Source organism: Vulpes lagopus, chromosome 20 (assembly GCF_018345385.1).
Source record: "Vulpes lagopus strain Blue_001 chromosome 20, ASM1834538v1, whole genome shotgun sequence".
In the NCBI taxonomy this organism is placed as follows: Eukaryota; Metazoa; Chordata; class Mammalia; order Carnivora; family Canidae; genus Vulpes; species Vulpes lagopus.
Genome location: NC_054843.1, coordinates 24,946,003 through 25,090,181, shown reverse-complemented (window position 1 = coordinate 25,090,181; position 144,179 = coordinate 24,946,003). Strand labels below are relative to the sequence as shown.

The 144,179-nt window shown below is 36.9% G+C and overlaps 1 pseudogene; it reads left to right on the top strand.

Annotated features, from left to right (window-relative positions):
* Positions 1-64,234: 64,234 nt before the first annotated feature.
* On the top strand, positions 64,235-65,501 carry LOC121479481 (annotated as a pseudogene).
* The last annotated feature ends 78,678 nt before the right edge of the window (positions 65,502-144,179 follow it).

Here is a 144,179-nt window from a genome sequence, read left to right as displayed (position 1 = left end):
AGTTTGCTGTGGGGTTGTGGGAGAGCAGAGATGAACTCAGGCCAACCCAGAGGTTTGGGCTTCCTGGAAGAGATGTTTCTAGAATCTAATCCTGAAGGAAAGGTAAGAGCTGAGTGCCATTCCAAGCATGGGGAGCACCATAAAGAAAGCTAAACATGGGGGAAACATCATTGTTTAATAGAATTGAAAGCAGTTGGAAATTATTAGAAGGTAAAATAGAAGGGTAGAAGTAAAAAAGGAAATTAAGACTCAAGTTTTAGAGGGTCTGGTGTGTTAACTGAGTATAACAAGGCTCTGGAAAACCTTGGAAGGGGTTTAAGAATAAAACTCCATAGTCAAATTGAATTTTAGATATGCCATTCTCAATGCTATGCGGAGGAAGCTTCAAAGGAGGGCAAAATTGAGATAAAAAGAGTTATTAGCAGGCTATTTTAGTAGTAAGGTAAGAAAGAATGGAAACCTGGTTAGGCAGTAGTAATAGGGGTGGGAGAAGGAATATAGAACTATGTGGGAGGAATAAATTAGTTATTAAATGAAAAGATGTGGGTAGGTGGATAAAAGACTTTAGAATGACTACAAGATTTCTGCTTCAGGAGACTACGTAGTAGATGGCACCATTAATTGAAATGGTATATATAAGAGCAGGAAGAGCAGGTGGGGGTGGGAGTGGAGGAGTGGGAAAAAGATGAGTTCAGTTGGAACAAGTTGAGTTTTAAATGTCTGTGTAACATCCAGTTAGAAATACTTAGTAGGCAAATATCTGAAGCTTGTGATCAGGGTAGAAGGAGTGTATTTTTAAGTCCTTTTAAAACTAGATAGTAGTTAAATCGATGTGAATAGATGGGATTGCCTTTGGATAGAGAGTGGGCAGAGAGGGCCAACAAGTTAAGGCAGGAACTCTGCTGACATCAACATCTGAGAAAAAAACACTTGCTAAGGACAATGAAGACATATTAGACTGAGGGGTTACTGAGTTAAACGAAATAAAACAAAACTACATTACATAGGACTTCCTGTGACCCAGGCATTGTGGTGTGGCTAATAATCCTGCCATGAGCACATGACAGACAGTCTCTTTCTTTATGGAGCTTTGAGTGTAGAAGACTTATACATTAAATAGAATGTGTCTATCAGAATGTACCTAATAGAATCATGAATGATACCAATGAAAAGAATAGGCTATTGGAGCCTGAAAGATGGTGATTACAGCTAATTTAGGAAAGGCTTTCCTGAGGAAGTAATATGTAAAGTAAGTAAGACCTGATAAAGAGAGAGTTAAATGAGGAGAGTTGGTTAGAAATTAAGACCAAAGTATTACAGAGGGTAAATGGAACAAAACAGAGAGCCCAAAAATAGCCTCATATGGTCCCATGACTTAGAACAAAAGTGTCCTATTGTAATACAGTGGGAAAAAAAGTTTCTTAAATAAATGGTGCTGGGTAAATTAGAGAGCCATATAAAAAAATGAATCTTGACTACTACTGTACATGATATAAAATACCAATCCCAAGTGAATTGTAACTAAGCATGAAAAATGAGATAATAAAGCTAACCATAATGGAAAATATTGATAATTTCAACTGTATTAAAATTAAGAATTTAATTTTTTGAAGTTTTTATTTTAATCACCTAGTACTCATCATGACAAGTACACTCCTTAATCCTCATCACCTATTTCCCCCATTCTCCACCCATATTCTCTCTGGTAACCAACAGTTTGTTCTGTATTGTTAAGAGTCTGTTTCTCAGTTGTCTTTCTCTCTCTCTCTTTTATTCCCTTTGGCTCATTTGTTTTATTTCTTAAATTCCATATATGAGTGAAACCATGTTATTTGTCTTTCTCTGATTTGTTTGGCTTAGCCTTATACTCTCTAGCTCATCCATATCATTGCAAATGGCAAGATTTCATTTTTTTTATGGCATATACGTATATGTGTACACACACACACACACACACACACACACTCCACATCTTCTTTGTCCATCCAGCAGTAGATGGACATTTGGGCTTCTTCCATAATTTGACTATTGTTGATAGTGCTGCTATAAACATTGGGGTGCATGTATTTTTATATTCTTTGGATAAATACCTAATAATGCCATCACTGGATGTAGGATAGTTCTATTTTTAACGTTTTGAGGAACCTCTATGCTGTTTTCCAGAGTGGCTATACCAGTTTGCATTCCCACCAGTAGTGCAAGAGGGTTCCCCTTTCTCCACATCCTTGTCAACACCTGTTGTTTCAAGTATTTTTGATTTTAGCCATTCTGACAGGTGTGATGTGATATCTTATTGTATTTTGGATTTGCATTTTCCTGATGATAAGTGATGATGAGCATCTTTTCATGTGTCTGTTGTCTATCAGGCTGTCTTCTTTGGAGAAATGTCTGTTCATGCCTTCTGCCTATTTTTAAATAGAATTATTTGTTTTTTGGGTGCTGATTTGTATAAGTTCTTTATATATTTTGGATACTAACCCCATATCAGATATGTCATTTGCAAATATCTTCTCCCATTCCACAGGTTGCCTTTTAGTTTTGTTGATTGTTTCCTTTGCTGTGTAGAAATTTTTATTTTGATATAGTTCATTTTTGCTTTTGTTTCCCTTACCTCAGGGTACCTATCTAGAAAAAAGTTGCTACAGTGGATATCAGAGAAATTATTGCCTGTGCTTTTTTTCTAGTATTTTTATGATTTCAGGTCTCACACTTAGGCCTCTAATCCATTTTGAATTTGTTTTTGTGTATAGTGTTATATACAGGTATCTTATTATTTTGGTATGGTGTTATAAAATGGTCCAATTTCATTCTTTTGCATGTTGCTTACCAGTTCTTCTAACACAATTTGTTGGAAGAGTCTGTCTTTTCTAATGGGGCAGTCTTTCCTGCTTTGTTAAAGATTAATTGACCATATAATTATGGGTTTATTTCTGGATTATCTACTCTGTTCTATTGATCTGTGTGTGTATTTTTGTGACTGTAGCATACTGTTTTGATTACTACAGCTTTCGATTATAACTCGAAGTTTGAAATTATGATACTTCTACTTTGCCTTTCTCTTTAAAGGTTGCTTTGGCTATTTGTGGTCTTTTGTGGATCCATAAAAATTTTAGGATTATTTGTTCCAGCTCTGTGAAATGCTGTTGGTATCTTTTTTTTTTTTTTTTTTAATTCTTAAAGACGGCTCCATGCCCAGCCTGGAGCCCAACATGGAGCTTGACCTCATAGCCCCAAGATCAAGACCTGAGGGATACCTGGTTGGCTTAGTGGTTGGGCGTCTGCCTTCGGCTCGGGGCATGATCCTTGAGTCCCAGGATCAAATCCCACATCATGCTCCCTGCATGAAGGATGCTTCTCCCTCTGTCTGTGACTCTGCCTCTCTCTCCGTGTCTCTCATAAATAAATAAAATCTTAAAAAACCCACAAAACCCCCCAAAAAACCAAGACCTGAGCTGGGACTAAGAGTTGGACACTTAGTTGACCAAGCCACCCAGGTACCCCAAGGTGGTCTTTTGATGGGGATTGTATTAAACATTTAGAGTGCTTTGGGTAGTATAGACATTTTAACAATATTTGTGCTTCCAATCCATGAACATGGAACGCCTATTTATTTATTTATTATTTTTTATCTCTTTATTTCTTATTGTCTTCAGTTTCTTTCATTAGTGTTTTATAGTTTTCAGAGTACAACCTAGACATTCACCTCTTTCACCTCTTTGGTTAGGTTTATTCCTAGGTATCTTATTATTTTTGGTACAATTATAAATAAGATTAGTTTCTCTTCCCACTCCTTCATTATTGGTATATAGAAATGCAATAGATTTCTGTAGATTCTCTTCCTTAGTTTCTTAGTTTCTCTTCCCACTCCTTCATTATTGGTATATAGAAATGCAATAGATTTCTGTAGATTGATTGAACTTCAATTATTAAAAGTCCTCTTTGAGAAGTATAAGAGACAAGTCAAGGAGTAGAAGGAAGGAGATAATTGTCATGTGTATACCTGATAAAGGATTCCTATAAAGCAAAGACAGAAAAATGCCAATGACTTTAATAAGCATTTCACAAACAGTATCTCCAAATGGCAAAGAAGCATATGAAATATTACCTTAGTCATTACGGAGATGCAAATTTTAATACAATAAGCTACCACTAATATATTCATGAGGGATAGCTATAATTAAGAAGACTGCTAATACTAAGTGTTGGTGAAGAAGATGTAGAACAATTGAAATTCTCAGTGTCATTAGTGAGATCAAGTTGGTACAACCATTTTGACAAATTGTTTGGCAATATCTATTATACAGCTAGATGCATAAACCTATGAGTTAATAATACTATTCCCAGTTGTACACCAACAGAAATGCATACATATGTGCATATAAAAATCTATGCTTAAAATCTATGCATATGAATGTTCTTGGCAGCTTTGTTCATAATTGCCTTAAACTGAGAACAACCAAAATGTGCATAAGCAGCAGAATGGATAAATTGTAATACAGTCATATAAAGGACATCTACAAAGGAATGACAATGAATAATAAGCCACTGCCATGTGCAACATTGTGGAATGAATTTCACGTACATAATTTTGAGGGGAAAAAGGCAGACAGAAAAACAGTTCAAAATTACATTTATGAGAAGTTCAAAAACTAGCAAAGTTAATGGATGGTGATGGAAGTCAGGATGGCAGTTTCTTTTGGGAGTGTAGGTGGGATACTTGTCATGTTTTACTTCCTGACTTCTGGTTGTGATAAGGATATATTCACATGGTAAAAATTCCTCAACCTATACATTCACAATTTTTGTGCTCTTCTGTATGTCAGTTATACATCAATAAAAAGTTTATGTAAAAAGCTGAACTTACAGAAACAGAGAGTAGAATGGTGGTTACCAGGGCCTGGGGTGCGGTGGGAATTAGGGAGATGTTGCTTAAGTGTATAAACTTGCAAATCATGGGTAAGTCCTGAAGATCTAATGTACAGCATATGGATTATAGAAACAATACTGTATTATAATCTTCAAAGTTGCTAAGAGACTAGACATTAATTGTTCCCACGACAGAAAGGAAATGATAATTGTGTGATGTGATAGAGGTGTTAGCTGTGTGGTAATCATACTGCGATATATATATGTACCAAATCTACATATTGTATACCTTCAACTTATGCAATGTTTTGTGTTAATTATGTAACACAAATTTTATGTATATATATGTGTGTATGTATGTGTATATATATATATATATATATATATATATATATATATACAGAGAGAGAGAGAGAGATAGACTTTGAAGAGGACTTGGTGGGAGGGGAATAGATAGGTACTTAATCATATTTGCATTTGTCTCAGAAAATAAAAATAAAGTTTGGGAGTTTTAAAATCAGGTTTTTCTTTTCTCGCATTTTTTTTTAAATGCTCCATGATCTTTACTGTTTCATGCAGTGACATTCATTATTTAAGACCCTTGGAAAAGAAGTTGATTATTTGAAACCCATAGGATAATGATTGTGAAAGCCTAGTTTTGCTTTATTCCCCAGCTTTATTGAGGTGTAAGGGGAAGCCTGAGTTCTCAAGGAAGAGCCTAAATTTTGGGCCAGAAAGTTTTTATGAATCTCCTCAAAGCAGGATTTGTAGCATCACTGGTCAAAGCCTGAAGAAAGAGTACATAGAATTTATCCATAAACTAGAGCATAGGAGAGAATAGATTCAAAGCAAGTTTCTCTCTGACATACAGAGGAGAGTTTTTGTTTTACATTCTTGGCAATTGAGTGGAGCTTCAGAATAGCGAAAGGGGGGCAAGAGAGTTTAGTGGCCATTGTGGATTTCTAAGAAAGGGTTGAGGCACCCTTCTCTCTCAAGTTTTAGGTCTTGATGGAATAGGACTGAGGATAGGAATGTCTGACCTACTGGTGAAACTGGGACCAGAGAAAGCCCCTATCTTGCTTTCCTAGGAGTACCAAGGGGAGATTTCTATTGTCCTAGAGAAGCCTTGGCACTTTGTCCTCCATGGCACTGGAGTGACAAGAGCGGTGGTTAAGTGAGATGTTGGGCCAAGTGGCTTTCAGGACAGACTGAGAGAATTTGGTATGCACATATTGTGATGTCCAAAAAGCAACAGAGGTCCTGAGTTTCCTGAGGAGGAGAAAAATGTGCAAAGTGCTAAAAGACAACAGACAGATCCAAAGGGTTGTGGAGTAAATGAGTTGATGTATGTAGAAGGCTCAGAAAAAGAGACTGTTACTGCTCTTATCAGCAGTGAGTTGTCTGTTAGAAGTTGTGGAAGGACAGAGTACATCACTGGTGGGGGTCAGTCAGGATGAGGTAAATCTCAAGGTCATCAAGGACAAAGAATGCTTCTGGGAAAGTTACCCCATCCCCACCCTCCCAAGACTGGGAGAGTATGTAATCATTGCAGTATCATAGGTCATCCTCAAGTGGAAGAAACAGAGTTTGGTGAATCCTGAGGAGAATCTTGAATTGGTTGATTGAATTAGAGTATTTAACCCAAATGATGTAGATTACCTTGATTATGCAATATTCAGTTTTTCATTTCTAAGTACATATGGAACTTTAGGACTAAGTTGATTTTTAGAGACCTAAAGGATGTTATATCTCTGCACATTTGAAGTCTCTGTATAAGATTCATACTTGCTATATATTTAAAAAAGTGTACTCTGGCTTTGTGTGCAGAATAGACTGGTAGAAAGCAGGAAGTGCCTCAGGAAGACCATTTAGAAGCCTCTGTACTAGTCCAGGTGCAGGTTCATTTGGAGACTTGGCTTATGTGGTGGCCTTGGGGTGAATAGAAATGGATATGGTTCAAGACGTATTTAGAAGGCAGAATTGGCAGCCTTTAGTGGGTGATTGGATATGGGGAGTTGTAAGAGAAAAATGTCAAAGAAAGCTCCTAGAAAGCTCTGTATTGAGAAATTTACTGAGATAACATGCTGTAGGAAAAGCAGGTCTCAAGTTCAGTTTTGAATATGTTAAGTAATGAGGTACTTGTAAAATATATAAATAAGAATGTTGCATAGACTGGGGCATATGGATCTGTCTTAAAAAGGAAGTTCTCTGCTCAAAATACACAGTTGGAGTTATTGGCAAAGAGGTGCTACTTGAAGTTATGGAAGTGGATGAAATCATACCTCATGGAAAGCCTATATGGATGTGTCCTACATATTTCCAGTAGGTGTGATTCAGATTCAAGTTCTGACCCTGTGTGAGGATGGGGAGTGAGGTTAAGAGTGTCTGGAATAGTCTCCTATGGAAATCCAATGTACAGTTTTCAGACTAAGATGGAGGTACCAAGAGAGGAGAATGAGAAGAACATTATAGAAGTGGCTAGAGAACAGGAAAGCCAATAAACCTAGGAGAATGTAGTCTAACAGACGTCAGGGAACAAGAGGGTTTTAAGAGTAGGAGGACATGGCCAATGTATTGAATATTTTTGAGAACTGAAATAAAAGAACTCAACATTTTTTTTGAGATTTTTTTTTGACATGAAGGTGATCTGGATATTAGTGAGGTGGGTGTTGGGGTGATGGGGTGGTAAGCGGAGGAGTGGATGGAAGATAAGCAAGGATGTTTCTTAGATCTTGATAGAGTAAGAAACAAGGATGTTTCTTTATCTAAATTAACAAATTTAAAGAAATTTGGCTCTAAAGGGAGGAGAGAGAGAGGGAGAAATTTAGAGGGAGATGAGAGGTTGGTAGACATAATGCACAAGAGAACCAGAAGTTCCCTCAGAAAACCTCTATTCAGAAGAGCAAGTATCATCCATCCTGCTCTTATCCTCATTCTTTGACTAATCCCAAAACACACAGGATTATCAGCAGTGATGCTGTATACTACTTTTTAAAAAATTTAACTTCAATTAGCTAACATATAGTACATAATTAGTTTCAAATATAGAGTTCAGTAATTCTTATAACACCCAGAGCTCATCACATCACTGTATACAACCTGAATATCAAGAAGGCATGCTGCGCTGCCAAGGTTATTCAGTTCAGGTTTCAGAGAGAATTCAAGAGAAGATTAATCAAGAGCCTGAAGCAAGCACATTCATTAAGAGTATAACATCCCTCTCAGTGCCTACTTCACCCTCTCCCTGCCTCAGAAGGGAAAGGATTTTGAAATAGACTAAAGGTCAACTTACAAGAAGAGTCAGAACTTTGGGATCCTTAACTAATCCCTTTAGGGCAGAGACCACGTTTTATTTGACTTTATATATCCCCAGTTGTAGTGGCAGGACATTGAAAGCTCTGTTGGAATGAATAAATCAGTGTAGTTTCCATTGGGAAAATTATACAAGCAGCAATGCCACTCCCCCTCCAGTAGTTTCCTCAGGAGAGTTACTCTACGAGGTGTTACATATAAGAAGCCCTTCAGAGCAGGCCATAATTGTGTCCTTGGAAAACCATAATCAGAATCAATGCTCCTATAACAGCTTGCTCAACGCAATAGATTCTGGTATTACTACTCTCTGCTGCCCTCTAGTCCCTAAGGAGTGAAAGGGGTGGTTAACTTCCAAGTTACAACATTAAAATGCCATGGTTCAGCTTATTGTTCGGTAACAAAGCTGGCAGTGTTATTCAGGAGCCACATCTCACTTGTGACCAATCAACTATATGTATGTGACCAATCAACTATATGTATGTGACCAATCAACATGTTTTTGAGCCCTTTAGAACACAAATGCCTTGTCCTACAATTCCTCCTCAAAACAAAATGTGTTTTGAATAGATAATATGTGCTTTTCTTTCCAAATTCATGCCCCATCCCTCAAACACATTCGCCTCATGTGTGTGTGTTTGCCTCCTCTCTTGTCATGCTTCATCCTAAATTTGCCTTATTGATAGGTCAGCCTGTTTTTTGCAGAGGTGAGCTCACTCCCAGACCTTTGCAGATCCGTAAGAGAGTCTCCCTTGGGGACGCCTGGGTAGCTCAGTGGTTGAGTGCCTGTTTTGGCTCAGACTGTGATCCCGGGTCCTAGGATTGAGTTCCGCATTGGGCTCCCCGCAGGGAGTGTGCTTCCCCTCTGCCTCTCTCTGTGTGTTTCTCGTGAATAAATAAATAAAATCTTTGAGAGAGAGAGAGAGAGAGAGAAAGAGAGAGAGAGAGAGTTGTTTGGAATTACCTGTCAGGTTCTCTGGCCTGTCTCTAGTATGTCCTCACTGTCACTCCAGGGTTACTCCTTAGCCTCCCCCAGTATAGAATCCCTTCATCCCAAGCACTGGTGGGAGTCGGCAGCCTTCACTTGTCCTTGGTATCCTAGACATATATTTCAGTAAGAAACACATATCCCTGGATATCTTGATGTGGTATTATCTGGGAACACTTTCACTTAAACATTTTTAAAATACTTAGGCATTAATATTCTAGATCCCATGTAAGGTACTGGTGTTTTTTTTTTTTTAAGATTTTATTTATTTATTCATGAGAGACACAGAGAGAGGCGCAGAGACACAGGCAGAGGGAGAAGCAGGCTCTACACAGGAAGCCCGACATGGGACTCGATCCCTGCTCTCCAGGATCACATCCTGGACTGAAGGCGGCGCTAAACCACCAGGCCACCGGGGCTGCCCGGTACTGGTGTTGTGTTCTGTCTAGATCTTGCAGGAGCCAGTCATTTCTGTCTGTCCTGATTTGTCTTTCCATCTCTTTACCTGTCTGCTCTCATATTCCCAAGCGGCCTTTGGATAAGCCAGCGGTGGTTTATCACAAGCGCAAACAACAAATTAACAGGGAATGAGAAATAGAGGATCATGACTGAGAAGTCCGTATCAATAAGAGTAGAAAGAAGATCCCAAACATCCAGTCCTCCTAGGCATATGTTGTTTTATTTGCTCTGACATTTAGCTTTGGGTTTCCTGGTAATCAAAGCAAATAGAAAAATGTAATATTTCTTGTCAGAAAAGAGGAAATATCTCAGGTCCTTAGGGAAGGCAAAATTGTTTGTTCTTTAGCACTAAGTTCTCAAAAGCATTTTCAATGTGGCCCTTTATATAAGGGGCATTAAATGAGACAATGTTCTTGACTTCCTCCATATAGCAAGTGCAGGAATGGGTCTCCTATGACTATCTCTTCTATTGTCTTTAGATAATAGTGACATCATCTTAAAATGCATCTTAGTAGAGGTGATTCTGTGAAGACCCACTTCCAAGAAAATAAAAACTGTCTAGACCAAATGAATTTTATTCTCCGGAAACGCTAGATCTTCCCTAGGACCCGTCCAAGGAAAAGAGGTGAATACATCCATTTTCTTTTTCTTCTGAGGAGCAGTCCACATTCATTGCTACCAGTGCCTTTCAGTGCTCTTAGCCATCTGAGCACTCATTTTCTGACCTTCCTCACTTGTCCCCCTTTTTGGTTAATTTTCGGTGTCTTGCTTTCAGCTACTGTTATTGTTAATTCTCATGAAGCCTGGATTTTGGAATAGCTGAGTATTAAAAAAAGTTTTTTTTTTTCCTAATTGTTGGTGTTTTCAGAGCTTTTTATACACTAATATATATTGTGACTCTCTAAGAAAAGTAATGTTCGGTATTTCTCAAGCTTATTTGAGCATGGAATTCCTTTATCATGTACCAAAGACTTGCTGGGAAATGCTGCTGAAAGCTGTTCTTTGATAATATCTCAATGTTAGCCCTCACAGGATACTGATGACTTAATACAGGATTAATGATAGTCAAGAAGTCTTTGAAATCCAAAGCCAGGAATCATTAGTAAAGCATCCTTGGTACCCTGGCAAGTAGATGAAATATACTTGGGCAGGAGGTCCTTCCTAGAATCCTTCAGGTTGTACATGTATTTATAAGATCAGCAACTACAGTCTTAGACATGATTTAAAAGTTCTTTCCTATAAAATCAAGGTTGTGTTCTTCAGCTTACTCTTTGAATTCCACCTAAAAAAATTGACCAATAAAAATATTGTTAAGATTATTTGAAGCATAACTGGTTTTTAAACTTCCACTTGGAGAAAATAGTGCATTATAATTTTTGAGCAAGAATTACAAAGAATATGTAACATAATGGCTTTAAAAATATTCAATACTGTCAGTAGGACACAAAATCATTAGGATAAACATTTTTTTATGGTTGTTGAGAAGACGCTTCAAAATAAAATGGTTAATTAGTGACATCGAGCACCTCCTGTATAGAGACTTATAGTTCTTTAAAACTAGAAATTACAAAAGATTGTGAGACTGTAAAGAGTGAAAACAGATCTCATTTTTTACATCTTAGAAATAAACATTTGTAACCATCTGCAGTATATTTTCTGGATTGAGGACAAGAATAATAATCTTACAAATTTATTTTTGAAATGTCACTTCTAACTCTTTTGGTTAAATAATACTGCAGTTTTTTTCTCCATTACACTGAGTACACTATTAAATATTTAAAAAAAACAGGGATCCCTGGGTGGTGCAGCCGTTTGGCGCCTGCCTTTGGCCCAGGGTGGGATCCTGGAGACCGGGATCGAATCCCACGTCAGGCTCCCGGTGCATGGAGCCTGCTTCTCCCTCTGCCTATGTCTCTGCTTCTCTCTCTCTCTCTCTCTCTGTATGACTACATAAATAAATAATTAAAAAAAAAACAAACAGAATTTTAACATCTTGAAACAAAAGTAGTTTTATCCTCTAAGCTATAATATTAGTTACCAGTGAATGGAATTCCGTTTGAAAATTAAGTTTTTTTATTATGCTCCAGTGACACTAATATGAACATTCTTAACTCTTCTATCCTTCTGTAACTTTTTCTGTTTACCTACAGGGAACTCTCTCCAATCGGTGATAATCTCCTATTCATCCTCTGAAGCCCAATATAGCATCCTTTTCCAGGAAACCTTTTCTTATGCTCCTCCGAGCTTTCACATGCATTTTATCAATGTCTGCTAACTTTGTCCTTATACATATTTTTATTTTTCCATTTATTTTATGGGATTTTCCCCATATAGAGTGTGAGTTCAAGGAAGACATGAAATTCATCTTTATTCATTTCTGCATTTGGGGGTTAAAATTTACTCTGAAATACAAAATTGCACAGACATATCATTTGATTTAGCACTTAATTATATGCTGCTTCTTTCATTTGCTATATTTGATCTTATCTAGCTCTGGATACCCCAGTTCTGCAGCTAGTGAGAGCATGAGTGTGTTAGGACTTAAATTGCCTGTTAGAGGTAACTTGACCTCTTCCGGTTTAACAAGCATTTCTTTGTGATTGATTTAGGTTTTGTGATTAGTCTTTAGGGAGTATAGTAGAATAAAATAGCTCCTCTCCTTGTTAGGACTCCTTCTCCCCACCTCTCATGAGGTTTCCTCTTTATTTTTCTCCAAGATGGTATGTTTGTTCTTAGAGAAGACTGAATTGTTTAATGCAGTGTGGAGGTAGTCTTCTGGTTTGGGCAACCTTCTCTATTCTTGGTCTCCATTGAGTGCTTAGCTTGTTCCCTGCCTGGTTTTCTTTAGCTCATATCCACAAGGGTATAGGTAACTTCACCTAGTCAACTTGGTTTCCTGCTGGGATCTCCTCTTGAATGAAGTCTGAAGTCTGTAGTCCCTTCTGCATGTGTGGGTTTTCCTGGATTCTGTGGTTTATTTCTCCCAGTACTGGATTCTTTAGATCTCTCAATTCTACGGCTTCCAGGCAACCCCTTTGGGCCATGGGAGCTCTAGGATCTCCTATATGCCAAGCACTGGTCATAGGAGATAAGGATGCTCATTTCCATTTGCTTGCGTCCAAGCTTCCATGGGTGAGAGAGGCTTCTCTAGAATGATAGGAAAATTTCTAGAGAAAGAACAGCTTCAGTCTGTCAGATCCTAGTAAAGGGAGTGACCATTTAGAAAATTATCGTCATAAGAAAACTTGCAGAATCAAGAAAAATGGAATAAATTTTGCTATTCTTGTTGGCAGAAAGGGAGCATTCAATTACCCTATGTTAGGTTAACCTGGCTAAAAATTGTGGTTATGTCAGATTGGAGAGTTGATCTAGAATTACTGAAGTGTAATAACAGGAAACAGCTATTGTGTTTCAACATAATAAATATAACAGAAAAAAACTGAAGGGAGGTAATTGGTTTTCAGCTGTAGACATTTCAATAATTCTGAAGCTGTTTGGGATTCATATCCTCAAGAAACGGGAGATATTGTCAAACTTTTTTTTATAATAATTTCTATTATTAGTTCCCAGTAAAAACTGCTGTTAAAGTTGGCCAGTGAATTGCTTCCATGTCATTGTTTAATCCTTGGGAAAATAACCAACTGTGAGTAATTCCTCGTACCTCTTCCATTAAAATGCTGCCCAGGAAAGAATAGAATCTGGTGGGTAGTGGGTAGTAACCTAAGGCAGTGAATAATATCAGATACTCTCAGAGATCATTTGACTTGGTATCACTTGCTTTTTTTCTTCTGCTGAAAACCTCTAAAAAGTTTTGAGAAGCTATGAATATAAAAATTATAACCCAAGAATTCCCAGCAGGCTGAATTATTTGCTGAAACACTTAAGACCGGCAGGTGTTTGGGGGAATATGTGACATCAAAAGCCTTTTTCTTTCAGCTAAAGCAATCTTTCACACTGAGGTATAAAATGTTATCAAGGTTCAGACAGGAAAATGCTGAAGCAGTCTGTTATTTTTCTCCCTCCTGTCTCTGCTTGTGTTTTTTTCATTTTTAAGTCATTTTAGGCATTTTGTTTTTTGTTTCTTTTTGTTGGTGAGCAATCAGCCCTTATTTACTCTTTAATTCTTTGGACTTAATCCCTTGTAGACAAATGAAAACATATTTATTATACAGTTAGTTAATCAGAAGTTCTCTGATTATTCCCTTTCTGAAGCTCTATAGGAATTATAGGCATTATCATTTGATTTAGCACTTAATTATATGCCATTTTGTCATTGTTTGCTACTACTGATTCTGTTTGTCTTATTTCTTCCCTAAATAATGGGCTTTTTAAGTATATGAGTGTAGTGGTTAATTCTGTGTGTCAACTTGAATGGATCACTGGGTTGCCATACATTTGGCCCCATATTATTTGGGCTCTGTCTGTGAGGGTGTGTCTGGATGAAATTAACATCTCAATCAGTTCAGATGTGGGTGGGTCTCATCCAAATAATTAAAGACCAAAATAGAACAGGAATGTTAAGAGGGAACTCCTTCTGCCTGACTGCTTTAGGCTGGGACATTGGTCTTTTTCTGCCTTCAGACACGAACTCAAACATTGGCTCTTCCTGAGTCTGGAGGCTGCCAACCTTCAGATTGGAATTTATTCCACTGGCCTCTTGGGGCTTGCTGATGCAGAGTTTGGGGATTCTCAGCCTCCGTAGTCATATGAGCCAATTCCTTAAATAGATCTCTCTCTCTCTATCTCTCTCTCTCTCTGGATAGATCCTACTAGTTTGTTTGTTTGGAGAACTCTGACCAACACAGTGGGTCATGTCTGATATTTATTTTATATTATCCATAGCACTTAGTACATCCTATGGTTAGGAAACTTGAAAACTTTTAGAAGTAAAGTGATTCATGAAATGTAGTCAGTTACAGTGAGACAAAATCCTTACTACACATTTGTTAAATTCTTCCATACAGGTACTATTGCACTTGTTGGTTTTGACAAAGGTGGAAATAAAAGTAGTAAAAAAAATGCAGTATTGATCTTGATTAGGTGGTGTCAAATGAGCTAAATTTCTGTATTGAATGATGAATTGTAACTACAGCACATCACACAGCATGATTATCATCATGAAAGGTACTATTTAAAAGACAGTTTGAATTCATTTAGTCAAAAGCCTTTGTATATTTTCTGAAAACTCATGATACTGTAAGTGGTGTTAAGAAAGTCTCTATCACTGCTGCCTATAAGATTTGTAAACCAATTAAGTCACATCATCTTTCCTGTAGCAATTAGTGCTTTTGACCGAAGACATGACATGAATTTGGAGTTGTTTTTCAATTAGTTATGATAAATATCTTGTCTGATTTCACCTATGACCCTTGACATGGATTTGTAGGAGGACTTGTGGAGATGAAGTTTTAGTGTTATAAAACAGAGTGAAGCTATAACTGATTTGTGTCAATTGAACCCTGTGGTTTTGACCCGGTTGGGATTGTATAGTAACTGAATTAATGGATTAAAGTTAGAAAATGTGCCAAACCATAAACCAGAGATAAGTGAGCAGAGAAGTGCATTTGTCACGAGCGTACCATGATTCTGTTCACTTCAGAGTGCGATGGCACGAGTGTCTTCACATGAAAGAGTATTGTAAACTCTTCTATTTATTGAGATCAAACACTTAGAGTCTTTATTATATGAATATTATAATTTATGAAAATACGAAATATTTCTTTTCTCCTGAGAAAAAAGCTGAGACGCCTCAGCTTTAAAATCTGAGAAAGCAGAAACATCAAATCGACAAGCATGGAAAAAAAATTTCCTCTGAAATATCTGGTATTCTGCATTTGCCACTGATGTAATTTTTATATGCATTTCAGAAAGAATTTTTTTCCCTGATACTTTGCTAGATTGCCCATAGAGATACTGAGATACATAACACGTGCTAATGTTGCCCACTTGCTATGAGCATGAGAGTTAAATACCCCTCAGCCACACCTTCTAGGTTGAAAGTTGATGCTATTTCAGGAGCAGTAAGCATGGCATCCCTATTACTTTCCAGAAGGGGTCTTCAACTGTGTTCTCACTAGGTTGCTTTTCTTCCTCTTCAAATGTGATGAAAATAAAGCCTGCTCTATCACCTCAACATAGTGTAGATCTATCGTGTGGATGCTCCCCAAGGGACACAGAGGACTCAGAACAGAGACAAGTAGCATATGGCATTTTGTAGATAGGGTGGAGAGCAGTGAAACAGCCACACTCGCAGTATAACTATTAAGAGCAGATATTAAATGGAACATTGAGCAAACCCACCAGCAGATAGTAAGAATAACGATTTTGCTAGAAGGAAGTGAACTCTGGAGCATGTCTATAAAACCAGAAGGGAAACAGAAATTGGATAAAGAGGAGACAAAAGAAATAGGGCCTAGATTGAACCCCAATGGTGATGATTCTCTAAATCATCCTTGTCTGAAGATACTTACCAAAGGCATTGAGGAAAATATTGGATGTTAATATTGGGATTTCTCTGTATACTGATCATTGTTTATATTCAGTATATAATAATTATATTATTAGTGAACTGTAGAGTAAAATAAGTGAAATAAGTATCTTTTTAAAACAAATAATCGTACAAGTATTTATTACATTTGGGATGAAGTATCTAAAGAAGAAATGCAAGGTTTTAAGATAATACACCTCAGGAAAAACTGATCTAGGTGGAGTACTTAGTATTTATTAATTTAGTGTTTATTAATGGTGGATGAGTCATGGAAAACTTGCCTTTAGAAGTCCATATCTAAAGACTGCACAGAAGTTTTTATAGACAGTGTAATAGTAGAGATAGAGAACTAGGAGAAAACCAAAGAGAATTAGACTGGATAGTTTCTGAGGTCTATTCTAATTCAAACATCCAAAGACGTATGCTAATAGCTTCTAAGTCTTGACTTGCATATAATAGGTCTTATTAACTCAGTAGACAAAAGCATGGGCAGGTATGATAGAAGGTATGTGACTAATATTCTTTGGCTCCAACAGACTAAGATGTTTTGGGGCCACCAGGGGGGCCAACCTGAGTAGGGCACTTTCTTCCTGATACCAGCCACAGGGCTCACTCAGAAACCTGAGTATTTCATGATCCTTAGGATTTATTCATTTTGCTCTGCCACGTGTCCATATAATGGGACGCCTTGCTCAACGAAGTAAATATCATTTTCGGGCAGCCAGGGTGGCTCAGTGGTTTAGCGCCACCTCCAGCCCAGGGCCTGATCCTGGAGACCCGGATCAAGACCCATGTCAGGCTCTCTGCATGGAGCCTGCTTCTCCCTCTGCCTGTGTCTCTGCCTCTGTCTCTCTCTCTCTCTCTCTGTGTGTGTGTGTCTGTCATGAATAAATAAATAAAATCTTTTAAAAAAAAAGTATTATTTTCATTGTACAATGCTGATCCATCATTCCATCTAAATTAAACCTTTTATTGTCACAAAGTTCTTGAGTTAAAATGTGCTCCTCCTGTTGTTGTAGGTGATTGGATTGGGAAGACGCTATCTGAAAACAGCTATTTCCCTCTGGGGCCCAGAAGAGCAAAAACCTGGAAATCAGTCCTTGAATGCTGCCTTTGCCATATTCATTTCAGTCTGGGGCATTAGACCATATTCACCTTTTTTGGACATCAGGAAGTCTATATAAGAGTGTTTAAGGGAAAAAAGTGAATATGATTAAAAAGAATGTCTTCAGCACTTTATTCAAGTGACTCTACTCAGTCCCTTGGTAAGCCTGATGATCCTTGTTTGAGAGAGTATATGCTGGAGGAGAACTCATGCAATTCCTGTTCCCAACTAATATCTGTGTGTTCTCAGGAGACATCCCTCCAGAAATGGAAACCAATCAAGTAACAAATATTCATCCCCTTTTATGGGTCCAACACTGAACTAAACATAAGGTATACCAAAATGGAGACCAGCTTCATTTGAATAATTGTTTCAATTACATAAAAACACAAAGGAAAGGATTGTCACAGCCCCAAATATTTCATATTAGCTAGAGAGGCAATAAGGTCCAAAATGAAAGAAACTAGTGTAACCTGAAGCAAAGAGGTTTCATGAAAGAGACATAATTGGAGACACTTGTGGAAGGAGGAAGGGTAAAAGCGAAGGAAATGGATAGATAAATGGGAGGAGCAAGTCCACCATGCTAACAAACCTATCCCAGGTTTGCACATCATACCCAGACTTTAGCCTAGCTTTTGCAGGCATCATTGGTCCTGCATTTCTATTATTAATGCCATGGTGCCCACATATAGGATAATTTCTTAAAACTCAGTTTCTAATATTAAATTTCCTCATATTTCAACTCTACGCCACCATCTTGACCATTTGTCTTCCATGGAGAAAGAGTTTAAGAGAGAGATGTGGTTTTGATCTCAAGATTTATGTGTATAGTTTTCTGTGTTCACTTTTATTTAGGAGGGATTATTCCTTCCCTCTGTTTTCAATTGTGTCCCCAAATCTCTGTAAAATAAAGCACCTTTTGTGGTAAAGATGCTAGTCATCCCTAACCACCTGTGTTGTTGTCTTATTCCTGAGCCCCCAGATAGACCACATTTTCTGGGCTCCCTTGGAGGTAGGTGTAGCAGTGTGAATGTCTGGGCCATGGTGAGGGAGCAGGAATGATAGGACCATTTCCAGACTGGTATAGAGAGCTTCCCAGTAGCAATTCTCTTTTATTCCCTGGCTAATTGGAGAGGGCTCTAGGAAACCACACAAGGTTGGCAGGAAGAACCTTGGTCCCTGAATTGTGAGCATAGGACAGAACCTCCCTTCCCCTTTGCCACTACTCATATTGGATTGTGATGTATCATGATATGAACTAGAAAGAACCCTGGTGAGGTGATTTCCCAAAGCAATATCATGATGAATTTAGCATATGGATACATTTCTCTCAATGGAGCTTAGTAATTTTTTTTTTTGGAGCTTAGTAATTTTTGATGAACTTTTCAAAAAAGTTTTTCTTTGAAAATAATCTCAAGAGAGAGGAAGGTTTTAAGGCAATGTGATGGTTAATTTTATGGGTCAATTTAGCTAAGCTATAGTACTTGGTAACTAAATTAAACTCTAGCGGTTGCTGTGAAGGCATTTGTAGATGTGGTTAACATCTACCATGAGTTGACTTTAAGTAAAGGACATTAACCTTGATAGTGTGGGTGGGCCTCACATCAGTCATTTGAAGGCCTTCAAAGCAAAAGCTGAGGTTTCCTAAAGAAGCAGAAATTCTGCTTCAAGCACATGGCATCAACTCCTTCCTCAATTTCCAGACTATTAACCTCCCCTACTGCTTTCAGACTTGCCAACCTTTATGATCGCATGAGCCAGTTCCTTACAATAAATCTCTTCACACACACACACACACACACACACACACACACACACACTCGTACATAGATGGTTCTGTTTTCCTGGAGAACCCTGGCTGATACAGGTGGACAGTCATTTTTGTATTATTTATGCCTCAGGAGCGACAATTGCTAGCATAATGTTTTGAAAATGAGGAGTTTTAGGATTTTATTTATTCACGAGAGACAAGCAGAGAGAGGCAGAAACATAGACAGAGGGAGAAGCAGGTTCCCTGTGTGAGCCCAGTATGGACCTCGATCCCAGGACCCTGGATCATGACCTGAGCCAAAGGCAGACAGACGCTCAACCACTGAGCCACCTGGGTGCCTCGAGGAGTTTTCTAATAACATATGTTAAATAGATCAATGTGAAACCAACTGGAGATTCAACTACTATGAAGGCTAATATTGAAGCTTTGATATAAAAAATGAAATTTCAGCAGTATAATCATAAAATATTGAAATTCTCTAAAAATAAATAGGAACATTCATCCATTCATGCTTTTTTGTTTTAAGAAATAAAATCACCATTTTTTTTTCCCCACATAAACTTGAAGTGAAGTTGCTATCTAGGACTCTAATAGTTTCCACTATCTCAGCAAGTGAGGATATCGGTTTGTTCTTAATTTGAGTAAATGTATTTCACATATAAAAATTTTTGGTGCCCTCTGGTGGACAGAGTTCAAAAAATAAAAAGCATATAAATATACTGTAGTCCCCCCTTACCCATGGTTTTGCTTTCCACAGTTTTAGTTACCAATGGTTTACAGATGTTAAGAAGCAGATGATTTATTCTCCTCCCGACAAAGCATTAGAAAGTCATAGTAGCCCAACACTACGTCACAATGCCTGAGTCACTCACCTCACTTCATCTCATCGCGTAGGCATTTTATCATCTCGCATCATCAATAAGAAGCGTGAATACAGTACAATAAGATATTTTGAGAGAGGCCATAGTCACATAACTCTTACTACAGTATATTGTTATAATTGTTTTATTGTATTGTTATTGTTCTTAACATTTTACTGTGCCTAATTTATGAATTAAACTTTATCGTAGGTATGTGTATATAGGAAAAAATATAGTATATATAGGATTCAGTACTCTTCATGGTTTTGAGTATCCACTGGGGGTTTTGGAATGTTTCCCCCACACATAAAGAGGGGGCCCTACTTTATATAGAGCAGTCTATTTGTGTATGTTCCCAAATTTCCTTTCTAAATTTGAAAATCTTTGGGATGCCTGGTTGGCTCAGTGGTTGAGCATCTGCCTTCAGCTCAGGGCGTGATCCTGGGGTCCCACATTGGGCTCATCGCAAGGAGCCTGCTTCTTCCTCTGCCTGTGTCTCTGCCTCTCTCTGTGTGTCTCTCATGAACAAATAAATGAAAATCTTAAAAAAAAACTTTTTTTTCATTGATTTATTTGAGAGCGAGTAAGAGAGAGCACAAGCAGGAGGAGTGGTAGAGGGAGAGGGAGAAGCAGATTCTCCTCTGAGCAGGGAGCCCAATGTGGGGCTCAATCCCAGGACCCTGGGATCATGACCTGAGCTGAAGGCAAATGCCCAATCGAAGGAGACATCCATGTGCTCTTAAATCTGGAAATCTTAATGCATTTTTTTCACAGAAGAAGAGAGATTAACATCTCAGATTTGTTTATAAACCCCTATTATAGTACATGAAGTGCTTAAAATATGACACCCAAAGTAATAGGGCCTGACAAAAAGTGAGACAATGATTCTGTGAGAGGTTGAGAGCTATCACTTGGGAATCCATTGCCATCTCCTCTGCTGTGGCCTTGATTAGTGAGGAAGACTGGAATTGCCTGGATCCCTCCCTGAGGTGCTTCCATGGCCACCGAGGTGCCCCTAAACTTACAATTAAATAAATTATTTTAAAAACTAATATACACTCAAAACTCATTGCTTCCTAATATTTTGCCACACTTTTCTATTATTTAGTAAATTCACCTATTGAGATGTTTTGTGTTTTATATGGTGGAAATACTATATAGTGATGTGCTGCTGTGCATCTCTTACCAACTCTTCATTCAGTGATACCAGTAGCTTGTAGTTGGTCAGTGGGAATATTTTTTGTCAAGGAAATTGGAAAATGCTACAAATCAAAACCCCCTAGTAGTTGTAAATATTTGTCTCCACACCACTGAGTCAGGAAGTGTCCTTGGGAACAAAAGAAGGAGGTTTCCTGTTTCATTATTTAATTTAATTCAATTTATCCCACCATCTATACTGGATTGGTCCTCAGGTTTATTTATTCATCCAATCAACATTTTTAGTTGATGTATAATGGACATAGAACATTATATTAGTGTTGGGTGTACAACATAATGATTTGACATTTGTATACATTGCAAAGTGATCACCCACAATAAGTCTAGTGGCCATCTATTACCATAAAGAGTTACAATTATTTTTTTCTTGTGATGAGAACTTTTAAGACTTGCTTATTTAGCAACTTTCAAATTTTCAATACAATGCTATAGGCCATAGTTATCATACTATATTACAATCCTCATGACTTATTTGTTTTACAACTGGAAGGACACCCTTCACTCATTTTACACACCTCCCAACCTCCTCTCCTCTTATAGTTTCCAATCTATTCTCTGTATCTATGAATTTTGTTTTGTTTGTTTTCTACATTCCATACATAAGTGAAATCATACAGCATTTGTCTTTCTCTGACTTATTTCACTTAGCATTAAGAGTCAGAGTCCATGGTCCATTCATGTTGCAAATGGCAAGATTTCATTCTTTTTTATTTTTATTTTTATTTTTATTTTTTTTTTATGATAGTCATACAGAGAGAAAGAGAGAGGCAGAGACACAGGCAGAGGGAGAAGCAGGCTCCATGCACCGGGAGCCTGATGTGGGATTCGATCCCGGGTCTCCAGGATCGCGCCCTGGGCCAAAGGCAGGCGCCAAACCGCTGCGCCACCCAGGGATCCCGATTTCATTCTTTTTAATGAAAGTGTGTGTGTGTGTGTATTTATATTTCATTGTGTATGTATATATATATATATTTATATTTGTCTCTTTCTATATATCTATATATGTCTCACATCTTTATCCCATCATCTTTATTTACTTATTTCATTGCGTATGTATATATATATTTACATCTATGTCTCTATATAACTAAATATGTCTCACATCTTCTTTATCCACTCATCCATTGATGGACACTTAGGTTGTTTACATATCTTGGCTGTTGTAAATAGTTCTGTAATGAACATAGGGATGCATGTATCTTTTCAAATTAGTGTTTTTGGTTTTTTTTTGGATAAATACTTCAAACTAGAATTGTATTATATGGTATCATATGGATAAATGCTATATCATATGGTATCTAGTTTTAATTGTTTGAGCAACCTCCATACATTTGTTTATAAACAAAAAAAAACACTAACACAAAATAAAATCACTAAACAATTGTATTGAGATAGGGATTGAGAAAGAATTGAACAGTGATGTGATAGAGTAGTGAGACAGTCAGGAGGAAATCTACTTCACACACATTGTTGGGGAAGTTCTCTCTAGTGAGTGGTTGAATGAGAAGAGGGTTAGGACTGATAGGTGAAAAGGGGGATTATGTAAAATAGTGCAAGACATAGTGACCTAATAAGGTAGTGTTTGTTGATTGATGAATGAAGAGGATTTTTAAATTGTGAGGTTACTTTTTTCATTACTAAACTCATGAGGCCATAGTAGTATTGGCAGGGGCCTTCTGCCTTTCTCCTACATTGGAATTATGTGAAATTCCAAATTAAAGATTTAGGATTTGAGGAAATCCCTGAAAATAATACTTGAAAACTGCTTGGGAGGAGCATTAGTGCAGTGGGTGGATGGGAGCGAGGAAGGCAGTGGAGGTGGCTGTAGTGAGGGAATGCAATGAGTGCATTGTACCTGTGGGTGAAAGTTTATGAGTCAGGGATGAATGGCCTGGAGTTGAAAAATTTCCTCCTCACCATTCTTTTGGGACACCAGGTAGTAAAACCCAGGGAGTATAGGTACACTAAGAGAATTAGTGTGAAGATAGCCTGTGTCAAGGACTGAGGAGAAGGTTTTTGAGACCCAGTTCCTGACACTTAGTTGGTTGCTCTGTGACTACTCTACAGTCCTTATTGTAAGATGTGGAGCTTTTAGCTAGAGTTTACTCTCACTGTCTCATAGAAGACGTGAGATGTGAGAACAAAGATAGAACAGTAGAATATAAAATTTCCCTTATGACTTCCACACATGTGGGTTTGAGTATTTCCATGGATTTTAGAAATATGAGTTAGAAGTTCCACTTAAAGCAATTTAAAATAATATTTTATACTCAGTTATTTTTATTGACATAAATGGATATTGCATAATGTCTGTTCTAGATGGGATCTGTAAATTGGTTATTATTGGCTGTTTCTTTTAGTGCCACCCATTAAACAACCCAAATGTATGTACAAAGCATCTCTCCCTGGATAATAAATTCATTGTTGGCTTCCGGAGAGTTTCCAAGTAAAATGCCAACAATTTAATCTTGAAAACATCCAAATTGCCTGACTGTAAAATTTTGTTTAAATGAATATATTGCTGTAATAATGCATCCTTACATTTACCAAGCATTCAACGTATATTATCATAGTCCCATAAGAATCCCTGAAAGTACTTATTGTTATTTTCTTTCTCTCTTTCTCTCTTTTCCACAGAGGAAGGAACAGACTCAGAGGTGGGGTGAGTTGCTTCAGGTCACATAGTTACTAAGTAGCTGAGTCATGAATCCGATTTTGAACATCAAGCCCTTTTGAACATCAAGGAGTGCTCGCTGATCTAAGGCTTTAAGAAGTTTTTGCACATTTCCCTTTTGTTGCTTCCCTTTTAGTTTATAGGAATATCCTTGTCTCATGCCCTAATTCTTGGGGTCACTGCCTGTTCTTGCTGGGCCAACCTTCCTCCATTCATAGGACTGAATTAAGATCCGAGCCCAATCCTTGTTCTGTGGAAAAGCAGGATTGTTGCCTCTCCTGAGTAAATGTGGTGCTTTCTCCTACCCTAAAGTTTTGGAATATTCATCCCCAAGAGATTGTGCCATCATGAGCCATCATGAACACTGATCCCAGCACAATTTAACTTAACATCCTTTTGGTGAGGATAAAACATACCCATTCCTTACTTAGAAAAGATCAGAGCTAAATATGCATATTTGTTAGGAAAAACACTCAAAGATACTGTCTCTAAAGCAACTATCCTCAGGAATATTATCCCAACTAGCTGGGGAACCTAGAAAAAGGTTATGTTTAGGATTGAAACTATGAGCTATGAAAAGAAAAATTCTTGGTATAGTCAACTGGCAAAATCACTTGGGGGGGGGGATTGAAAATAACAAAATAACCTAATAAAAAGTACATGAAGCTATGGATGTATATAGTTACCAAAGGAACTCAATGTAGCTGCCATTTAGATCAAGAACTAGAGCATTGCCAGCTTTCTAGAAGCCTCTTCCTAAACGCAGAGTTCTCCTTTGCGCTTATAAAGATTTTTAGGAAAAGTTCTTTTTTTTTTAAGTTTTGATACCTAAGCTTATATAAGCTCATATATATATGTATACATATGTATATATATATGTATGTATATATATAGTGTGTGTGTGTATATATGTCGTTTATATGTGGTGTGTATATAGTTTGTATAACTATGGCTTATGAGAAACAATATATATGGGATGTGTATGTGTGTGTGTGTATGTATATATAAATATCTTAACCAATATTCTTTTTTTTTTAAAGATTTATTTATTTATTTATTCATGAGAGATACAGAAAGAGAGAGGCAGAGACATAGGCAGAGGGAGAAGCAGGCTCCCTGCAGGAGCCTGATGTGGGACTTGGTCCCGGAACTCCAGGATCACCACCTGAGCTGAAGGCAAAAGTTCAACCGCTGAGCCACCCAGGTGTCCCTCTTAACCAATATTCTGATTAGAGAATATATCAGCAAGATTTATGAACTTTTCAAGAATAGGCAACCTTACTCATTTTTACCTATCTGCTACCTAGCACAGACCCTGAAACTTAATGAGGATGTAATAGCTCGCAATAAATTTGTGTTGAGCAAATAAATGATAAATTGTTAAATAAGAGATCATTATTTTTACCAATCTTTTAGAGATTATTTATATTATGTGCTGGAAAAATATGTACATTGAGATATAAATTGATGTTTTTTTTTTTTCCTTTAGTATCTCCTAAACCATTTCCTCCATTTGAACAGTTATGCATTCTGTCTTCATTGCCTTAGGAAAAGGAAACACAGATAAATCAGATTACAGAAGAGGTAAATCCTTGGCTAATCCATTTCTATTTCTAGGAATCAATAATAAACACTGGATTTGGAAGATTAGATAAAGTGTTGTTTTTTCTGCTCCTGATTTCAGACCCAGAGAAGGAAGAAGATAAGAAGGCAAATAAGAGACTAGGTATAAGGCTGTCACTGAAACCGAGAGGCTGAACTTGACTGTTTGCCTTCCTTGACTGCAACCCTACAAAGATCACTGACACCTCAGAAAACTCAGGGGCTCTGAAATGGAGGGGGCCTGTGCTGTAGTGTGCTGGACCTGCCTTGTTCCAGCTTGTGAGAGCCAATTGTTAAACTTTTAGTTTTGTGAGCTTGTTGGTGGCACATTGGTAACTTGAAATCAACCAGGGTAAGAGGTTTACTCTCTGGAAATTGGCAAATGCTACAAACCAGTCCCCCACTCTACCCTGGAGAGCTGGTAGTTAAAACATTTATCAGTACCCCACTGGATCTGTGCCTCCTTTTCCGGGTGGCACCTGGGAAAGTAGATGGGTTGCCGAGGACCAGCCTCACATCAAGTGTAAAATTTGTGGTATGATACGTCCAGGAAGATTGCTGTCAGTCAATCGCCCAGGGCTCCTGCCTATCTCTTTGTGCCATAGGGAAGAGTAGAACAACTTTTCATGCATCCAAGGGCAAGACAGAGTAGTAAAGTATCTTAGACAGTGCTAATAATTGACCCGAGGCCCCAGAGTGGTATGGGAAAGCAGATGACTGTTTTCTGAGCTCCTTGAAAAGAGCATGCCAATGATTGAGTAAGGGCCAAGTTTGAAGGGTCTTGAGGTTGAGGCCAAAGGATGATGTGCGAGTAATCTAAGTGATGAATGACCCAGAACTGGGTAAGCAAGGTGCATCTCAAAGAATGCTGATGATGACAACCCCACATCTTCAGCCACTCTCTCCATTCTGATATCTTGGCACAACTCCATAAGCCTCTGAAACTTAAACTTGATCCTAGGGAAAAGGAAAATAAGGGCTGGAATTAGGGTGAAGTATGTGAGCACCCACCTTAGGTACAGAATTTAATAGGGTGCCAAGAAATTAGAAAGGAGAGGAAAGCATCTTGCTAAAGGGCAAATAAAGGGAAGGTGAATAAAAGGGAAGATGTTAATTGACAATGCTTTTCCAATGAACTTAATGAAGTATGTCCAGATACCTATTTGTAAATATATATTTGTAGTAGAAGTCACCCACATGATTCCCCAGCAAAGCCCAAAGCAAGCAAAACATTTAATCTCTTTGTTTTCTTTCGTTCGTGGATGTGCTTATGTATTTTTATTGTCATGTGGACCAATTGATTCTCTAGATGGTTTCTTTGTGTCGTACAGTGTCTGTTAAAATATCTTATTATATGATAAGTATGGCACTTTGTAGATTTTTGAAAGCCCAGCTCCTCTTTTTCCCACCTTCCTATTTGCCTTCATTCTTTTGCCCTTTCTTCTGTTCAGACAGCTATGCCATTCTGTGACCATTGCTCGGATAAGAATGTGGTGGGTGGAATCAAATTGGTTTCCGTTCTGTTTGTTTTCTTTTCTTTTTTTCTCCTTCAAAGTGCTAAGCCTCTAAGCTGGAGATAGGAGGAGAATAGAACTTTTCCAGACAGATAGCAAAATTCCAGATGAATTTGTGGAATCTGTGGCTAACGGTATCTATGCCTTGCTCTTTAGGCTGCTATATGTTTCATTTTCCTGGTTGGATCTTCCTGACTTATACACTATGCTGCCTATCTTTGATCTCTGTAAGCCTAGAACCTAATAACAGTTTAGTGTTAGTTATTAGTGTGTGGAATATAGGGCCACTCAGAACACTGAGTATGACGCTTCTCCTTAAGTTTCATATTTGGAGGCAATGACTCCATGACATATCTGGAGATGTGGCACCTCAGACAGTCATACAGATGACCTGTACCCCAGCATGGTATGGATATAAATAAAACAACTCTTAGTTCTCAGGAGTCCTTCAGGAATAGCAGAAGTTGTATTGGTCCTGAAAGGAACATGCAGATAGAAGGAGATTTATTATGAAGAATTAAATTACAAGATTATGGAGGATTGTGGAAGATGATGGTCAGTCAAAAATCTGGCAGGTCTGGCAGGCTGGAGACCCAGTGGTACAGATGAAGTCTGAAGCTAGTCTGCTGGAGAATTCCCTCTTGCTCAGGAGGGTTGGCCTCTTTGTTGTATGTGTACCTTCACCGGATTGGATGAGGCCCACCCACATTGTGGAAGGCAAATTTTCTCTCAGAGTTCACCCTTTAAATGTTAATGTCATCCAAAAAACACCTTCTAAGTTGATACACAGAATTAATCATCATAGAGAGTATTTAATAGAAATGATGTGAGCTGAGTACAAGCTGGGCCTCCTACCCTCTCATGCATAATCCTCCGTGTTTGCTTTCTTTGGCAGAGGGAGACAGAGGGCAGGCAGAGGATTTAGAATAGGATTCTGAGTCCTACTGTGTGAAGGAGCCACCAGATGAAAGGAAGCTGGGTCCCTGAAAAACTAGATGAGACAGCCTTCATTCCACCTCTGTCTCTCATTGAAGTGTGACAGGTGTGAGATAGAAGCAGACGTTGTGTTAAACTTGGGGATTTTGGAGGTTGATTATTTAACTGAGAGGCAGGAGTTCTTTGGAGAATGTTAATTCAGGGTTAGGACAATCTAGGGATAGGAATCATAAAAATATTGAATACACTGGAGCTCAAGACCCTAGGAAGTCTGGGGTAATGAATGTGTTACTAGGGAAATGGGAGCAACCAGACTAAAGGGAGGGGGCATCGGTTACCTGGAGTGGGTGGAGAGAGGAGAACCCGGATTGAAGGTAACCCTCCAGGTGCTCTGTTCCATCTTCCTACAGAAGGGCAGCTTCAGTGAAGCCCACCTGATGCGACCTCTGGTGGTTCCTCGGAGCCATATCTGGAGCAGTGACTGCAGCAGAAAAACTGAAAGTTGATTCCCAGTTCCTTCACTTTATAATTTTAGAACTTTTGAACTTTGCAGGCTGAGAGTTCTTAATACATATTAATGGGTAAATTGCTCAAGTAAAGAAAGAGTGAGGATGAATGCATCTAGGCTAGTTTCCTGAGAGCTAACTTTTATGCTGTGTATAAATTTGGTCACACACTTGAAGAACCAGAGAGGGGATCATAGGGCAGGCAGAAGAGAATTACATGATTCATCAGTTTCTCAACCGACTTTTGATATAAATTGGAAAGAGCGTATAGAAGGTTCTGAAGAAATCTTGTTGGATAAATAAACCTGAAACTACTGATTATGTGATTTCCTTCTCTGTTGTGAATTGGGAAAAAGATTTAAATTGTAGAAACAGTGGTATTTGCAGCAAAGTACCCACAAATTTTGAATTCAACTGCAAATAGAAGAACATATTTATTTTAATCAGTTTGAATGATTCCTCTCTTTGAGTTATACTGTGGTTTAAATAGTAGGTAATATATTTTCTGAATACTTTTGAGTAAATGACTGTTCCATGTTAGGTGTCTGTAAAGGGCAACTAGTAGACCCAGTAACTTGTGTTGGTTAATTTGGAAGTTTAATATAGTGATTATAAGTTATCTGAGATGTTTAGAAAACAATTTGCATTATAATAATTATTTTCTGACTTGATCTAATCAGTTTTGATAAACATATAGTGAGACCATCAAAGTGTCCAATTAGTGGATGTAATAATTCTTGACTCTCTCAAGGGGGCAGCAAAACCGCACAGCTCAGTTCTCAAAGATTAGGATGAAAATCCTAAAAAGCAGTTCACAGACATTCCTAACCTGATGATTCATATTAGTCCAACTAATTATTTTATTTATTTATTTATTTATTTATTTATTTATTTATTTATTTATTTATTTTTAAAGATTTTATTTATTTATTCATGAGAGACACACACAGAGAGAGAGAGGCAGAGACACAGGCAGAGGGAGAAGCAGGCTTCATGCAGGGAGCCCGACGTGGGACTCGATCCCAGGTCTCCAGGATCACACCCTGGGCTGAAGACGGCGCTAAACCGCTGAGACCACCCCCCCCCCCCCCCCCCCTGCCGCTGCCCCTAGTCCAACTAATTAAACATGACATTGTGCTGAAATTTGTTTTGGCATTTTATGGAAGTTTAACCTTTCCTTTGTGAAATGAAAGAAAATCATTTTTTGTCCTTCTAGTTTAGAGAAAACAACTATACTTGTTTGGAGTCTCAAAAGGCACTGTTTAAACAAGGCTAAATGCTGTTTGTGTAAGATACTGTGGATAAGAGCGCATTCCCCCCCCCCCCCCCCCATCTCCACCAGTTACTTGATTTGTGATCAGATAATGGTTGTGCTTCACTTTATTGGGGCCATTTTGGAAATTCCCTTTCCATCCATGATCCATAGATCTATCCATAGATGGAAAAATATATAATCACCCAGAATGAAGAAACCTGAAAGTTGGCCCTAGGACAATAGGGAAATGGGAGAGAGTTGAACACATCTCTGCCCACCCCTGTAGAAGGGGAGCTGGTCATTTCCTACACTAGATGACAAATAAGGTTTGTTTTTAGGACTTACCACATCTTTCACTGTCTCCTCTGTTTCTGGTTCCCCCAGCGCCATTCTTGCACCTTGGAGGTGGTCAAGTGATCTTGGAAAGGTGTTACCTAATAATGATTCAAAATCTTTCTTCTCTTTGGTGTATTTACATTTAATTAAGATTTGTGAAGATTGGAGTATTTTAATAGTGTAAAAGAATAGATCATAGAATTCTAGCATTCTGGCCCTTAGCAGGTTTATTCTTTGTATACAGTAGGCTTTCAATAAATAGTTGTTAAATGAATGAACAAAGACCTAAAACGATAAATGAAGATGTAGCTGCTCTTCTGTGAGTCCAAAGTACAGAATAGAGATTCTCTTTCTTGGGGTATGTGAGTGGCTCAGTTGGTTAAGTGTCTGCCTTCAGCTAAGGTCCTTCGCAGGGTCCTGGGTGAAGGGCTCTCTGCTCAGCGGGGAGCCTGCTTCTCCCTCTCTTCCCAATTGTACTCTCTCACTATTTCTCTCGCTACCTCTGTCTTTCTTTCTCAGATAAATTAAGTCTTAAAAAAAAGGAAATTTTCTTTCTTTTTTGGGAGGCTAACTTTGATGGGAGGGAAATTTAGTTTATTGTAATGGGAAGAAGCACAGGTAGATTTGGGCAGAATATTTGATGCTTCTTCCTTACATTAATGGGTTGACTAGGCATCAAAGCAGGTTTAATAGCATGGTTGTCACCATGAACAAACTTACGTCTAAATTCAAGGGATTGTTCTCATCTTTCAACTCTTTAAAGGTTTAGTAAGAATTATATTTTTTAAGAATTAAATTCATATTTATCAAGGGCTTATTCTTTGCAAATCCCTGTGCTACTTCTGTATTGAAATTTACCACACAGAATGAATAGACCATACCCCCATCTTCACTGAATTTATAATTTCCCTGGAGTACCAAGACTAGCAAACATGAAAACATTGGTAACCATAAAAGGTATAGATCACTAATGCAAATGAATGAGTGGCATGCCCCTGGATTAAAAGGTTCTGAAGAAGAGGAGGTCAATATAAGTTCGAGACCCTGGGGAAGGCTACAACAGAAAGGGGGTCTTGAGCTGACTCCAGCTACCGTGCAGACAGGCTTCTGATACAGTGAGGAAGGGAGGGCGTGCAGTTTGTTTAAGGAGGTAGAAGTGATGAGCATGGTAAATTCAGAAAACTACAGCTCAACTGCAAATTAGAAAATAGTGAGGGCGAAAGTAGGGAAGTAATCTGGGGCCCATGGTATAAAAGTTTCAGGGGTTGAAGCTGTAGAAAAAGATAAACAAGCTAATATTTTTAAGTAGGTGAATGATGAAGGGATAGTCATATTTCCAGAAAATTCATCTCTCTCCATTTCCATTCCTGCAGAAAGCACCAAGGACCCGTAGAGTAGCAGGAAGAGGAGGAATGTTTAGGGGTGGATAGGAGACAGTAGGACTTATTTACTTCTGAACTGTGCATATTGCAATTATTAAGCTGATTAAGTTTTCAAATATAGATGATGTCATATTTTAAGAAGGTACACTTAGAAATAATAAATCTGTGTTTCAGTATCTACACCAAGATAGTATTAGTGGTAGATGCCAACATGAACCCCATGTATTATCATAGTCACAAGAAGCCTACTCAAAATGAGAGATGAGATCTAATGGTACAATTTTATTTTTTACTAGGAAGCTGTTCCTAGCACCAAATACTGGTAAACTGATGGTTTGTTGGTAGGGAATACACCCTTTAATAGAAAGCCAACACTTTTGGTCAAGAACATTTTTTTGTTATTGTTCTAACTGGAAATTTACTGCAGAAGCTATATTTTTTCCTTGAAATTAACATATACTGCAAAAATAGAGGATACTTTTATGCATCAAACAAATGTCTTTGCCAGATTGCTATTGTGCATTTTCATGATATGAATATTATCACTGATATATTCATCAGTTTTAAACTAGATTTCACTTGAAGCTGCAAATTTACCACTTTCATGACATTTGAAAAGTGATTTTTCTCATAGAAAAATAGAAGTAAGTAAAGTAAAATAGGATACATAGATGAAAACATACCACAAAATGCTGGGAATAGGTAAAAATAACTTCTTAAAGCTCTGGAGTTAGAAATATTTCATCACCCAGTGGAATTTAGTAAATAGGAGTGGGAGCTATTTCATTTCTACCCAGTTCATTTGTTCATTCACTCCTCTCTCTCTCTCCTTTTTCTTCCTTGCTCCACCTTTTACCCTGCCCATGTTCTCTAAATTTTCTAGATTTTTCGTAGATTGTTTACCTAAGTCTTTTAAAGTTGGGCTTATTTTCAACCATGATCTTTTCAGCTTTTCATACTTTATATTTATGCCACTGCAAGAACTTGATTTTTTTTTCTTTTAGTGCCTTAAAATATGTCACTTTTTGCTCTTCTAATTATAAAGCAAGGATATTATATTATTTGGTCACTTTTAACTTTTATTGTTATAACCTTTTCTTCAGAAATATCCTCACATTATCTTTACCTTCTGTAATGTTGAGTGGAAAAATCTTTCCTTTTCTCTTTCTCCTATCACCCCGGATATTCCATTTCCCACTTATATTATCATCTTAAGAAGCATATATGCATATGTTTTCTTTCATGTTGTTTTCTAAAACAAATTTACAATTGTATTTTAAAAATAATTTTGTGATTTAAGTACTTTCAGGTGTTATTCCTATTTTTAAAATTTGGAAGCTGAAAGATGAGAGGTTATGCCAACCAATAAATATCTATTGAACATCTTGTTTTTTAAAAAGATTATTTGTTTATTCATGAGAGACAGAGAGAGAGAGGCAGAGACACAGGCAGAGGGAGAAGCAGGCTCCCCACAGGACGCCTGATGTGGGACTTGATCCCAGGACCACAGGATCACAACCTGAGCCGAAGGCAGATGCTCAACCCCTGAGCCACCCAGGTGTCCCAACTGAACATCTTGACTGGGTCTTGGGCAGCCCTCAGTGATAAGGAAAACAAAAGAAATAGTGTTTGGAATATTTTAGGAATGTTTCCTGAGAATGGATTTGCATATATCACTAGAGAATATGAATTTCCTCATATACGTTATTCTCAATGGCCAGGAGAGTAGAGAATAACAAAGTTCTTTTGAGATTTTAGATCTCCCACTAATAGGAGCAGCAACAGCACCCAGTCTTTATTGAGGGCTGATTACTTTTCACGTATTTACTCATGTAGTCATTAAAACAACCCTATGATATAATTATATTAACTTAATCCTCAAATAAGGTTATGTAGGGGAAAAAATTTAAGTAATTTCCTAATGGTCACCCACTTTGTTAGCAGTGGGGCCATAGATTTGAACCCAGGTAGTCTGTCTCTATAAACAACACTCTTCACCACATTCACCTTTCATTACTTTGTATTTCCTCTTGCTCACCAAACTCTCTAGTTAGGGGCATAACTCTCTCATGGTATGCCTTAGAGAAATTATAAATTTCTTTGCGTAAGAGATACTCAGATTTACTTGGAAATAGGCAAACATCAAGAATTTAAGTGAGAATATTGAATTATTCTTTTTTTTTTAAAGATTTATTTATTTATTCATGAGAGATCCAGAGAGAGAGAGGCAGAGACACAGGCAAAGAGAGACAGCCAGAGAGAGAGAGAAGCAGACTCCATGCAGGGAGCTCGGCCCGGGACTCGATACCAGGTCTCCAGGATCACACCCTGGCCCGAAGGCAGACGCCAAACCGCTGAAGCACCCAGGTGCCCCTGAATTTTTCTTGATTACAAAATATATACAAGTATGGGATGCAAGGCTCATAGCAATTAGGAAGGGGTACAACTGAGAACATAAGCAGAGGAGTAATCTTTGGAGAAATGAAGGGAAACATCTCCCATTACAATTTTGGGAAGGAAAAATAGGAATAGGGATACTTGTGCGCTAAGATGTGCGCAGGGTTTGATACAATACTAGAGTGTGATGGTCCCGGTGCCTCAATTTCCCATTGATGTAGGAGAAGGCTTCTGCTAAAGCCAAAAGGAGGGAGAGGGCAGGTGAAGGTGAAAAAAGAAGAAATTTTGAATTAGCCCCCGGAGCGGAGCAGCCTGCTGTGGTTACAGGATTGCTGAATACAGAAGGCCTAGTTAAAGTTAGGCTGCGTGCATTTGTAATGTGTACAGCCTGAATGGCTCCCTGCCTCTCTCTGTAGTGTTCAGTGACCTGGGGGCGGGCAGAGAAAGCTCACAGTGTGGGATCCAGGTTTGTGATTTTTATGGATTAAGTAATTTGCCCAAGGTCATACTTCTGGTTTTCTCTGATCAGTGCTCACTGTTTTCTCATAAAAATACAATGTCTACCCACGGACACATTTTATATTTCCGTGGTTCTGATAATCTTCGTATTGGCTTGAAATTCATCTGTTTAACCACTGGAGCCTAGATTTCTTTTTCATACTTGACTCTATAAATTATGATTTTAGTTTTTGGGTAACTTTCCTACTTTCTCACCTTTTCCCCTTTTTGATCGAGTTTTTCAGATAACTTTTATTGGTGGAAAAGTTTCCTGTAGTTCTTTATAAAAGTTGATCACCTCACTTAATTCATCAGTCCAGATCATTAGCAATCATTATTAAATGACTAATACATGCCAGGTGCTGTGTGAAAGGCCAAGGATACAAAAGATAAATGGAAAACTCTAGCTGGGAAGTATAAACGGAACTGATCTACAACATCAGAAAAATATAACTTGAAGCCTCTTAAGCTCCTAAAATTTGTATAACTTGTGTTCTAGGGGGTGTTACTCTCATTTGTTATTGAGGAACCTGGCTCTCTGAAAAAAATCTCTCCTCTCTTCCTTTCCTCCTCTCCTCCTTAATCCACATGTGTGTATTACTGTATTGCTTTATATCAGATTTGGTTGATCACTGCTTTGGTTCTTATTGGTGAAACTGATCCTAGTTATTGACACCATCTTATCCCACTAGTCACTATAGTCTCTCTTCACTGGGTTTTGCTGTGTTTGCTCAGAAATGCTGCCATCTGGGGTACCTTCATGGCTCAGTTGGTTAAGTGTCTGACTCGTGATTTCAGCTCAGGTCATAATCTCAGGGTTGTGAGATTGAGCCTTGCATCACCCAGCATGAGCTTGCTTAAGATTCTCTCTTCCTCTGCTCCTCCCTTCCCTAAAAAGGAAAAGAAAAGAAAAGAAAAGAAAAGAAAAGAAAAGAAAAGAAAAGAAAAAAGAAAATAAGTGCTGCTACATCTCTAGGCTGTCCCAGGATCTTACTGATACTGGAAGCTTTGAGTGTTAAAGATGATTGCTGGTCCATTTTGACAAGAAGGCAAAGTTCTGCTTTTCGATTTCAGGTTACATTTATTTAGAGGAGAACCAAGGCAGTGTGTATTATGGCTGTCAACTAATATGGAAATCTGTAACTACTGCTTATATACAGTGCATATCAGTCCTGATTTTACATAAAATCATCTGAACCCCACATTTTATGCTTTATGAAAGTCTGAGCTCTTCCAAAAATACCCAGAGGCATAAGGACATGTGGGGATCTTGGATTCCAATTTATTGTCACTGCTGGAATTTTGTTTCTATGTTGTCTGATTTTGTTTTAAAAAAGGTATTATTTAAATATGACACACTGCTCTTTGTCGTACCTACAAAGAAGCTATCTTCACACAATCCTGAAAATTTATTGGTGGGAAATGGGGAATAAATTCTTATTCATAAAAGTCTCTGTTGGGCATTTTTCACCACACAAACTTATATCATTCTTTCTTCTTTCCTTTCTCTGCCTCTCACTTCTCCTATTCCATTTAGAAGGAAATACATTGCTTACGTTGTCCCATGAATGAAACCCAGTATTCATTTTGGTTGCCTTGGGTTTTCCTTCAGAATCTCTCCCTTTACCCTCTGAGTTTTTTAAAACATTATCTTTTCCCAAACAGTTTTCTCCTGAGATAGAATTCTGGGGTTGGGCGCCAAGGTGGCTCAATTGATTAAGTGTCTGCCTTCAGCTCAGCTCCTGATCACAGGGTCCTGGGATCAAGCTCCACATCAAGCTCTCTGCTCAGTGGGGAGTCAGCTTCTCCCTCTCTCTCTGTGTGCTCATCCTCTCTCTTCCTCTATCTCTCATATCAATAAATAAAATAAAGTAAAATAAAGAATTCTGGGGCCAGGTCTCAGGATCATAAAATATGCGGCCCTATTGTAATCTCACAATTCCATGAATTCAAATGACATGAAAAACACTTGGATATATAAATTGTTACAACTACTTTGGGATACAGTTTGGCAGGACCAGCTTCATGGGTAAGTGACCTAGGTAGCCACAGAAGGCCCTGTGCTTAGAAGGGTCCCTACTTGTTCTAATGCTCTAATGTTTCTCTTGAAATCTTTAGTAATTTTTAAATAAGGGGTTCTGAATTTTCACATTTCACTGGACTCAGAAAATTATGTAAGTAGTCCTGCAGGTTAGCATTATCTACCAAAGTTGAGCAAACCCAGGAATCTAAGGATTTCACTCCTAGGTAAAAATCCAACTGAAACTCATACCCATTTTCACCAAAAGATATTACAGAAATATGTATCTCAGCATTATTCATACTAGCCAAAAAGCTAAAGAGATAATCCCATTTCCATCAGCAACAAATGAACATATAAATTGAGTTCTATTCATACGAAGAAATGCTTTATAGCAGAGAAAATTAATGACCTGCTGCTACAAATTATAGTAGATTAATCTCACAAACATTAGGGAAGAGAAGTAAGGCAATAGTTCAAGATTCCATTTATATAAAGTTTAGCAGCAGACAAAATTATAGTGTTAGAAAAAAGTATAGTCACTGATTTGGGGGAGCAGAGAGTTAGAGTAATTGGGAGGGAACATTATCTAGGCTTCTGGGATTCTGCTGAAGTTGTTTTTTGACCCGTGTGTAGGTTACATGTGTGTCACTTTGTAAAGCTATACATGTACGTTTTACATGCCTTTTTTTCTGTCTTATATATACACAAAAATAAAATAATAATACCTAGCATGATGTTGTTGCCAAGGGAAATTGGATTTTATGTTATGAGCTAAGTAGAAGCTCTCTTAAATAATTTCTGATTTAAATAACTCACTTTATTAAAAGATGCTCTCTCTTCCCATCGTGAAGCACACTGTCAGATGCCCACGCCTCACTAAATGTATCTAGTAAGCTTCTCTCTTGTGTGCCCTTTTAATAGGCCAACAAGCTTCCATTTGTTCATTATACTTATAAAAAAGGGAACTATTAGTAAGACTTTAATAGGTTTTTTTGTGGGACTCCAGGACCAGAACAAAGGTAGGCCTCAGGAGGGCCTGGGATAAGGAAGGAGAAAGCCCACACAAATTGCTTACTGCATTTTTATTTGCCTCGATTTGTTCTTCTGTCTTTGGTCTTATTTTTCTTATATTCAGTCTACTTGGTAAAATATGGCTATTCCATAGCTTTCAAGATTTTGTGTCCCTTCAGTCCAAAAGGCAAGGCAGATTGATGTATCCTCACACCTAATCTGGACCTTTAGAAAGAGGCACTTCAGTTGCTTAGCCTGCATCAGGTTGCTACCTCTGGACCAGTTTGAATGGCTGGAAGAGGGTCACACAGTAGTAACACCTTTACAATAATTCACTGATCCAAAACGCTTGTTTCTAATGCTTAACATATGCATATATACACAAATTAAGATGCAGAACATCAGCTCCTCTAAATACCCAGGATGGCACAAATGCTGTCTTTCTGATAAATGAATTGGTCTTGATCCACAATGTGAAGGAAACATTGGCCCTGTTTCTTATGAAAAGGTAAAAAAACACAGGAATAATGTTCCTACGCAACCTCCACTTATAAGTAGCATGACATTTCAAATTAATGGTTAAAAGGTTAATTTTCCAAGAAATCGTGTTGGGACATTTGGCTATCCATCTTGAGGGAAAAGTTAGTTTTCCTGGCATATACCAATCATTAAAAAAATGCAGCTAGAAAGAGTCCTAATAATAATAATACAAAGACCTTTAAAAAGCAAACAAACCAGGATGCCTGGGTGGCTCAGTGGTTGAGCATCTGCCTTTGGTTCAGATGATCCTGGGGGTCCTAGGGTTGAGTTCCTTATCAGGCTCCCTGGAGGGAGCTTGCTTCTCCCTCCGCCTATGTCTCTGTCTCTCTCCTTGCATCTCTTATAAATAAATAAATAAATAAATAAATAAATAAATAAATAAAATCTTAAAAAAAACACAAACCCACAGAGACTGTAAATAGAATTTGTTTAGAAGCATGGGCAAAGAAGTAGTTTTTAAATGTGATACCAAAAAAACAAAAAGGAGAGAAGATTGGTAAATTTGATCAAATTAGAATTAAAAGTTTAATTTTGATTAAAGACACCATATAAAAAAAAAAAGACACCATATAAATTTCCGTTTGCTTATTTATTTATTTATTTATTTATTTATTTATTTATTTAAATTCTGGTATAGTTAACATACAGTCTTACGTTAATTTCAGGTGTACAATACAGTGATTCAACAATTCTATACATTACTCAGTGCTCATCATGATAAATGTACTACCCACCTCCACCCTGGCAGCCGTCCGTTTGTTCTCTATAGTTAAAAGAGTCTGATTTTTGGTTTGCCTCTTTTTTCTTTGTTTTGTTTCTGAAATTCCATATATGAGTGAAATCATATGGTATTTGTCTTTCTTTGATTTCACTTAGAATTATGCCCTCTAGATCCATCTATGTTGCAAAAGCAAGATTTCATTCTTTTTTATGGCTGAGTAATACTTCAATGTGTGTATATATATATATATATATGTATATATATATATATACACACACACACACACACACACCCCACATCTTCCTTATCCATTCATCTATTGATGGACACTTGGGTTGCAGTAATAATTTAGTTATTATAAATAATGCTGTAATAATAATGGGGACGCACACATTTTTTTGAATTAGTGTTTTAGTATCCTTTGGGTAAATACCCAATGGTGAGATTACTGGATTGTGGGGTAGTTCTATTTTTAACTTTTTGAAGAAGGTCTGTACTGTTTTCCACAGTGGCTGCACCAGTTTACATTCCTACCAGCAAGGCACAAGGGTTTCTTTTAAGACACCATATAAATATAGACAACAGTAGTGATCCATTTTATATGTCCATTTAGGAAGGTAGGCTGCAATCCCCATTATTCAGTCAACCATGAATCTAGGCACAGCTGTGAAGGTGTTTTGAAAATGTTATTAAAGCCCATAATCGGCCAATTGGAGTAAAGGAAATTTTTAAAAAATTTTTATTTATTTATGATAGTCACACAGAGAGAGAGAGAGAGGCAGAGACACAGGCAGAGGGAGAAGCAGGCTCCATGCACCGGGAGCCCGACATGGGATTCGATCCAGGGTCTCCAGGATCGCGCCCTGGGCCAAAGGCAGGCGCCAAACCGCTGCGCCACCCAGGGATCCCAGGAAATTATTTTAGATTATGTGAGTGGGCCTGATTTAGTTCCTTGAAGGCCTTAAGAGCAGAATTGAGATTTCCTTGAAGGAAAGGAAATTCCACTCCATGGAATCCAGTGTCAGTGCATTTGGAGAGTCCTGCCCTATGGATTTTGGGCTTATTTAACCTGCCCCTACAATTGCATATGCCAGTTCCTTGGGACAACCCTGTTAATATATATCTTCTGTTGGTTCTGTGTTTCTCACTTTATACAACAACTGATAGACTAGAAGAAAATATTTTTGAAACCTATCATTCATTAAGAAGGATGCAGAATAAAAGATTAAAACATGCTAAAAAGGAGAAATTACTAGCCTAGTAGAAAAATGGGCAAGGATATGTTTCAGTTATCTGTGCTATATAGCAAACCTGAAACCTCACTGTTTCAAGCAGGGCTCTATTATTTGTCATTTTCTGTAGGTTGGTAAGCTGGAAGAGCCTTATCTGATTTCACCTGGGATTGTTCAAGTTACAATTATCTGACAGCTTCTGTGTGGCTGGAGGATCCAAGTTGTCGTCACTCAGATGTGTGACAGTTGGTGCTGGATGTTGGTGGAAATTCCTGTTTTCCTCCACATGATCACCCATCCTCTGATAAGTTGGACTGGGCTTCTTCACCACATTGAGGTGGTAGGGTTACAAGAAGATGAGAATGGAAGCTGCAAGAATAGGAGGTAATCTTTGTGGAGAGATAAGAAGGGACTAGGGCAAATTGTCAATTAAAGGGAATTTTGCTCTTTGCTCAAAAGTTTCAATCCTTTAATATGCAGTCATGATTTACTTGTGTACTTAAAAATATATGATTATATAAATAGTGCTGGAGACCGAATGTATGTGTTCCCCCTCCCCAAAATTCATATATGGAGATCTAATTCCCAATGTAATGGTATTTGAAGATGGGGCCTTTGGGAGGTGATGAGGTCATGAGGGTGGAGCCCTCATGAATGGAATTAGTGTCTTTATAAAAGAAACCCCCAGAGAGAATATAAAAAATAGTGACAGGGAATAAAGGGGAAAGGAGAAAAAATGAATGGGAAATATCAGAAAGGGAGACAGAACATGAGAGACTCTTAACTCTGGGAAACGAACTAGGGGTAGGGGAAGGGGAGGTGGGCAGGGTGACAGGCACTGAGGGGGACACTTGATGGGATGAGCACTGGGTGTTATTCTATATGATGGCAAATTGAACACCAATAAAAAACAAATTTACAAAAAAAAAAAAAAAAGAAACCCCCAGAGAGCTCCCTCTCCTCTACTATGTAAGGACACAGTGAGAAGACAATTGCCCAAGAATTAGGAGGTGGGCTCTCACTAAAACTGAATCTGTCAGCACCTTGATCTTGGACTTCCCAGCTTCCAAACTGTGAGAAATGAATTTTTGTTGTTTATAAGTCACCCAGTCTTTGGTATTCAGTTTGAACAGTCTGAATGATCTAAGAAAAATATAGACAAGTATATACACACACACACACACACACACACACACACACATGCACATACACATGCACACACATGCACAGAGTGAGACTGCAAGGGGAGAGCTTTCTTCTCTTTCAGTAATCTTAATTCCTTGTCCGCAGTTGATTCTTTGCCATCTCAATTTAATTGCAAAAAGGTTATCTTTTGTTATCTAACACTATGCCAGTAACGCACTTCTCCATTCTCTGTCCAAGTTTCCAACTAGATGAATAATTACATAAGATGTTCTCAGTATGATACATGAGGGAATGTTCAGGGCAATTTGGTGTTAGGATCCCAGTTGTGCTTAAAGAAAGACAATGCTGTGTTTTTTTGGGATCGCTGAGAAGTCCATGTTGCTTCCCCATAAGAGCATTAGCCTATGAACCTCATTTTCTTGGTTACACTCTGAGATCTGGATGTCAGACTTACTGACGACTATGCCACAGTTTGTAAGAAATGATAAGCTGGTTGAGGCCACCAAAAGGTTGATCTATTTCTGTTGCTGTGCATTATGTTTCTGGTACAGTAAGTGTTCTGAAACTCTCTCATTTCAACTAAAAGGGGCAACACTTTTCTTTGGATTTGGCAAATATATAAGCAAAGGGAAGTACTTCTCACTGGAAGAGTTAGTCCAATATTACGATGTGTATCCACTCAATTCCTTCATTTCCAGGTTAGAAATGCACATGTATTGTATTAGGATAGGATTTGCTGAAAACAAAGCCAGGAACAGAAAGGCTGATGGGAAATATGCTAGGATAGATCTGATGGACCCTGAAGAAGAAAGGCTTTTCTTTGCTTCATTGAGAGCAATCTTTTGATGAAGGTATTTCACTGTGAATCTGACTTGATATATGATATGATTCTCTGGGGTAGTTGAAAGTTGTTCCTAGGGAAGTGGAGGATGAAGGACAGATGTTTCAAATGGTACAGAAGTAAGGTTGCAACTGTAGCTTTGGATTGACCACTGCTTAGGGTTCACAGCCCAATTCAAATTGAGTAAAGCAAAGACCCCTAATTAGTAGGGAAGAATTAGAAAGGAAAAAGTGATTTTACAGGTATCTTTTAAAGACCTGAATCCTGAAGGTTGTGATGCCAAGTATCTTTAGCTTGACACAAACACATTCACAACATTGATGATGTATGTTAACGGCCAGAAGCAGGATGCTTCTCTGCTGCAGAAGCTTATGAGTATCTGAGAAATTGGGCAGTCACTAGATGAGTGGAGGACAGATTCTTATTCCTCCCTGGTTATCGTGAGCAGGTGGCAAAATGAGATTAAAGTGAGCTTGTGGAAAATTATTATCTTTTTCTCATAGAGGCTATAGCAACATCGTGTGTGTAAGGATCTGATATTATTTGATATGAGGTAGAGAATTTGAGAAGTCAGTAGTTAAAATCAATTTTCAGGGCTTTTCAAAGGAGCCTTTATTTTCAAAGGAGCCTGCCTTAAGCCAATAATTGAATGGCTCATGTGGGACCACAAATTCTTGGTGTGAGAACTATGGAATTTTCTCTTTAATGTATATGTTTATTTTTCCAGATGTGGAAATTAGTCTTGAATGGATGTAACCGGTTAGTGCAGAATAGTATGCTCTTAAGGGTTATGTTGTCCCTATAGTTTTCTTTTGATGCTTGACCTTTCCAAGGTTAAAAAGAGCAGAAGTTTAGAGATCAATGTTTATATAACCATTATATAGACTTGGTACTTATCCTCCCTGCCCCCAACTGTATTTTTGCTGAGAAACATGTTTTGTTTTCTTTGCTGCCATCCAGCTGGCAGTAACTAGTGGAATGAAAGTGGTGGGCACATAGACTTCTTAGAAATAGAGATTTAATGATTTATTTATTACCACCTTACTGTAAATGAGGTGAACTCACCGAGAGCTGCTTGAGTTAGTTGGCCTCAACTGACCAAAGCTAAATATGAAAAAGGATTCTTAGACTGTTTTAGAGACCTCTGTTTTTGTCTAATAAGAACGACCTTCTATAACCTAAAAATATTAGTTGCAGCTGCTTCATTACAGACTGGAAACTCTTAGAGCTCTCCTTTGCTTTCTCAATTGGGAAGATAACATAGCAATTTACCTAATGCTAGACTGGAAATATGGACTTGGGGCTGTACTACATTCACTGGTGCCCCCTCCCTTCACATAGAAGGTGCTTGGTGTGTATTGAATAAATGCTGTGAAAAACATTTCTCAGATTGGAAATGTATTTGTGGGTATGTATGTGGAAAAATCACTCAGATTAATTACATTATTGTGATTTAAAAAAAGCTTCATGGGGTAGATTTAACTCTATGGAATGCTGAATTTGGATATGGACTTAGAATGTCCAGTTATAAATCAATTAATTACATTAAGCTGCAGTCTTCTAAATGGGGACTGACTACAGGTTTTATGAACCCTGAATGCAGTGTTATGGTAGTTGCAATAGTGACATGCTGAAGGCATGAAGCTGCTTGTGAATAATTTCTGGAATAAAATGGATTCCTGGTTCTCACTTTTAATTTAGCTAATATTGGGACCCGATTTCTAGAAAGCTGCAGAGTAATGCTAGATAATACATTAGCCTCAAAGAGTTTTCTAGATTAAATTGTCTGGGTGAGAAGTGTAAAAGCATATATATATTCTGGAAGTACAATCTGATTGTGTCACATCCTTGGCTTTGAGTTGCAAGTTAAATATTATATGTCTCTTTGAAGAATGAATTTCTAGTTAAAAATTGTAGATAGAAGACATTTCATCTCCGTTTCATTTGCTCAGAAAATATCAAAGAAACAAAACCAATATGTGGGAAGGTTTGGGGAAGGGGTGAGATTCCTCTTCATTTTCAGTGGAAAAGGAAGTTGCTGAAATCCTATATCCCAAATTTTGTCACAAATCTGCCAAATAGTGTGGAATGTGTGCTGAAATGAGAGAGATTGTGCTTAGTGCCAGCCTACCCTCTCTGATTTTCAGCAGGAAACAGCAAAATGAATGTTAGTCTAGAAAGGACTATGCAACCATTGATTGTGTGACACAGAGAGATGGATGAGCAACCAGAGAATAGAACAAAGATCCAAAGGAAAGAGGGAAATGTGATAAGAAATAGTTTCTTACATCTGAGTTCTAGCTCTCACATAAGGGAAAATGCTGGGAGGAAGGGCAAAGTGAGGGTCGGTTAATTTTGAGATAAAAGCCTAGAGAACCTGTGGATTGAGATACATTGACTTCTTAGCACAGAAGACTTTGCACAGCGACATGTCCCCAGACCAAGGAGAAAGCAGACCAGGTAAAAGAATAATTAAGGCAATTCCCTAATTAAAATTCTGAGGTGCTCAGATATCTGATTAAACACTTTGGCTGTGTCTGTAAGATGTTTCTGGAAGGAAATTAGCATTTGAATAGTGGACTAGATAAAGCAGATTACCTTCATCAATATGGTAGGTATCATCCAATCCACTGAGTGCCTGAATAGAATGGTGGAGGAAGGCACAGCTCTTTGTCTCTGCCTAACTTCTTGAGTTGAGATATTGGTCTTCTAAACTTGGACTGGGACTTAATACCATCAGCTATCCTGGTTCTCAGGCCTTTGGACTCAGATTGGAATGACACCAAAGGTTTTCCTGGGTCTCTAGATTGCAGATGCAGATCAGGGAACTTCTCAGCATCCATAATCATATATATATATATGGTTCTGTTTCTCTAGATAATCCCAATACATTCTTACTCTGAATAATTGACAGAATTTATAGACAAAATATCAGTAAATAAAGATTTTTATATCACTAAAAATTATAATTGATGTTTATAGAACATTAGACTCAATAAGTATAGATTATATATTCTTTTCATGTGTACTTTGAGTGTTCACCAATATAGGCCATTTGCAAGACCACAAAACAAAGCTCTGTAAATTTCAGAGAATTAGAATTATATATGTTCTCTATCACAGACAAATTTATTGGAAATCCATAAAATGAGATAACCAGATATCCCCAAATATTTGTAAATTAAGCAACATTTATTCTAAATATAGAATAGTCAAAAAAGAGGTCAACGGGAAATTTGAAAATACTTTAAACTGAATGATAATGAAGATATATGAACATTTGTGGGAAGTAGCAGATTGTTTGCAAAGTTTGACTGCACTAATTCCTTCCGTCACTTTGTGAATATCTTCTTTGCAATATGACATTGTTCTTCCTCCCATCAAAAGATGGAGTTATTTACTGCCTCTTGAATCTGGGTTAATCTGATGACTTGCTTTCCTTAATTAATGCAGTGTGGCAAAAGTGATGTTATGAGACTTCTGATGGCTGGGTTGGTGTCCACGGGGTTGAGATGGAGGCCAAGATGCAGCAGATGGCCATCACCAACCACCAAACATGTGAATCATATGAGTAAGATCATCTTAGATACCCAGCTCCTAATCAGTCCAAGCACATAAATGGTCTCAGGGAAGACCTGCAGAAAAACCACTGAACTGAGCTAAGCCCAAATTGTTGGTTCACAGTATAACACAAAAATAGAAGTTTTGGTTTTCAGGCACTAAATAGTAAAATTGTTTAACATGTAGCATAGATAACTGACAAAGAAATTGATATTAGAAGTGGGGTACTGCTGTAACAATGCCTAAGATATGTGGTATTGGTTTTCCTACTGGTCAGCAATCAGTGGCTGAAAAAGTGGCAAAGATGTGAAAAAAGTGAATTGTTGGAAGTTATAATATTGGCAGAATTCTTTATTGAAATAAATTGGAAAATGGGGGATATGCCTTAATAAGTTTATGATTCTCGCTAAAAGGATTACCAGGCAAGATTTTGAATTTATCAGCTGACTTCTCTTAGCTTTAGCTAGACACAATTAAGTATGGGAAGACAGAGAGGAAATAAAGTGTGGATTATCCAGTTTGCAAGCAGAATTTAGAGGAAATAAGGTTCAGAACTTGCCTGAATGGAAAATAAAATCAATCCCCAGTTTGTCCACATTGAAACGTTTCTCAGACTAAGAAGTGGCCTCAGGGTAAAAACCAAATCTATGACTGTTGGATGTTTGTTAAAAATCTCAAAAAAATTTAAAACCTGATAAGCCCGCTCAGCTAGACAAAAGGGATTTGAGACTTATAGGGGAATCATCTCTTAGTATCCCAACATGTGGCACAAAGACTTCACGGGAGCAGATAGAGTTGTTCTAGATCTTCAATTAGATGATAGTTCTGTCTGAATGGCTGAGTATAATCCATGAAATTCATTTAACTGTACACGAAACATTGGTGCATTTTACCGTATATGAATAATATCCCCAAACATGAAAGTACATTTAGAGATGAAAGCCACATTTAGAAGTGACTAAAAATGAAAATATACATGGCTGAAATTTTCATGGTGAACATACAATCTCAGATGGGATAGAACAGGACATAAAAATGATTATAGGATATATTCTACTAAGGAAATCAAGGGATATAATATATGTTAATTAATGGTAATTGTTTTATTATAATTTACATTATATAATATTAATTTTAATTTATTATGTATATAGTTGGTGGACCCCAAAAAGGAAAGAAAGTAAATGGAATAGAAAAGAAATACTCAAAGACATAAGAAAATCCCAGTCCTCCTTGTCTGCCAAGGGAAAATAGAACATGTTTTTGTTAATTTATTCTGCTGAAGATTTATTTTTTTCTTCATTTAAACTCTTCCCATCTTCTCTATGCCCATTTGACATTGTCTTTCATAGGAAAACATGTCACTGCAGTGTTGTGAACAAAAGAATGGTTCTCTTATAAGAAATTTTCATCCTACTCCCTTGATCAATCGAATCAGAGTTCATCCAGTTTAAAAATAATTATGATTTGTTTTCTTCCCCTTACACAACTTCACCTGCCTGAAGTCATGAAATTAAATAATATTTCTGGAGATTCATTTCATGATCGTAGGTGGCATTCAGTGAATGAGTAAATGTCTTCTCTTGATCTCCTGTTGTCCTGAGAAAGTTTCCCTGAGAACAAACACTGAATGAAATATTTCTTTGCTGGTGTTTGTGCTATATGATTGTTCTACTTCTTTCTCATGAAATCTTACAACCTGACTTTAAGCTCTTCTGTTCTATTACTTTTCTTTCCTCTTAGAAACACTTACCTTTAATCTCCAGGAGAATGTTAGGCAGATTCAATTAAAACTCTGCATGACTCTTTAGACAGTCACCAGGGGGGTGCTAATGCAGAAACCACCAGAGCAGCTTATCCTAGAGTTGCCGAATAAACCTGAAAATCATATAATGAGTGGATTTACTATTCACGTAAGATTTGGAATTGTTGGAGTTTTGATTTGCACTTGAAAATTATGTATTTTAGGGAGGAAAAAAAAATCACTTGAGTTTTGGGAATAGGATTTTGCAAAAATCCAAAGTGCTGTGAAGCAAGTCAGGGCATTTGGATTCTAGGCTTGTGTGTTCACTTACTAACTCTGGTTAGTGTCTCTGGTACTTCATTTGTGAAATAATTTATGGGGCTGTTTTGAGGATTAAACAAGGATATGTCAGAAAAGAGCTGCAGAAACGTGTTAAAGACAATCTAACTATTTGTGCAACTGAATACGTATGATCCAGAAAGAAAAAGAATTTGAGTAGCTCATATAACTTCCAGGAATCTTCTCATATTATACTCTTGGAACTTGTAGGCTTGAGTGACTGAGTGAGAAAAGGAGCACTGCTGTCCTCCCAGTCTTTCTTTAAGTCAGATAACTGACAAGTGTCCTTGGGGCACCTGGGTGGCTCAGTGGTTGAGTGTCTGCCTCCGGCTCAGGTTGTGATCCTGGGGTCCTGGGATTGAGTCCTATTATCAGGCTCCCTGCATGGAGCCTGCTTCTCCCCCTGCCTGTGTCTCTGCCTCTCTCTGTGTGTCTTTCATGAATAAATAAATAAAATCTTAAAAAAAACCCAAAGAAGCAGCCTTGATTTCTCTTTCATTCACCAATTCTTTTGTCTAATCAATCACTATGCCCCTTAAATATTTCTGGCATCTCTTGACACACTCCATTTTGAGTGCCATATATAAGCCATAATTGTACCTCACACCTAGTGTCACCTTACTCTACTACACTCTCCATACTTTAAGAATGATTTCAATAAAATAAACATTGGATTATATAACTTTTCTACTTAAAATCTTTTAATGTTTCCCTTTCCCAATTAAGATAAAGTTCAAGCTGCTGCTGCTACTTCTTTTATACTTCCCGATCTTGTTCTTGCATCCTTCTTGTCTTCATCTCTTTTATTCTCCTCCATATTTTGCTCACTCAGGCCTTAAAAAATACAGAGGGTAGGCTGTTATTAGTGAGGTGGAGAAAATTCATTTGAGAAAGGACCATGAATTATAGAAATAGAAGTTGTTTTTATTGGTTACCTTTTTTATTTAGAAGCTTTGATCAGAAAATCAACTTGGATGTCTCATATTCTTTATATAAACCAGAATGTCCTTATCTTCTTTTCAAGAACCATAGGGCCCTAAAGAATCCTAGGTACTGAGAAGAGACCCTGGTGCGAGAAACAGAGACAAAGATACATTATAAAAATAATTTAAAAAATTGTAGTGCAGACTTCCGGCTGCTTAAATCTAATCAAATAAACTTGGAGGTGTCAGAGGCCTAAATATTGTTTATGAACAAAATGCTTTGGGCTAGGGAATTTTTATCTGACTTTACTTTTTAAGTAACTAAATTCTTATAAATATGCCCTAGAACCGAGACTTCTTGAAGTTATCTGATTTATTTTTTTTTTCTTGCAGCAGAGAAATGCCTTCATCAATTAGTACAGATTGTTATTGATGTTTCCAAGAAATTTCACAACTCTTTTTTGGCAGTGTACTCCAAAGTTTCAATGTCAAGGCCAAGAGTTTCTTCTTTATGCCTAACCAAGCTCTGTTGCCCTCATTCTAATTTTAGCACATTTTCTCTTATTGTTTCTTAGGTCAAGATGAAGAATAATTTGGTTGATTTTTTATTCACTATGACACTTCTCATTAAGTCTCCCCAAAGGCTTTGCTTTTCCAGATTAAACCGTCTTGGTGTCTTTAATCTTTTCTCCAAATAACAGTTCTGCATTTTTATTTTACTCTTCTGTTCTCTTCTATCCCCTGCAAAATGTCTTCACATTTATTTTAAACTGCAAAGACTAGACACAGTATTCTACTAGGGTCAGAGCACTGCCAAGAAGATGGGGGAAGTTGCTTCCTGATTCCTGGCAAGTCGCACTAGTGTTAATACAGCCTAGTATTCTACTACTTTTTTAAACTTTCCTCTTCTAATAACATTATTTTCAAAACCATTTGTTCAGGATTTGTGTACAGAGCCCGTTTGCAGAAGAAATTCAGACGTTCATCTGTTCCTGTCAGACTCTTGGTAGGAATAAGCATTCTGTGTTGGGAAACAGAGGGATTCAAATAGGGAAGATTGTAAAACCAAAATTAAGATTTTTCTCCGTGGAAGTTAGAAAGCAAGGGTGTAATAAGATGCTTTTTGTTTTGCCTAAATTTACCAGAAATGAATGAGATCAGAGAGCAGTATAACACAGGCAGGTATATTTAGTACTGAGCCTTTGAATATAAGTTGGAAAATTCAGTCCACTCTCTGAACATGGATGAACTTCACATTGGTCTTTCAGTGCCAAACATGAAAGCCCCTTCTTGGCCCTGAGTGATTTCTTCTGTTTTGTTGCAAGGTTGGAGCATTTAGCCTGATTTCCTTGTCTTCTCTAGATGACACTACTCTGTTCTGTGGATCTTTTTCCTCTCCTTGAGTGTTTTCAATTTGTCTTTTCTTTCTTGCCCATGAAGCAGAAACACTCAATTCATCTACACTAAGTATATAATCACCTTCACCTAGAAGGTGATAAAAATAAAGAGATAGAAAGATTAAAAAAAAAGAAGAAGGGGGAAGGTACATAGTTTACTAAAATTAACTCTTCAAATAAGAACTATTGCCACAAAATATTTCTGTCCTCAGTTTTTAGTCCTGGATATCAGGCATGCCAAGCCTTCTGCATCTTACTGATTGTACCCTTAGAAGTAACTGAGGCTTTTTAGTATGCAGTAAAAATAGAACAGTGAATCCTTGGCTCAAGTGGAAAATATGTGTGTCTTTGGGACATCCTGGTCAACTTTACTCATTTTGCTAAGTTTTTGGTCTTATTTCCTCAGCATCTCTCAGTATCTATACAGATGTTTGATAATGTGGAGATAATTTAAAGAAATTCCTTTTCTAAATTAGTGAGCATTTGGAATTCAGAAAAGGTTTTCAAAGAATCCTATACTTGTTATTTTTGATTAAAATAATGGATTTTGATTATGAGTATTAACTTGAAGAAATTCTCATTTGTTAAATAAATACGAAGTAAATAAATAAGGAAAATGTAAAAAAGATCAATTACAGCACTCATCAAAAGTAAGAAAAAAATCTGTTATTGTAAAGAATACAAGTTTAACTCACTTATAGGAAATTAGTTCATTTTCCTCTTTTACTTTACAAAGTTAACAGACCGTGGTCTGAGTCAATTGGCATTTGTATTTGTAATTTAGAGAAAGTAGGTCTTATCAGAAAAGAGAGACAGAAAACTATTTTCTTACATTTCTGTACTTGGGGGGGCTTGGATGTTATTTTAAAATGGTAGTTTAAATTAAAAGAAGGTCATTCAGTATTATAACAGATATTTTCAGTAAAATCATGTGTAGAGTTCAGGAAATTAAAATGGAATTACTGCCCTTTAAAAAATAGTAGTGCTTGTGCTATAAAGCATTACCAAAAACTGCCATGGTATCAATGCTTATGTCACGATTGGTGGACAGTAAGGAGATGATGATGGGGAGCAGGTGATTATGGTGATTGATGGAGAAGCTCATTCTGTGTTGGATGAGGTAGCAGGGCCTAGTGTGCACTAATACAAATTTTTCTGTGCTAATGCTGGCCTGTTCTTCAGCCAGTGATAGAGTGTCTTAGAACTGGAAGATTAGACTCCAGGACATGGAGGAGACATTAGAAAGCAGGTAATCCAGGGTCCTTTCATACATAAAGCCAGTCAAGATTTAAAAAAAAAAAAAAAAAAAGGAAAATTGTTTTTCTGGGGTCCCCACCACTAAATATATCACAGAGAAAGGCATGGGATTCTGGTTTGTTGAGTCAAGGGCTTGCTTTACTCTACCAATGGACTGTAAAGTTTCACTCTTATTTACTTTGTGACAAAATGGAAGCATAGAGCACAAGAGTTTTAATGATATTTACAAAGAAAGTATTTCCATTAATTCCCTATATTCAGTACCAGCCTCACCTCTAAAAGCCTTTTTAAATAACATTATGCCATCCTCATCATTCCTTTGAGCTTGGTTCTACCAGCATTTATATAAAATTTACTTTTACTTTTCTCATTGCCATACTATTTCTTAGATGTTAGTAATTATTACTGGTTGTTTTCGATATAGACAATTTATTACCAATTGTGTTTATACACAATTTGTTTCCCTGAATGGAGTCTAGGGTCACAAGGGTGTGCCCTTCCACCTGTTTTAGGTCTCCCATAGTGGAAACAATGTCAGATTCTGAAACAATGCAAAATATATTTAGTACGTATATATTTACACACAAATAAATTGAAAAAATATGCTACCAGTTACCATTCTAAGATTAAAAAGCTAATGACTTCAAGTTGAAGTTACCTGACTGATCAGTCTTGCTTATTAGTTATCTCAGGTCTGATAACCAGTGTGTACATATCGATATGACTATGTTGGTAAAGTATTGGTATATTTCTACACTGTTGGTAAAAAGCTATACCTCCCCTCCAACCCTGGGCTCCAGCCCTTCCCCTGAGAGATATCCTAGACTTCTCCCTGATACAGCAAACAAAGGATTAATGCCTGCCAACAGGGTAATCTCAAAGCTGTGCACAGCAGCACTACCGGTAGATCTAAGCTTATTGGATTCAGACTATTTTGGGCAAGTTGACAAAACTCTGTCTCTTATAGCTGGCATGAGTTTTTTTTTTTTTTTTTTTTTTTTTTTTTTGTGTAAAAGCCGAGACTAATCACCAAATAGATATTCTAGCTCCTCAGTCAATGTGATTTGTTAAATTCTTCAGTTAAGGTTTTGTTGGATGATAGATTAAATGGCTCCTCAAGCACCAATATGGCCAGCCTGCAACGCTGCTTTCAAGGCTTGGTTGACTGATTTGGCTAAGTTCAATAACATTTTCTTAATTTTCAAATCCCGGGAATATTTTTCACTCTCCAGCTTAACTTTTCTGAGACATTTGATACAATTGACTGCTCCCTGTTTTGAAACTTTTTTTTTTTTTTTTTTGGCATCTCAGAAGCCACTGTATTTTTGTCCCCTTCCTCACCAACTGTTAGTTCTTTCTCCTTCACCAGATTCTCTTATTCTGTTATCTCCTAAAACTCGCTGTTTGGTTCAGAGTCTGCTTTTGGTCTTTCCCTTTTCTTATGGGATAATGGGCTACTATCACTTTGCATGACTTCAACCCAACTGACACACTGATGACTCTTCAATCTGTCTCTCCTCCGGGCTTCTCTTCTTCAGTATTCCTCCTGCATACCCTACTCATTCTTCCAAACTTCAATGCTTTTCTCTCCACACCTCCTACATTCAATTAAAGAAATAATAATTATTTATATCTCTGAAGTTTGTACTCTTTTCTGTTTAGTTTACTTCTCACTGGGATCAGTTCAGAGCTTCATCTTTCTTTTACACTTTACTTCCCGTATTGTTTCAATGACCTTCAAGTTAAACTGCAATATGTTTGCTATTATGGCTCTCTCATTTATAAGACCATTAGCTGCTGGGGTGCAAAGATGATGCCTCTGTCATCCTGTATACCTGGTGCCCACTAATGCGTGCTACATATAGGTGCCCCATACATGCTTGTTGAGTGAACAGTGCAGTGCACCTGAATACTCACCTTCTCTGAAGGAAATTCCTTTGCTTCTTTGTTTGCATAAGACTTCACTGTTTTGTAGCCTGCCCTTCTATGACTTCTTTATGCCTGAGAATTGAACTCATTATCTCTGAAGTGCCGATTGCCTGTATCGTATCAGTTCAGCTAGAGCTACCTAAAAGCAAGTTTGGCCCACAGCGAGCATCTTGTTGTAAATGACCAGCTTTGAAAGGTTCCCCTGGGAATCTAATCAATCACTGTGAGTAGGGACATCTTGTACTGTTGCTTTCCAGGAAGCCGCCAGATGGCTCATAGAAAAGCATCCTTATTTAAAATCCTTTCAGAGGTGTTCAGGGAAAATGTTGTGGGCAAGTATTCAAACGAGATCAGTAAATGAAGCAGTGACTAGGGAAAGGCCATCATTTAACTTACCTGTCCCCAGCTGATCCTTATGCTTGCTTCTGAGCAGAGAGAAGCCTGATGTTCTGACTCATCACAGTTCCTAAACTGTGATTTTTTAATCCTTAAGAACCATTTCCAGTGAACGGGCTACAAACGTGTCTCATAACAAAACCTTTATAATATGTCTTAGAGGTGGGATTATATTGCTAATATAGTTTTTGCTAAAGAAAGATTAATGGATGGTAATGCAGCAAATATGAACAAGCTTTGGATGATAAATGCTCAATACATAAGAGCTCGTAAAAAGAATGGACAACAGTGAATGGATTTATTTGGAGAGGAACGAAGGGACCAGTGTTTGCTTCCCCTAAGGTTTTCATTGTTTCTTCTTCTGTCTTTAATGTGACCACATCAAAAGAGCTGGAGATGTTAGAAAGAATTGGAAGCAAGACAAATTCAATTACATGAACAGACGTTTCTAGGAATTTTCTTGGTCCTGGGTAGAAAATAAACACACCAGCAAATTTTCAGGGTTTTTCAAATGTGGGACCAGATTACCAGAATATAATCAGTTCTATTTCATTGTGCTGGATGAGATGCCAGGTTTTAATTTATTTAATTTATTCAAATACTTTGTTTGAAAGCTGTTTTCTCATGAGCTGAAGGTGGATTTGGGCAGTGACTCTGAAACATAGATTCTCTAGAGTTTCTTCTGGAGATCTGATGCAGATGGGCACACTGACCCTCAGGATGTGTCTGTGCTGTCAGGGGTGGGGTGATTCACTGGCCATCTGTGAGTAATCATGCATAATGTCAATACCTGGTCATGGGGAGCTATTTTACAGCCAGATGTGACTTTTAGAAGGAAACTTTCAGGAAAACTGGAGAGAAGCCCAGCTGATAAAGCAGTATTTTTCCCTGAAATACAAAAAGCTGTGAGAAAATAAATTCCATTATCACAAATCTAGTAAATAATTAATAAATCTAGTGAGAATTGTTAGGGTAACATTTTCTTTATGGAGAGGTAGTCAACTAATTCTCCCCAAAAGTGTTGACAAAAGGTTTCCTTAATTCATTCTTTTAATCAAATTGGATATGCCAGGGATTCCACTGCAGGCATCCATGGCTTGTTTCCACAGAGATTATATACCAAAATTGAGTTAGTTAAAAGTCCTTTTAATTTGCTAATCTATTTGTCAAACAGCATTTATAGATATTTACATGGAAAATGTCAGATTGGGAAAATTCCAGAAGATGACATCATCATCATCATCATCATCTTTCTAACTAGAGAAAGACTTTTTTCTTCCTTTTTAAAAATTTTTTATTTGCCTTTGGCTTCAGCATCTTTTTAAAGCTTCTCCCTATTATATAGCTTAAGGCATGGTACCATGCTGCTTTGTCTCTCTTACGTCCCTACTATCATGTCACCCATGTATGACCTTTTGCATTGATGCTTAGAGAAAAGCATGAGAAAAAGAGGATTTGGTTAAAATGAAATCACTATATATTTAATCTGTTAATGGCCTTTATTCTTCCATCAATAGAAACAACTTGACAAAAACTCACAAACATTCATAGTTATGGGGAAATGTATTCAGAATGCATAATCACACCATTATTCATCTTGTCTTTGACTGTGAAAGTATTTAATCAAGAGACTTGTTAAATCAGAGATTACTCAAATTAACATAACATTCATGTTTTGAAATTCCTTCAAGAGAGTAAAGCTACCTTTGAAGCTGAAATAAATAAAAAATTGTCTTTTGTGTAAATCAAATCCATCTCATTTAGAGAATGATAGATACATGTGTTTCATATTTTACATGTGAATGACCTGCAAAAAGCCATAAAACTTACCTAAGCAGAATAAAAGGAAATTAAAGGTGAAGAAAGAATATCTGTAGAATGAATACATATAATATTCAGATACAAGCACATACATACTTAAAATGTATCCATGAAAATGCCTGAGCCAGAAAGAATTCAGTTTAAAAAATAAAGTATTCAATGATTTAGTTTAGCAGGGTTCAGTGGAAGTGACCTAATAACTATACTATAAAAGGGGCTGATTTTTTTTTCAGAGTGAGTAGGTGCACTTATTTGTGGGTAATGGTGTCTTTTATGTAAAAGTTGTTTCCAGTCTATTTCATTATTTGTTTTAAAAAGGTTTAATTTGAACTTTGTTTCCAGCAGGTTGAAGATTATTTTCCAGACAAAGACTTCCTGGTTTAACTATCAGTGAATGTCTATAATCCTTGTCGAAATCTCACTTCACTTTGTGGTCTAACATAGCCAATATTGACTGTCAGTCTGATGTCTTAGGTAACTTTTGGTTTGCTTGCTCTATTTCTGGTTTGTTTGATCTATTTTGATCAAGTTGACCAGATAGCTGCCAATTGCCATTTTTAAAATATGTGCCATGTTGCCAGCGATGTATTAGGTTAGCCACTGCTGGTTTCTCCTTGTCCTGTTTAGCACTCTCCTTTGTTCATGTGGACAAATGAAATAGAAGCCAACAACATCTGGAAACAATCAGGAAACAACAGTTTGAAAATTTCTGCTTCATTTAGACTCATACTTCAGAAAAAGTATATTGATAGAATAATTAAATTTACATTTTAATTTCATCTGGAAAGTTTATCCACTTGACATCTCAAAAACCACTAACTTCCCAGCTTACATGGTCATTGCTCTAATTGATCAATAATAATTCTTATCACCCCTTCATCCTCAAAATGTATACAAGCAATCTACGGTCATAAGAATTTTCTTTCTAGGACAAACATTATATGGTTTCATTCATTCAGGGAATATTAAAATTAGTGAAAGGGATTAAAAGGGCAAGGAGAGAAAATGAGTGGGAAATATCAGAGAGGGTGACAAATCATGAGAGACTCCTAGCTCTGGGAAATGAACAAAGAGTAGTGGAAGGGGAGGTGAACAGGGGGATGCGGTGACTGGGTGACGGGCACTGAGGGGGACACTTGATGGGGTGAGCACTGGGTGTTATACTATATGTTGGCAAATCGAACTCCAATAAAAAAATATACAAAAAAAAAAAAAAAAAAAAGAATTTTTTTCCTAAACTATAGAATGGGGGGTGTGTGTGTGTGGATCCTGTCACTCTCTACTTCATAAACGTCCAGTTTTTCAGTGGTGTGCTGAAAAATTTCAAGCTCACTGGTTTCAGATTTGACCTTCATCATGTGCTGGAATCCATCTGGTCTCCCTTCCATCCCATCTCTTGACACATTATGTAGTCCAGCCATTTCTTTCTATTTTAGCTGAGTGTGCTTTTTTTTTTTGCTTCCTTTCTTCTTCCCCTTTTTCCTCCTCCTCCTCTTCCAATCTGCCCCCCTCTACTTTTTCTTCTCATTATTATTTTTACATATGATTTTAGTTTATTATTGATAGATTATTCAATTTTCAGGTGCCGCCTCTGTCACTGTCTTCTACTCCATTACAAATCACTACTTCTTTTGGGCTTCTGTTACACATTTTTACCTTATAATGGAGTGGTTTTAATTTTTAACTTACAAATGTTTGCACATCACTTTCTTCTGCGAGATTTTGAGTTTCTTGAGTAGAAACATCTTATTCACCATTGCACCTCATGATGCCTGGCACAGTGGGATTGTGAGAGGAATGTAACATAAAAAAGGAACAAGACAAAAATTAGTAAAGGTTAAAAAGTGGAGGAATGCATGAAAGACCTAGGATAGTCTTCTATCAAAAGAAAAAAAATGAGTTACATGACCAAGACATCTCAAATTTAAAATTATTTCATTATTCTGTTAAATGACAGAGCTGTGAATGGCTATCAAGGGAAGCTCCATTTAAAAAAGAAACCATTTAGGAGATTTCTTTTGGCAACAGAAAAACTGGGCTAGATGGATTGTAGTTTTTTTTTTTTTTTTAAAGATTTTATTTATTTATTCATGAGAGACACAGAGAGAGAGAGGCAGAGACACAGGCAGAGGCAGAAGCAGGCTCCCTGCAGGGAGCCCAATGCAGGACTTGATCCCAAGGCCCTGGGATCATGCCCAGAGCTGAAGGCAGACGCTCAACCACTGAGCCATCCAGGAGCCCTGGATTGTGGTTCTGATACAAAATGGACACTTTTAAGTTTCTGTATATGCCATTATTAAAATATAATATCTTAAATATCTTAAGATTTTTTATGGAATCCATATCTGCATATCTGTCAATTATCTACCAGACTCTAGTTTGATAAGAATCAATGGAGAGATGGCATTCAGGGATTCAGGGTCTCAGGCAAATATACTTTTTGTTTTAAGATTTATTTATTTATTTTGAGAGAGAGAGAATAATTAGGGAGAGAGAGCGTATGAGCACAAATGAGAGGGGCAGAGGGGGAGAGACAATCACAACCAGACTCTGCTGTGCACGGACCGAGGCAGGGCTTGATCACATGACCCAGAGATCCTGACCTAAGCTGAAATCAAGAGTTGGATGCTTAACCTATGCTCTACCAGGAATACACTTAAGTCTTGGGCTCATGCCTCTCTAGTCTTGAATTAAATTTAGGGGGGCACTGAAGAAAATGTTGGTTAGTCCTGGCAGTGATTGCAGAAACACAGTTCCAAACTCGGGCCACCAGTAGATATTACCAGGAAGAAGAGGGATTTGAAAAGAGTACATAAGAGCTGGGCTGTCAGGAGCAGGAAGAGAGGAAAACTGTTTACCTCCAATATTCCTTAGAGTTTACCAAGTCTTTTTGGTTGACCGATTCAGTTGGAAAGTGGTGGGTCCTCACTTATTCACCTCTTATTTCTCAGGTCACCTCAACCCCAAGTATGGATTACGATCAAGAGGTACAGGACTGGAGGTAAGCCTCTGAATTGGAAACTGTGCTTATGGGTGGTTTTTTTCTGGTGTCTAAAACTGCACGGTTGTCTCATGGGCTTTCCCATCATCTTATGTAGAGTCAGGGTAATTTACTTTGTTGAGATGAGAAAAAGGCCCCAAGTAGGATGATTCCTTAGGTAGTTGACTCCTTAGTAACTCCCAGGAGTGACTCTTGCCTGGGCTTCTGCTGCTGGTTCATTGCTCCACTTCCATTTTTGATGATACAAAAAGTCCCAAAGAACCCTTTGCCTTCAATAGTGATAAGATTTATTTTTGTCTGAGGTTCTTTATGTGGTTAGCAAATAACTGTGGCTTATTTTGATCATGAAAGTTTTATTTCCACAACTATTGAGGTAATGATGCCAAAGAATTGAACTAGGACACCGCAACTGTGGTATACTTGTTAATGAAATAAGTGATTCTTTTTTTCAGTGACAATAAATGTATAGTCCAAACAGGAATCATGTCTTTTTACTCTTCCATACTTAAAAAAAAAAAAGTTTTTTGTCTTCTTGGCCCGCTCTATGATAGCCTCTCTTTTGTGAGGATTTTCAATTCTAGCTTCCCACCCTCTCCCAATTTCTTACATAGCTTCTTCCAAGAAGCCTGAGTTTTCTTAAGAAAATGGGGACTCTAGGACTTACCTTAAGCTCTAAGATTTGCTGAACTGAATGAGCCTAGTAGATTCCACTGTGTTTTTTAAAATGCCTTCTACCCATTACCAATGTTAGTGCTACTAGTCCAAGTACCTCTCCTTTCAACAGGAAATATATGGGTGGGATTTGGAGAAGGGAGAAGGACAAGGAAGTACAAAGGTAGTATTTATTTTTTCTGAACCTAGGATCTTGCTCCAAGCAATCTCTGACATAATTCTAGTGGTCCAGGGCCAATCAATTGATATTCAGATATTCAAATCATAGTGGGACCTATGCCTGCCTTGTTACTTGACACATGTTAGAGGTCACTTCATTATGTAGTTCAATTTAGATCCCTTCAGAACCCATGAGTGGACTAATGGTCTATGTTAAAACGGTGTTTGTCCTGCCTAGTTGCAGGAATTTTTCTGAATATCCAATGGCAATATCAAGTAGCTTAGTTAATAATTCCTTCATCATGAGGCTATTCTGCCTTTCTTTCAAGTCTCCTGGGAATGTGTGTTTTTTCTCAAGCATTGGCAGTTGTGTGTGTCCAGTCAGGGAGAGCAATGGAGCCTCCTCCATACTCTTGCCAGCTACCAGGGACCTGTCCCTAGTTTTGTGCTGGAAGCCTCCTTTGTTACTAAAAGCTAGGTGACACCTGAGTGGCTCAGTGGTTGAGCATCTGCCTTTGGCTCAGGTTGTGATTCTGGGGGCCTGGGATCAAGTCCCGCATCAGGCCCTGTACAGGGACCCTGCTTCTCCCTCTGCCTATGTCTCTGCCTTTGTGTCTCTCATGAATAAATAAATAAAATCTTAAAAAAAAAAAAAAGCCTGGGGGTTTATCTGTGTTTATGGTTACAGGAACCAGGAATTTCATTTGGTGTTAATAGTGTCTTTTTCCATGATCTACGGTTTCCTTTCTGTACCTAGGATGGTTTGCATAAAAATCAAAGATATAACACATCATACCTTTTGGCACGTAGTTTCTTCCTCTTCTGCTTGAAAGGTGGCTGGAATTGATGTGTTTTTGTTTGCGGTTGGTCTTGGCAACAAGCTGTGAGAAGCAGAAATGTTTTTTCCATTTTTATTAGAGTTCCCCCTTTTTTTTCTTTTAGTCTCAGAACCTTTTTGTTCCAGAACTCCTCTGACATTAAGCATAGTATATTTTAGCCTGCTGAGAACTCCCTTGGGGATCCCTGGGTGGCTCAGCAATTTGGCATCTGCCTTCAGCCCCGGGCATGGTCCTGGAGTCCTGGGATCGAATCCCACCTCAGGCTCCCTGTATGGAGCCTGCTTCTCCCTCTGCCTGTGTCTCTGCCTCTCTCTCTCTCTGTGTGTGTCTCTCATGAATGAATAAATGAAATTAAAAAGAAGAGAGATAATTCCCTTTAACAGATCCAGTGTGAGCTTTAAGTGCCATATATAGGACTCTAACAGGGCAGAATTTCAAGGTCTGGGACCTATCTTCTGTTGCCTGTCTTTTTTTGTTTGTTTGTTTTTTTAAGATTCTATTTACTTATTCTTAGGTTAATTCTTAACAACCAGGCTAACAAAAAGGTACTCAATACATACTTTCCTTATATCAAACAAGCTAATATTTCAGTACAATGTAACTATACAGAATATATACAATACACATATGTTCACAAAGCAAACACTATAGGCTCAGAACCTAAGAACCTAAGAACCTCCCACACATGGGGGATTCTTGGTAGCTGCAGATTATCCGAAGTTCCCCATTCTCCCATAATTTAGAGTCACCTCTTCTGTATTCCTTTTTATTGTTGGGATTTGGATACATTTGCTAGGATACCCTTATGCTTCTTAGACCATTCATGTTGGCTCTTTGTCTCAGTGCTTATATTTGGATCTTACTTGTGTCTGACCTGTTGAAATTTCTGTTGCCAGCCAGCTTATGCTGAATCCTAACCAACTTCCAAATCTCTGTTATTCTAAAGGCTAGCTCATGTTGGGAGTCAGTTCTTTCTCATAGCCTCGTTTTCTTTCAAGTATCTTTCAAGCCTTGTTTAAAAGTTAAAGGTACAATACAGAGCACTTTATTGCTACCTATTACTGAGTCCCATTTATGTGATATTTCTCATATTTATCCCCAACAACATTGAGGTAGACTTAATGAAGGAAGATCTATCCTTGTCAGCCTTTGAATTCTCTATGCCTTCTTTCTAGCTTCCAGCACAGTGACAAACATGGTGGACATTTGATAAGCAACCAGTGGGATCAATGCAGAGTTCATTTGGAAATTGTCACTGTGCAAGGCATTTGTCTTAGAGGGACGAGGAAACCTTTATGTTATCCTCACTGTTGATTCCCATGCAGCCGGCTGCTTATGTCATTTCAGAACTCAGCGATTGTTATTGAATACCTTTCAACTCTAGAAATCAAAGGATTTTTAGGAAAGTGTCTTTATACTCCAGACTGAGTGACTTGCCAGGAACCATCACTGGTGTTTTTGTAATTGTCCAGTAAACGATATATTTCAGGAATGTGGACACCTAGGGTTTCTGCTTAAGTTGTTCCTTTTAATCCTATCAATTTATTCTTTTCCTCAAGATTATTAAATGAAGCTGTTGCTCCCTTCAAGTCTTCTGGTTCTTAGGCTGAGAGCATAAATAAGTCGCTTTAAATGCCAAAGTCTTGGATAATATTTTTTTCATATTTGTTTTAGCCTAAACATTCGTTTGTGATTTAAGATAAAAAAATAAAATAGTTCACCCCATTGTACAGATTATATTAATAGGGCACTTTATGGTAATATAGAAATTAAATGGTAAACACTTATTTGATATCTTGAATTTAGGAATTCATATTTTTCATCGTAAGGAGAAAATAGAGTAATATATATAGAAGGACAAAAAGTAAGAGAAAATTTTGAGGTAAAAAAAGGAGAAAGGAGATACTAAGATTGCATTATGGATACCATTCAGAATACCAGCTATAAAAGTGTTAGATGAAACAAATTTGTAAGCAGCTAACAGAACTAGTGACTGTTTAGTCTAAATGCTGAATTAAATTTTTATTAGGAAATAAATATTGGCGCATATTACATTTTACTTTTTGAGGAAATTCTTTTTTTTCTGTTAATAATACTGTATAAAAATTTTATGATGAGGAGATTAAAGTTAAGTATTACATCATTATTTTGTGAGCAGTTTAGAATAAATGAACAAATGGCCTTTCTAAATTCTGGAGATATAGTACGGTATTTTAAATAATAGTATTTTAAATAATGTTATGGTATTTTGAATAATAGTATGCTATTATTTAAAGAATTAGGGGAGTTCTTTTTCAAAGAACTAAGTTCTCTGAGGCATTAATATGATATTAAATCTAGATTATGAATTTTGATGTCCCAAGGCATATGCAGTCTTCTTAAGAAGCTATAACTTTTCCATTTAGTATCTGGAAAATTATTGAGTTACACCGTTTGGGCCTCAGATGGGAGCAAATTCTTTTCCACTTACCTCATGTTTTCATGTGGGGCACTTCTGCTAGAGTAACCCTCTTGGCCTCTTATCCCACCCATTATTCATTGCAATCAATGAGACAAAGTCAGTGTCCTAATTGATAAGTGATGTCTATGTATATTTTCTCTATTGGACCCCTGGGGATTAACTCTTTTTTCCTTCTCACATTGCCTTGGGAAAGTGTGAGTGACCAGTCTTGGATAAGTACATCTATCCTGCAGATTCAAAATTTTCTTTGGTAGTCTTCCTAAAGTATAAAATGTGTGTGTGTGTGTGTGTGGGGGGTAGTTGTGGTGTGGGAGCAGGGGAGGTAGTAAGCCTTTTGGCCGCAGAACTAAATTCACATTTTTCAATCAGCTTATAATAATAAAGCCAATATTTTTTATTTCTTTTTTTTTTTTTTTTAAATTTTTTTTTTTAATTTTTATTTATTTATGATAGTCACAGAGAGAGAGAGAGAGGCAGAGACATAGGCAGAGGGAGAAGCAGGCTCCATTTTATTTCTATTTATTTTCTCCATCTTATTTCCCATTTGTTCCAAAATCATCAGGGGAAGAAAGTAATTCTTCCAAACCTCAGTGTTTGTTGTAATAAATTAGGTCAGTGGACTATTACCATTTATTTAATAAATGATGCCGTGAATAATGCCTCATTTCAAAAGAAGGTTTTCTAGAATGTTGGTCTACCCAGACTAGGACATGCTTACCCAATGGTGTTATTTATACTTATCTAGAACCTTAAGATCTCATTAGTAGGTATCTTTTAAAATTCTGGCCTAAGAAATACATAGACTTCTTACTAAATTGCTTTGTTGGGTTAATATTTATCAGAAAATATGTCCTGAACAAAGCAATACTTAGGAATTAGCAAACTTCTTTATTTCTGCGCTCTCTCTTTTCTTGTCCACCTTTGGCCATGGAAGATCAAGTTAAGGATGGATGGGGGAAATATACGCAGGGTAGGTTAAGATAAAATCCAGATTTAATTAATATAATGAGAAATTACGATGGCCTAACTGTTCCTATGTTCAACAGTGAGATTCTTCTAGGAATGAATACATTTTGTTTCTTTTCATTTCTCATTCTGATGGTCTTATTCTTTCCTAACAAGCTCATACCATTTTGAATCCTCCTAAATTTCTTGAAAAATAAGTAATGTTTTGTAAAACAAAAACAGCAATAGCAACAAGCAAATATGAAGAACTGAAATTACATTTATAGTAAATACTCTGATCAGTAGGGAATCAAATGGGTTGCATGCTTCTCTGGTCCATAGAATTTTTAGTATACATATAATTTATTGAAATAAAAATATAAAAAAAACCCACATTTTTTTTTTTAAGTAGGCCCTTTCCCCAGCATGGGGCTTGAACTCATGAGCCCCAAATCAAGAGTTGTATATTTTACCTCCTGAGCCAGTCAGGCACCCCTTGAAATAAAAATATCAGTATCGTCTACTTGGGATATCCACTGGAAAAGTAAATAAATAAATTTTTAAAAGTACTTTTTGCTAAAATTGTCTTTATAAAATTGATTTTAAAATCTTGAAATTGGGATTATTTTCTGCCATATGGTAGACTTTGAAGACTATTTTGGTAAAAGATACATCAAAAGAGACAATTCCTTGCAAAGCAAAACATCTTTAATCACTAACAAAAGGCTCATTAATGAGTCAATAAATGTAGAAGAACAATTACATCCAGAGAATAGGGATTGCCAAATATCAAACGATTTTATAGGGGAGATACATTACTTCTGAGGCAGTCAAACTATGCCTTTAATTTATATAGAGGATCTATTCTATTAATTGTTTAAGATAGCTATTTAAAGTTACATTTAGAAAGACCAGTGACATTTTCTTCATGGTAGTTAATGTGTAATTAATATATATTAATAGGTTGTAGATATGTTATTATTCTTAAAAATTTATTCCCAACTCTTTTGTAAAATAGAGCAATAAGGTTATCAAAATAGAAGTACAGGTGTCTGGGCCCACTGGCTCTGTGCTCCGGCCTGCAGCCCCCCCTCCACCTTCTCGCCACCCAGCATGGCCCTGTTGCCCTCCGGCCGTGTCCTGTCCAGGGTCACCGCCGCCTTCCACCGGGCCTCACTGGTGTGGCTTCTGCAAGATCCAGTTCCTGGTGGATCCATGTGGAAATGGGGCCCCTAGGCCCCATCCTGGGAGTCATAGAAGCCCTTAAGAGAGACACCAACAGCAAAAAGATGAATCTGGGAGTTGGCGCCTATCGGGATGATAATGGAAAGCCTTACATGCTCCCTAGGGTCCGGAAGGCAGAGGCCCAGATTGCTGCAAAAAATTTGGACAAAGAATACCTGCCCATTGCTGGACTTGCTGAATTTTGTAAGGCATCTGCAGAACTAGCCCTGGGTGAGAACAATGAAGTGTTGAAAAGTAGCCGGTATATCACCGTGCAGACCATTTCTGGAAAGGCGGCATTGAGGATTGGAGCCAGTTTTCTGCAAAGACTTTTTAAGTTCAGCTGAGATGTCTTTCTGCCCAAACCATCCTGGGGAAATCATACACCGATCATCAGGGACGCTGGCATGCAGCTCCAGGGGTATCGATACTATGACCCCAAGACGTGCGGCTTTGATTTCACAGGCACTGTAGAGGACATTTCAAAAATGCCACAGCAAAGTGCTCTTCTCCTGCATGCCTGTGCCCACAATCCCCCGGGAGTAGACCCCCGTCCTGAGCAGTGGAAGGAAATGGCAACAGTGGTGAAAACAATCTCTTTGCATTCTTTGACATGGCCTACCAAGGCTTTGCCAGTGGTGATGGTAACAAGGATGCCTGGGCTGTACGCCACTTCATCGAACAAGGCATTAATGTTTGTCTCTGCCAATCCTATGCCAAGAACATGGGCTTATACGGTGAGCGTATGGGAGCCCTCACTGTGGTCTGCAAGGATGCTGATGAAGCTAAAAGGGTGGAGTCACAGTTGAAGATCTTGATCCGTCCCATGTATTCCAATCCTCCAATCAATGGGGCCCGAATTGCCTCAACCATCCTGACCAGCCCTGACCTGAGAAATGGTTGCAGGAAGTAAAAGGCATGGCCCACCACATCATTAGCATGTGGACTCAGCTGGTCTCCAACCTCAAGAAGGAGGGCTCCTTCCACAACTGGCAGCACATCACTGACCAGACTGGCATGTTTTGGTTCACAGGACTAAAGCCTGACTAAGGAATTCTCCATCTACATGACAAAGGATGGCCACATCTCCGTGGCAGGGGTCACCTCTGGCAATGTGGGCTACCTTGCCCATGCCATTCACCAGGTTACCAAGTAATTTCCCTTGTGAGAGGAAACAGAGACAACCTTCCTGCCTATGGCCTCTGCTGTTGTGAGATTCACATGGAGGGGGAAGGGGGGTGGATGGTGGTGAGCAGGTCATTTCTTTCAACCACAGTAGTTAACACTCAACCACTGGATGTGTTTTGCAGAAAAGAAGGTGTAGTGAAATAGGGCAGAGGCACCTGTGGTGGGTGTCTGAAACTCTGGGGCTCAAAACCAAACTCCTGCTTGTCCTTTAACTCCAGCTGTTCCAAAAGAGTTTACATGTACAAGAAAGACATAGCCCAAAATATCCTGTCCATCATATTGCAATATTTCAGAAGCTTTAACTGCAGCCCCTTACCAGTGGTTTTGGGGCACCTCTGTAGATCTAGCATGAGAATAGCACCTACAAGAGGTAGGTGGGCAGAGCCCATTCTAACATCAGCAGGCAGCCTCGTGTTTGTCCTTCCGTGACTGAGCAAGCTTGTCAACAGACCTCATTACAAAAATCATGTTTCATGAAAACCAGCAAGTCCGCTGCCACTGCAGCAAGGAAAATAAAAGATGCTATTTCCTGTCATATAATTAAGGTTCTTCTTTTCAGTACTTTTGGCCATTTTAATGTTCCTTTATTTTCCCTTATTGCTGTTCTTTTCCTTAGGCACAGAGATCTGTAACTAGTCTAGATTTTCATCCTGTTCTAGTCCTTGATTGGCCACCTGCCCTGTCCTATAGAATTTACTTACTGGAAGAACTAAGAATATAATTTACTGCTCATCCCATATCCTCACCTTTCTCATCAAAGAATAGTTCAGCATCCTCGTCAATGATTGATTGTCTCCTGTCGGGATGTCGCCTCTGCCTGGTTGGACCTCTTCATTCAGTACTGTTGTGCGGTCTCTCATCTCACATCATGAGTGGACAATGCAGGGCAGAACCAGGAAAGCAGATATCTGGGTTTTGGTTTTAACCTTTGTGTGCTGCCTGCTGGGCTCAGGCTTCACCCTTTGGAAGATAACCACCCTCTGCTCCAATCATGTAGACTTCTTGCAGCTTGGTTTCTCTGTGAAAATAAAGTTACTGTAGACTGCCCTCCCCCCCCGAAAACAACAACAACAACAACAAAACAAACAAAAAAACAAAACAGAAGTATAAACTAAGAGAAAAATTTAGTTATTTTTTTAAGGAAAAATTTAGAGAAATACATATACTTCAAATCTAGGTTCCCCAGTATCCTTAGGAAAAAAATCTGTTTTAAAATCACTTGCAAAGCCTTGCAATGGCTAACTCCTGTCTGATTTCCTATATTTTATCATGTTATTTCTTTCCTTCACACACCACATTTTTGGCACACTGTCCACTTCTCAGGTCTTCAAACCCTCTCCATTTTCCTGACCTCAGGGTCTTTTTTTTTTTTTTATATATACAGTATTTTTTTTAAATTTTTATTTATTTATGATAGTCACAGAGAGAGAGAGAGAGGCAGAGACACAGGCAGAGGGAGAAGCAGGCTCCATGCACCGGGAGCCCGACGTGGGATTCGATCCTGGGTCTCCAGAATCGCGCCCTGGGCCAAAGGCAGGCGCCACACCGCTGCGCCACCCAGAGATCCCCTGACCTCAGGGTCTTAAATCCAATGTTCCTTATGTGACATTCTTCCAGGAATGTTCCTCCTCCTCTCCTTCTTCTTCTTCTTTTTTTTTTTTTAATTGGGAAGCTCCATATCCTTCAAGGGTTAGTGTCATCTTAAGTGTTTTTTTCTCAACAGGCCTTCTCTCTCCATACTCACATGGTCCGCTTGTTCCAACATCCAAGAATCTGTGATTCTTATGATAAATTGTGGTCAGTCATTAATAAATACAAGGGACACAAGGGGCCCTCAAAATTTATAGTTCTTATTTATAGTCCAAATAACGAACTCAACAAATATTTTGACTATTAAAGTTCTGTATACATTTTAAAATAATTTTAAATCATGAATGATTTTCAGACTTAATGCAATGAGTTGTATTTCCATAGAGACCATGTTATATTTAATCATATAAAGTTTCTGTTAGAGATGGACTTCTGTAAACTTGACAAAACTATAAAACTGATAGATTAAGAAATAAAATTTTGCTGATTACTTTTCAAGTTTCCACGCTTTTGGTTAGATGTCTGGAAAAGGGGCAGGTAGATTATTGTTTTTTTTTTTTTATTTCAATCATAATAATATATTCTTCTAGGAATTTCAGAGCTAAATTTAAGGCCAAGGATAATATCAATATTCACCATTCATTCAACAACAAGTATTTATTGAGCATCTTTCATGTGCTAATGAGAAGCTGGACAAATCTCAAAAGCAGTTCTCCCATTAATCAATTCATCAACCCACATTACTAAATTCAGCCAATTTACCAAGTTCAATAATTATTGATAATTGTTTCCTAGCAACTTTTTACTATGGATTGTCAATAAACTATAATTTTCTACATTAGAATTGGGCAAATTATTTACATTTGTTCAACTGTGCTGCTATGCCTTTGTCCTTAATTACTTTTTTTCTCTTTTTACCCTATTTTTAAAATGTATTTTCCCCCTAATTTATTAAGATCATCTCAAATTTTATTTTCATTATTCACATTTTAAAAAAGCCAGTGTAAACTTGAAATAATAAGAACTCCTTCTTCTTTTGTTTGAGTCATTGGTAAGCATATTAATGGTTGTGTGACATCAGGCCTGATTTCTATGGGCTGGTTCTCAGAAATGCTTTCCAGGAAGATTTAAATCATTGTTAGTAACTTTGTCATGTGAACTTTTATTGCTTTGTGCAGCCACCTACAGAAAGGGCGGTGGAAAGAGTGTTCTTAAATTTGGGATTGTAACCTCCAGAAAGCTTTAAAAGAGACTGTAGACGAGGAGACTGAAGTACATGAAGCATTTTCTATGTATTTTACATCTATTAAACCTTTCATTCATCCCTCACCTTTGTCAGGGAGCTAGCATTTTCCTTAATGAATGGATAAGGAAACTAAAGTTTGAGGAAATAAGAATTTACTCACCTTTCCCCCCTCAGGTTTTTACACTTTACTATTTTACATCTGCCAGAAATAGCAAGAAGTGCTTTTCAAAGATAGACGTGAGTACTCTGTTCAATACAGAAATAAGTTGTTTGAGATTTATTTTAAGGCATGGTTGGCCGATTTTAATTTCTTAAGAAGATAAATTTAATTTAAGAAGATAAATTTCTTAAATTTTTTTTTTTTTTTTAATTTTTTTTTTATTTATTTATGATAGTCACAGAGAGAGAGAGGCAGAGACACAGGCGGAGGGAGAAGCAGGCTCCATGCACCGGGAGCCTGATGTGGGATTTGATCCCGGGTTTCCAGGATCGCGCCCTGGGTCAAAGGCAGGCGCCAAACCACTGCGCCACCCAGGGATCCCAAGAAGATAAATTTCTTAAGAAGGTAAAAGGTATTGGTATTCTTCTGGCTGGTCTAAGAATTAAATTGACATGGGACAAATTAACAGGAAAAAAACAAAAGTTTAATAACATATATACTTGTTTTATACTTAGAAGGCGGCCCTGGAAAACTGAGTAACTCACTGAAATGGCAAAAGCCATCACCTTAAATACCATCTCCAGCTAACAACAAAAGAAAATGTTGTGGCAGAGGGAGAGCTCAGTTTCCGGAGAATACTGGAAAAAGCACAGTAAACAAGGGTAAAATTGTTATGCAGATTTGTCATTGCTTTCTCCACTGATCACAGCTCCTAGAGATTGAATCATCCTCCTCTTCTTGGTCTAGCCAGGGAGACACCCTTACAAAAGGCAATTTCCCTTGTACATGTAAATGTTTCTTACAAAAGGGTAACTTCTACTCAGTTTTCAGAGCTTCTCTTGTGTCTGCAGTTTCTTAAAGATAACCAAATTAAAATAATCAATGTGGCAAAAAGGCATTTCTTGGGGGTGGCAAAGTTTACTACCCTATAAAGGTAAGAGGTGAAAGGAAAACAGATTTTTGGGTTGGGGATGTATTTGTTTTCCACTGTTGGTAAAACAGATCACTACCAATTTAGTAGTTTAAAATAACCCCATGTATTATTTCATAGTTCTGAAAATCAGAAGTTCTGGTTGGTTCAGATAGGTTCTCTACTTTGGGTTTCACAAGGCCAAAGCCAGGATGTCAGTCCCTGAAAAATGATAATTATGTGATGCAATAGAGGATTAGCTAAAGCTACACTGGCAATCATATTGCAGTGTAAACGTGTCAAACTGCAATAATATTGCAGTGTAAACGTGTCAAACTGATATGGGAGAGCTTGGTTCTTTTCTCATGGAGTTAAAGAATGAATCTCGCGACAAAGGAGAGTGAGTAAAGCGATAGAAGTTTATTAAGCAAATATACAGAGAAAGCTCTCAAAAGGGAGAAGGGTCCCGACAGGGTTGCCACTGAAAGGCTTGTAGAGTTGGTCTTTTATTGAAAGCCAACTAGGGAACCTAAATCCTTTTAACATTATCTATTGATATCACCATTGAGTAAGGACTAGTGATAACACCTTCGATGGCTTACTTCCTTTTTAGGGTCTGATAATTCTTTGTTGGTCACAAGTGGCTGTTATAACAAGACTCCACCTCTGGCACCTGGGACAGGATGGTCTGGTTTATTTATCTCTAATTTACTTTCATTTCCACATTTTTTGGGATTTTTGTGAGCCTGATTCTGTGGCCCCCTACCTAGCCCTGCCTAGCCTCATTTGTCCCTAACTCAAAGCCAACATATTGTCCACAAACTGGACATTATGTCCATTGTCCATTGCACAATGTTATAATTCAGTTGTAGTTCAATAATGAAAAAAAGAGGGATGCCTGGGTGGCTCAGCGGTTGACTGTCTGCCTTCAGCTTGGGGCATGATCCTGGTCCCAGGACTGAGTCCCACATCAGATTCCCTGCAGGGAGCCTGCTTCTCCCTCTGTCTGTCTGTCTCTCTGTATCTTTCATGAATAATAAATAAAATCTTTAAAAAAATCATGGAAAAATGATGCCAATTTCAGGATTCCTAGATGGAGGCTTTGGGAAGGACCCACTGTGGGCTCATTCGTGTTGTTGGCAGAATTCAATTCTTGTGGTGGTAGGACTGAGATTCCTGTTTTCTTGGTTGCTGTCAGCTGGGTGCTGCCCTTAGGTGCAACAGAACCTTCTCTTTTCTTCTCTGGTTCTTGCACATGGGCTCCTACATCTCAGAGCCAGCAACAGTGTATTGAATCCTTCTCACGCTTTGATTTCTTTTGCCTTTTTCATCTTCTTCCAGTTGGAGAACGTTCTCTGCCTTGAAAGGTTCATGAGATTGAATTGGGTCTGCCCAGATAATCCCCAATAATCTTCCTTATTTATAGTCCGTAACCTTAATTATATCTGCAGTCCTTTTTGCCATGTAATGTAATTTACTCATAGGTCCTGATGTGGTTTTGGAATATAGGTGAGATTTTTTCCCCCTGTAGTAAAGCATTAACATTAAGATAGTTGGCAGTTCCCCTCTGGAAGTTAGGTTATTGATAAAAATGCTTTTGTTCTTGTAAGTCACTAAGACATTTTGTAAACTGAGGGAGGCTCATGTCTATCGGACTATAATCTCTATAAATTAACTATTTGTTTTTCCTTTCCCTTAAGCTTTAGGGCAGCCAGGAGTGCCTGAGGAAAGTCACATATGTCTTACCTAGGGGGAAGGTCGTTTGTGAGTGTGAGCTTGTGCTTTGTCCTCAGCTGGCCTTCTGTTCCGTCAACAGGTCCCAAGGATCAGGCCATGGAAATTTTGGGGGGACCATTCTACCACAGACAAAATAAGGGTAGAAGAGGGAGAAACTTTTTCTCAATTTAGAAGTATATTTGAGGGAATTCTTAGAACTTTTTTGTTAGATAAAATTTACCCTACACGTAGAATTTCCTACTTGATGATTGTTTTCCTGCTTAGTTGGAATTTGTGGGTAAATAAATATACAGAACTATAGTCAAGGGTCTTTTTATCTTCCATTTCTGGTGTATGCTGATTGTACTTTGGTTTCTTGCTTCTAATTTATAGCTTTGCAAGTATAATTAAGTATAAGTTTCGCAAAATATTTTTGCTTGTCCATTTGGAATACATTTTCCCTGATTACTACATATTTTTGGTTTATTGTAGCTTCATTTGGATTACTGCAGTGATTAACATTATGGCTGAGCACAGAGGATTGAAAATTCTAAGTATCACTTCTAAAGATCTGAAAATTGAAGGAGCAGACTGTTGGCAGTAATGAGTTACAAATGGCAACTTGTATTTTGTTTGGAAAATCACTTCTTTCCTTGAGGAATTATGTTTTGTATTGATTTTCAGAGTGGTCTTCAGAGAGGTACTTGTGATTTTGAGGAACAGTGTAATTGTATCTTCAAATTAAATGTATTATAGACCGTTGATAGCATATTTTCTAAGCTCTTTAAATTAAAACTAACTTTACCCCTGTGCCAAAGAATCCAAGTAGTTCAAGGTTAAACAGTGTGTCACTGTGATGTCAGGTATGCCTCAACTTTACTCCATTAAAAAATGTTCTAGTCCATGGTTTCTTTTCCTACTTCAATAGAAAAACGTTGACATAAATTAAAAGTGAGCATTGACTTGCTCTTTTGGGAACTGCCCCCTCCTTTTTTCCTGTACTGACATTAAAATCATTCATTTCATTTTGCCTAGAAACAAAATCTGTTATATCAGTTTTCCATGTACATTTTGCCTGAGAAAAAATGTGGAAGACAGCTGTTTTAATGTTGAAATGGATCCAGTTTCTATTAAGTATGTCCTCAGAGCTTTTGGGGGTTTATTTTTAACTCTGACAGAATTAATTTAGAATAGGACATAAATGACCATTCTGTCCCTGTCTAATTTTCTGGAGAATGTGTGGTCACCTATGCTTTTGATTATGCAGTAGAAATGTGCACTTTCAAGTAAACACAGAAAGTATTATTGCAGGGCACAACAATGTGTCTACTCAACTCCTTCTGCAGTCATTTGAGTTGACTAACATTTTCATTTGATTAAGAATTTAAAATAAGTTAGTCATTCATTTAAATCAGTGCACCTGAGGCACCTGGGTGGTTCAGTGGTTGAGCGGTTGTCTTTGGCCCAGGTCGTGATCCCGGGGTCCTGAGATTGAGTCCCCCTGGGGCTTCCATAGGGAGTCTGCTTCTCTCTCTGCCTGTGTCTCTGTCTCTGTGTCTCTCATGAATAAATTAATTAAAATCTTTAAAAAAAAATCAGCGCACCTATGTTATGTAGAAAGCCTATACTCTAAGACATTGCTATTGTTTATATATTAGGTTGTAGTTGGTGGTGAGAGGGTGAGGTGTGAAGAGAGATGTTGCATAGAGTTCCATGGAGAGATTGCATACCTGTGAGATTAGGTTCCATTTTGGGCTTCAGGGGCGCCTATGCATTTTTTTTATGACTTTATCAGATAAAGAGCTAACAGTCCTTAAACACTTCTGAGGAACCCGATGCCCTCTCACTATATTCTCTGCATGTAGATTACGCCCCCACTGCACTGACCATGTGTGCCCATGCCTGCACTGGCAGCGAAGGTAGGGACAAACCATGTTCTCTGTGTTCCATTCTTCACTTTGAAAAAGACGAGAAAAGAGCCCTGGCCCCAAAGTGGGCTAGATCTGAGTTTGAATCATGGCTTCAATACCTCTGTGTCCTTCAATGGTCTCATTTTCCATGTAAAATGAAGGCAATAGTATTGAGCACTGGAGATCATTTATGTAAAGCACCCTGCACATTTATGGTCTTATAGGCAGTTAACACATAGTAGTAATTATTATTGTTACTACAAAAACCCTCCTGTTGCTGTATTTGATTAATATATTCCATCTATGAGAAACATATATGAATAGAAACAAAGTAGTTCTTTATTATTGTTTAAAAAAAGTCATGTTTAGAGCCCCACACTGCAGGTGGTTTCGTGAACACAATGGGCTCTGAGTATGTAGGTGCTGCTAGAGGAATTTTCAGAGCTCAGCTCTATCTTTATAGTTTATTAATCTGCTACCATGGAAACAGGTATTTAATCCTTAAAAACAAGAAAACAGCTTTCAACAATGCACTATTTCAAATGATGTGATGATGGTGGGAAGTATTTCTTTCTTTAAAAAACAATATGATTTTTTTTAAGTGACTAACCTCATTTTTGGCAATCTGATTTGAGTTTCCATGGAAACAGAAGTGACAGCTGAGACCTCCAAGCTCTTGTAACTAGTGGGGCTCAGGTTAAGTCTTGCAAATGTCAGTTGTCCCAAGGCACCTAGAAGAGCCAATAGAAATAAGAGTCAGCTGAGCTCCAGGGAACAGACAGGAACAATAAATCAAACATTTACAAAATTATATATACACAATGCTATGGGTTTGAGAAAAGCATGTGTGGTGGATATGAGAGAGACTCATGAATGCAATTCAGAGTGAGAGGTTTTGTAGTTCTACCTCATTCTAAACACCCTTTTCTGAATGGCTAAGCAACTTAATTATTTGTAATGTATTTATCTTACACTGATTATAGGAATATTGGGGAAGGAAAAAAAGTGGAGAATAAAGATATCATATAATAGTCCTATTATTTATTAGCATGAGAACTGTGAAAGGAGAATAATTAAATAAAAATTTATAAAAGTCAAATTATGAAGACAAATGTGTTCATCTGACATGGGCCCAAGTACTTCTTTGGGGGCTTTTATTATTAGTCTTTGTAGGGAATTGTCTAATTCTTAATATTGAATAATGACATTATATACTTCTCAGGCTGACTGATATAGAAGTGATTTTCATTGTCTTATTTTAGAAAGACTTCTCAGTAATTCCACATCTCATCAAAGGAAGAAACAGATCAGGATTTCCCATCTTGTGTTCCTAATACATACTCTAAAACAGACCACTTGTTCCCCCCAGCTCTAGTATATAATGAAAGTATGTGAGTGTTACTGGCAAGAGTTGTATCTCTGAATTGCTTTGTCAATGGAGAGGATTATCCAGTTTAGGTCATTCTGACCACCAGATCCTTTACTAAAAATCTTATTTGGGTCCTACAGGAATCTAAAGGAATTTATCTAATTACCTAAATAAATCTCTAAATATACAACTATCTAATATCTAAAGAGATTTCTATCAAAGAAGATTTTATAAAGAAAGCAAAAAATTTGATTGAGAAGGACTGAGTTTGCTTTATGGCATGCACAATATATAATTTCTCAATATTTGAGCATACACAGATACACAAGTAGAATGTGATATACAGATGAAAAGTTATCCCACTAAGGAATTATTTTATTTTAGGAAAATTTTGTTAATTATTTTTCTAATTCTAATTATACTGTCATGTGCTCTTTTTGAATCTTTTAAAACAAAACTAAACAAAGGAATTAAAAAGAAAATAAAAGTCATGCACAAGCTCTACATTCAGTTTGTGTATAAAGCATATATATCTAATATAATCATCTCATGTATCCTTATATAAATTTTAACTTAAATGTAATTGTAGCATCCTTTCACATATTTATTTTCAGGTATATATGTATGGGAATTTGTAGCATAATATACATATTCTATCTAACCTACTTTATTTTTTGATGGGCATTTTCTTTTTATTTAGAAACCTAATATTATTATATTATTCTTTTTAAAAATTGCTTTAAGAACAATTCACATGAGATCTATATTCTTAACAAATTTTTAAGTATATAATATGGTGTTCTACTACAGATACAGTGTTGTATAGCAGATCTTTGGAGCTTATTCATCTTGTGTAAGTGAAACTTTATGCCCATTGATTAGAAGCTCCCATTTTCTCCTTCTCCAGCCCCAGAAAACCACCATTCCACTCTATAATTCTATGAGTTTGACTATATAAGATACTTCATATGAATGGAATCATGCAGTATTTATCTTTCTATGACTCATTTATTTCACTCAACATAATGCCCACAAGCTTTATCCATATTTTTTGGTTGTTGCAAGATTCTAAGAATGAATAATATTCTATTGTGTAGAACATTTTCTTTATTCATTCATCTACTAGTGGACATTTAGATTGTTTCCATATTTTGGCTATTGTGAATAGTGCTGCAATGAACATGGGAGTGCTAATGTCTCTTTGAGATCCTGACTTCAGTTCTTTTATATACTCAGAAGTGGGATTAATAGATTATATGATAGTTCTATTTCAGTTCTTTGAGGAAACTTTATACTGTTTTCCATAGTGTCTGCATTGTTTTGCATTCCCACCAACAGTATTTGAATTTCTTCACATCCTCACAACACTTTCTTGTCTTTGTTTTTTTGATAATAATCTTCTTTACAAGTGTGAAGCAATATCTCTTTGTGTTTTTGATTTACATTTCCCTGATGATCAGTGATGTTGAGTGTCCTTTCACATACTTTTTGGCCCTAATTATATTTTTTTTGGGGGGAAACATCTATTTAGTTCCTTTGCTCTCATTTTAATTGGAATATATGTTTCTTTGTTATTGAGTTGTAGTTCATATATTTTGGATATTAACCTCTTATCAGATAACAGATATTTTCTCCCATTGCGGAAATTGTCTTTTCATTTCACTGATTATTTCCTTTTTCTGCAGAACCTTTTCAGTTTGATGTAATCCCACTTATTTTTGCATTTGGTGCCTATACTTTTCAATGTCATATCCAAGAAGTCATTGTCAAGACCAATGTCATGAAGCTTTCCCTCTGTGTTTTATTTTAGGAATTTTACAGTTTCTTCAGGTCTTACCTTAAAAATCCATTTTAAGTTGATTTTTGTATATGGAATAAAATAAGGATCCAATTTCATTCTTTTGCATGTGGGTGCTTATTTCTCCAATACCATTTGTTGGAGACTATCCTGTCCCTATTGCGTATTCTTGGCACCTTTATTAAAGATCAGTTTACCATATGCATAGGTTTATTTCTGGGCTCTTGATTCTCTTCTATTGAATATATATACATCTGGCTTTATGTCAGTACCACACTATTTTAATTATTGTAGCTTTGTAATAGATTTTGAAATCAGGTGATGCTTATAGCTTTTTTTCTTTTCCCAACAAGACTGATTTGGCATCTTTCCTAATGGTTCTACATGAATTTTATAATCATTTTTTTCTATGTCTGTAAAAAAAAAAAGCCATTTAATCTGCTTTGTTTTTGACCTCAAATATGTCATTAATCTTTCCATGGCTAAAACTATAAACTCAGTATTAACTTTTATAGTGGTTTCATAATATTCCAATGTATGGATATGCTACATGTCATTTAAAAAAAACAATTTTTAGGGCACTCACATTATTTTTCTTTTATGTTCTTTACAGATGTCTTAATAATATCCTCTTACATACCTCTTGTAAATATTTGTGGTTTTTATTTGGGATATATTTCTAAAAATGATATTTTCTAGCTGGGGGGTGTGTAGATACTTAAAGTTTTAGGTAATAATTGCAAATTTTTCCCCAGAATTATCCTAGCAGTTTATATCATTTCTGCAGTTCTTGAGATAACTCACATCCGCATCTTCACCTGAACCTCATCTTGTCATTAGTTTTGTATATCCTTTACTACTGATTGAACTTATTTCATATGTTAAATGCCAACTTGTTTTTCATATTTTATGAATTGCTTGTTTATTTTATTTGCTCACTTTTTTACTGGAATTTCTTTTTTAGATTTTTACTATGGTTTATAGAACTCTCTATATAGGAATAATGTTAGCCTTTTATAAAAAATATATTTTCCAGATTATGTGTCTTTTGCATATGAAGTTGGTTTTTTTTTTTTTTGACTTTGCTGTCTTACTCATTTGTGTGTTTGTTTTCTTTTTTTCTTCTCTAGGTTTACCAAGATATTGACAAATAAAATTGTAATATATTTAACATATATAATGTGATGATTTGATATATGTATACCTTATTAAATGATTCCCACAAACAAGTTAATTAACACATTAATTACTTCACATAGTTTTTTTGTATGTGTATGTGAGATTACTTGAGATTTACTCCCTTAGCAAATTCTAAGTGTGCAATACAGTATTACTATTTTTAATCTGTTTTAAATGAAATATAATTGATATACAATATACTATTTGTTTCAGGTGTATATCATAGTGAGTTAGTGTTTTTATACATTCTAAAATAATTTCCACAATAAGTCCAGTTAACATCTGTCATCATACAAAACTATTACAATATTATTGACTACATTCCCTAAGCTGTACATTATATCCTCATGACTTATTTATTTTATGACTGGAAGTTTGTGCTCTTTGACCAGCCTCTCCCCATTTCCCCCACCCTCCAGCCCTTGGCTACCACCATTGTACTCTGTGTCTTTGACTTCAGCCTTTTAATTTTATTTATTTATTTCACATATAAGTAATACAATAGAGTATTTTATCTTTCTCGGGCTTATTTTACTTAGCATAATGCCTTCCAAGTTAATCCATGTCATCACAAATGGCAAGATTTCCTTCTTTTGTATGACTGAATGATATTCTGTTGTACATATTTACTACATTTTCTTTATCCATTTGTGCATCTACACTTAAGTTGTTTTCATACCTTGGCTGTTGTACATAATGCTGCAGTGAACATGGGAGTATATATATCTCTTTGAGACAGTGATTTTGTTTCCTTGTATATATACCCAGAAGTGAGATTGTTGAATTGTATGGTAATTCTATTTTTAATTTTTTAAGAAGCCTCCATTCTGTTTCCCATAGTGGCTGTACCATTTTATATTACTGCCAACAGTGTATGAAAGTTCCCTTTTCTCCACACCCTCACCAACATTTGTTATTTCTTGTCTTTTTGGTAATAGCAATCCTTACAGGTGTGAGGTAATATCTGATTGTTGTTTTGATTTGCACTTCCCTGGTGATTAGTGATATTGAGCCTCTCTTCATATACCTATTGGCCATTTGTATGTCTTTTTAATTTAAAATTTTTTTTTGCTATTGAGCTGTAGGAGTTCCTTATATATTTTGGATATTAGTCCCTTTTTGGATACAGAGTTTGCAAATATATTTTCTCCCATTCCATAGGTTGTCTTGAATTTCATTGATGGTTTTCTTTGCTGTGCAGAAACTTTTTAATTTGTTGTGGTCTCACTTGTTTATTTTTGCTCTTGTCATATACAGTTTTTCTAATTTAGAAAATTTAATTTTTATGTAGTTGTATCAGCCTTTTTCCTTAAGGGTTTTGCCTTTTTAACTATTAATAGAAAGGCTTTCTCTATCTTTTTTTTTTTTTTTAAGATTTTGTTTATTTATTCATGAGAGACACAGAGAAAAGGCAGGGAGAAGCCACTTCCTGCAGAGAGTTGGATGTGAGACTTGATCCCCAGAACTCTGGGATCACATCCTGAGCCGAAGGCAGATGCTCAACTGCTGAGCCACCCAGGCATCCCGACTTTCCCCATCTTAAATTTATATCAAAAGACCCTTAGATTTTCTTCGGGGTTTATAGTTTTTTCCATTAATTTTAATTAATTTATAGTTTATTTTGATATAAATTTGGAAGTATGAATACAACGATCTCTTTTTAGGAAATCTAAGTTATTTAATTTCACATTAATTTTTTCCTGATTTGAAATAGTTTTGTTATCACTTACTAGATGCTTAGATTAAGCATTAATCTATTAATAAGTAATCTACTGTGGTAGCAATATTGTACTATTTATTAAAATTTTATAGTACATCTTTATATTTTATAGGAAAAGATCCTTCTTATTAGTTTTTGTTTTCACAAATTTTGAAATGAAGCTGAGTTTTACAATTTAGTTCCAAAGCAGAACTCTCATTCAGATTTTGATTGGAATTTTATTGTTTATAGATTAATTTGGAGAAATCTGATATATTTATCATATAGACACTTCCTATCTGGAAACATAGCATTAGTGCATTTTTCAATTCATCTCTTATTTCCATTAATAAAATGTGTATTTTTATGCCCTTAAACCCAGCGTTTTACTTTCTTAGCCCTTTAGCAGTGTTCCTTCATTATATCAAGAGTAGAACTTTATGGACCATTGCTATTAGGTTACCAGCTTCTCAGCTCCACCACTTACATCACTCTGGGGTTTTCTATGTACCTGTTCAGTTTCAACAGTTGGTAGCAAATCTGGCAACGTTTGCATTAACTGGAAGTTTGCCTAGAGTCACACGGTCATGGGAGAATGGCATTTCTACAGTGAAAGAGAGAAAATTCAGTTGTTTTTACTTCTTCATTTCTTCGTCTAGTTTTCAATTAGTTCCTGAGATAAATTGTTCTGGCTCACATGTTGCAATTTTATGGTGATTACAGGGTGTGAACTGAACAAAGAGGAAGGTTCCTATGACCACTTGTTTTCCAGGGGAGGCTGCATTCTACCATTATAGGTCTATTCTTTTGGTTTAAGGCTCTGTCTCCAACACAATGAAAATAATTCTTGGAGTTATAATTCCTTATACTATTATAACCTAGTCACACTTTAGTTAGCAGATTATTTCCATCTGGATTGCTAGATAAGAGAAAGTCCTGGGCATGATGAGACACTGGATATGTAAGTTTTAATAGTGGGGTGGTGTTACGAGTAGGTGTCTGGAAGGGTGGACGATGGCAGAGGGCTGTGGGTAATAAGGGGACATCACAAAATTACAAAGTTGGCGGAAGAGGTATGGTCTTTTTGAAGGGAGAGAGAGGATATTAATGAGAAGTTAGGAGAACTCAGAAAATGAAACTTCTTTTTATGTTTATAGCTTGTCCTGCTTAATTGTATAGAAAAATTGCATGAAGAATAGAGGAAAAAAGGGGGTGGAGGTTATAGCTGCTTTTACAGTAAGATCCATTAAGTTTCCTTCCCACTAGTGCAATCTAGCCAACAGAAGGCAGGGTTATTATTGCTAAAAAGCGAACCAGCAGCAGGGCTCCTACTACGAATAGAATTCTACTGTCATCAATGCCATCATTTTTAGTGACACATTGAAATAAACATCCAGGCCAGAGTAACTTCTTTAAAATATCTATTTCCCTCAGCTAATCATTAGGATGATCATTCAATACTGCATTTTCTAATAAAATATTGCTACTTTATTTTACCTAGTCATCTATGTGGCGTCATTACTGATGAGACCAAAAGAAAAAGTTACTTCCAAGCAGCTACATTTCATGTGCAGCACACACAGCTGCCACTTGAAGCTCAACTCACAATCAATTTGATAAGTCAATCAATTTTCATTTTGTCTTCATCTCCTAGGTAACCAGAGCATCCATCCAGACCCTTGCCAAGGGAGAACATTTAAAAAGTAATATGTATTCATAATCGGTTTTCTTCTAACACTGACTTAATAGAAAAGCAGGGAGCTACCCATACAGTATTTTAAATCATAGTAACACAAATTTTCTTTGATTCTGGAGAGAGCTTGAGGAGAAACATACTATAGGATATAATATGGTTATATTTCAGCCTCTTACGAGATATCAGGAACAAAAACTGCACCACCTGCTATGTCTATTATGTGTTTAATGTGAATAACAAGCATCGCACTGCCGGTTATTAAAACAAATTGTAAGTCATCTGACATTATACTTATAACCCATCCCATGCTTCATGATTCTGAGAAAGACACAACTTGGAGCAGGGGGAGTTGCTTTGGGACAAACCTTTTGATGTGAGTACAAAGCATCTGGGCCCACAGGAAGTCATTTATCTCCCTCCAAATCCCTGAAAAAAAAAAAAGCATTATGTAAAATATAATTATAAAACAGTATTATTGGCACAATGTGGTGGATGAAAATTTTTAGCAGTTGCAAAAAGCATTAAATTTTGCCTTATTTGAAACCTTGTGCTGTGTGAAGTCATGAGAAAAATGGAATATTTGGTGTTTTTAGGAATAGCTCACATCTAGAAAGTCATGGATCTTTCTAACTTTGTTGATACATGCCACATTCAAATTCCACTGACTGCACAGGCTTCAAGTTCAGCTGTCCACTTATGTGGACACAGAAAGTTTTCTTATTAGCAAGTTTTTCTTTTTTTTATGATGTTATTTATTTATTAATGAGAGACACAGAGAGAGGCAGGGACACAAGCAGAGGGAGAAGCAGGCTCCATGCAGGGAGCCTGATGCAGTACTCGATCCCTGGACCCCAGGATCACACCCTGGACCGAAGGCAGGTGGTCAAGCGCTGAGCCACCCAGGCGTCCCAAGCTATTGTTTCCTACAGGATGTTTTAACTCATGTCTTGCAATGGTTCAACACTAAATATACAGTGAAGAATGTACATGTAAATATACATCAAAGAGGAGTAATGTTTGCTACAATCGAGAAAAGGAAGAATATGAACATAAAATAGTATGAATAAGATTATTAGTCCATGATTTTTCATGTTAAATATCCTTTTTGCTTGAATATTTTGAGGGGTTTGGAAAGTATTTAAGGTCCTGGTTTTATATCCAAAACCAAGATGGAGGCAAAAATAGGACACAGCATGCTCTTATGGGGAGACCACACACCTAAAAATCTGTCTTGACTCTTTTAAGGTCCTTCAACGAGAACTTGAAAAAAGTCACTCATTTCTCTTTGGGCCTCATCTGTAAAATGAAGAATATTGATGAAGAGAATATTAAGTTTTCTCCAAGTCTAAAATCCATGTTTTTATCTAATAGATTATGAGCATTTAAGGAGTTCTTTCTACATATACATATACCTACACACACAGAGAATATATTTATTCATCTGTTTTAATTTTTATTTATTAATTTTTTTAAAGAGAGAAAGATGTACACATGAGCAGAGGAAGGGCAGAGGGAGAGAATCTTAAGCAGACTTCATGCCCAGCATGGAGCCCATTGTGGGTCTCCACCTGGGGCTTGATCTCACAATGCAGATGTCACATGACTGGAGCCAAAATCAAGAGTCAGATCTTTTTTTTTTTTTTTTTTTTTTTTTTTTTAATTTTTTTTATTTATTTATGATAGTCACAGAGAGAGAGAGATAGAGAGAGAGGCAGAGACACAGGCAGAGGGAGAAGCAGGCTCCATGCACCCGGAGCCCGACGTGGGATTCGATCCCAGGTCTCCAGGATCGCGCCCTGGGCCAAAGGCAGGCGCCAAACCACTGCGCCACCCAGGGATCCCTCAAGAGTCAGATCTTAAACTGACTGAGCCACTCAGGCACCCCTAGACACCTAGTTTATTTAAAATGCTCTCAGAGTCTGAGCAATGTATAACTAGATATTTAATCATATGCTTAAATAATTTAATCATATTAATTTATTTAATAAATTTATTCGATAAATAATATAAATACAAAAATTTAATTAAATAAATAAATACTTATTTGGTAATAGAAGTTTAACAAGATTTATATTAGAGGTTCAAAATGGTATTTGGGTGTATAGATAGTCTTTTTTATTTCAAAAAACCAGGATATAGTATCAAAACAATGGTATGTATTTGGATTTAAATCTGCTTGAGTTCATTTTATTTCATATCAACCTGAGATGAAAGAGCCAAATGTCAGAGGGTCTGGGACCTTTTCACCTAACAGATGAGCTCCAGTGTGTCAATTAATGCAAGGCTCATGAGGTTATTGAAACCTAAATAAATACATTTAATTTTTCCAAAGTGAATAGGTACTGTGGACTGAACAGAGTATTTTATAAACTCATTACCTGAAGTTTCAATTCCTGAGGAATTAAACAAGAATGTAGTGGTAAACGGTTAAACATTTCTGGAAGCTCCTTTATTTTTCTTGGTAAGCATAACAAGAGAGCCTCTTTGCTAAGCATAACAAGAGACAATACAGATTCAATTTAATAAGACCTTTGTCTCCTACAGAGCTCTTTGAGGCTACCTTGTTGTCCTTGCTGAAAAGAATAACAATATACAGGACTTGGAGAAGTCTTATGTTATCAGGATTCAGACCTTCCAAATCTCACAAAAATGTCTTTGTTATAGATCACACAAATATAAAATATGTTAATTAATATAAAAATATAAAATAAAAAATATTTTCCTTTCCTCTCTGGTATCAGTCTCTGTCTTTCTTTGTCTCTCTGTATTTCCACACTTGGCTGTAATGGTTGGGAAGAGGCACAGTGAGAATCACCATAAGTTGCAGGTCTTGGAAGCGAAGAAAATTTCCTATCAACTGCTATATAGATCTTTTATATCTTTTTTTTTTTTCTGCATGGAAAATGAGAGGGTTGTGTTCAGCTAACATACTGGTATAGAAGAATATTTAGTTACATCTTTATACACTATACACTAACAGTTCCATTACAGTTCAAATAGTTTTGACGATTTTCAGTGCTTAATTTAAGCATGTTAGATTCTAGAAATATGGGTTGGATAAAAAGTTGATAATTAATCCTAAGAAATTTTTAAAAAGTTGATAATAAATCCAAAGAAATTTTTGTATTCTTGAAGGAATCATGTTCTTTTAAAAAATTTTTTAAATTCAGTTTGCCAACATATAGTATAACATCCAGTGCTTATCCCAGGAATCATGTTCTTGAATGATATTAAATAACAGTCCCGGGATCCCTGGGTGGCGCAGCGGTTTAGCACCTGTCTTTGGCCCAGGGCGCGATCCTGGAGACCCGAGATCGAGTCCCACGTCGGGCTCCCGGTGCATGGAGCCTGCTTCTCCCTCTGCCTGTGTCTCTGCCTCTCTCTCTCTCTCTCTCTCTCTCTCTCTCTCTCTGTAACTATCATAAAAAAAAAATAGTCCCAACTCTCATGCAGCTGGGTAAGTTCTTGGCTTGGCAGTTGCCGCCACCTTAATTACTTCTAACTGTTCCTATATCTTTGGGTCACTCCTTCAATGTTCTAGGTCTTGCTGGAGAACAGTTGACCAGCCAAGCCTGGGTTTCATGCCTGTGGCTGAATTGCAGAAAAGTTGGAAGAGTTCTGAAGTGAGATGTGGAGCCCTGGATTTCATTTACTTCTGTAGACCTCCAAGTGAGGTGAAGGTATCCCATACGTTTAATATTCAAGATCTTTTGTACTCCACCTAAGCCTAACTCTTCAACATGATTACCTGATTACCTCACCCATGTCTCTAGGGCTTCTGCTCAACTGAATGACTTATTCCTTGTATATGTTTTATGGCATCTAATCTAGTTACTCTTCCTCATTATCATTTTATTTTCTCCACAGAGGACTTTTTATTTTTACCTATGATCATGTGCTACTTGTCTTTGAATGTCTAACTTAAATGACTTAAGCTGTATTAAGATTTTATTCTTCTCCAGGCCAGAAATAAAATCTTTTTGAAAAGATCAAACAACAATTGTTGGTAAATTGAAGTGTGAAATGTAAATATAGTCTGAAGGATAGGAAAAAAATGGGAATATAGAAAGGATACGATAGCAAGAGAGAAAAACTAAACAATAGTGTTTTTTCCTCAGGACTCTTATTTCCTTTTATCTCATGCTAAGGTTGTCAATGTCTATGCTTTCTTTATACTTGTTTGTGGACTTAATGCAACTTGAGGGCAGGAACCATGCCTGATTATCTTGAAATCCTCTGCAGGACCCTGTACAGTGCATTAGCAAGAAGCAGCCTCTCAGTCTAGAGAAGGAGGTAGTGACATAAACTAAGGAAATATACAGTGCTAAGTGGCCTGGTGTAAGTCAATAAGACGCACAGTAGAGACACAACTGGGGACACAGTGGGGAATCAGGTCAACTCCTGGGGACCAGGAAAAGCATTCAGGGGGGTTTGAACTGGGAATTGAAGGATGAGTGCATTTTTGCCACGTGGACCAAGCAGTGTTTAGATTTTGTCTTTAATATGAAGAGGAACTTTTTAATAGTAAACACTTTCCAACAAAGACTAAAATGCCTCATGAAGTCATGGACCTGGAGGTGTTTAATCAGAGGCCAGTTGACTTCTTTCACAGGACTATATTCACCCCTTAGTTGATATCTCTGAGGACTTGAAAAATATGAATTTATATGATTCCTATCACAAAATCCTAGAGAAATTTAAAGATTAAAAAGTGATTTGAGTAGACAATTTTTAATAGCTAAATATATATAAGCAAAAAATCAACTTAAAACCATTTTTTTGACTTGCTGGAAAACATACTTTTTATTCAGAGAGAAAAACATGAAGAATTATTTTTATAATCAGAACACTGAACAAATGAGTCTACATATCAATTGTAAAGCAACTTCAGTTTTGTTCCTCACTTTTTATTCAAATCCATCCTGTGGGACTGGTTTTTCTGCTTCCTCTGGAGAAAATTTCAGATTGCTTTAGTTTTACAAATAATCTCATTTCAGTCATTGGTATGTCTAGGTATGTGTAGTAGCAAGCAATTTTGTTTTAAAGTCAAAGCATTTCCCATTCCACAGGAGGTCTGTTGAAGTCCAGAATGAGGCATGGCCAGTTTCTCATTCCCTTAACCATAGTTTCTATCTCTCCTCCTTTTTCTTGCTATGTTTTTGGCTCCAGTAAGATCATGCAGAGAAGGAGAGCAAGACTACTTGATTAATCTTGCCATCAGCATTCTTTGCTTGGCAGATGGAAAATGGCAGGCCATACGTTCCTTGTAGAAATCCCCTCAGCCAGAAATCTCTCACCTGCGTTTTTTTGACATGGATGGTCAATCTCCAAGTGACCACATTGGGAGACCTATATCAGCCTCTGCAAATGGACCTTTTGAATTTTTTTTTTTAAATCATGCTCAGATTGAGAAACACTCCCTGCTCTCCTCTGTAGCAGGAGAGGCAAAAACAGCCGCTCTTAAGTTTTTTTTGGAAGTTATTTTCTGCCAAATATCCAGTTTCAACTTCCTAGACACTTGATATTAGTGCTAAAATAAAAGTTGCAAAATTGGGTTTTGATGGTCTTCTTTTCTTTTTTCTTTTTTCAAAATTTTAATTTATTCACGAGAGACACACAGAGAGAGGCAGAGACATAGACAGAGAGAGAAGCAGACTCTCTTCGGGGAGCCTGATGTGGGACCCTGGGATCATGACCTGAGCCGAAGGCAGATGCTCAACCACCGAGCCACCCAGGCACCCTTGATGGTCTCCTTTTCAAATGGTGTTATGCTTCAGTGGTCTACAACTGAGTTTGGAACATGATAATAATGAATATTTTTGACTTTGGGCCTCAGTCATAACTGATACCAAATCCTATTTTAATATCCCTCTTAGGATCTTCCTAAATAAACCACAAATGTGAAATTCACTAGATAATTGCTAAATGTATAGAAGAATATCATAGGCTTCTTTCTTGATCTGCAGGAAATATGAGGCTATGATAAAGCTCTATTAGTGTTATAGTCTTAAGGTATTTTGGGGTGGGGAGTGCTTTTCTGCTTGTCTTTCCTGGTTTCCTGAAGTCCTATATGAACTTTGGTAATGTATGTTACTTAGCGGGGTCAAAATCTAATTAGCTACTTATTGCTGTTCCCATTTGTCTCTCTTGTTCCAGGAATTCACTTTTTTTTAGTCTGTATTTTTGCCATGGTATCATTCAAATAAAAGGAACACATTAGCTCTTCCTCTCTTGTGAACTTTAAAAGATTCCTTGGGGATTGACAAAAAGGTTCACCTGATTTCCTATAAAGTATTTCTCCTTGTTCTATGGAAAATGGGCTTCCTTAGCTTCCCCACACTGGTAATAAATTATTAAAGAGGTCTCACGGGCAAGGAGGGGAAATGTGGTTTTGCTGACAGCACTGTGACAAATACTCATATTAATTATAAAAAATAACAAAGGTGAAAGTTCAAAATCCAAACTTTGCTCTCAAAACAGCTTTTTTTTTGTTCTTTCCCTGAGATAGGTTTCAGCTTTCAAAATTGAACTTCCTGAAAAATAGGCTGCAAAGTGATCCTAAAGATGAGTTTAGCATACTCTAGTTTTTGCTTTGGCTTGTCAAGAGAAAAAAACCCAAATGAGCTAATAATAATACCAGTAATAGTAATCAAAATTAAAAAGTAAAAATCCAGCGTAGGCTAGAATCAGAGCCCAACGTTAGCCCAGGTGGGGAATGAGAAGCTATTTACAAGTGTAAGGCCTCGGCCACTATCTAACTTGAAGGAAGGATATAGAAGGACAGGTCTTGTGGCCAGAGACTACAGAGCCAATGCAGGGTAAAGTAGGGCAGAGTAAAACAAAACAAAACAAAACAAAACAGAAGCCAAATTCAGACAATAGCTGATTTCAAAACCAGAGATCATTTTCAGTTAATAGAGGCAAGAGTATGTGACAATAAGGGCCAACCAATTCAGGGAATTTTGATAACAATTTGATAACATGCCAGGCCTCAGTTTTATTGGCCTTGCTGCTTACATGGGGAACTTTCCTGGGGGTTTGTTTAAAGAGCCCAGGAGGCTCTAGGCAAATGGCCCATGAGGATGTCTTTCTTTTTGTTATAAATACAGTGTAATGACATGCCTCATTTACCAGTTAAAGCCATAATAGCTTATTCAGATCCATCATGCTAAGGATTACTTAGGGACTGTGGAGTAGACACTTGTTTCTGCTGCCAGCAGATACATTTAGTCCTCCTGTTACAGTGTATTACATTGTGATATGTTGGTTCTGCATGGGTTGTTAAAAAGACAGGAAAGAAAGAAAACTCCTACCACGCAGTTGGCCTCATCCTACCATTGATTATTTCCCATATTCCTAATACCATAGTCCATTTCTTTGCAAAAGAAAAGCAAAAGCAAATTTGATCATTATAAAATATGTCACTTTGATAGAAAATATCTGGATATAGCTCCTTTTCCATGAGTATAACCTACCAGTTTATGACTCTACCTGCTTGTTTTCTAGATGTGTCAAATTATGCAAATTAAATGATTAAAACTTAATACTGACCCTTAGCTTTTTACTCCTTTTTAAAGATTGTTTTTCCATGCTACTACTAAACCAGTACAGAAAGGACTCCTCTAACAGATAAAATCCTAGTCTTAAGGTTGTCAAGAAGAGCTTGGTTCTAATTTCCTTCAGTTTTCTTTATCTTAACTGTGTTATAATTTTTTTTCTCAAAGTTTTTACTTAATTTCCAGCTAGTTGGGACACCTGGGTGGCTCAGCGATTGAGCATCTGCCTTTGGCCCAGGGCGTGATCCTGGGATCTGGGATCGAGCCCCACATCAGGCTCCTGACAGGGAGCCTGCTTCTCCCTCTGTCTGTGTCTCTGCCTCTCTCTGTGTGTCTCTCATGAATAAATAAATAAAATCTTAAAAAAAAATTCCAGCTAGTTAATGTGCAGTGCAATATTAGTTTCAGAAGTAGAATTCAGTGGTTCGTCACTTCCATACATCACCTGGTGCTCATTACAAGAGGTGCACTTCTTAATGCCCATTACCTGTTTTACCCATCCCCCTGCCCACCTCCCCTCTGGTTCCCATCAGTTTATTCCCTATAGTTGAGAATTTATTTCTTGGTTTGCCTCTACCCCCCACCCCCATGTTCATTTGCTTTGTTTCTTAAATAACTTGGTTATAGTTTTTATGTTTCACACTAATGTCTTTAATTTTTAAATATTTACTCATTTTTAAAGTCCTTTCCTCACATGCCAACTTTGAATAGATTGCAATAGGATAGGTACTTCAAGACATATGAAGTATATGAGGTTCTGATCCCAAAGCAGAAGATCTACAAGTGGCCTACGACTAGGCTTTCTATGTACTTGTGGGTGCGTTAGTCTTTAAAAGAAGAGACTTCCACATTTGCCCTGGCTCCAACCTTCAGGCCCCAAAGGGCCCCATAGCCTCCTGGAGTGAAAATAATATCCTCTCTTCAAATCTAAGCTGTTTACAGGGACCACAGAAATATGTGTTGATGGACAAAGAGACCTCCTGGGGACCAAAGACACCAATGTCTTTAGGATCGATACTCTCTTAGTTGGGGCTGCTATAACAAAGTGCCATAGACTGGGTGGCTTACAAATGACGGAAATTTTTTTTCTCACAATTCTGGAGGCTGGAGGCCCAAGATCAGAGAGCCACCTTGGTTAGGTTCTCTTCCAAGTTGCAGCTGTCCCCGCATTATATCCTCATATGACAGAGACAGAGTGAGAGAGCTTTCTGGGGTCCCTTTTATAAGGGCACTAATCTTATTCATGAGGGCTTTGCTCTCATGTGCTAATACTATCACCTCCTAATATCACCCTCACCTCCTAAAACCATCATCACATTGGGAGTTAGTGTCTCAACCTGTGACTTTTGGGGGGGACACATTGAGCATATTCCACCACACTGTCTTTGTGGATAAGGAGAATGCTCTTAAACTCAGGAGCCCTGGACATCAGTGGCTTCATCTAGCTTTTGAGGCATTTCTCTCTTTTATCTTAATGTTGGAAGGAGAATTGCTGTTCAATACATGCTAGATTTCCCTCAAATGCCAGATAACTTGTAATAGTGAACCTCTTAGTGAAGATCCTTTTCACTTAAATTAAACACTTTCAATACTGTCCACACTGGCAGATCATGAAGACTTCAGAAAAGTAGTATATTAGCAATCTAAAGCATAATATTAAAGATGAAAACTGATATTGATTGCTTTCTGTGTGATAAGCAGACTGTTAGGCACCTTACATGTGTTGTTTCACTTTACAATGCAAGTCCATTTAATAATTTGCATTCATTTAGTAGTATATTGGAGAGATGGATGTCAGTTATTCTATATTTAGCTCAAAATGCAGATGCAAAATTTCTTTAATTCTGCCTTTGGAAGAGTGCACAATTTACCAGCTAAGGAAAATGTTTTATTTGTTTGCATTTTTCTTAGAAAAAAGAAGAGTTGATAAAGTAAATAAAAAATTTTAAAGCAAAGCATTGGGAGCCCCAGGTGGCTCAGAGGTTTAGCGCCTGCCTTCAGCCCAGGGAGTGATCCTGGAGTCCTGGGATTGAGTCCTGCGTCGGGCTTCCTGCATGGAGCCTGCTTTCCCTCTGCCTGTGTCTCTGCCTCTCTCTCTCTCTCTCTCTCTCTCTGTGTGTGTCTCTCATGAATAAATAAAATCTTAAAAAAAAAAAAAAAGCAAAGCATTATTGGCCTGAGAAAAGGCAAGTTAGCAAAAGTTCTATTTTCATAAAGTTTTGCCAGTTATTTTGAGTAGAAGCATTTGATCATATGTATTTTAATTATTGTGTTTGATAGTATAATAGACAACACTCTTATAATAAAAAATAATATGTTAATTGGTTTTTGAAAGAAACAAGCTTTTAGCTTCCACTCTATGAGTGATGTCAAAGGTCTAAATCAATATGTATTACTATACTGTACTTATACATTAAATCTTCTTCCAGGATTTTGAAACAACAACAAAACCAACATATCAGTTACGGCAGAAATACTCTTGGGAAGATAAAAATAGAATGATGTTAGTATTATGATTGTTGAGGTACCTGTGATGTATACCCATAGCTTTTAGGAAATAAAGTACAATCGTCTGAAGTAAATGAAAAAGGGGTCAAATGAGGACAGTTAAATTTTGACAGCTTATTTATTCATTTGTTTATTTATTTCTGAAACCACTCACTCCCACACATAGAAGCAACCATTTCCCTGACCTCTGCTTCATTTTTTTTTCTTTCTGTCAAAAAATGACACAAGCTCTCATACTACTTTATAGGTATGAGATCTTAGATTTATTACTCAGCTTTGATGTCATATATTTTTATTTATTATTATTTTTAAAAGATTTTACTTGTTTATTTGAGAGAAAGAGTAAGAGAGAGTGAGCAAGCATGAGCTCGGGGAGGGACACAGGAAGAGGTAGAAGCAGACTCCCCACTGGGCAGGGAGCCTGATGCAGGGCTCGATCCTAGGACCCTAAGATCATGATCTGAGCCGAAGAGAGATGCCCAACCAACTGAGCCACTCAAGTGCCCAGGGTCATATATTTTTAATATGTGAAATAGGAATCATATTTTCTTTGCAATGTTGTTACAAGGATTAAATGAGATAATGAATTGTCCAAAATACATGAGAGGTCCTAATCATAGTAGCTATTATTTTTATCTGTGTGATGATATATTGTCATCACTATTTGCAATGATGTGATAAAACTAGCAATAGTCACTTGTGGTATGTTACTAAGGGCCAAACACTCTGCTGAATTTGAGCAGGCCATTTACTACTTCAGTCCATTTGAGGAGGCCATAGTATTCCCATTTTGCAGGTGAAGAAAACAAATAATTTGTTCAAAAGTAGACAAATGGCAGTATAGAGATACAAATCCACTTGTATTCGTTAACAGGTGCCTTCCATGAAAAAAAAAAAGAATCCCCTATGATAGGCATATCACTATATGATGAGCAGTTATGAGCCTGGATGCTGGGGCCAGGTAACCTGGATTTTAACTCTGCCATTTCTTTGTAGCATGACTTAGCGAGTAGCATATTCACTCTCCCTCCCTCAGTTTCTTTATTTGTAAAATAGGAATAATAATATTACCTAACTCCTAGGGTTATGATTATTAAAGAAGGTAATGTGTGTGAGGCACTTTAGAATTGTGTCTGAAAATGTTTGCTTATAAAATAAAGCTCCAAATTACCCTGTACTAGTAGGGAGATAGTAGGCTCCTTTAGGGATTTTTCATAGATCTAAAAAGGTTTGGGTTACCGTTATCTTAGATTCAGGAGAGAGGAATGAGGAAGCATTCAGGAAGCAATCTTAGATTCAGGAGAGAGCAAAGAGCCAAACACTCCTATAGACCATGAGCCTGTTTGTGTACATTATCTCATCTTTTTGAGGCACCTTGAAAAGCTCAGCTATCACCAGCCTCTGGTTGAAGGGCTGGGCTCTTTTAGGAGCTGAAAGGATCCATGTCCGTTCTGGAAACAGGGAGCTCCTCTCTCCAGCCATGCCTCTGCCCCAGATAGGAGCTAGCAAGGATCTTCCCACTTACATATGTTACTGCTACATCTGTTGCTTACTATACCTCTCCTCCCACTCAAAAGCACAGAGGGGCAAAAAAAAACTGAAAGGAGGGAATTCAGGAAGTGTCTGGGTGGCTCAGTCAGTTAGGCATCTGCCTTTGGCCCAGGTCATGATCTCAGGATCCTGGGATTGAACCCCGCATATGGACTCTCCGCTCTGCGGGGAGCCTGCTTCTCCTTCTTCCACTCCCCCTGCTTGTGCTTGTACTCTCTCTCAATTAAATAAGTAAAATCTTTTAAAAAAAAAAAGGTAAAGGGAAATTCAATTATATCTATACTGATATTTAGATTCAGTATAGGCATTTAGTACTAAATAAATGATAATTATTCTTGTGCAAAACATTCTTTCCATTCCGATCTTAGAATCAGAGCTAGTGGTATTTCAGGCTGAGTGATAAAATTACCCCTAGACCATTTCACCGAGGGTTATCTTTCTATTGGGAAATATTTCCTAAAATGGTTTTGTACATCCTTAGTAGCTCTTTACAGAACTCCAAACTTCACTACCAGGAAACTGGTGGCAGAATTATAATGTGGCCCCTGGCCCATTCCCATCCTTTTGCAATCTGGCAGCCTCCTGGAAGCACTTAAGCAGCTTAAGATCTTCAGTCTGACACTTCAGAAGTGGCTATCAGCTAACAATTCTTGGCTTGATATTCCAGATGCAACTGTGAGCTTCTCAAAGAATGACAAAGAGCTTTTTTTTTCTTCTTCTAACTTGGAGTTCATTTGCATCATTAAGCACAAATATTTTGTGTTGAGGATTGGGATAGAAAAAATATTCAAGAGATTTCAGTAAAAAATGTTGTGCACATAGATTTTCAAAGAAATACTTGTTGAGTTGAATTGGAAAAAAATACTAACTCAAGAAAAAAGACCCACAAAAAGTATGATGTAGTTGTCTAAAGGGTCAAGTCAAGCAAACATAATCAGACGTTGTAGAACCCAGAAGTATGCTAATCTCAGCCAGACTGAGGGTTCATTATAGCTTTTTTGGAAAACATTTTCTAAGAGCTGACAATTCAAACATATGCATCTGTTATGCAGAATGTTCATATTTTCCAATGAAATTTTTCTGCATTTATTTAATGTGTATTTACTGTATACTTAATTATCAGCCAGATCGAGAACAAGATACTTGAGATATAAGGCCCCCAACCAAGCTGATGGTCTGCTATTTGCACTGATTTTCATAAATGCTTTGGGTTCAAATCTGCAGTTATTACATCTTCAGGCTTTGGTTAAGTGCATGCATTATGATTGATGTTTCAGAAATACTGAAGTGAAGAAATATAGACATTTATTGATTGTATACACTAAGTTACCCAAGGCATTCTATACTTCTAAGAGAACCTAGGGAAATCCTTAAATTGAACTATTTATTCTGTTCAGATTAAGATGCAGCAGATAAATAATGAAGGTCATACTGGCAGAGAAACTCTCTGGAAGTTTTTATAGAAAAGATATGGTGGCATCAAACATAAAACCTAACTAGAGTTTTGAAATCTGCAGAGTTTCTGTATTTTCCACATATGAATTGTGCCATTAAATGTACTTTGGATCAATATTGGTTTGGGCAAAATCCCAATATGAAACTTGGAGCAGTTGAAACTGATCAGCAAAAGAATAGTGGAATACTTTCCTGAATTTTAAAGATCAAAACCATGACCAGGGGATCCCTGGGTGGCGCAGTGGTTTTGCGCTTGCCTTTGGCCCAGGGCGCGATCCTGGAGACCTGGGATCGAATCCCACATCAGGCTCCCGGTGCATGGAGCCTGCTTCTCCCTCTGCCTATGTCTCTGCCTCTCTCTCTCTCTCTCTGTGACTATCATAAATAAATTAAAAAAAAAAAATTAAAACCATGACCAGATCCTTTATTGCACTGTGTAGTTTTAAGTAAGTGCACTTATTATGAAGAAAATGAAGAAAACAGTCATACAGAGTTATTGTTCCAGTGAAAGATGCTTTTCTTGAAGTATTATAACATGTTAAGTTGGAAAAAATTTACTATTTAAGTCTTATAATTTCCTCTGTGTAAATTGTTCCAATTTCTATAATGATAGGAATGACTGAATCATATTTTATTACTCTGTTGGCATATTAGTTCCAGATAAATGGCTCAAAATTAGCCTGGTCTGGTTGCTCTTTGAAAAGAGTCATTAAAATAGATGAAATATCCCAGAAATATACTCTGGTTACTGATGTTTTTGAAATAAACAGACCCACTTTAAAACAATATTTGGTTTCAGACATATTCACTTTAAGACAATATTGGGTTTCAGATTGCATAGAATTCTGTGATGAGTAAAAGAGAAAAATAACAGCAGACTATTTGGTACATTGATTTTCTTATTTTTGCTATACTGAAGGATAGTCCCCTCATATTTTTTCCATCATAGACAATTGAGTCCAAACTCTGTTCATGATTCTCCTCATGAATACAATTCCATTCAGTAGAATAGCTTAGGTCCAATGGTCATTCATTTGTTTGTGTATTTTTAAGCCAGACAGGTAAAAATTTAGGAGTTGTACTATATGATGATTTTTTCCCTCTAGTCTCCTTTGTTTTGAAATTGTGTTCAATAGATATTTAATTTTTGAGAGAAGCTAAAATTAAAATAAAACAAAGAAATACTTTTTTTTCCTTTAAAGTACAAATCTAGGAATTGAGGAATGATTGCTCTATGCCTAATGAATATAATTAGTTGGACCACAATGTAAATTACATAAATCAACATTTTATTTAAAAAATGCTACATATAGTGGTGCCTGGATAGGTCAATCCATTAGGCATCTGACTTTGGCATAGGTCATAATCTTGAGGTCCTGGGATCAAGCCCTGTGTCAGGCTCTCTGCTCAGTGGAGAGTCTGCTTGTCCCTTTCCCTCTTCCTCTCCCTCTCCCCCCACTTGTGCTCTTTCTCTTTCTCAAATATATAAAATCTTTATAAAAATGCTATGTATAATTCAGTTATGTAATAAAACAAAATGAGAATGTGAAAAATAATCTATAGCTTAAAGACTCCAAATCTACTCTGAACGGCCTTATAACTTAATTGAAATTCACAATACATTGGCATTGTTGGCTGGCTTACTTTTCAAGAGAACACCATTTTAGTCACAATCAGCTAGACTGAAGGAATCAACACAGGGCAAGTCCAGCCAGACACATGGACATGGTCTACACTGTTTTGGAATCACTGCCATGTTCAAATTCTCTTATGGCCAACTTGGACTGTCTACAGTTAGAATAATTAAAAAGAAAAGTGATTCAACTCAGGGAAGTCGCCTGGTGGGTCGGATATTCCCACCAGTAACTGGAGAAGTTTCATCTGGTGAAGATCTATAGCCGGACGGAACTCTTGACAAATTATCACTGCAACTTACTTGCTTCATCTGTGTCCTATATGTAAACTCTTCATGATAATCCCACGATCTCTTCTCAAAATCCCAGCCTTGCATATCCTCTTTTTAAAATCTGTTTTTATTTAATCAGGAGTCCGTTTTTGCACAAATATAATTTGTGATAGCTCTTTCTCCTATAGGTAAGATTTTTCAATAATGTGAATCGTTTGTGAGTTATAACTGGAAAAAAAATAAAGGATTCAAATCCTAGCTATTGAGGGAGATAGAAACAAAACATTTAAAAGTAAACTTGTTTTTAAAGGGAAGCCTGAAATTTGTGAGATTGTCAGATGATTCCACTAAGCTTTTTAGCATTATGAAGGATCCATCAATTTTGACAGCTCAGTTTATTTAAGGAAGGTGAAAGAAAAGACATTAATGATTTAGTCTAGCTTTCAGGAAACAAGATTCTTTTTTTTTGACTGTATAAATATGAACAAGGACCACTTTTAATGTTCTTAGAGGATGCATTGGCTTCTGAATATTCATATGTATCAACCAAAGGGTTTTTTCAAGTTAGTAAAATTTTTGAGTATGGAAAAATTTTTAAAGGATTTCCCAGGTTTGTTATGTATATTGTATGTGATGCTACCAATTTCCATTTTTACTCTGTACTGGAACAAGTGTGTGGTAGTAAGGAGAAATAGATGAAGAGAAACGTGATATTATATATCTTTGTCCAAATATTTAATGACTGTATTAAATATTAATGAGGTGACAAATACCACCAATTTTTGGTAGATAACCAGGTTGAGAAAAAACAACGTAAAATAAGACTTATACTTTTCTCCATTATTTCTTTTAGGAATAAATGCAGGTAAATGGTCGTAATCAGTGCTACAGTCTCTGTAGACAGCAAGGCAATAAAAGAAAGGATAAACGGGTACTTATTTATTTTTTTTAAAGATTTATTTATTTGAGAGAGAGAGAGAAAGAGTGAGCAGGCACAGGGCAGTGGCAGTGTAGGGGCAGAGAGAGAGAGAGAGAGAAAGAAACTTCATGCTAAGTGCAGAGCCTGTCAGGATCTCACGACCCTGGGATCACAACCTGAGCAAAAACCAAGAGTCAGATGCTCAACTGACTGCACCACTCAAGTGCCCCATAAATGGGTTAAAATACCCAAAATCTGGAGCTTAGGTTTTGAAGATTCAGGTGATGGAAAGTAAGATTTTTTTCCATTGGTGTTTAGGGTGAAGAATATAAAAATATCTCCACACATCTATTATTTTTTCTTACTGGAAATTTCCCTCTCCCACTAATGAAGAGGAAAATTTGTCCCAAATAGTTAAAAGATTGGTACATTTCTTGCTGAAAGGCAGTGTTTTTGTTTTTAAAGTATCTTGCTGTTTTCATTCTCTCAAGCTGAAGTTTAGTCCTCAGCTCCACAGCTTAGCTATGAATAAATCATCTACTCTTTTAGAATATGTCAGAAAATTTTAAAGCTCAGGTAATAGGAAGATGTTATTTTTCTTTCTTTTAAACTGCTGATGAAGCGAAAGACAGTAACATTTTGGTAAAGCAGGTTTGCCAAGGGAGATTTTGCAGATTTTATAGATGCAATGTATTGCAGAGTATTTTGTTCTGCATGATTTGTTCTGCAGCGCTTCTTGGGTCATTCCTGTTTATTTTTCAGAGGAGACTGCAAATAGGCTTAGTTCATTCAACCAATATTGAATGCCTACTATGTGTTGGACATCATTCTGTGTGTATCTAATTAAGTTGAAGGTGAGTGACATCTTTTACTCTGACAAGTACCTTTAACTCTCTATTTGAAGATTATCCATGTTGCATATCCTCTTTTTGACATGATAAAGACTTACTGGATACTGACAAGACCAAGAAGGATTGGAGGTTGGGCATTTGGACATTGATGGTGTGAGTGTTTGGGCATTCAGCCAGTAGCATTATCATCTTCCCAGACACCAAAAACTAAATGACATCGTGACTTCTCCTCCTTTGCTCTCATTTGTCATCACAAACATTTTCTTTTTAATAAATACATCATTCCCTTCTGTCTTTTAATTCCTACTGACAATCTCCATGTCAGGCCCTTCTTTCACCTTTAGATTACTGCAATAGCCCCTGACTCTCTCTCTGTCTAAATGATACTCTAGATTAATCTTTCTAATTCATTCCTGTGAGTTTGTCCCTTGTCTGCTGAAAAATTCTGAAGAATACCTCTTCAAGTAATCATAAAGCACTCCATATCACCTTTGTTAATGCACATACGAGTATAGAGTAACTCTGTTGGCATCTTCTAATTGAGCAGATAATTGTATGTTTGAGAAAACTGAGGCCTAAGAAGCTTAACTAGTTGATCCAAATGTACTAGTTATTAAGAATAAGTGCTGGAAGAAAACCCCGAGATCTCTTAAATTTTAGATCTATTTAATGCCTCTTGTCACATAATGTCATGTATTAAATTTATTTTTTTCTTCTAAAGGTCAGTCACTATGTAAAAATAGCCAGAAGAGATAAGAAAGAATACTTAGTGAACTGGTTCATTATGCTGCATGATTTGCAAATGAAAATTGTCTACTTGAGTCGCTGTTCAACCTTAATCATGTGAAGAAATGTGGCCAAACTGGTATTGTTGTTGTTTAATGAATGAATGAATGAATGAATGAATGAAAGATAGTATGTTGCATATGACATTCAGGATGTAATTTCAGTGTAAAAGCTTGTTAGGAGTTCTAGTAACTATCCCAGGAAGTCAGGGACTATACTCCAAGAATCACTATTATGGAAGTTTAATTATTTTTGAAATTCTTTATGTTACTTGCTTGATTGTTCCTGAGACTTCCCTACAAAGATAATCTGATCAATAACATACCCCATATTGGCATCCTTCCTTCCCTTCTCATTCCTTTACCATGTGTCTTGGGATAACCTCTTGAATAAACTGCTTTAACTCAAATCCTTATTTTAGTGTCTGTTCTGGAGGAACCCAAAGTAAGGTAATTATCTAGGGTAAAACCTTAGGTCTAGTTATCCATGCTGGTATATCAAAAGCAGTTCTAGTGTGATCATCCCCCCAAATTTGTCTGCTTACAGTGTTGCCAGTTTAGTTGGCTATTTACTGTCATTGCTTCAACTGCCCTTCCTACCATCTCAGGACTTCTTTATACTTCCTGTTTAGATTCTTACCAAAATTAGGAATGATTTCTGCCTACTTTGATGGAATTTTTAAGATACTAAGTTATGGAGGGAAGTTGAAGGAGGGTTCTTCCATTTTATCCATTCTGTACCACCTAAACACTGCTAAGTTATATGCAAGTATTATGCTTATTCTGCTTCTTTATGGTAAAACTGGTAAGACAACTTACTAGAACTGAATCTCCATTTCATTGGCTTTTGGGGATAGATACAAGGAATTTGCCCAAAACATATACTCAGGCTCTGTGGACACAGCTGATTGGTTACTACCTCAAAGAAGGGAGATACTCTTATCTTTTATATTACCTCTCCTATGGCAACAGTGCTGAGCATTTGCCATGGTAACTGGTAACATTCAGTAATAATGATATCTTATTATTGAGATCTGATTAAATAGGTAGCTTTTTCTATTTTCTGACAGCAACATAAGCTGGTGAGGAGGCATAGTTTGTGAATTTTGAAAGCATTATGTGAATGTGAGTTTTATGTGTTAAAATGTGTAATTTCTGGGAGGCTTCCTTAATGAAAATGTATAATCTTTGGTAATCTTACATGTTTCTCATGTGAGGAGAAAATAAAAAAATCCAAGTGGTAGAATTTTGATGTATGTTAGGAAGACTTTTGTCTCACAAATGGGAATTTGTCCAACAACCTCCCCAGTCTTCAATCTCTCATGATATCTCTTTTCATCATTCTGCCTGTGTTTCCCTTAAAAACCATCTCACGTTCCAACTCTTCAAGAGAGGAGATGTGAAGAGCTCAGGGAATCAACATCCAGCTCAGGATAATCCTATTGAACAGACCTCTCAACCCAGGTCACCCTATATAGGCTGTTAGCTAATGTTGAGATTGCCACCCTCAAATCAGAGATTAACTTCCTTTATGACTTGCTTATAACCTGCCTGTCCAAAATCACTTGTTGGTTGTGTGACCTAGCAAGCTACTTAACCATTTTAACTATCAGTTCCCTTATGTAAACAATGGAGATAAAAAATGATTCAATGTAGAGCTGTTGTAAGTAACAAATATCTTTGTACAAGTTCCTAGAACCATGCTTGTCCCAAAAGTAGGCAGTCAAAATGCTCAATTAGCCTATGCTCAAATCAGACAGAAATGCAGGTATCCATGGAAGTTAACTGAAAATAATATTGTAAAAAAATTTAAAAAGAGAAAGTAATATTGTATGCTATAAAAACAGTGGATGCCAAATTAATATCACAAAAAGATTTTCAAAATTTGACTTCAATTTTTCTTTATTTCTTATAGTTTCATTGATATATTAATCAGTTTTGCTATAGTATAAAAACAGTGTCTGAATCCCACCAGTTTATAAATAAGTTTATTTTTCATGCATTTTACATTTTTGGGGTAGCTGTGGCTCTGCTCCATATGTCCTTCTCATATGGGGCCACAGATTGAGTAAGCAGCCCCTGTGGAGGATTTACCTATACTTGAAGCAGAAGAAAAGGGGAATAGAGCTGGGGGAACTCACGGTGCTCTAGAAGCTTCTGCTTGGGCATGATGTATGTCATTTCTAATCTACATTTCATTGGCCAAAATGATATATGGCCAAGATCAAAGTCAAGGAGGCCGTGAACTCTTCTCTTCTCATAGAAAACACTGGCTAGTCATATGGAAATAGATGAGGATAGAGTATTAGTAAAAATACTTTTTCCTACTGGGAAGAGTATTAGTAAAAAATTGCAAACAACTGTGCAATCTTCAGCAAATGGATTTCAAGGGTACATTTTGTTTGGGCCCAATTTTTTGTTTTTTTTTTTTCCTCCTCAAGGAGTTTGAAATTGTTTAGATGACTCAAGCAAGTAATGACTTGAATTTCCATGGAGACTTTAAGCAGTAGGCATGGGTTGCTGGTCATCTAGGGTATGTTCTGCATCAGTTTAATAAAATTAATATGAAAAATTATAGTTTAGATGTTGGAGGAGGTCATTGAGAGGACATGACTACCAGTTGATCTGAGAGCTGGAACCAGACAACTGGAAGCCCCTCACCCTTCCCCTGTTCTTGGAATGTATTTTCAGCCCACCTTCCCATAGTGAAGCTGTTTCAAGGATGTAGCCTTGAGAGTAAGGTGTGGTTGAGACCATCTGGATGATATATGGGACTGAACTCCGTTCATGCCCTTTATATAAACGTTTAAAATTATGATGAGTGGGTGCAGAGATTTACCTATCTTGGAGCCACCCAAGACAAGCCTTGTATATAAGTTCCCTGGCTTGTTAAACCTGGCACTTATGGATCTCAGTGGCCTGCCTCTTCCTTCAGTTTCTCTTTGCCCTCTAAGTGTGGGGGCCAGTTTTAGATTTCACTGTGGAAGCTCCCGAGTTTGCTAACCAAAATCAAGTCAAGGTACTAGGTAAAGGAATAGAAAAGAGGTAGAAAAATATCTGTATTATGACTGACAGCCACAGGTCAATTTTTTTTGTGTTTTTTTTTTTAAGTGCTTTCAAATTGTAGTTGTATCCTAATGCATATATCAAGCATAGTCTGCTTAAATGATTCTCTTAATCATCATCCATCATTTACATAAATAGTGTGTGATAAAGCATGAAGCCAAGCCCTCTCTTTTTTTCCCTTTTTCATTTTGATAAATATAAAAAATGAATCTCCATTTTATTTCTTAAGCTCTTCAGTTTATCTTCATATAGAACATTGATTTCTTCTTCAGCATTGTGTTTTTACTTCCTTTGTTATGGACAGAATATTTGTATCCCCAAAATTCATATGCTAAAGCCCCAATTCTCCAGTGTGACTGTTTTTGGAGATGAGGCCTTTAAGGAAGTAATTAAGGTTAAAAGAGGTTCCTGTTAGTACTGCAGGGTTGCAGGGTTCTTGTCTCATAGAGTGGAAGAATGAATCTCATGGACACAAAAGGGTGGAGCGAAGTGAAAGTTTAAGGTGAGAAGAGAAAGGAAAAAAAATGAGTATCTAGAGTGAAAGGGGACCCAAATGGATTGCCACTGGGGGCTTTTATGGTTGGTCTTTTAATAGAAAACTGACCAGAGAACTTAAATCTTCTTGATGTCACCATAGTTACTTCTTTGAATATCTCATCTCTGATGTTTAAGACAAATGAGGTGGTTTAGTTATGTTCCCTTATCTCTGGTTTTGTTATGCCTCAACATTTCTGGGATTTTGGGAGAGCTTGATCACCTAGCCCCCAAGCTCTCTCTCCCTACCTAGCCCCACCTGTTCCTTACTCAATAAGATTAATATCCTTATAAGAAAAGATACAAGAAAGTGCCCTCTCCTTCTCTCTCCCTGTGTGTATACCAAAAGAAAGCAGTGTGAGAACATAGTGAGAGGTGGTAAATTAAACTAGGAAGAGAGCTTTCACCAGAAACCAAATCAGCTGAACCCTTGAACTTGGACTTCTAGCTTCCAGAACTGTGAAAAAAATAAACTTAAGTCACTCCGTCTATATATTTTGTCATGGCAGCTGGAGAAGACTAATACATCATTCAATCAACAAATACTTGTTGAGTGCCCCACACTATTTTAACTGTTGGAAGAAGCATAGCAGTGAATGAGACAGACGACATTGTTGGGCTCATGGAATTTATATATTCTAGTTGGGGAGATAGATCAAAAACAACCAGTGAATAGATATATAATAACATGATTCAACACACAAAACAATGAAACAAGATAGAGGGTTAGTGAGTGATGAAGAGAAGCTATCTTAAACAGTAATCAAGAGAAGCCTCTCTAATGAGGTGACATTTGGCTCTAGACTTGAACGAAGTGAGTAATACAAATATCTGAGATAAGAATGTTTTAGGAAGAGGGGTTGGAGATGTGATCAGAGGTACTAGAGCTTAGACTACACATCACATTGCAGATACTGTAAGGATATTGAATTTTATTGTTATCGTAAGGGAAAAACATTATAGGATTTTGGGAATAAATTTGGTATGACATTTGTTTTGAAATATCATTCTGCCTCCTGTATGAAAAATTGACTGTTAAGAGGCCAAGAGTGAAAACAAGGAACAGATGAGTTGGCATATTATTGAAATAACCCAGGTAAGAAATGATGACAACATGAACTAGGATGGCAGCACTGTACATAATAGAATGTAGTCAGATTTGGAAAATATTTCAAAGATAGAACCAATAAAGCTTATTGATGAATTGGCTGTGAAGTATGGAAGAAGGGTGGATGGCGTCAAGGATGACTCCTAGATTTTTTGGCTGAGCATTTGGTGAATGGAGGTGCATTTTAATCAAGTGAGGAAGGCTGAAGTAGTGGGGTGGTGTAGAGTGGGGGATGTAGAGGACTGTTTTAAATTTGCTAGTTTTGAAGTACAGACTTCTCTACCATAGACTTCTAGTGAATGTCAAGAGGTGGGCTAGAATTATATATTTGGAGGTTGCAGCATACAGGGGCGTTGAATTCCACAGCCTTGGATGACAATGATTAGGTCCGAACATAGAGGGGACAAGAGGACAAGAGAACACTGAACTCAGGGATACCCTGATATTTAGAGATCAGCCAGAGAAGAAAGTTTCAGCAAATGAGACTGAAAAGCAGCAGATAAGAAGGGAAAAATGAGAAGAGTATGTTACCCTTGAAGCTAAGTGGCAATCAAGAGATCCCTTATTTTGGTTTTAGTGCTCCAGGCATATGCATGACAAATTGAGCTTTACTGTGCTCACACTCCTGGTTGCATTATTTTCTGATTCCAACTCTAGCTCACCTGTCAGTGACCAGTTTCCTTTTAGACTAAGAAAAGGTAACATGAGGCTTATTCTCCTTGCCCTGCTGGAGTAAAGTATACCAGGTCACTCTAGGATCCTTTCAGGACTCTAGAGTCTGGATTGTATATTAATAAAATATCTATATATTCCTTCACCTTGACCTCTGAGATGTCAACTAAAAGTTGCTTAATATATATCTCACATAAAGCTTAGTCGAGTGAATGGATTTCAGAGTAAGTAGAGAAATAGAAGTGTTTAGAGGTTGTATCCTGAGTCTGTGCTTTTTCTAGTACCTTTTAGTAGAGAACACAGAGCCACTCCTTTGTGAGTGGTCAGTGGTAGGATAGTGTATGATATTGAGGAAAGAGAACTAAGTCATCTCCACGACAGGAGTCGCTGTTCTTGAAGCATCATTGAAAGAGTGTTATGGACGGAATGATTGTGTCTCCTGCCTCCACCTCCCAATTCATGTATTAAAGCCCTAACTGCCGATAAGAGAATATTTGGAGATGGGGCTCTTGGAAGAAGGTTAAGTTTAGATGAGATCATAAGAGTGGGTCCCTCCTGATGGCGTTCCTGCTCCTATTGGAGGAGACGCTAGAGAGCTTGCCCTCCCTCTCTTTCTCTACCACGTGAAGACACAGCGAGAAGGCAGTCATCTGCAGGCCAGGAGAGGGACATCTCCAGAAACCAAATCTGCTGGTCCCTTGATCTTAAACTTGCCATGTCTGTTGTTCAGGCCAGTCTGTGGTCTTTTGTTATAGCAGCCTGAAGTGACTAATGTAAAAGAGTTTCTGTCACAGTCACTGTATTATTTTCATGGGGCTGCTATAATAAATAACCATGTATTTGGTGGTGTGAAACAGCAGACATTTATTCTCTCACAGTCACAGAGGCCAGAAGTCTGAAATCATGGTATTGGCAGGGCTGTCATTGGATTTAGGGCAGACCTGGATAATCCAAGATGATTTCATCTTGATTCTTAATTACATATGTAAAAGATACTTAAAAAAAAGATTTAATTTATTTATTCATGAGACACACACACACACACACACACACACAGACAGAGAGAGAGAGAGAGAGAGAGAGAGGCAGAGACACAGGCAGAGGGAGAAGCAGGCTCCATGCAGGGAGCCCGATGTGGGACTCAATCCCTGGTCTCCAGGATCATGCCCTGGGCTGAAGGCAACACTGAGCCACCTGAGCTGCCCTGAAAGATACTTTTTAAACAAATAAAGTAACATTTGCAGGCTCTAGGGATTTGATATGGATATCTTATTAGAGGTGGGGTGGTGGCATTTTTAGCCTTCCACAATTCCTAGACTATTTCTCTGTACACCTTGAAGTTAAGCAAATAGATAGCTTTAGGGAGAGAAATGGGCGTCAGAGTCTAATTTTTCCACTTGCAAGCCACAAGTTTCTTGTTAATTTTGAATAGTCAGAGTAGTTGGCTCTTTTAAGAACAACCCCCGCCCCCGCTATCATTTTACTCTAGTTGCTTTGTTCTTTTTGCCAAGAGATGCTTTTCTAAATTCAATTCCAAGTTCAGTTAATTTGTACCAAGAGACACTTAGGTATTGTGTATTGTTCTAAGCTCTTTGATAAGCATGATTCTTGTTTAGTGTTGCCAGCAACAGAGGCTCTTGGAGGTTACTCATCTTTCCATTGAACCTAATCTCTTTATTTCAAGTCCAGTGCCTTCTCCACTCTTCCATAGAGAAGCTTGGGAAGCCAGGATTGGGGAAGGAAGGAAGAAGGCACATGTTAAAGTGCTAATAGCTACTGCCTAAATGCCTAAATGAAGATTTAACAGCAGTTATCTGATAGCTATTTAGAGCAAGAATGGGCCAGGGCTAGCCTGGGAGGGGCTAGGAACATTTAAAGGAGAGATAACCTACTCACTCCACTAGTATTCTTGGGTTTGGCCTATGTCAGGATATAGGTAAGCCTGATTGCTTAGCTGCAACAACTGGCTGGGACCAGCTGAGGATAAAGGGGTGGGGACTGGCTCACTACAAAGAGATTCCCCAGCTGGAGCTACTCTCAAGGGGATGTGGTACGGAGGCTAAGCCTCTGTGAACAACTGGGTGGCCAGTTAGTTGGGATATGTGCCAGTTTGAGAGGGGTGTTATTTACTGGAGCCAGTTCCAGCTGGTAGTCATACAAGATGATGGAAGCCACCCTGTAGAGACGGTAGCAGGCAGAGGTGGGAAAAGCGTGAGTCTAGGACAGTACTGAGCTTGGGCAACAAAAAAGGATCCTAGTGTATGGAGTCATGAACCCATCAGGAATGATGAGCAACCAAGTGTCAAAATGTGTGCGGTGCAGCTGGTTCTGCTCTTGTCCGTAAAGAGGCAGCTGTCCCAGGCAGGTAGTTTCTGACACTTTTGATCTTGTTCTTTGAGTCATCTTTGGCAGAAATGTTCTAGCATTGTCTCCCCTCAACTAATTATATTAGTTGAGTAGTCTGAGGATCTAGGGCTTGAAGCAGGTATTACCTTTACCTGTTATATGACCTTAATATTATTGATACACAAAATGTAAATATTTTTATATTCCATTTCTCTTTCTCACAGAGACTGTGAGGATCAATAAAACAGTATACAAATGGCTTTCCTGGAAAGAATTGCTATGTAATATAAACATGCCCTGGAAAGGAGTTGAAAAGGCACAGAATATCTGCTTTTTCAAAGCATGAAAAACTAGTTATTGGCTATGGTAAATGAGAAGGCAGGAAACAGTTCCCCCCTCCGCCCTCTGTGAGAATAACTGGGTGCCCTATGTCTTTACGATGTATTTGTTCATTATGCTGAAATTGTCGTCCAGGGGGTCTGATACGAATATTTTGCTGCATTTCTACCTAAAATCATCTCCTATCTTTCCTCCCTCTCCCCCAATTAACTTAGTAGCCAAGGGAGAGATTCAAAACCTAAATGTTTAGAATGTATTTTGGAAAACCTTCTCACCATGCCAGTAAAGACATGGCTTCATTTGTTTGTCTAGACACAACTGGTATCCTTTCCTTCCTTTGATTCTGAATTTTATATTCTGGTAGATAGAACTATAGGCATTATAATGAGAGAGAAAAAGTAAGGCCAGGCACAACTCATGTCTTGATGAATTCTCTAAGACTTAGATGTTCAGAGAAATAGTTTCTTAACTAGTTTATTCAGGACAATACCAATATGAAAACATAAAACTTGAGCATAATGAAATTTTCACTTGGTTCATGAACAAATTCAAAGATATCTTGGGATGGGATGGGGCTGGTGCTCCTTTGCTTCCATGCCTAAGGGAAAAGAGGCAATTCTGAAAATGGCAAGTCTGTGGATGGCTCTTTTCTGGAATTGGCAGGATGCATCTCTTCATGGTGGGAGAAAAGGGGAGTGAGTGGTGGCCAAAACCACTGAATCACTCCTTACCTCATTCTCTGATGATATCATGAAGCATTTTGCCAATCTTTGGAAGTCCTATTTTATTGAAAATCATGCTCCTGGAAAGGTCCATGCAGAGCATGAGACTTTATTTGGCTAACCCACAGAGGATGATGGAGTTGTATACTTTCTTTAGAGACATACCTTTTGCACTGCCCATCACTCACTGACCACAAGATTTTACATTATTAAATAGAATACTTCACAAGGCTGAAACATATGCATTTGTGTCACTTAACTAATGTCTGGTCTAACCTCAAGAACAGTGAGTATATCTTGTGACTTACACTTGCTCGACTAAGTCTGCACAGCAAAGCAATATTTCTCAGAGCTAAAAAGACCCATACGAAAATTTCTCCTAGTCTTAGAGTTATATGAAGAAAAAAAACTTCTGAGTTTTTAAAGTAACTGCTTTGTCCATAGTTCCTGCTACATCAAGTTCAGAAATACTGAGTTTTAGACTCAAAGCACAATAAAAAATATTTAAAAGTAGACATGTATCTTTATATAAAAATGTTATCAAATAATATGTTAAAATATTGTCAGGCAACCCAATTCAGTACTGGTTGCTTGGCAAGCTTAGCCCTGACATATTAAACACATTAGAAAATTTTAATGCTATAAAACATAACCATAAATGATCATATTTTGCTATATGGCTATTAAGGGAAGAATGATAGAAGATAAAAAATTGATAGAGTCTTGTAAAAACATTCCCTTCCCCTCATCAAGAACCCTTCTGGCTGTAGGTTTTAAATTTTATTTTTCAAAAATTTGTGAATATTCATACTTCATAATGATTTTCTCAGAGTTGGAAATGAATGAATATCGTCCTATGCCACAGTTCCCTTTTATTGATCTATTTTTTTTATAGCACATAAACTTTCTAAAATATATAATTTACTTGTTTATGTTTCTTTGCTTGTTTGTTTATTGGTGTATTAGTGTGCTAGGGCTGCCATAACAAAATTCCACACACTGGGTGTCAAACAAAAGAAATTTATTTTGTCACAGTTCGGGATGCCAGAAATCTAAGATCAGATGCTGACAGGGTTGATTCCATTCTGAGGCCTGTCTCCTTATTTGTAGTTGGCGGTCTTCTCCATTGTCTTCACCTAGTCCTTTGTCTTTGTGTGCTTGTCTGGTTCTAAATATCCTCTTCTTATAAGGAGATCAGTCATATTGGTTAGGACTCACCCTAAAGACTTCATCTTAATTGCCTTTTTAAATCCCTTATCTCTGAATATGGTTATGGTTACATTCTGAGGTCCTAGACATTGAACTTCAAAATACGGATTTGGAGGATTCAATTCTGCCCAAAACAATTGGTTTATTCCCAGCTACTATAATGTAGGTTCCTGGATGGCTCAGCGGTTGAGCGCCTAGAGACCCCGGATCAAGTCCCGCATCGGGCTCCCTGTATGGAGCCTGCTTCTCTCTCTGCCTGTGTCTCTGTCTCTGTCTCTCTTTCTCTCTCATGAATAAATAAATAAAAATCTTTTAAAAAAATATAGGTTCCATGAGGTTAGGGATTTGGAGGGTTTTTTGTTCACTTATGTATCCTAAGCACCTATATCAGTGTCTGGGACATAATAGGAGTTAAATTAATATTTGGTGAAAGAATAAATGAGTGAATCAGTCAATGAATGAAGCAAGTAAGAGGAGAGACAAATACATAAACCTCAGAGTTCTCTACGTATAACAGATGCCACATTTGCTATTAAAGATCATTTGTACTTTAATTAATAAGATTTGAATAGTCTTAGTTATGCTTATTCTGGCATATGGGCATATCAGTAGCATTTGTGGATAAAGTCTGTAATTAGAAATAAGTACCAAATAAAGTGCATTAATAATTTCAAAGTGAAATAATAAAATGCACATCAATTGTGGAGGAGAAACAGGGAACAGTAGGGGTTCTTTAAAGCCAATAAAACTTTAAGGACAAAGATTTGTAATTAAAACTGAAGTGAGTTTAATCTTTCCTGCTAATCACTCCTGCACTGTTAGCCTGTTTTCATCAAACTAATTGATGGCAGATGGAACAGATGCATGGTGAGATTACAGCTTCACTTTATGGCAGGGTTATAACAAATTTGACTTTCCTTCTATTGTATGCATTAACATTCAGAAAATGCACTGCTTTGCTTTTCTCACACACCAAAATTGTTCCTTTTTTGTATAAGACTGGTAGAAAGGAATCAAAGGGTGTTTCACATAAATGGAATCCATTTGATCCCTTAAATAGCATTTATTGAGTGCTGACCACGTGCAAGGTGTTGTGGAAGACAATTTGCTGACTTCAAGGAGCCTACAAGAAATTTTATCGTCAAAAGGTTAAACACAATCATTACTTTTTTGGGCAAATTTCAAAATTACAGTGTTTGAAGTGCATGAGGTTTAAAGTCATGTCTCACAAAATTAGCCATTTTTTTTCCTGTTTCAACAAAGGAAGCTCAAGAACAAAGCAAGTAATATCTTTAAAAATTCCTTTCCAGAAATAACATAGCTTTTCATTAGTTTTCTTAGAGCAATTATTAAACTGGCTTTAATAAATTAAATTGGCACAAACCTAAATAATTCTCTTCTAATTATAGATTTGGGAATCATTGAAAGAAAGCAGTACAAATTATTATTACTAGTGATTTTAATATTGCTAATAAGTTACATAGAAGAATTGCATGTGAACTTCCTAAAGTTTGGTGTGATTCATGTATATTAAACTTAGGTAATGGGACTTTCATCTTGAAATGAGTGGTAAAGTATGATGCCTTTTAACATTAATCACTGCCTTGTTCTTTCTAGCTCAATTTTCAATTCTGTACGTTTCCATTACCCACTTCCCTCAAAAGTCATTTTAGTTCCTCTATTCCATATAAAAAAAAGTGCAAAAGAAAAATGGGAGAAATCAGGTCTTAACTTAAATGTCATCTGTATGTAGGGAATTTTTTTGGACACTTCATGTAAATTAGCTACCTGTTATTCTTCATCATGGGACCTTATTTCCTTTTAGCCTATCTGTGTATCTATCTATCTATCATCTATCTATCTATCTATCTATCTATCATCTATCATCTGTCATCTCTTTTTATATATAAGCTTCATAATATAAAAAATTAAGTTTGTCTTAACTATTTTAGCCTCAATGCCTAGACAGTTACCACTATATAAAACAGGCCCCAAAATTATTTGTTGAATATTGTTGAATAAATGATTTCAAAGTCATTTATTTAACCCTGCCCAGTTTACAGACAGATACATATTTTTTTTTTTTTATTTATGATAGTTACAGAGAGAGAGAGGGAGAGACACAGGCAGAAGGAGAAGCAAGCTCCATGCACCGGGAGCCTGATGTGGGATTCGATCCCGGGTCTCCAGGATCGCGCCCTGGGCCAAAGGCAGGCGCCAAACCGCTGCGCCACCCAGGGATCCCCAGACAGATACATATTTTATAATCCAAGATAAAGAGCTGACATATCACTTTTTGATGATAAAAATGAAAAGAAATTTTATGAATTTTTTGTCTCTTTTTATTCCTTGGGCCTGATCTGTTTTGCAACTGGACACAAAAAAATGAAGTGGAACAAATGTGTTATGTCCTCATTATGCCTTCTTTCTTGTGTCACTTTCCTTAATTTCTTAGCATTCTTATGGTCTTTTGATTTTTTTCCTCATCAAAGGAAATGAGATGAGAAGTCACGAGTGTGACTTTTCATCTGTGTATAAATGTCCTAATAACATAACTCTTAAAGATACAGATGTATGTATAGGGAATCTCAGCTTTAAATAAAATAAGTAGTAAAATTCATAAGTTGGTCCAAATGTAGGCATGTGTTGAATAGAGTTGTGGAAGGATAATGTGGAAATTCCTACCTTAAATTATGGTCTTACAATTGCACTATGTTGGCAGCCATGTACTTTTCTGCCTTAGATGAATACAAGAGATCTAAGGAAGTCAATGATTATGAGGTGAGGTGACTTCTTTCAACAGTACTAAACAGATTAGAGAAGGAGAATGACAGATTTAAGTGCCTAAATTCTCAGCTCAAGGAATGGATGTTACATGACCTTGCCACATTCAAAAAATTTTTTCAGCCAAGTTAGTCAAGAACCAAATAGTTACCAAATTAGTGTATTACTTGAAGTTCTGGCCCATGTTATCTCTTATATGAAAGTCTGGAAACTGAGTTTTGGGATGGCAATATCTAGGAAGGCTTGAAGCACTTGGAAAAGCTTAAACTGTCAACTCTCCTATATGTTTCATGCCAAGTAGTGCAAGCCTCTTCTCTCCTTTCTGAAAAAGTTGTTTTCTTTTGGCCTGAAGATGCTATAAGTCCTTAACCTATGGGAGATTCCTTACTAAGACAACTTTCCTCATTTCCACTCTGAGAATAGTATTAATTGTTTGCTTGGTCAGCTGATTGAAACCTGTACTTAATGGTGGCCATATTTAATCCAAGAAAGGTGCCAGAAATTCCTTGGTAATAATGGAGAAGTTCAAAGACATCAGGAGACTGAAGTGATGGAGTGAATTTATTTAATATAACCCAGTGATACTCAGGATATATTTTATTTGCCAAAACCTTGAAAAACAAATTTGTGAGAGCAGAGGCATTACCTTGGAAAAGGATTTTAGAAGTTGTTCTCTGTAGGTTGGGCGCACTTTGAAATGCTAGAGGTGAAATTGTTTCCTTGATTGTCATAGGAATGGTTGGGTCCTGGGGAAGCGGAGGTGAGGGAGCAGCCATTTACTGCCACAGACAAAATGGGCAACAGAGTTAGTGTAGTATCAGAATGGCTTACCTGCATCCTGTATTAGGTGGGGGAGGGGGGTGGTGGTTAAAATAGTTAGCAGTCCACTAAGATCCAGCTTGATTAGAACTGAGGCCTGATGAGTTAAATTATTAGAAAATGTATAGCTCTTTCCCTGATTATCAGCTGAATATATCCAACAACCCAGTATCTATGAATGAAGAGAGTTTAAACTACCTTTGAGGAAAAACAAACACACTGTGAATCTTCCTTCTAGGATTCTCTGAATTATTCTGTTTTTACTTGTCATCACAACTGTGCCATTTTTATGATTAGTTGAGACTGTGTGTGAGTGGACACTAATTTGTAGTGTTTCACAGTGCCTGTAAACTACCAGTCAGAATAGGGGCTTATGGAGAGTCAGCTGATGTATAATATTTTGACACAAACAATACTCCCTTACTGAAGAAAAGCAGAGATTAGTGGCACAAATACTTAAAAGATGTGGGCAGTTGATTCCTACCCCATCCTCATTTGTCTTTCCAGTATGGCTGGTGCTGAAGATAGATGAGTTCTGGAAGATGACAGGTGGTTACTTCAATTACAGCTGTTGCTTCAAATATGATCTCCCTGCTGGAGCACATCAGTATACCCTAACACCTGGTATGCAATTATTTATCTGAAAAGTGATTTTTTTCTTCTTCTTTTTATTCCACTGAGCAGAAGATACAAGGATTTTTAAAAAGGTATTATTACAATCTGAAAACTTGACCCAAGATTCCATCAGCACATAGTTTCACTTTATTGATTACATTGATTGATTATTGATTATTGATTTATTGATTATGTTATACTGATAGGACCTGGAAAGCATGTATCTTAAAATGATGATATGACATGTTCATGTCATTTACTCATTCATTTATTCAATAATGGCTATTGAGTGCTTATTTTGTGTCATTCACCCTTCTGGATGCTAAAAATATAACAGTGAACAAAAAGAATGAGCTCCTCATGAGTTAACATCATAGAGGGGAGAGACTGATAATAGATAAGCATGTAAATACATCACATATCAAATTCTGATGAATACTGTGCAAAAAAATAAAATAGAGTCAAGGAAAATAGGGGAAGTGAGAGAATGGGACATTGTTAACTTAATGTGGAGGTTAGGTTGAACTATACCAATAGAGACCTGGTGGCAGAGAGGGAACATACCATGAAAATATTTGGGAGAAGAAGGTTCCAAACATAAGGAAGAAGTGCAAAGACTGTAAAAGCAGTGACCTGCATTTCAAGGTGGTCAGAACAGATACACAGTGAGTAACATGGGATAGGTATAGAGGCAGAAGATCATAAAGGCCATTGGAGGCCATCCTTGAATGAATTGGGAAATGGACGGATGATTTTGTGCAGAAGTGTGTGATATAATATGAATTATATTTTAAAAAGACCATTGAGGTTAATGTGTTATTAGTACATTATATGGAAAAGAGGATGTAGTTAGGAGATTAAGATTGCAATGATTAAAATGAGAGGTGATGGTGTCTTGAAGCAGGTTGGTAGTAGTGGGAGTGAGAACTAATTACAGTCTCAATATGTTTTTAAAGTAGAGCCAGATAATTCTGTCGATGGCTTGAATTTCTGATATAAGACAAAGAGAAGAATCAAGATTTTCGGTCTGAAGTTAGCCACAGCAGAAAATGGCTACCACTCTTTGGGTTAGAGGAACCAAAAATAAGGTATCATGTCGAGAGTCAAAAGTTGGAGCTATCTTTGGATGGCTTGGATATGGAGCCAAGATGGAATTTCCCAGTAGGTATGGCAGGGGCTTGCAACTTGAGCAGAGGCAGAGAAGAAGCACTTGCTGCTTGAGATCCCACAGGAAACAGAATGAGGAGGTAGAGACAATCTGGCTTTTGTTTAATTCCTGCCCTTTAAGCTTCTGAAAGTGCTATCCATTGGCTGAAGTGGTCTGGAAGCCAGAATGGAAGAAAACAAAGGAAGGCAGGGAATGAATCTCAGAGTGAACTAGAGACCACAGGGCAGTTGGATGTGAGAATTTGAAATCTTAACCTCTATTATGATAGTATTAGTAGGTGGGGCCTTTGGGAGGTCCTTAGGTGATGAGGATAGACCCCCTCATGGGTAAGATTAGTGCTCTTATAAAAGAGACCCCACAGGGCTCCCCTTCAGCCATGTGAGGACAGAGCAAAAAAATCAGCAATCTGCAACCTGGTCGAGGGCTTTCACCAGAACCTCACCATGCTGGCACCCTGATCTTGGACTTCCCAGCCTTCATACTGTTAGAAATAAATGTGTCTTATTTATAAACCACCCAGGCTATGGCATTTTGTTATAGCAGTCCAAATGGACTAAGATAATATGTAAACTGAATCTTTAAATAAAAAAAAATTTTTTAAAGCCATGGAACTCAATTAGATAACCTAGGGAGTGAGTGAATAAAATGAAGAGAAGAGCCCTGAGAACAGAAACCTGGCCCTCCAATGTGGAAAGAATGCTTCTATGTGGATGAACCAGCAAAGGATCCTGAGAAAGAGTGTGCAGGGAGCTGGGAGGAGATCTGAGAGAGTTGTGTTCTGGAAGCTATGTGTAGGATATGTTTAAGGAAGATGGTAATCATTGACGTCAAATGCTGCTGACAGGACAAGTGAGATGAGCCCTGAGAATTGAGTCACTGGTTTTAGCAATATACATGTCACTGGTGTTGTTAATTACAGAGCAAAAGGAAACATCCATATTGAACCTGGTGGCTTTTTTTGCTGTTGTTGTTTTGGTTTGGATTTTTTTGGAGCCTGTCTTAATTTAAACACTTGTTAAGTGCATAGTGACTTTTTGCTTTACTTTTGATTTTTAAAATACTGTCTAAAAATTATTTATCTTAATTGAAGAATTTTTGGTGTCCCTTAAATTTTATATCCAACATGGACCTCATTCACCCTACCCTAGCCCTGTCCCTGCTTACTAAGAATCATTTCATTTGAGAGACAAGGATGAAAGCCTAACTGGAGCCTGAGGAGGAAGTGTTTGTGGGCTGAAGAGAGGGAAGAGCTCCTTCCCTCCTTCAGCGTAGGTTCAAGAATTGAGAAGCCATGGGGCACATGTGCAGCCTGGAGCCAATTGTTAGTGGACTTGAAATTCACATGTAACTTGGTGGAGAAATAACTGTTCTGTAAGGTTCTGACACTGGAAGTAGGTACCACAGGAGAGATGATCCATGAAAGTTTTCTTCCTTTAGTGATAAAAGTTTGAGATATCTAACTAAGTGAAGAATCTTGATTACTGGAGATACTATTTCAACACAAAGGAATATAGAGTGCATAGAGGAGGAGGGAAATCATAAATTCTTTTTTTTTTATTTTTTTTATTTTTTATTTTATTTATTTATTTATTTATTTTTTGGGAAATCATAAATTCTGATTACAAACACATCACTCACCAGTTTCAGATCTGAAGACTATTGCCTATGCCTATAGTTTCTTCTTCACTGTATTGTGAATATTTTTAGTCAGTGGAGCTAGTTTTCCTTTTTTTTTTTGGTTGTATTCTTTTCCTATTCAAATTAAAAAAATATTTATTATAGAGAGATCATGTGCACACCCATGTGAGCAGGGAAAGGGGCAGAGACAGAGGGAGAAGGAGAGGATCTCAAGCAGACTTCTCATTGAGTGTGGAGCCCCACACAGGGATTAATCCTGGGACCTTGATATCATGAACTGAGCCAAAATCAAGAGTGGGTGCTTAAGCAACTAAGCCATCCAGGTGCCCCATTTCCTATTCTATTTTATAGGAAGTTAGTTGTAGTGAAATTTACAGTTTAGCTTACTGGTTGTAGAACATCAAGATACAATAGTAAAGAGCCATAGAGAGGGCAATTATACTGTAGATGAGGTAAATTGAGGCTTTGGGAGGAGGGAAACCTTTTTGTGACTGTTGTCAAAAAAACTTGTGTCATTAAAAGTTTTGTTTTGAAAAAAAATAAAAGAAAAATAAAAGTTTTGTTTTGGAATGAAAAGTATGTAAAGTTTATAAGTGGATCCTGGGTAATGAAAGTTGTGATCTCTAAAACCTTTTAAAGGCATGAGAAAATGGTTAGGAGGCACTAGCTGCTTACTTTATGGAGAACTGAGTGGGACATGGAATCCTTTCACTGATCCCTAGAAGCCCATGATTTGGCTTAGATCCTAGGCTCATCCAAGTGGCTTCTCTGTTTTGGCTTTGAAATCTTTAGGGAGGGACATAGATTCATAGATAATGACTTTTAAGGCTTCGATGTTGAATATCCAACTCTGGTGGTTACTTGTGGCATCAGATGCCTTCTCATAAAACTGTACTGATGGTGAGATTTGGATGCATCCTTTCCTTGTTTTGAATCTCATATTCCAGCTTTCTCTCAACTCTGTTAGTGACTAATGTATTTTCCAATTGGATATTTGTTCATTTGCTATCCAAATTGATTTTTGTTTGCAGCTAAGAATGCAGGGATCCCTGGGTGGCGTAGCGGTTTGGCGCCTGCCTTTGGCCCAGGGCGCGATCCTGGAGACCCGGGATCGAATCCCATGTCGGGCTCCCGGTGCATGGAGCCTGCTTCTCCCTCAGCCTGTGTCTCAGCCTCTCTCTTTCTCTCTCTGTGACTATCATAAATAAATAAAAATTAAAAAAAAAAGAATGCAGACTGGTACACCCAGATTCTGAAGAAAAGGTAATAAATAATTTCAGCAAAGATTCATAAACTTAAAGCCAGAAATTAAACAAGTGTAAAACAAGATAAAAAGGTGTTACAGAATGACGTTAGAAGTTGGTTTGTAAACCCTGTTAAGAGCATTCCACTCACAGGGATCTAGTCCATAGAAATAAAATCACAGTAATTAAGGGCATGTATATTTCAGGATTTTTTTTTTTTTTGACAGGACTGTTAATAATAGAACTGGAAAAAAGCAAACTACTCAAATAGGTGAACAGCTAAATAAATTATTGTATACTAATACTAGGAATAGTATACAGCCACTGAAAATTGTAAATTATGTTGATATAAATTGTCTTTTAGGAAATATTTTTTAGAGATTAGAGAATATATGTAAAATGATCCAATGTTTTGTAACTATACCAATGTTCAACAAACAACCTGGAGTCCTATTTTAGAAAACTGGCTTTTGACAATCACCCACCAAAAGATATATATGTTAGATTGATCCAATACACATGCCTCAAGCAAACAAAATCATACTTATTCATAATATATGCAAAGCAGGTTGATTTCTTCATTCTTCCTATTCTATCCTGTTATATTATTTTCTTTTCTTTTTTATTTTTTTAGATTTTATTTATTTATCATGAGAGACACAGAGAGAGAGAGAGAGGCAGAGACATAGATAGGCGAGGGAGAAGCAGGCTCCATGCAGGGAGCCTGATGTGGGACTCGATCCTGGGACTCCAGGATCACGCCCTGGGCTGAAGGCAGGCGCTAAACCACTGAGCCACCCAGGGATCCCCCCCAAATCACTTTTATTTTAAATTGCCCTATATATTTTTCTGCATGTTTACTCTTCTGTGTTTTTTTATTTTCTTAATGTAAACCCATTTTTTTTTCATTTAGTATCATTTTCCCTCCTCTTGAAGGACTTTGTTTTAGAAGGTTCTTTTCCTTGTAGAATTCTAGATTGACAGTTTTCTTTTTTTTTTTTTTTATGTTTTAAAGATGTTGTTCTACTTGCATTATTTTGGTGAGAACTCTTCCATCATCCTTATCTTTATTATCTCTGCATATAATGCATTTTTTTTTCATCTGGATGCTTTTAAGATTTGGAATTAGTCAGTAATCTCCAGAGGAAGAATCTATTAATTTCATTCAGTTTAATTTTTTTAAAATCTCAGACATTGATTTTATTTATTTTTTTTATCCAAGAAATACAGTTTGGGTCTTTAAAAGAAGTCTTTCATATCTATTTAGAATGATGACTCTTACCTTTGCCTTCTTGAGTATATGAAATATAGTTATGTTCATGCTCTAATGTCCTTATCTACTAATTCTATCATCTGACATTTCTTATCTGTTTTTATTGATTGACTTCTTTTTCCTCATTATGGATTAAGGATGAGTATTTCTTATGCTACATTACCCAAACCCAGTTTAATAGAATCTCTATGTCTGATGCCCACTTCAAGTAACTAGCAAAATACCTGCCTGCAGTCATGAACTTCCTTACACTATTGGGATACCACTTGGAAAATTACTGAACACACACTTAGGGTAGAACTGTATAGAACAACTTAATGACCACTGAGTATTTTCTGGCTAGTTTTCCGTATCATTAAAGTAAATGTAAAATGATTTAATGATGTAAGATTTGGGTAATTTTAGATATTGGGGAGGTCTAGTGTTAAATACCAATTATAAATTGTCTCTTAATGACATGTAGAACTTTTGAATATTCTGTTAGTGATGGTTAGAAATTGTATTGAAAACATAATCTTAGCTATGTAAGCAAAATATACATCAAGAAAGACATCATAAGAAAATAACCTAGACAAGTCTATGGGAAGCCCCAAATTACTTTCTTGTTATGAACTCATGGTCCAAACGGAAATATTTTATCCCATTTTGGGATGGAAGCTATTTACTATAGTGACAATTCTGATTTGGGAGGCTTGTAATAGTCAGGATTTATGCTGCCTGAATGCCGAGGGTGTACTAAATAATTCCTTTGTGTTAACACACTGCAAATAAACCTGAGAGATTTACAACTACTATTTATTAACTCTTAGAGTATATTTGTTTATTAAGATTGCTACCCTCCTTACATCTTAAGAAGAAATGTATTTTAATTTTGTATGAAAATAGAATAGAGTTATAATAGTTTGAGGTGAGGTAGGTAAAGATCTCAAGGTCACAGAGTCCTACAGAAAATGACAGAGATGCCAGGCAGGTCTCTGAATCTAGATACCATGTATGAATTCTGCTCCTTGCCTATTCCTACCTCATAGGATTCTTGGAATTTAATCTAAGATTTGAAGAATAATTCTTAATTTTGTAATCTTTTTTATTAAAGCAAAAAATATGAATTAAAATGGATTTTTGTCTGTGTTTATTTGCCCTTAGTATTTTGAACCTGGCCTTATTTGGGATCTCCTTTGCCTTCTTTTCATAAGGTTGGTTTTAATCCAGAGATATAAGCTAACTTTTCATTCTGCATTCATGGAACTCTAGAACTCTGAATTTGATTTTGCCCATATGGCTTCTGGTTCTAATTTTTGGCTCCTTGAAGAACCTGATAATAAGTGACTTACTATCTTTTATTACTTATTAGAAAACCGCAACTCTCATCTTCATCTGTCCCACGCTGACAGCCATGAAAACTCAACATTAGCACCATATCAATATTTCTTATTAATTAAAAAGTTAAAAGAACAATTAAAGCTGTTGTGGATTACCCTTTGAGATTTATGGTTTGTTGTTTTTCTATTTAGCTCTAATGAAAGGGATTTGACATTTATATAGTTATCACTTTCCATTTAACATTTGTTGAGACTTAAATTAATCTTGATTGGTTCCAAATGGTCCTCAAAATATGGGCCAAGTTCATGGGCTTATGTTTTACAAATGGGTCACATCACACTAATAAGGATATGACGTTAGTCAAAAAGTTCTTTAAAAGGAACATGTTATTTAATCATTCAAATGACTTGTAAGAATGAATTCTTACCATTTATTTGTTAGAGGGTTTATTAACTTTAGCTCATAAAATTATATAATCAAAAACAGCTTATAAAGGAAAGTGGCCATACTAGCACTAACAAAAGCCCCAGAATTCTTTGACTATTCTTCCTGCATGTGAACTGCTTTTTCCTGCACTCACATCCCCTATCCTTTCACACTTTATTATCTTTATAAAAAGGAAGGAGACAACATACAAAATTAATTTAAGTAAAGGTCTGCATTACAACTGAAAGCCATTAACTGGGAGCCGTTTACCAAAGCACAGGCAAAAATCAATTTTAATTAGTATTTTTGGCTTTAATGAAAAGTGATTACAAAATTGGCATTTTAGCTACTACTGTTGAGATTTATGGTGAGGTGATACTAATTAATTTTCTGTTCAATTGCTATGGGCCTTGAATATCTGCAATAAAATGATGTATTTGCTGATACCAGGGCTGCATCAGCATTTCAGAGTTTTGTAACAAAAGGCTTCTTAATGGTTTACAGATATATTTCACACTATTGCTCCTAAGCTACAGAGTATTATTATTTTTTCCATAAAAAGGCTGTTACAGGCAATCAAATTTCATGCCATTTTTAAAATTGGGGACATTTTATTTTAACGTCTCTTGAATGCTAGCCAAAAAGCTCTTCATTTCAAATATAACTTCCTTTTGTCTAGTTACAAGTGGTAGAAAGAAGGCATGATATACTTTAATTAGAGAACATTTAATGAATTATTTCTCTTGATTTCTTCACTTTTCCTCCTCCCTTGATTAGATTGGTGGTAAATCGGCTATTGAACCTAGTTACCTATTTTCAGATTCATTTGAAAGCAGGAAATAAAAAAAGAAACAACTAAGCCTCATAATCCACTCTTCTCATCTGATCTGAATTTCAAATGCTTAATTTCAGCTTGTTCTAATTGTGGTTATTTCTTCCTTTTCTTCAAAATGAAAAGCAATATTTACTGAAGACTTTACAAATTACAATTGACCCTTGAACAGTGTGGGGGTTAGGGGCGCCGATTCCTGGGTAGTCAAAAATCTGCATATAACTTCGGACCCCCTAAAACTCAACTACTGATAGCCTACTGTTGACCAGAAGACTTACTGAGTAACATAAACTGTCGATTAACCTATATTTGTATGCTACATGAATTGCATACTGTATTCCTACAATAAAGTAAGCTAGAGAAAAAAAAATGTTATTATGAAAATCATAAGGAAGAGAAAGTTCATTGATAGTACTCTACTGTATTTATAATAAAATCTGCATATATGTGGACCTGCACAGTTCAAAACTATGTTGTTCAAAGGGCTAAATGTGTACAACTTTCCCCTGCATGCTGAAAATCTGTATCCTTGCATTGATTTTATTTGACCTTGATTAGAAAGTCATTTCCTTCATTTGTTGTTGTTGGCTGTCATAGATAGATACAGGAGGCATAATCCAGACTTGATTACAAGGATGGCCTATGGAGACAGAGGGGTGGGATTGGAATCCTGGCTCCACCAGTGATTGGCTTTGTGCCCTTGGGTAAGTAAACTAAGTCTCAGTTTTCTCAACTGTACAATAAAAAAAAAAAAAAACTGTATCCATGTAAAATTGTATTTTGAATATTAAAAATATGTAAATACCTTAATGTCAAGCACTCGATAAATACTATTGAATTGATATCTTAGAAGTGAAATCCTATTCATTTAAGGATCATTTTATTACTTTCTGGAATATGTATAAACTTGGACTATAATATTTTAGAATCCATGTGCAAATCATGTAAGTGTATTTTCATAATTTTAAGAACCTAAATGTAATTTAAGATTAAATCATTAATCAAAAAACTCCAAGTGGTAGAAAATACAAATTTAGGAACAATGGATTCTTAGAATGTTAGACTCAATAAAATAGACTCAATTAAATAACTGAGTCATCTAATCCAATCTTATTTCTTTTAAAAATGAGTGAGCTAAGGCTCATAGAAGTTAAATCACTTGATTAATGATTCACAACTGATTGTAAGAGGAAGCGCTCATCAAGTCTATCCTAGTGGCAAATTTTATGACTCTTCCACAGGTGTTTTTATGTGTCAAAGGGAGGCAATATCAAATCTATCTACTATAGATTAGCAATAACTATATAAAAGAAAGTTATCTTTTATGATGGAGATTTTGGATGATATAACATGGGAAATTGAACATTAAAAAAGAAACTCCTAGGAAGAATTTGGAGAGGTACAAAAATATATCTTCTTCTCATTCTTGCCTGAAACATCAGGCAGGCTAGTATAGGAGCCAATGTACAGTGTCCTACAGGCTTTTGGGAAAAATACACATTCAAAAATCCCATCTAACATTTAAAAAAATCCACAAACATTCCTGCTGAAAAACCAGTAGGGAATATTTTCTACTTTAAAGATTTTAGTTTTTATTTTTTTAACAAGAAGAATACTTTTTTTTCAAAAAGCTTTTAGACCATGACACAGATTTCAATACATATTTACTAATCTGACATAATATGAATAGCCCTCTTCTACCCATCTTCCTCCAGAAATACTCTTCACTCATTTGATTGATATGGCCTCATATTTGGGACCTACAAGATGTGCAGGAAGCATCCACTTGCCTAGGTGCTCTGGTGATAAGAACACATGCTTTTTTGTTTGCTTGTTTCTTAGGTACTAGAGGATCAGAATTTTAAATAAGAAAGGGATATTTGGAATTAGTTATGATAAAATTCTCATTTGCAGATGAGGAATTCAAATCATTGGAGGAGTTATAAAACTTGCCGTTGTTACCCAGCCAGCATGAAGCAGATCTGGGAACTGTAATTCTAGCAATCTAAATCATAGTTGAATGATATTTTTCATTATTCTGTATATCCAATAGTTTACCAATAAGTTAAACATTTGGTTTAAAATGTGCTTCACAGCATACTTAACATTCCATGTAAAATGTTTTAAGAGAAAGATTCTCTTGGGTACAAGGTAAAATAATGGAGGTACAGACCGTGGGTGGCTGCTGGAATGTAAATGTGTAGCACTGTTGAATTTTCTATGTATTCTTCAACTTTGGTCATTTTGTAGTCTTCATCTTTATTGGTCCAGAAAACTTGATTTTGAAAATGTATTTAGGGATGATTAGGTTCTGGCCATTTTCTTTGTTAACTAAATTCACAATAATTTTATGTATGTACCAAAATCACAATATTAAATTACAGTGAGAAATTTAACTTTTGATTGAATGAATTATTCTTTGCTACTTGAAGAAAAGTCTATATGGGATGACAAGTTATCATTGTAAGATTGCATGTAGGTATAGAGAAGAGGATATTAGTTGTATCTTCCTCATGATATAGGTCACTGAGATGACTGCCAGATGAATTTATTTCCATGTCTAGAATTCGAGAATACCCATCGCAGGACCGATTTAAAGGGCGTGCAACCTGTACAGTCACACAAGGCTCATATTCAGAAGGGATGCTTTCTTGCTTTAATGCTGTGCTGTTGCAGTATTGAATTCTTAATAATGTTATCTTTGAACTTGTATTTTGTAAGTGAGATCTGATGGGACAAAAGAACATGTCAGTGAACAGAGGAGATACATATAATATGTATCCCTGCTGTGTCTTGTCACTTCATTCTCATACTGCATTCAAGATGCCCCCTGAGCACAGCATCCAGGGAACCCCAGATGTGTTGGAGTTCAGAGAGACTCAATGCTTGTTACTTGTACTGAGTAAGTAGGGTGTTGATAGCTCAAGAGGCTATGCTTTCCATTTTAACCAGAATTTTCTTAGAATGCAGAAAGAAGGCAGTGGTATTATGAGAAACACAAATGACCAAGGAACTCTATTCTTTCTTACTCATGTTATTTCCCTATATTAACCAATTACTTATGCTCAAAATGATGACAACGAAGGAAAAAGAAAGCAACCTATAATGTTTTTTTCCTTTCAGTGCTTTCCTACTTATCAGTAAGCCAAAGATGGAAAGTATTGGTAAAATGTGCATGTATTAAAAAGTGAAATTAAAACAGTTGTATCAATTTTGTACTGTGTTTCCACTTTCCTGGCAAAAATGAAATACCTGGGTTGCCTAGGTGGCTCAGTTGGTAAAGCTTCTGACTCTTGATTTTGGCTTAGGTCATTATCTCAGGGTCATGAGATTGAGCCCCACATCTGGCTCCACACCCAGGGTGGAGTCTGTTTGGGATCCTCTATCTCCCTTTGCATTTTGTCCCCACTCTCTCTCTAAAAAAAAAAAAAAAAAAAAAAAAGATTGAGCCCCACATCTGGCTCCACACCCAGGGTGGAGTCTGTTTGGGATCCTCTATCCCTTTGCATTTTGTCCCCACTCTCTCTCTCAAAAAAAAAAAAAAAAAAAAAGAAAAGAAAAGAAAAATACATATGCATACATGAGCTACAAAGTATGAATTTTATACTTTTGAAGACATACAAGTTAAATGTTCTTATGTTTGCATCTAAAATAAGCATGGCACAATATCAAGATAAACAGCAAAATTCACACTAATACTTTAAAATATTAAATGTTTTTCACTTAGAAAGACAATAAATAGTTTAATAAATAAAAAAAAACCACATGACAATTAGAGAGAGACTGCAGAAGAAAGGAAAAGGTTTATTTTTTAGTACCCTTAGTGATACCTTTTCCTGCTCTTTTAGCAAGTGGTCCTGCATTTTCATTTTGCACTGGGCCCCACAAGTTAGGTACCCAGTCCTGACTCATTGTGATCTTTAAGAGAGCAACCTGTATCATTCTGGAAATACACTCCTGTTTTAGGGCTTCTTATTTTCTGGATTTCAAGTGATTATCTTCTTTCTGTTGCTAGTAGGGGGAGAGAAACCTTTTCCCTTTATATAGATTGCAATATAATTAACTAGATTAACTTTTATTGTATCAATAATAACTCAGTCATGTGTTTTTGAGATTGTGTCCTATTCCTCTTAATTGGATTTTGGATTGATTTTGATTTACCCAAGTCTATTCTTCAGACGGCTAGTTTTATCCTACTCCACAGAGTTGTTGTAAGGCCTGTATTTATATATTCAATAAATACCCCCTGAGCAGCTACTAGATGTTGGGTACTGTGCTGGTTGTCAATGATTCAGCAGTGAGCAAGAGAGGCCCTACACCTTCATGTAGATTACATTTGAATGTAGAAGATAGACACTGAGAAGGAAGTAAAAAAGACAAACCTCCCAGATTTAGATGAGTGCTGTGATGAGAATAAACAGGGAGATGAGGAAAAATATAATGAGAGGAGGGCATTTTGGGTAGGATGTCCAGGGAAGGGTTGTATAAGGGCAGTGTATAATTTTTGAGATGAGACCAGAATGATGGATCAAAAGTCTGAGAGGAGAGTGCTCCAAGTAGAGCAAACAAGAATTACAAAGGCTTAAAGATGAAAAAAACTCTTGGTAGAGTTGAATGGGGGACTCCAAAACGTTATATCCATGCTCCAGAACCTGTGAGTATAACCTTATTTGGAAAAAATGAAGTCTTTGCAGATATATTTAAATTAAGGATTTTTGAGATGAGATTGTCTTAGATTAACAACATAGGCCCTAAATTCAGTGAAAAGTGTCCTTATTGCAGATGGCGGAGGAGAAGGCAGTCACAGAGGGAAAGTCATGATAAAGCAGAGGCAGAGATTGGAGTTAAGCTGATATTATCAAGGAATACCTAGAGCCATCAGAAACTGGGAAGGGGCAAGGGAGAATTCTTTCCTAGAATTGTTGGAGAAAGCATGGCTCTGCCAACAGTTTGATTTTGAGTTCCTGGCCTCAAAAACTGTAAGAGAATACATTTCTCTCACCTAGTTTGTGGTGATTTGTTATGGCAGCCTCAGGAAACTAATGCACTAATAAATATTTTTTGAAGAACAGAAAGGAGGCCACAAAGTAAGCAAGATGGAGAAAACGGAGAGATTAGAGAAGTAGGTAGAAGCCAAATTCTGAAGGGTTGAGTAGCCCATGGGAGGGAGTTAGAAATTTTTAGTCTAAGGGTCATGGGAAGCCATTGGTGAATGGGTACTAGAGTATCATTTGGTCTACATTTAAGCAACAGTGCAGAGAATGGGCTTTCAGGTAGGGAGAGTGAAATAAGAAGACTATAGTAGTTGACCAAATAAGAGATGACAGTGGCCCAGACTAATCTGGTATTCCAGAGATGGAATGAGAAAAACAGGTTGAGATGTATTTTGAGATAGGAATGACAAGACTTGGTAATGGATTGGATGAGAGGAATCAAAGATGACTTCTGAGATTTTATTGCAAACAAATGGCCAATGAATGATGAAGTTATTTACCAAAATGGCAATTGCTGGTAGAAGGAAAGGTACTCACTGTTGAGGGTAGAAATCAGGAGTTCCCTTAGAACACAGTAGAGGTTTAAAAATCCAAATGAAAATGTTATTTTCACTAGTTGAGATAATATATGCTAAAAGCCTGACTAATTGCACCTATGTATTGCTCCAAAAAATGAATGTGTCTTCTAACATTTAATGATGACTTAATTTTCTTAGTTTAGTTTTCACAAGATAACCATTTTATCTTTTGGGGACATCACTGTGCAACTGCTATCAGGGCAGTAATTGTTTCTTGCCTTGTTTTATTATTAAAGGAGACTAATGTTCTTTAAGGACAAGAGCTGAGCTAATTTTCATGTCTCTATATTTGATATTTCTATACCAATTTACAGGTCAGAGAGTACAGTTATAAGTTTAGGGCTAACTTGCATTATAATATAGCAAGGGATTCTCCCCAAATAAGCAATTCCCTGGACCTGGTGATTTGTTTGAGTGCTCAATCTACCAACTTGAAGAAATGCAAGAATCAACTTTTTGCCCAAACTCTACTTTAATCTTGGCTCAAGAAGCCTGAAAATCTGAGTTTATAGATGCTCCTTCTAACCCTTCTCCATTTAATCAATAATGACTCTGGCAGAAAGAGAAAGTGTATATATATATATATTCTTTTTCATAACACAGGTAATTGAATATCACCTAATTAGATTAACTGCACTCCTTTGATGCCATAGTGATTGGTGATATATAGGAAGCCTGGCTGTGATAACTGTGTGAGAGAGATTATTTAATGTAAAATGAAGGATAAAGGGTCTTGAGGCCACAGCTTTGAATATGGTGTCCCCTTCCCCTCTCAGAGTTTGAGTATATATTTTAATACTAAAAATGCAATATTTTCAACTATTAAAATATGCTCAACTCCTTTCTATGGCTCCTAACTATATACTCCTATAGTTACTTTAGATTGCTTGAATTACTTCCAGCTGGGCAGGAGATAGAACCATCGTTCCTTTCTGACCAGGGTAGGGAATGACCACTGGCCTTTCCTATATTCACCATTATAATGAGTATGAAACCAATATTACTGGTAAAGGCCAGACTGCCACATACAGTGATCCTTATGGTCTCATTTTTGTTGGAACCAGGCTAGCCATTATGTGTGCTAAGAGTATGGGTAATTGATCTCCTCGAAGGGGAAACTTGGAGAAAAGCTGCCAACTTAGGCATCATGTCACCTGGTCTGACCTGAAGCACTATGGTGGAAGGTGAACATGACAAAAATTTGTGAGGCAACACACACATCAAGTAGTGAGGACAAGAAGGCATTAAAAAAAAAAAAAAAAAAAGATGTGGCAGGGGTTCCATAACTCTAAACACCAATCTTAGGAAGATGGCAACCAACTCCTTCATTGTATTACTTGTGCTGTATCTCCACAGTCTGCAGGAAAACATCACACCTTTTCTCATCCACTTATGACTTTGTTGAGCACTTAATATGTTTGGTGGTCATGATGCATGTGTGGGTTAGTTGTATTTGACTGTATGGAAGCTGTTTGTGGAGAAAGGATTTTGGCATTGGTAACAATGGTCCAGTCAGGTGAACAAGGCCGAACTTAAAACCTCTGTCTTCCTAAGAAAAAGAGGAGGAATTGACTTGCTTCTCTCAATAATAACAGAGTTTTAATATTTTCCTGAAATCCTAAATAGAAGTGGAGGTTCTGGAGGAACTTGGAAATGTTTCTTGGCATCTACTCAGCTCTGAAATTGTTGTGAAAATAATATGGGGTTCTGTAATTTTTAAAATATCTTTTTTTTTTCCTTTTTAAAAGGAGATAATTTCTGATGAGGCAGTTTGGGTGGGATAAGAGAGAGAGAGAGAGCAAGAATGAGATGGTCAGAGGAACTAGTAGGAGGGTCTATGACTTTTCATGGTTACATCTTGTTTTGCATATTGTTTTCATATCTGAGGATTTAGAAAAACCCCATACTTGAGAGTGGGAGACGACAGCTCAAGTTAAGAAATGAAAAAAAAAAGTGGCACCAAAGGGAAAAAGAGTAACAAAAACTCTGAAACCCATTAGTCTGTGGGCAAAAAAAAAAATTGGCAAGAGTTCTGTATATGCATATTAGATCTATGACAAAATCTGCTTATAATCTTTGAACTTCTAAGTGAATGGCCAAGTGATGAAATAATGCTTTCAAATGAGGAGTAATTATAAGCCTTAGAACTTCCCAAACATATTGATAATGCTGTAGACTAAAAAACCTTTTTCTGGATCCATTTTGTATTTACAGTGGTTGCCACATGTAACACCTCTATTTGACATCATCTTTAAAGTAGTGAGGCTGGGGGGGCAGAAATGTAACACACTCTCCACAGTCAGTTTTAGACTTATTAAAGCAGACTGGCTACAGATTTGTTGTAATGTTCAGAACTTCAAAAGCTTGAAAAACATTTGGTTTATAATGATTTTCAGATGAGACTAAAGAACACGTGATTATTATTTAGTCATTTTAAATTTGAAAATTGAGATAAGCATAATTATGGAACTACATAAAATTACTATTTTCTGTTTGGAAAGAATTTTTATGACCTACATTGTTCTTGTGTTGTCTATGTAATATAAACAGCATAGTCTGTAGGCTTCAGCTTTGGTTAGAGCTGGTGGTAATACATTTGAATAATCTTGTCAACTGTTGAATGACTGAGGCAGATCTGTGTTACAGAAGCATATTAGTCAAAGTTGTCATTTATGCAGATATAACGAAGTAAGTTTGACAAATCCTTTTGGAAAATTTTAGAAGTTTGCCAAATCCGACTGGAAAATTTTAGAATTTATCTGTTAACCAGATTGACTAGATAATGAACAAATCTGGAATTTACACAGCACTGTGCTACAACTATGAATTCAAGATCAAGCATGACTCAAATGCATAACAATACTACTTAAGAATGTAATGTGATTTGTTTTTCTAATTACGTTTAATTTTTATTTAAAATTTTTTTATTGAAGTATAATTAGCATACAGTGTTATATCAGTTTCAGTTGTATGATATAATGATTCAACAATTTTATACATTTCTCAGTGCTCATGAGGATAAATGTACTCTTAATCCCCATCACCTATCTCACCCATCCTCCACCCACCTCCCTCTGGTAACCACCAGTTTATTTTCTGTATTTTAAGTCTATTTTTTTTTTGTCTCTTTTTTTCCTTTGTTTTGCTTCTTAAATTCCACATGAGTGAAATCTATTTACATTTTAATTCCAATTGTATTTGTTTGCTGGGCTGCCATAACAAAATGTTACAGACTAGATCGCTTAAACAACAGAAATATATTTTCTTACAGTTCTGGGGGCTGGAAGCCCAATATCAAGGTGTTGGAAGGTTTGGTTTATCCTGAAGCCTCTTTCTGTGACTTGCAGGTGGCTGCCTTCTTATGCCTTCACATGGGCTTTTGTCTGTGTGTATGCATCCCTGGTGTCTTCAGTGTTCCAAATTTCCTACTCTTTTAAGGACACCAGTCAGATTTGATTAGGAGCCACCCCTGATGGCCTTTTTGCTTAATCATGTCTGTAAGACCTTATCTCCAGGTGGCCCTGGTGGCTCAGCGGTTTAGCGCTGCCTTCAGTCCAGGGTGTGATCCTGGAGACCCGGGATCGAGGTCCAAGTCAGGCTCCTGCATGGAGCCTGCTTCTCCCTCTGCCTGTGTCTCTGCCTCTGTCTCTGTGTCGCTTATGAATAAATAAGTAAAATCTTAAAAAAAAAAAAGACCTTATCTCCAAATATGAGTACATTCTGAGGTACTAGGAATTGGAACTTCAACATATGAAGTTTGGAGAGATATAATTTAGTCCATAACAGCAGTGTAACTCATACATCTACCAATATTTGCCAAGCTAGGCACAGGTGATATAAGAGATGTGGTCTCTGCCCTCAGGGAGCTAACAGTTTAATGGAGGAGAAAGTCAATTAAGAGTTAAGCAAACAAGTAACTACATATATGTAGACAATGATAAGTGCTCTGAAGGCAATGGAAAGAGCAGGTGATGAGATCAACAGAGTGGGGTGCAGGAGGAAGTGGCATGAAATCTACTAAGATGGGATCCTTAGAGAAAGCACATCCATCAAGGGCAATTTTATTTTATTTTTTTAGGTGTGAGAGGCAAAACCAAAAGAGGATCAAGATATTTTAAGCACAGTTAATAAAGGATTGTAAAATGAGATTGTTTGCAGGACCATTGGATGTTTGGATTTGTGGGGCCTCATAGGCCTTTGGAATGAGGTAGCATTTTAACTGAATTGCAGTATGAAGCAATGTTTAAGACATTAAACATTAACATGTTTAAGACAAGTTTTTGTTTTAAAAATCTTATCCTGGCTGTTGAGGTGTGGACTGGAAGGGATGGAGTGGGTGCAGGGAGCTCATTTAGAGGCAGTGGTTCAGGGCATTGGTGTCAGTGGATTGGATGAAGGTAGTAGCAGTGCAGATGAGATTCAAAATATATTTTAAGGGTAGGAATGTTAAGACTTGCAGATAAATTGGATGTGCAGAGTAGGGAGACAGTAGAACCAAGAATGACTCAGGTTTGAACAGTAGAGTAGATATTGGTGCCATTTGCTGTGAAGGAATAGACTGGGGGAAAAGATTTACAGTGGGGAGTGGGGCTGGGAGGGGGCACTGAGATCCAAGAGTTTACATTTGCTCATGTTGAGTTTGAAGTGCCTATTAGGTTATCCCAGTAGAGTTGTTTAAGTAGGAATGTGCTATGAAAGCAACAACAACAAAAGTATTTGAAGTTAGAATAAAAATATATACATTTATTAATGATCACTAGGGCCTATAATTAAAATAGTGCCTGTGAACTACTGGAACTTCATTAAGATGAAAAGCTTTTGCACAGCAAAGGCATCAGTCAACAAAACTAAAAGGCAACCTATGGAATGGGAGATGTTTGGGCTCGTATCCAAAATCTATAAGGAACTTAACTTGCTTTTAAATTATGGTGTGACTAAAGGGTTAGGTACAGCTTTGTCTTTTCCTTCTATACAGTGGAATAGATAATGTACATGACGTAGATACTTGACTCACTCAAAGAGACTCATCTTCATCTTCCTAATTAATTTGATGATGCTGTTACTAAAGACATCTTTGAGGGGCAATGTCCAATTATTTGAAATCAAAAACTGTCATGTTATATTTACAAGTGTGATGGAAGAGTATTTTAGAACTTTAATGAAAGTACCAAGCAAAATGCTTTTAACATGACTTTGCAAATTGTACATCTGGCAGAGATTCTAAGAAATGTTTGGCCTCTCTGACATAGCAACTTTGGTGATTTAGTAGACTTCCTATAACAGTTTCTTAAATATATAATGCTCTAGGCAGAAAGATAGGATGATAAAAAGTTTGCTGTTGATGAAGAAATCATTTGGCTTACCCCAAATTATTGTGGCCTTGAAAAGAACATTGTGTTTCAATAAATTAAGAAAGACCCTTTTTTAAAAAAAAATGTTTCTTACTTAATGAAATAGAATAATGAAAAACAGTAGTCAAGAAAATCAACTAAAAACTCAGATGTGTAAAACTGTGGACTTAAGAGCCAAAACATGTATGGCAGGACATCTTTTGTAGATAGACATAATAAAAATGATTTTAAGGCAGGAAAAGAAACATTTTAGCTATTCTGTTAATTATCAGCTTCCCTGGAAATTTGTTTAGATTCTAGGAAGGATTCTATTTTTAGACTTTAAATTGCTCCTAGGAAGAAAGTGAGGTTTACTAGAAGTTCATCACCAAATAGATTGGAAGTCTTGGTATTTGTGCTAAAAGGCTAATCTTCATTTCTTACATAATAATGGTGATAATCAGTAGAGCATGCATTTGAGTTGTTTTTCTAATAGTAATGACTAATTTTATAGGGTGTTATAAAAAAAACCTATGTAATTTTATTTTTAAAAAATAATGTACTCATTTAACAAATGAGCTCCAAATTTGTGAAATGTGCCTAACCCACAACTGATTAGTGGAGGGACAAGGGCCAGAACCCAGGGATTCTGATTTTTAAGGCTAGAGCCTTGCAATACAACAATGTTTCATTTTGTAGCCTGGTCTCTTCCTTTGGTAAATAACAAAATACTTGGACAATTTTTTAGGGTTTTTCTGTTTGTTTGTTTGTTTGGTTTTTTAAAGAGAGAGAGACAGAGAGATAGAGAGACAGAGAGCATGAGTGGGGAAGGGGCAGAGGAGAGGGAGGGAGAGGAGAGAAGCCCAAACAGGCTTCGCACCCAGCCCCCTAGCCCAGTTCAGGGCTCTATATCATGACCTGAGCCAGAATCAAGAGTTGGAGGTTCAACTGATCAGACACCCAGACATCCCTGGACAGCTCCTTGTTAAAAGAACTAAGTTTGTACTTTGTTAGAAGTACTAACTGAATGAGAAATCACTCAGGGATATAAGAAGATTTGCTAAGAGAGGGTGGATAGTTTTACAGCAGATTCTGTCTCCGTGTGCTTCCACTCAAGCATACAGTGCTGGCATCTTTGGACCAGCACTGATTTATCTTTCCTACATAGCACAGCTCTAATCAGACAGTGGTCTGATATGAGGGAAGCATCCTCTGGGTACTATTTTGAGGTATGCTCTCTGAACGATATGAATTAAATTTGTCACTTCAGATTCTGTTAACATGATTTTCAACCTGATTGTGTTAGTTGACAAGTTTAAGCTAAGGAAATAGAAGTTTTAAGCTCCCACAAATATATTTATTTTTCTTTAATTCACGTCTAAATAGATTTTCAAATGTTGAGGAAATAGAAAAATATTGCAGGATGTATCAAATTTCTCTTTAGGTATACTGCATACATCTCAGTTAGTTTAATATTCATATCCATGGTTAATATAGCAGTTTTCAAGCTCAAGCTTTTTATAGATTATATATCTAATATGGAAACCACACAGTATCTCAGTGGTGAATTCAGGAGGATACCAATTCTGAAAGAGTTGTGCTAGCTACCTCTAAACAATTCTGCCAAAAAGTTTAGAAAAGGGGATGAAGACTGTTACAAATAGCTAAATATAATGGAAGAGAAAAGATGTAATAATATAAAATTAAAATTGGCAAATAAGAAAGGGGAAATATTTATTTCTCTTGCCAAAGAACCATAGGACCTTTACGTCATTTATATTGGCATTGCTAACTGAAAGTACTATTTATTGAAATGCTGATGTTGCATTGACCTCAGAAGATATTTTGTTGCCTAGAGAATCGCCAATGCCAGAAGTAAGCCAAGGTAGTTTTGTTTGGTTTCCATTAAAATACTGACCTGGTCTGACACTGATTGTTTTGTGGTGATTGGAAGGACCAAAATTTTATAGTGACTTTACTGAAAATGAGATTATATTTTAGAACTGAACTTCCATTTGGTCATTGACTATATCAAGACTTTGAAGTAGTTTTACAAAAGCAAGTCAATAGCGGAATATCTTTGGAGAAAGATAGGAAATCTAGTTGCCTATTTCCTAATATTTATTTTGGACAAATGTTCTTCTACTTCATTTGACAGATGTGACACATACAACAAGTAGGTAAGGAGTTGTGCTGGAGGTAATAGATTGCTTTGCAAAGTTATTGCAATTCTGAGGACTGAAAATCACAAAGAAGAAAGCAACTCTATGCCAACTTATACCAGGATAATTATACTCATGGCTATACATTTTTATCACAGATCTCTCTCATCTCTCTCTATAGCTATATATCACACATATACATAAACCTAATATGTCACATGTATGGTGTATGACAAATACATACAATTTATGGCCATATATCATTTATATAAAGCAAATCATGCATACATGTCATGCATAGCTATTATATGTGATAGCACACACAATATATTTATCTGTAATAAAAATGCATATATACATATATAGAGAGAGAGAAAAGAAAGAGATATCAGAGAGGTGATGGTGATAAAAGAAAAAGAAAGAGAAAGAGAAAAGAAAGAGATATCACACACTGGTGGTGTGATAAAGAATTTGTTCTATTAGAAGATCAAATTCAAGACCAAATGCAAATTCTACAAAATTTTTTTCTAAGTTTTTTTCTGGCTTTTGATTATGTCATTATTAATTTGGCTTTAGGACGTTATCCATGTTATAGCTGGATAATGTAGCAGGCTAGTTTAGAAAACTAGCCACTAATATTGAAACAATACTTGCTACTTCCACAAAATCTTTAGCTATTCCATGGTGGCAGGACATAGTGGGAGAGTAGGAATTTTGTAGGACGTGATCATGACAAGGCAGATACTGAAAGGATTTTGGATTAGAATTATAAGATCAATCTGTCCTTAGCTTAAAAAGAAAGTATGATGGTAAGATGGTAATATAAGTACAGAGTTCCCATATGTCCCTGAAACTACATATGCATAACCTAACCCCCTAATGAATCCTGTACCAGATTGGTACCTATTTTTTTTTTTTTTTTGCATAGTAGATGAACCTACGTTTACACATCATTATTGCCCAAAGTCCATAATTTCATTAGGACTCACTCTTGGTGTTGTGGAGGCTGTGGGTTTTGACAAATGTGTATAATGTGTATCCACCATTATTAGAGTATCATGAAGAATAGTTTCACTACCCTAAGAATTCTCTGTGCTGTGCCTATCCCATCATCTTTAAACTAAATTTAACTTCCCCTCCACTTAAAACAAAAAAAACCTTACCTAACCCTGAAACTCTCCCCATGTATATCACCTCCCTTTCACAGGCAATTTTCTCCCCCCACCCCACCCCCACTTTGTTCTCAGCTCACTCTATTCTATCTTCCAGCCCTGTCTCTTCTGAAATATCTCCCGCTAAGGCCTCTTCTGTGACACTATGTACAGAATGGATATTTTTCAGTTATACTCTTTCTTGGCCTTTCATGAGCACCTAACATTCTCTTTCTTGATTCCAGGCTTATGGTTTTCATTATACTCTATCATCATAACTTATTTTTTGCCTACTTTGCAGGATAATCTTCCCATAACCATTCCAAATTTCTGCTTTCTGCAGATTCATTGCTCATTTTAGTTTCTCCTTTGTTTATACCTTCCTAAGGTGGTCTTATCAGTTCCTCTTCCTTCAGTCACCCCCTATATGAGGATAATTCACAAAATTACATCTCTGACCTGGTGTTATGCACTAAATCATTTTGTTCCCACAAAATTCATATGTTGAAGTCCTAGCCCCCCAGTAAAGTTGCATTTGGAAATCAGGCCTCTAAGGAAATTAAAATTAAATGAGGTCATCAGAGTAGGATCCTAATCCAAATAGGAGTAGAGTCCTTATAAGAAGAGAGACTAAAGAGCTCTCTCTCTGTCTCTCTCTCTCTCTTCCTCTGCATGCAGAGGAAAGGCTACATGAGCACACAGCAGGCAGGTGGCTATCTACAATCCAGGAAGAAGGCTTTCAGAAAATGAATTTGCAGGCACCTTGAACATGGACTTGTACCTGCCATAACTTTGAGAATTAAATGTCTATTGCTTAAGCATTCAGTCTGTAGTATTTTGTTGTGGCAGCAAGAGCAGAGTAGTAAATCTGGTCATCCCAAATGAACCCTAGAACCTTTTATCAGATATCAGTCTTTCATTTGTGTCCTCTAAAGTTTCTTTTGGTTACTAAAAAATTCAAACTCATGATCTTTTACTTTACTGTGTATTCCCAACTTGCAAAACCTAGTCTTTTCCCAATACTTTCTCTCTGTGAATGACACTGTCCATCCTGTATCTGAGTCAGAACCCCAGGAGTTAAGCATGAGGGCTCCTTTTTCTCCACATCCTCACCAATACTTATTTCTTGTGTTTTTGATTTTAGCCATTCTAACAAGTGTGACATAATAGCTCATCATGGTTTTGATTTGTATTTCCTTGATGATTAATGATGTTGAACATCTTTTCATTTGTAAAAGATGCAGATTTTTTAATGTAATACTGAACTTTGCTATGTATAAACTTGACACAACCCAGGATAAAGGTGATTTTATTTTACTGGTTCTCAACATTTGTGCAAGCCAGATATCTGAAACAATGAAAACAATGAAAATCTTGTATTTAGCAGAAAATGATGATCAAAATAAATCATTAAATATAGACTCATGGGACAAACTGGCAATGTGTTGTTTGTGATTGACATAATCCCTGGATTCAGACTTGATAGAAGACGTGGTTTCTATCAACAAGTGAAATTGGTGCTGGAGCAGTAGGAGGAAGGAGAATAGGAAGAATGTAAAAAATAAAGAATCACCAGATCATAAAAGTCATAGTGTGAATTTGATGACAAAGACTTACCAAATAGTACAAGTTTATTACACTGTGGAAGGTAATAAGCAGCAGCCCAGATCCTGTCCTGAGGTTGGGGATTGAGATATTAATTTCAATGCAGAAAACATATACTCTCAAAGAAAAATCATATCCAGATCAATAGAAAGAGAGAGAAAAAGATAAAAAAAAAAAAAGAGAGAGAAAATCAGCCCCTACAGAAAACCATTATTTCTTCAGATTTTGCAAAAGACAATTCTATATTATGATGTAGGGAATTATAATTACAGTTTCAGAAAAACTAAAAAAGGAGTGACAAAAACAGCAGGATATGGCTGGTTTGATGAAAGTTCCAAAAATGAGGATTGAACTGAAACATCACTTCAAAGAACTGACCATGGAATTAGCATAGATCCAAAAAGTTTACAAGAGAGATGATAGAGATTGTTTCCAGATTAGATGTTTGCTGACAATCCAGCTGTGTTTATCATTTATGAACCTCTGAGGAATAAAGACTGATGCAGAAGAACTGCTCATTGATTCAGAGTTCAGAGTGAACACAGGGAAAATGGCTGAAGCGCTGGAAAGACTTGTTGGTGGGAGAATGGACTTTGTGATTAGGATTCAGTGAGCATACTGCCACATGTTACTGACTTTCTTTCATTTATTTACTGAAGATATATTGAAGACAAACAGCATGACATTAATTAATTTAAAGTGGACTGTTCCTATTTGTATACAGATTTTTCTCTGGGAAAAAATTGATTTAAGAGAGAATCAATCATGTACCCTTGGGGTAAAAATAGGTGTGTTTGCAAGAAACCCACCGAGGTTAATAATATTTGAGAAAAAAGAGGAGTAACCATGACCATTTCCAAATAAATTACATTTTTTGTGAGGATTTTAGGTTTTGGTTGGTTGAATAATAGTGGATTAAAATATATTCAGGAGATTTACAATTTGTAAACATCCAAAGAATTCTTATTTATATGATCAAAGAATGATAAAGAATATCATTTCAACATTTTGAAGAAGCAGTCATCTCTGGAAATCCTGCCATCTGTGACAATATAGATGAACCTGGAGGATATTATGGTAAGTGAAATAAGCCAGCCACAGAAGGACAAATATTACATCATCCTACATCTATAAAAAAATGTAAAATAGTCAAATTCATGGAAGCAGAGAGTAGAATAGTAGTTCCCAGAGCCTCGGGGGGCACTAAGAAGGTGTTGGTGAAAGGGTACAAAGTTTAAATTATGCAAGATGAGTATGTCTTAGAGATTGATTGTATGGCATGGTGCTTATAGTTGACAATACTACATCTTATGCTTAAAATTTTGCTAAGAGATAGGTCTTATGTTAAGCATTCTTAGCACAAAAAGAATAAATAAAATGAGGTGGAGAGGCAATTTTTGGAGGTGGTATGCTTATGGCATTGATTGTGGTGTTAGTGTCATGGGGGTATAGTTATCTCTAAACTTATCAATTGTATACTTTAAATATGAACAGACTTCTATATGTCAATCATACCTGAATAAAATACCTAGTTTTTAAAAAATTTCTTAGTGTATTCTCCTTGCTCTTAAGATAAAAATCATAATTTGAACATGGCCTCTAGGCCTAAACCTAGCCTGGCATTTATCTTCCTTCTCTGCATTTTATTTTTTAAAAAAATTTTTAGATATTTTAGAAAGAAAGAAGGAGAAGAGTGTGTGCAGAGGAGCAAATGCTCTGTACAGAGCATGGAGCCTGACCTGGGGCTCAATCTCATAACCCTGAGATTATGACCTGAGCTGAAGTCAATATCCGGGCACTCAACCAATTGAGCCACCCAGACACCCCTGCATTTCATTTTTTATTTACATTTTTCACTCCTACTTTGTATTCTCCATCTACTCTATTCCTCAGTGTGATTGGCTGCTCATCACTAAAGGTGATTCCCCCTTTCTAGATGGCCCCTTATACTCAGGCTCTTCTTTGCCTCCTATTTCTTTTCATTTTTCTTTATTTTTAAAATTATACTTTTAATTATAGGATATTGTTAGAATACAGATGTAGATAGACACTAGCATAACTGAGACCAATACCATATGAAAAACTGTTCTACGGACTTATTTGTTCACTCTCCACAACCATAGAAAACAGGCACAGAGTGTTCAGGGTATGTGCAGAAGCAGCCAGAGACTTGGGAGCAGAAGACATGCAAAAAGCATTGGCAAAGAGAGTCTGATGCATAAGTTCTACACAGAGTTCAACACAGCAAATGGACAGCAACTGGGCAAAAGAGAGGAAACTGCTGGTCTGGCCCTTGCCCTTTTAACTTTCCAGCTGTAGTGTACAAGGTATGGAGAGATGGCTGGGGCACTGAGAAGCGTCTTCTTGAGCCACTCACCTCTAAGAAGCTAAAAGCAGCAGCAGGAACAGGTAGTTGGGGTGGGTTCGGAGAGTAGGGAAGGAAAAGAGAGAGATTATATATTTGGGTCATGAGATGAGGATGCTGTCTTCTGTGGCCACTCCAAAGCTGATACCCACTGTGGCTCACAGAAGCAACAGGAGAACTTTGATATTCATTAAAACCATTAGCAACACTTTGAATTTAGTCATCAAGAACTTGAAGTCATTCAAAAATTAAAATATAAATACCAACAGTGGCTAAGATTTTGTATGGAACACAAAACATGCTCCCTGCCTGAGCTGTTTATATTTAAATAGGAGTTTGCCTCCTATTTCTATTCTTCCTTGAGATTGTAGATAAATCATCACTTCTAAGAACTCTTCATTGTCTTCCTGCCCTTGGTCAGAGGTTCCTCTAAGTGCCTTTCTTTGTTAGTACTTACCACAATTATAATTTATTTTAAATTGTGGTATATTAAAATACTCCCATCTCTCCTATGAGAGCTCTAAGGTGGGGACTTTGTCTAGGACTTTTTTACTTAGTAATTTATTCTCATTGCAAATATAATGCCTGACACAAACTAGGAATTTGATAGTTTTTGATAAAATTAATACAAATGAATATAAATTGAGCATGTGTAATGAATTTCAGTAGTTGCTTAAGTTAATTAAGTGAAAGCAGAGTAAATAAGAATATTGCTATTAACACAATGGGCTCACGGCTTCAGATTATTTGCATATGTGGTTATAGCAATTATCCTATCATCGTGTGTTGTCTGAATGAAGGTCATTTTTAAATCAAATGCAGCTTTTGCTTCTGAAAATGGTGGTTGCCACTACTAGTTGAAGGATAGCATTTTATAGGTAGGCTCCATGGAAAAGATCCATGCACGTACTCACTAATAATATCATGGTTATCTATCTAGTTTGCTCTTTGAATATGAGGGTGCATACTCACACACGTACTCACACATGCTCACTCACAAATTCCCTTTGTAGCCAACTTTCTTTCTTCCACTTTTTTTTAAAAGGAGATAGAAGTTTATTGAGTATGCTGTGAAGGAGTGGTAGGCAGGACAGCAGAAGAGAGACTGCCAATCACACTTGCTTTCTGATTCAACCTATTATCAGCAGTTTTGCATTGTCATAAGCACCATAAGACACTGTCAACCTCCTTTAGGCATAGACTGTCTCTTTCATCTTTGTATCTCCAGGCCCTAATAGAATACTTGGCTAATAATATGCACCAAAAAATACTGTATGATAAACTTCTGAATTTAATGAATAAATGAATGTGAAAAACACATGGACCTCTATAATTAATAAATAATGCACATAGTTCACTCAAGGATATTTGAGAGTTAAGAAAGCCATATGTACTTGGATCCTTGAAATTTTGTGTCAATAGTGTTAGTTCTTTCCTGGTAAGATGATGAGTAAAGTGCTATTTAATAAGTGAAGGATTTTAACCAAAGCATTGCACGTCTGGAGATTGCAATCAAGCTGCTGATGAAGCTGAGTAACAAAGGCAGAGAGACATTAGATTAAAATTTTTAAGACGCTTAGGGGGAAAGTCTCAACATTTTAGCAAAGCAAGTGATCGTTTATCATTCAAGTCACTTATTAAATGCAGTATTGGAGACAAATCTGATAGAATATGAGAGACTATAGCACTTGCATTTTCCTTGGCAGCAAGTGCTCAAGTGAAGTTTTGGTTAATTGTTTGACAGTATTAAAGAAATGCATTTAAAAAAAAAAAACTGAAGAGAAATGCTGCGATGGCACATTTGAGAAGGAGGGAAGCCCACAGTTGATAATGACGCATTGCTGTTAAACATAAGCAAATAATCCAATTTAGCTGCTTCATCAGAAAATTTGAAAGGCAAGTATTTGTTACATCTCAGTGACCACTCACCCAATGTATGAATCTACAGCCAGTTTTGTTGGAGGGGTTATGAAGGGTTTTAATACTGATTGCTGACTCTAAAGCTGGGTTAGAGTTAAAATTACTTGGAAACTTGGAATTTCTTTTTTCATGCCCTCAGCTCATGATTTATGCTACTAGATTACATTTCCTGTGAAATATAAGGTAATGTATTTTATTTTGGGTTATTAAAAAGCTTGGAAATTATGTACTTGATTTCTAATCTTATTTCATAAATATGCAACATTTCTTTTCCTGTAAACTAAGGTTTTCAGGCCAGAAATTGCTCAATTTTAAGAGAGAAGCTCATAATTTCCTTTCTCTTAATTATATAACTTTGTATCTTATTTTTGAAGCTGCAATTAGGGAATCTGTCAATATTATTTAATTCACATTTGAATATTTTATTTCAGTATCGTTCCTTCTTATATGATGCTGCAGGTTTGAATGATCCTTTCTAGGGACTGGTAATTGGGGAGACAATCCACTCCACTTTCTCCATGAATAAAAGATCTCATAACATCTTTATGGAATGGACGCTGGAATGGGGATAGAGATAATCATGTAGATAGAAGAAGAAATTGGTCTCTGCCATTATAGAAACAGAAATATGCTTAGTTTCTTGCTACCATGTTTTCTGGGAAGTATAACTTTAGGGGACTATTACAGGCAGAAATAGGCCCCCACCAAATTCATATTCATAACCTCTAATACCTGAGAATATGGTATTAAAGATATGATCTTTAAAGAGGTAATTAAAATGGATCACTAGGGTGGACTCTAATCCAGAGAGGAAATGTGGACACACAGATATCAGGGGCTTACATGCACAGATGGATGCCCATCTAGAAGGTGGCCATGAGCAAGCCAAAGAGAGACCTCAGGATAAGAAACCAAATCTGCTGACACCTTGATCTTGGACTTCTTGGCTCCAGAACTCTAAGAAACAAATATCTGTTGCTTAAGTCACCCAGCCTGTGGTATTTTATTATGGCAGCCCTAGAAAACAAGTACAGGGAAATTAAAGATATGTAGTGAGAGCTATGTTTCATGCCAGACAATATGAGGGCCTCCTTGTAGGCACTCACTTCAACACATGTTGGTATCACTCTCAGGTTTTTTCAGTTCTTACATTGAAGGATACAGTAACTTGTTCAAACAAATATATTTTTTAAATAGTTTAACTGATTTACTGAATTACATGGCCAAGTATTCAGTTAATAGCCTACTTTAAAGTCTCTAGTTCTCAAAATATTAATAGTGGATTAGCAAAAAAGCAAAATAAGAAAGATGTAATGTTGATTGAAAAGCAGTTTTAGGGCAGCCTGCGTGGCTCAGCGGTTTAGCACCTGCCTTCAGCCCAGGGTGTGATCCTGGAGTCCTGGGATGGAGTCTCATGTTGGGCTCCCTGCATGGAGCCTGCTCCTCCCTCTGCCTGTGTCTCTGCCTCTCTCTCTCAAGAATAAATAAATAAAATATTTTTTTAAAAAATGAAAAGCAATTTTAAAGAGCTCTGATTGTTTGGAAGCTCTACTTATGGCTACTGTGTAATTTCTGTCAGAATGTACTTAGTGATGAACATTAGTTTGTCATTTGCAATTATAGTGAGAAATAGTTCTCAGGACCGGACTGGCAGTTGCATGGATGAAGCCTCTCCCACTCTACCCCTCTTATTTTAGAAAAATTATTGAGTGTGAGGGCTTTAGACTTCAGGTGAGGATGGAGGAGAAAGGCTCTAGCAAAAATGAGTTGAAAGAGTTAGAATCTATGCTGAAGGTAGGAATTTTAATAATGTGGATTTTTGATAGTTATAACTTATTTAAGTAAGTAAATTGCAAACCATAAAGTATGGTCCCAATTTTGCATATTCCTAGAAAAAAATCTGCAGGTATTTTCTTAAGAGAGAAATAAATGTTTATTTAATGTAAAAAATCAGAAAGGAATAAAAATCCATGAAAAGGTAGGGAAATCCTTGTTGACTGTCTAAACAATTACAGGAATATAATCTTGCAAATGGAATTCCATCTGCAACATGTCAGACTCACAGCCTGCTACCCACCCCGCCCCTCTCTGAGGATGGAGGACTTCTTACATCAAATACATCCATAAAAGTTTAGTCTTTACATTCCATCGTCTTTTAATTTCAAAATGTGTTATACTGGAGTTCATTATAATGGCATTTGAAAAAAATATTATTATCTCCATGTATTTAAATGTCTCATTTATTATTAAAGTTCATATGTTGATATTCAAAGGCTAAGGCTTTGAAAGACTTATCAGCATATAACCTCTTCAATAACAATAACATTAGATAAGTAATTTCTTTGGGGACAGGAACTATTATAAACCATCTCAGTGCAGTCTTGCGACACTTCTCCCATTTACTGTGCCTTTAGTCTCTGTAGATAGTGGAGTAGCCATTATTAATACCACTGCATTGGAAAACTTTTTGAAATAGACAAAATATTACTGACTTTGATCTGGAATACAAGGTTAGGACTAGTGTAAGGGATTTTAAAGTAAAATTAAGGTGAAAATCTGAGAGCAATGCCAAGCAACCAGTTTAAAAAATGACATCCATAAGGTGAATAAAAAATTCAGGAGCATGTGAAATTGGTTGCATTTTGAATTGGTTTCAGAATGTAGTTTTACCTTAATAAACGCATCAATTGCAGTCTTCTTGAATGATTATCTTTAATCACCATCCATCTTTTGCATTGGTAATGTATGGCATGGCATGAAGCCTTTTTGTACTTCCAATGATTATATTAAATTGATTTAAAATTTCAGTAAGATTCTGACATTTTTTTTTTGTCCTTTAAATTATTCTCCTTAGGCCAGAAAAAAAAAAACCAACAAAACTTTTCCCATTTGCATTATCTTTTAACTGCATGATTTCTAATGATTTTTCAACTAGCATTATTTACCTAAATTAAAAAAATATAATATTCACACTGAGATTTCAACTAATTTTATTTATTTATTTGAGAGAGAGAGAGAGCAAGAGAGAGAGAGAGAGAACATGAGCAGGGGATGGGGCAAAGGGGGAGGGAGAAGCAGACTTCCCACTGAACAGGGAGCCTGACATGATGCTTGATTCCAGGACCCCGGGATCATGACTTCAGCGAAAGGCAGATGCTTAACTGATTGAGTCACCCAGGTGCTCCTCAACTCCTTTTTTAAAATGCTTTTTTAGGGAGGAAGAAATGGCCAAGTATTTTTAAAAAAGCTTTACCTGAAGATACAGTTCACTTGATTTATCTCCCAAACTCAGACACTTCTTCTAGTTATTAGTAATTTTTATTTGATTATTCGATTCATTCATGTAACACACCATACATTATGTTACTTGCAGATTATATGTAGATTAAACTTATCTTGATGTAATTTATTAAAGTGGTAACCTTTGTTTTTAAAGAATAAGGAGTTAAAAATAAATTTTATGATATTTATCTTGGAATAGAAGCTCATTTTATTTTCTTGTGACATAATTTTGATTTCACATCATTTAGCCATAGAATTAAATGTATGAGATGGAAGGTTGAAAAAATACTTGATTATTTCAGTGCTTGAGACAAATGAATCTGATTACTGCACAATGAAT